We start from the raw sequence: 144,179 nt of genomic DNA, 5'->3' as shown, positions 1-144,179 counted from the left end.
TGTTACTGCCTCACCAGATAACTTATTCACTGACCTTAGAAGTCACTTGGAAAACACAGATATTTCAGTTTCATAAGCAAGGTCAAGGAGTTACTGAAACATTGCAAAATCATTGCAAAATTGTGACAGTCATCATTTTCTTTCCTTTTTAAAAAAAAATTTTATTGAAGTGCAGTTGATTTATAATGTGTTCAGTTCTGCTATATAGCAAAGTGACTCAGATATATATATATATTCTTTTCCATTATGATTTATCACAGGATATTGAATATAGTTCCCTGTGCTATACAGAAGGACACTGTTGTTTATCCATCCTATATATACTAATTTGCATCTGCTCACCCCAAACTCCCAGTCCATCCCTCTCCCACCCTCCTCCCCCTTGGCAACCACCATCTGTTCTCTATGTCTGTGAGTCTGTTTCTGTTTCGTAGATGTGTTCATTTGTGTCATATTTTAGATTCTACATATAAGTGATATATGGTATTTGTCTTTCTCTTGCTGACTTACTTCACTAAGTATGATAATCTCTAGGTCCATCCATGGTGCTGCAAATGGCACTATTTCATTCTTTTTATGGTTGAGTAGTATTTCATTGTAGATATCTACCACATCTTCTTTAGCCATTCATCTGTTGATGGACATTTAGGTTGTTACCATGTCTTGGCTATCGTGAATAGTGCTGCGATCAACATGGGGCGCATGTAACTTTTCGAATTACAGATTTGTCTGGTTATAGGCCCCGAAGTGGGAAGCAGGAGGCAGTCATCATTTTTTATGTTCATGTTTGATGCCACTCTACTGAATGCTAAGGCTTTTTTTCTTGGAGGGATTCTTCCTTAAGTAAGAGCCCAGTATTTGTGGCTACAGACTCAGAGGTTGCCCCCCGCCCCATGATCTTTGCCTATTGGTGTTCCCACTTTTGTGTAATCCCTTCCCCTTGAGTGTGGGCAGGATCTATGACTCTCTTCTCACCAACAGAATATGGCAAAGCGTTGGATATCACTCTCATGATTATGTTACATTACATAAGTTTCCATCTTTGTATCAGACTCATTCTAAAGACCCTCCCTTCCTAGCTGCATGTGAAGAAGTTAAGGAGCCATGTTTGAGATTCCACTTGACAAAGAGTTGTGGGTGGCCCCTGGATGCTGAGGGCAGCTTCCAGCTGACAGCCAATAGAAGCAGGGTCCTCAGTCCTACAACTGAAAGGAAATGAATTCTGCCAGTAATCTGAGTGAACTTGGAAGAGAGCTCTTCCTTAGTCAAGCCTCTGGGTGAGGATGCATCTCCTCCAACATCTTAATTACAACTATATGAGACCTTAGGCAGTGGACCTAGTTAAGCCATGCCCAGACATATGCCCCACAGAAACTCTGAGATGACAAGTGTGAGTTGTTTTAAGCCACTACCTTTGTGGTAATATGCTATAAAGCAATAAAAATCTAATACAGTGTTTTCTCTTGAATGTGCTAATTAAAGCTCTTCCAATACCTTCTGTGTTCCCTTGACTTTCCAATTTATTGCTGGAGCTTCATCTCAGGTCACAGTCCAGGGGCTCTCCGCATCTCTGGCAAGTGTGCTGATGTTGGCACAGAATATTCTGCTACAGCTCGAGCATCTAACAAGACCAGACATATCTCTTCAGTTCCTCTGAAGAGGTGAAATTATGGCTCCATCTCAGGCCAGGAAAATAATTTCCCTCCTGTACATAATAAAGGCCAGACTTGTACATTCAATTAAATGATGTTAGGAGGTAACCCCAGGCCAAATAAACTTAATAAAATAAATATGTAATATGGGAGAGAAATCAGAGAATAATTTTGGCAGTTTAAAATTTTGAGTTGTGCATAGTTGCCTTCTTCCTCATTTAAATGACTTTGAAAGCAATTTCTTTAAAAGATCTGTCAAAATTATCACCAAAAGAATTAGCATTATCACATGGTTAACGTTTCAGAACTGCTCGTTTTGAGAGGTCAAAGGAGAAAAGCTACAGAGGAATTTTTATTTTCAATTTTATTTGTTTTACTTAATTTTTTAAAGTTCAATACCATAAAAGAACTTTATTACCTGAATGTCCTTTTCTCCTCTTTAATTTAATGCAAAATAATTTTATCTTAGTTTTATTGAACTGTTCTACATTCTTGTTGAAGTTCTTCAAATCCTGAATATCTTTCAGTTTATTTTTTTAAAGCATTTAATTAGAGACATAACACTTTATTTGTACAGATGTTTGATTTGCCTCTCTACAACACTTCCAAAATCAGTGTTGAGTCTAGACTTGTTAGTTAATGTATATAATTAAACAATATAAATGCCAGTTTGTTTTACTATATATGCCACTCTAGAGATCACATTAGAATAACCAGAGCCAAAGGTTGAAGTCTGCCATCTTTAGGTGTTGGTTTAATAAATCAGTCAGTAGGTATCAAGTTCTTATAAAGTACAACACTATGACACAAATGTATATGTGTGTTTCTAATTATGTGGAACAAAGTTTTTAGTCTTAAACCTCATTTAAAGTTGATAAAGCAAATACAGAGGACTACCTGGGATAATGTAAGTGAATAAAAGAAATTCATTGAGTCCACGCTCTGTTTATATATTACATGGAGACCTTGGAACTGAATCAAACTGTGTCATTGACTCAAATAATAATTTTTAAACTAAAGGTGTAGTCAATATGTTTAACGTAAGGTCAAGAGCTAAATGTCTTTCTGCATAAGTGCAGAAAATTATAACCAGGAAGCCTGAATAAATTAAGTGTCTCCAAATGTCTTCCTTGTAACCAGAGAGTAGTAAGGACTCTGGGGCATTTAAGGACAGAGTACACAGTGAGTATACTCTTTCTTAAAGTAGTGATCTGCAGAACATTGTTCAGGAATAATAGACTCATGGTCAAACAAGTTAGGGGCATGATGCTTGGTGATGCCTCTTGGTGGTTCACAATACATATACCCTGGCATTTTAAAGCTTTGGGGAAGTCCTGTAATAGATGAACCTCTGTAATTTCAACACAGTATTTTCAAAGCATATTGAATATAGAACACTTTTGAAGGCACATTTACTAACATGCTTAAGAACAATTTTCTGCAGAACACTGTCTCATGAGACATGTATGGTCAAAACTAGAGTGTGGACGGAACACTGAACACAGTTTAGGTCCACAATGCTGTAAAGCTAAAACTAGCTTGTCCCTAAATTATTATAATGTGAGAAAACAGAGAAAGAAGAATACAAAAAATGGTGATAAGAATTCAAACAATGTGTTAGCATACGGTATTTGTTTTTCTCCTTCTGACTTACTTCACTCTGTATGACAGACTCCAGGTCTATCCATCTCATTACAAATAACTCAGTTTCATTTCTTTTTATGGCTGAGTAATATTCCATTGTATATATGTGCCACATCTTCTTTATCCGTTCATCTGTTGATGGACACTTAGGTTGCTTCCATGTCCTGGCTATCATAAATAGAGCTGCAATGAACATTTTGGTACATGACTCTTTTTGAATTATGGTTTTCTCAGGGTATATGCCCAGTAGTGGGATTGCGGGGTCGTATGGTAGTTCTATTTGTAGTTTTTTAAGGAACCTCCATACTGTTCTCCATAGTGGCTGTATCAATTTACATTCCCACCAGCAGTGCAAGAGTGTTCCCTTTTCTCCACACCCTCTCCAGCATTTATTGTTTCTAGAGTTTTTGATGATGGCCATTCTGACCAGTGTGAGATGATATCTCATTGTAGTTTTGATTTGCATTTCTCTAATGATTAATGATGTTGATCATTCTTTCATGTGTTTGTTGGCAATCTGTATATCTTCTTTGGAGAAATGTCTATTTAGTTCTTCTGCCCATTTTTGGATTGGGTTATTTGGTTTTTTTGTTATTGAGCTGCATGAGTTGCTTATAAATCTAAGGGAAAAAAATGTCATGAAGAGATTAGTGGTAGGACGTGAATAAAACACAGACCTACTAGAGCATGGACTTGAGGATATGGGGCGGGGGAAGGGTAAGCTGTGATGAAGTGAGAGAGTGGCATGGACATATATACGCTACCAAATGTAAATTAGATAGCTAGAGAGAAGCTGCCGCATAACACAGGTCGATCACCTCTGTGCTTTATGACCACCTAGAGGGGTGGGATAGGGAGGGTGGGAGGGAGGGTGATGCAACAGGGAAGAGATATGGGAACATATGTATATGTATAACTGATTCACTTTGTTGTAAAGCAGAAACTAACACACCATTGTAAAACAATTGTAAACATTGTAAAAAATCCAATAAAGATGTTAAAAAATATAAAAAATAAAAATAAAGAATTCAAACAATGAAAACTAAAACTGAAAATCTAATACCAGGGTCTGCTGGGAATTGGTAATTGTACAGTCAATGGTAACACTATGCTTCATATTTTTTCCACCATTTTCCCAACATTCAGATACTTAGAGACTCTTACACAATGAGGTCTAGCAATTTTGCCTTTCTACCTGCAGGTGCTGTATTGCATAGTAGCTTCTGGATTATTACTCCATACTTACCCTCACTCTCATAGCCTCCCCATCCACCAACTTTTCCCATCCTTGCAGAAAAATTTCATGATTTAGCAGGAAGTGAAGCTGAATCTGGCCTCTGTACCACAACACCAAATTAAATCTTGGAGACAGAGTTTGGGGTAAAGTGGAAAAGAATAGCTTTAGTGCTTTGCCAGGCAAAGGGGGCCACAGCAGGTTAATGCCATCAAAACTGTGTCCAAACCTGGAGTGGATACCAAGGAGTTTTATAGTAATGGTTCAAAGAGGGCGTGGCCAGCTCATGGACGTTCTTCCGATTGGTTGGTGGGGAGGTAAGTGGGAGTCGGCATCATCAGCCTTCTGGTTCCAACCAGTCTGGGGTCTACGTGCTTGTGGGCAGCACACAGTTAACTTCTCCCACCTGGAGGGGGTTTCAGTATCTGCCAAACAGCCCAGAGACACTGTTCTGTGTATCCCTTGAGGGGGAACCAGGACCCTGCCCCAAGGCTGCACTGTAGTTACTTTTGACTGTTCCTCCCTTGTCTCCGCATCCCCTCCCTTCCCTAATTAGCAACTGTTTGAACCTGCTCCTTGGAGCTCATGGAAATTCAGAGGCTGAATGAAGCTTATTTCCTATAATCAAGCAGTGGGGGACACAGAAGGGCTTTTGTGCCCAGGAGCCCCACAGGATCTTGTTCCATTTCAGAAGAAAATGTCTTGGTGGTTAAATTCATATTCATATTGCATAGCCAAAGCAACCTTCTGAAGGCAGCTGAAGGAAGAATTTAGTACAACTGAATACTAGAAGTTAATGTTTCATGTATCCTATCAGAGTCCCTAAGAACCAGGCAGCTGGACAATGCTGGTTCTGTTGAACAGAAGTAAAATCAGGCTGGAAACTAGAGAACTGACCAAAACCTGTACGTCTCGACCTGTTCTACAATCATAGATCTAAGGAGGAATTAAAGTACCAATCATTTGAACAAAGATCAAGATGAAAGGCAATTCAACCACCAGATTTGTCTAAAAATATTGAGTCGGGAAAGATCCCTTCATTTCAGCATGAGTAGGACGTGAAGCAACTTTGGGGAATCAGGAAACTGTGAATTACATACTGCAGAACAGGAGCGTGGGAAGAATATCCATGTGCCTTTGAGACTAACCCACTGTGGGATCCACAAGAATGTTCTGTATCGAAGTGTAAAACTGTTAGTGAACCCCATAGAATGTAGAAAGCTATCTCCATTAAGAAACAGGAATGGGGTGTCAGAATAGTCTGGGAGTAAAACATAATAAGATGGGGGGAAAGGGGGCTAAAATAAAACAAAAAGAAATGAATACAGGAATTCTTGAAATAAATTAGAAGACAAAACGCAGGGTGAAGGAAATGAACTGTAATGAAGAGAACAGTTATTGTAAGTGCAACGGGGAAAAACAGTGAGTATAAAGGGGAAAATGCAGTAGATATGAAACACAGAGTCAGGCAAGCCAATAAACAAGGGCAGGAGGGGGTGGAGGAGCAAAAGCTGCTTCCCCTTCCTGCTCTTGTCCCCCATGCAAGAGCACAACTCACAGCCTGCTGCTGCCTTTTGCTTGTCAATCATCCCATTTTCTCAAATGGGAGGGACCCAGCTGCCCACAGAAGGCCAATGTTCTGCTGTCTCATCCAAACCATAAGATTTAAAGAGTGAGGCGCTCCCCTTGATGGGAAGTTTGGGGTAGGGGATAGTAAATTCATCTCATGGTGGTATTATAATCCAGCGCCTTGGGTAGGGAAATACATAACACTGAGAAATACAAAACTCTTTGAATATAGGGACTAAACTACATTTAGTTTAGTGAGAAATACGTAACGATTTGAATGTAGGGACTAAAATAACAATATGCAGAGGCCAAACTGGGCTAGAGAATACAGCTTCATTTTTGGACTTTAGTTAAGTACATGACCTTGGAAGTTTAGGATGATAAATAATAAAGAGTGCTCCCCACCTAGCATAACAAACTGGCATTATTTTCAGGAAAATGACAAGTTACATGTAAAAATTGAAATTGTATTTTATTAGAACAAAATACACACGGATATCTGTATAATGTGGGAAGATCTTTTTTAAGCATAACACCAAAATAGCAATAAAATATTAATTTATAACTATTAATAAATTTGACCATATAAAGCTTAAACTGATGTATATGTGAAATTAAAATAAACATATTTTATATATTTGCAATATAGATGACCAAGAGTTAGTGTCTTTAGTATACAATGTGCTCTCATGAATCAGTCAGAAAAAAAGACATAAATAGAAAAATGGGGAAATATCAATGCATGAATACACGATTTACTGAAATAGAAATGCAAGTGACCACTAAGTATACACTGCTTATCATCATAAATAATCAGAGAAATTTTAATTAGGAGAAGAGTGGAATTTTTTCCATTTATACTAGCAGGGATAAAAAGAATGATAATACCCACTGTTGGCAAGTGTGTGAAGAAAGAGCCATTCTCATACATTATATGAACACAGCATTCAAGGCTTTCACAGTCCTTATCGTACTTAATTTGTGTGGAAGAGAATTTTTATCTCTAGCTTTAATGAGTGCAATTACATGACTATAACCAAGTTACAGAGCTAATTCTGTACCAAATTCTTAACATATCTAAATATTTATAAAAATTTGTTAGAGAAAAGTGCTATTGAAGTTTTAACCAGTTTTCTTTACATAGCAGTGCTAAGTATCTGGTTAAGGAAGATATTTGCTCTCAAATACGTATGCTTCCCATCAAACATGAAATAAGTTAACTAACGTCCTGCATACTTTATTTCTTCCAAAATTACTGTGGAATTCAGGGTTTCCTTCTGTTTCTATTAGTAAAGTCACAGGAAAAAAAAAACAGTGCCTGTCATAGCAGGGGCTCAAAAACATTGGAGGCTAGGTGGAAGGATGGATTGGTAGATAGATGGATGGACAGATGGAAGGTTGAATGGATGGATGATTGATAGATAGATAGGAGGCAGGATGAGTTGTTAGATGATGAATAGGTGATAGAATGAATAGATGAATAGACAGATGGACGGATGGATAAACGAATGACTGAACCAAACATGTTTCTTAAAGACCGCTATGTTTATAGCCTCTCTCAAAGTCATCATCTTCTAATCGTGGCATCATAATCACTAAGCCATAGATAATTGGAAAATTCTTATCAAAAAAAAAAGCAGTAGAAAAAGGCAGAAGCAAACCATTAGTGTCAATTTTATTATGAAAACAATTTTAACAGTTGTTTTCTGAAACTAAATGAAAAATATATTCTAGAAAGAAAAATTAGTAACAGCTATGCTTTGCATTCAACACTAAAAGGTCTTTTGTGATCAAAGTAGAACAAATATTTTTTAAACGTAAAGGCTTTAAAATTATTTAAGTAGGGTTCCAAATAGATTTACGTAAATCTCTAAATTGATTTACATCTCAGTTCATAAGGTATGTAAACATACTATGACAGCGTTCAAATATTTTGAGGAATGTTTCATATAATAAAGGAATTTAAAGTTTACTTTACAAGAAGTCTTCAATACTTTCTAAAATAGACCATAAAAGTAACACAGGCATATTTTTGATACTCATGAGCATACTTTGTCCTTGAAAAAAAATATATCCAATGTAGCTTTCAGAATGATTTATTAGGTGTTATTGTTACCGTGTTCAATATTGTTCAATACCGAACTACTCTACTGATTACCACTCTCCATTCTGCTTTAGTTCTATCATGTGCTTTTATTTACTTCCTGAGGCAAAAACATTTTAATTAGTTTAGAGGAGTTTGAAAACTCGCTTTTATCCACAACAGATTTCATCAAAATGGGACTAACCCAAGAGCAGTAGTCCCAGGACAAAAACAAAAACAAAAACAAAAACATGATCCAGTTTGGGTTTCTAAGTTTTAAGATGTATAAACCAAAGTTTTAAAAACAGAAAAATAAAGCCTCTTTGTAATCTAAGAACTTTTCTCGTGATATAGATATATATATATACACACACACACATAAACACACATACATATTTATATACATACACACATACACATTCACATATATATGTGTATGCATGTATACAGACATATATATACACATTTACACACATATATGTATGTATATGTATATCTATAAACACACACATATATATACATACACACATACTTATGTACATATATATACACAGATATGTATAGCACTCCGATATAATTTTACAGAAAAGTTAAGAAGTATCAAATATATTAGTCTGTCTATAGAAGTCTTTAACATGACAAACAGTGGTTTATACTTCTAACTTAGGGAAAGTAGATGAAACGAGTTGGTGCTTCTCCTGTTTTGTTAATAAGCCGCTTGCCAAACTATCTACCTATTAAATTTATGGAACACTGCAGTCAGTTTTGAAATAATTTACAGTTATAGTAAATCCTGTAACTGCATGAACTTAGGCAAATGGTGCATTATTTTAATAGGTCTGTATTTCTTTAAGTATTCATTTTATAGTTCTCCATTATTTATGAACAATAGTACAAGAAATAATTTGCTTCTTGCACAGAAATTGTATTTATTTAATAGACTTTAGTTCCATATAGATGTCAGTACTTCAAAAAGAGAAGCTAAATTGTGATTTGCACTGAGCAAATCATTAATTCTAATACACATACATAACAAATACTCCAAATGCCAACCACAGTAATAGACCCCCGTTGTTGGTTGTTACTTCTTTGAAATTTTATTTTATTGTGATAAGAACACTTAACATGGGATCTACCTTTTTAACAAATTTAAGTGTACAATTTAGTATTATCCAAAAAAAATACTAAATATAACAAGTACTGGTGAAGATGTGGAGAAATTGGGACCCTTGTACACTGCTGGTGGGAATATAAAATGATGGAAAACAGTATGGAGGTTCCTCAAAAAATTAAAAATAGAACTACGAGATGATCAAGCAATCCCACTGCTGGGTATTTATCCAAAAGAAATGAATTCAGGATCTCAAAGAAATATCAGTATTCCTGTGGTCACGTGGTCATTACAGCTCTGTTCACATTAGTCAAGATGTGCAAAACATCTGAATGTACACCAGTGGATGCTTGGCTATCACTTTTGCCAAACAAGATGACAAGAATCAGAAACCACTCAACACAGGACAAACAAATAAATTTAAGCTCTTCCAACATTCCCATTGCAAAGAGGTACAGCCTATTCTTGCACTGAATTTTAACAAAGTTGTTCATATATACATCCACGGGCACTCTGCACGTAGGAAAGGTAAAACAGGTTGTTTAAAGTCAAAGGTAGCTTCTGTCCTTTCAGTGAATTTTCTGTCTATGCCCAGTGAGAGTCTTCCTTAGAGCTAAACTGTGCACTAATTTTTATTGCTCTGTCCAGTATGGATTTCTTTCTTTTTAATTTTCTTTCTATGTCACGCTGAGCAAAAGCCCTTGAGAGCCACAGACACTGACCTTAATGTTTCCCCCTGCAAAGTTAAAGGCTTTTCCAGTACAGAAATGTCATTCTAAAGACTGAAGTCATCTCTTATTACCTAGTCGTGAAATAACAATGACTTCAGTGAGTTGGTGAAGGATATTATTCTCTTCTAAAAGGCAAATTTGTGGAATAGGTAGAAATGTAGGGTCATCTCTGTAATGTAATATAAAGGGTACAGAAAATTGATTTCTTTCACTCACAATAATTCCAGGACATTCACATATTTTTCAAATACACTGAATATGCACATGTGTCTAGACGCTTCATTACTTTGAATCAATAGATATTCTTTGTTAAAAGCAAATGAAAAAACATCTGTGAAAGTACATTTTCAGTAGATAAACCAATCAGGTATTTACGGAGTGCCTGGGGATTATGAAAGATACAGACAAAATTTAAGACACCATTCCTGCTCTTAAGTAGCAGCTAAAAATTTGGTTAGAAAAAAACAAGATGAACCCATGAAACAACATCAAACAAAAAATGTCATATTGCTTGAAATTTTCATGGTCCCAACCGGGGGTCAGCAAACTATCTGCAAAAGGGCAGATAGTAAATATGTTAGGCTTAGGGGAGAACATAAGGTCTCTGACAAGATTACTCAACTCTGCTGTTGTAGCAGGAAAGCAGCCAGAGACAATCCTAAATGATGAATGTGTCTGTGTTTCAATAAAACTTTATTCATAAAAACAGGTGGTGGGCTGAAATTGGCACATCAGCGTAGTTTACGGACCCTAGGTCTATTCAGTAAATGTGTTTACATTATGCTAATGATGTCTTGGGAAGAACAAGATGTTTTTCTATCTTAAAATTTTATTTTTTATTGAAATATATTTGACATTTAATATTGTGTAGCTTTAAGGTATACAGTATGTTAATTTGATACGTTATATAATATGATTACCATTGTAGCAATAATTAGCACCTCTAGCACATTACATAATTATCCTTTCTTTCAAGTGGTTGGAATCATTATGTTCTAGTCTCTTAACAAGTTTGATGATTATAATATTATATAGTTGTCTATATTCTAGTGCTTATTTACTGCTTATTGCAAGGTTGTACACTTAAACTACATCTGTCCTATCCTCCATTCCCCATCCCCTGGTAACCACCATTTTACTTTCTGTTTTTATGAGTTTGGCTTTTTTATGTTAAGGGGTATCATACAGTATTTGTCTTTCTCTGTCTGACTTATATCACTTAGCATAAAACGCTCAAGGTCCATACTTGATGCAAATGGCAAGATGCCCTTATGTCTCATAGCTGAATAATATTCCATTGTATGTATATTTTTTATCCATTCATCCATTGAAGTGCTTGTTTCCATATCTTGGCTCTTGTGAATAATGGCGCAATAAACATGGGAGTGCATATATCTCTTTGATATCCTATTTTCATTTCCTTTGGATGGAGATATATATCTAAAAGAGGAATTGATACATCATATGGTAGTTCTATTTTAATTTTTTGAGGGACCACCATACTGTTTTCCATAATGGTTAAAGCAATTTTCATTCCCACCAACAGTCTACCAGGGTTCCCTTTTCTCCACATCCTCACCAGCACTCATTATCTTCTGTTTTCTTGATGATACCCATTCTAACATGTGAGGTGATATGTCACTGTGGTATTGATTTACACTCCCAAATAATGATGTGGAGCATCTTTTCATGTACCTCTTGGTCATTGGATGTCTCCTTTGGAAAAATACCTGTCTAGTTCCTCAGCCCATTTTTAAATTAGATTGTTTGGTTTTTTTGTTTTTGTTATTGAGTTGCATGCATTCTTTATGTATTTTGGATATTAACCCTTTATCTGATATACGGTTTGCAAACTTTTCTCCCATTCTGTAGTTTACCTTTTCATTTTAATTGTTTCTTTTGCTATGTAGAACCTTTTAAGTTTGATGTAATCCCATTTGTTGATTTTTATTCCTGTTGTTTGTGCTTTTGGTGTCATATCCGGAAAATCATTGCCAAGACCAGTGTTGAGGAGCTTCTTCCCTATGTTTTCTTCTAGGAATTTTGTTAATTTTTATGAGTGGTATATATAAGATAAGGGTGAAATATCATTGTTCTGCATGTGTTTATCCTATTTTTCCAGCACCATTTGATTTTCCCCATTGTGTGCTCTTGGCTTTCTTGTTGAATATTAGCTGACTGGATATGCAGAGGTTTAATTCTGGGCTCTCTATTCTGTTCCATTGGTCTATGTGTTTATTTTTATGCTAGTCCCATACTGTTTTTATTACTAAAGCTTTGTAGTATAACTTGAAATCAGAAAGTGTGATACCTCAGGCTTTGTTCTTTTTCCTCAGGTTTGCTTTGGCTCTCTGGGGTCTTTTGTGGTTCAATACAGATTTTAGAATTTTATACTTCCGTGAAGAACATCATGGGTATTTTGGTGGGGATTATGTTGAATCTATAGATGGCTTTGAGTAGTATAAACAGTTTATCAATATTCTTTCAATCCATGAACCAGGGTATCTTTCTATTTTTTTGTGTATTCAGTTTCTTTCCACAAAGTCTCATAGTTTTATTCTGCAGATATTTCACTTCCTTGGTTAAATGTATTCCTAGGTATTTTATTGATTTTGATGCTATTGTGAATGAGATTATTTTATTTATTTTTTCAGATGTTTCTCTATTAGTGTATAGAAATGCAACTGATTTCTGCATGTTGATTTTATATGCTGCAGCTTTACAGAAATCACTGATTAGTTCCAAAACCTTTTTGGTTGATTCTTTGGGATTTTCTATATACAAAATTATATCGTCTGCAAATAACAAAATTATATCATCTGCAAATACTTCTTTCCTATTTGGATGTCTTGTATTTCTTTGTGTGCATAATTTCTCTAGTGAGGACTTCCAGTACTATACTGAATAAGAGTGGTGAGAGGGACATCTTTGTCTTTTTCCTGATCTTAGAGGAAAAGCTTTCAATTTCTCTCTGTTGAGTATAATGTTAGCTGAGCATCTGTCATATATGGCCTTTATTATGTTAAGGTATGTTCCTTCTATACCCAATGTGTTGAAGGCTTTTATCATGAAAGGATGTTGTAATTTGTTGACTTTTTCTACATAAGCAAAGGTTTGTTTTTATTTCTTTAATGAAGCCCATTTTATCAATTTTTTTTAATTTTAGGGATGTGATTTCTTTGTCCTCTTTATGAAAATTTTTCCTAACCAATACCACAATGAAGCCATGTTAAAAGGATACAAATCCAGCCTTAAGAGTATTCCACTGGCCAAAACTGTTACAATTTTGAGCATTGAAAAGAATAAGATGATATGATTGTTGAATGTTTGATAAAACATTAAATCAGTAAAAATCCATTAATCTGTAATAGTACCCCCCAGAAAAGGAAAAAATGGGGGAAAAAACTCATTGCTTCCTTTTACATTGGCTATTAAATCAATTTTTTCTTTGAAAATTAGAAATCAAAAAGAAAAATTAAATGCATGTATCTTTGCCTTTTCAATAGGAACTGTATTTTGAAGTAACCATATAACCCTAGTTCATGAGGAAAGCCTCTACTTTATCTAAGCTGACCAGCAAATAATCACAGAAGGAAGCATAAAATTAGAAAAGAGTCACCATTTTTCAAAGTCCAATAAAATTACATATCCAGACAAGGATTACAAATTGACTTTAAAACCATTACACAAATCGTTGATTAAGAAATGGATGTGTGGGCTTCCCTGGTGGCGCAGTGGTTGAGAATCCGCCTGCCGATGCAGGGGACACGGGTTCGTGCCCCGGTCCGGGAAGATCCCACATGCCGCGGAGTGGCTGGGCCTGTGAGCCGTGGCCACTGAGCCTGCGCTCCGCAACGGGAGAGGCCACAACAGTGAGATGCCCGCGTACCGCAAAAAAACAAAAAAAAGAAATGGATGTGTAACTACCAAATGTAAATTAGATAGGTAGTGGGAAGCTGCCGCATAGCACAGGGAGTTCACCTCTGTGCTTTGTGACCACCTAGAGGGGTGGGATAGGGAGGGTGGGAGGGAGGGTGATGCAAGAGGGAAGAGATATGGGAACATATGTATATGTATAACTGATTCACTTTGTTGTAAAGGAGAAACTAACACACTATTGTAAAACAGTTATACTCAAATAAAGATGTTTTAAAAAATTTTAAAAATTTAAAAAATTTAAAAAAAAAGAAATGGATGTGTATATGGTGCCAAAGTATACTACACAGATTATTTCCTGGTTGTAAAGGGAATTTTTAGTGTGCAATAAAGGAACAAGACTGTATTCTTCCTAACCCGGTGGCCAATTTTTAGTTTAAAAAATAGTAGGACAACCAGATATTATGTGTTTCCAGATATAATGCATTATGAAATATACAACATCACTTATGATGCCTTCTACCTAAAAATGCTTAACTTAATCTAATAAAGACTGAAACTAAATTCTGGGTTTCAGGAGATACAAGCTATTAAATTATAAAGTTAAATTACAGCATGCAGAAGAAATGAGGTAACGTCCATAGGTAGAATATTCCACAAGACACAGTTAGGTTCCTGTGTCATGAAATAGTTTTTGATTAAAAGAGACATAAAATTCAGTATGTAACCCTGGATTCAATAATGTTCATAAAACCAACCATGAAGGACATTTGGGGAACAATAAGGTAAATGTAAATATGGATTGACTATTAGGTAACACTAAGGAATAATTGTTAATTTTATTAAGTATGATAATATTATGTTATTTTGTCTATGTGGTATAATGTCTTTACTTTTCAGAAATGCATATTCATTTTTTATGTGGGAAATATTATAACATCAGGAAATTGCTTCTAAATGCTTTTGAATAACAAGCATTAAAAAAAGAGTGTCCTTATTCTAACTGCCCCACACCCTCCCAGGCACCCAGTCCTACCTAGATCACTCTCTAGCAAGTGTTGTGTTATTTTCTCCATGATAGTTGTCATTAGCTGTAAAGTCTTGGTTGTTTGGTTGTTTCGTTATTTGGTTGATTGGTTGCTTACTCATCTCCTTCCTTCAAAATGCAAGTCCTATGAGATGTGGGATCTTGCCTGTCATATTTACAATTGTACCCTTCACCTTCAAAGAATACATGGCACTTAGTGGATGCTCAGTAAACATCGTTGCATGTCAAAAAGTGGAGGACACACTTGTACTAAATCACAATTGTTTGTGAAAATTTTCCTTTGAAGATTTCCTTTGCTTAGTTTGACACGTGGTCTCCTTTGGAAGTATGTTGACAAAATCAGGAAGGGGATGCTTTTTTATTTAACATATAAATGACGTTTACATTGTGTATTGCCAGCTAACAAACAAAGGGCGGAAAACGATAGAAAGATGTGAGATTTAAATGCAGTGCTCTTTGAAATCACATGTGAACAGTCTGCTGTGCGCTGCTGGAAGACATCCCTATGAAGTTCAAAGAGCTGGGTGTTCTAGCACCTGTTTCTGAGCTATAACCTGTTTACACGTTTCATAATAAGATGAAACTCAGTGTTTTCAGAAAACCAGTACATGAGAGGTTCTAAACATATCCTGTTGGAATTAAATCTTTGGTCCTAAAAATAAAGCTTGCAGTGCTCAGATGAAAGAAAATTAAAATGCTTTATTTAAAAAAACATGACACTGAAAATCATAATCCAAAGGAACTGTACCAGTGTTAATAGGAATATCTTTTCTACCTACAGGAGGCATATATTGCAGTCAAGATCAGATTTCCATTTATAGGTTATAGAGATTCTTTGGCTCAAAAAGTATTAGTAACAGATTTTTGTCATATTTAAAGAGACTGGATTCCAGAGAAAACTAATAATAAGACCGTATGCTCATCATTTTATGACTTGACATTGAATCTGCCTTAAATAACAAAGGCAACCCAAAGAAGTCCACTAAGTGACATGTCTAATGGCTTTTTCTGTATCTCTTACTCTAATCAAAACATGGAGAATAAGCATCACATTTACTGCCACTGCAACAGAAAAGCACTGTTGCATGACATGTTTTCACCAGGTTACAAGTTCTTACAAATCAGAATTCTGCTTAGTTGTCATTAAAAAGGAAGATCATAACAGGAGGAATGGAAACACTTAGAATAGGATCTAGTCAATAATGAGATGTGAAACCTATCTTTTTCCCAGCCATAGTGACCTCACCTAGTCAACAAATAAATAGTAAGCTTTAACTACTTGCCACGCACTGTGTTAGAAGCTGAGAATACAAAGAATAAAATGAGGGCTTCCCTGGTGGCGCAGTGGTTGAGAATCCGCCTGCCAATGCAGGGGACGTGGGTTCGAGCCCTGATCTGGGAAGATCCCACATGCCACGGAGCAACTGGGCCCGTGAGCCACGATTACTGAGCCTGCGCATCTGGAGCCCGTGCTCTGCAACAAGAGAGGCCGCGACAGTGAGAGGCCCGCGCACCGCGATGAAGAGTGGCCCCCGCTCGCCACAACTGGAGAAAGCCCTCGCACAGAAATGAAGACCCAACGCAGCCATAAATAAATAAAATTAAATTTAAAAAAAAAAGAATAAAATGAACATGGTACTTATTCTCAAAGGCCATATATTGTAGTGGAAATTGACCAGCAAATGCTACGTAGGTGGGGCAGAATATAACCCAAAGCTACACAGAGATAGATCAAGAAGTCAAGGTTTTAATATTAGTACTTTTCTTTAGAGGTACAGGGTCAGCAGTTACATAATCCGTTAATTCTATGGTCTAAATGTTTATGTGCCCCCCCTCCAAAATTCATATGTTGAAATCCTAACCCCCAAAGGTGATGGTATTAGGTAGGACTTTGGGGGATGTGATTAGGTCCTTCACTGGACAATATCAGTGACTCGATTTCAACCTCTGACTTAAAGGACTATCCTTCATTCTTTATAGAGCATCTACTGTATACCAGGCACGCCGCTAAGCTGTGGAGATGCAAAAATTGATAAGAAACAGTCCCCACCTCTAAGGAGCTCATATGCGTAAGCCGTGTGGCAAATATGATGACAAGTAAGAAAGAAAGAATTATAAAAACGTAGCCTGGGATACAAGTGAAAGCTTCCTGAAGGAAGAGGGATTTTTTTTTTTTTTTTTGAACATGGAAGAAATTGAACTCTTTTATGGCCTAGAAGAAAGGGGCAATAATCCTGGAGGAAACATCAGAGTGCTGAATTAAAAGTAAGAAAGAAATTAAGAGTAAGAAAAAAATTAAGGTGTCATGAGCTAATTACATATCTTTTAAAAAAAAGAAATACTTAAGAGATACCTTTTGTTTACTTGGATGATGAAAAGTACTCTGGATTATTACAATCAGTGCAAGTGCTGCATTCCAGAGGGACTGTATCTCAGCCTGAGGGTTTATTACCACTCAACCATCTGCGACCTGTAGCCCCTATAGAACCGTTCCAAATCTATTCTCCAAAGTTAAATGTATGATAGAAAACAAAAAACTGGCACCCTTTCAGTAGGTGAACATCTGGATTCATTTTGAACAGGTAAGAACCAGACACCTGATATTTTAAATTTTTAATGACCGTAAGGAACAATGTGGAAGTAAATAATTCTGTTGTAACACAGCAGAAAAAATTAATTCAATATAATTGGAAGAATGCTGAAAGTGGTTGGAATACCAAGAGGCCTCCAAAATTGCTGAATACAATTTGGAAGATTTATTTGTAAAACAGCAGGCTATGGGGGGAAAAATTGTTCAGTTTAGGATTCCTAGTCCCCAATTTTAAATTGAAAGATTAGTAATTTTAAAGTTTCTCATGAAAATGCATTTCAAATTTTAAAAATTTAGTTAGTTAGTTAATTAGTTTTGGCTGTGTTGGGTCTCCATTGCTGCGCGCGGGCTTTCTCTAGTTGCGGCGAGCCGGGGCTACTCCTCCTTGCAGTGCGTAGGCTTCTCACTGCAGTGGCTTCTCTTCTTGCGGAGCTTGGGCTCTAGGCACATGGGTTTCAGTAGTTGTGGCACGTGGGCTCAGTAGCTGTAGCTCGCAGGCTCTAGAGCACAGGCTCGGTAGCTGTGGCTCACAGGCATAGTTGCTCCGCGGCATGTGGGATCTTCCCGGACCAGGGCTCGAACCTGTGTCTCCTTCATTGGCAGGTGGATTCTTAACCACCGCGCCACCAGGGAAGCCCACATTTCAAATTTGAATGTCTACAAATTAGACAGTATGCATATGATATGGTTGACAAAGGGGTGGAGTGGACCTTATTCTCAGAGAAAAATATAATGATGGAAAAGCCTTCAATTACAGCCTCCCTTAGATCAAGGAACTAGGAGTGTAAGGAACTAGGAGTGTACGAGTTGTCAGAGGCACCAAGTTGAATCTACTGCCGTCCGTCCTGAACACTGGGAAAATCCACCCGGATGTCCACTTTTCCACCAGCCCTTTGTGCTTCCTCCAATCTACCGTAAGGGTCAGTATAGATGGACATGTAGTTCCTAATCTTGACACCTCCTGTCTGTCTCAGTTGTCACCCTGAAAAGGGATGGAGGAAAGCGTTCCTCTGCCCAGGCCACAAGAATAGGAGCAAAGTCGGCCTCTATACCACTCCCTCCCCAGTGCACTAGAGACTGAATATTGGTGTCCACCCAGAAGTCACATGTTGAAACCTAATCGCCAATGTGATGGCATTTGGAGGTGGGGCATTTGCGAGGTGATTAGGTCATGAAGGTGGAACCCACATGAATAGGATCATGCCCTTTTAAGAAGAGACTCCATAGAGACTTCCCTAGAGGTCCACTGGTTAAGACTCTGCACTTCCACTGCAGGGGGCGCGAGTTCAGTCCCTGGTCAGGGAACTAAGATCCCGCATGTCACGAGACACGCCCCCCGCCCCCCCCAAAAAGAAGAGACTCCAGACTTCATGGATCTCCCTCACCCATTCTACCATGTGAGGACACAGTGAGAAGACGCCGTCTACAAAGAAGAGGGCCCTCACCAGACACAGAATCTGCAGGTGCCTTGATCTCAGCCTTACAGCCTCCAGAACTGTGAAAAATAAGTATATCTTGTTTATAAGCCACCCAGGAGTGCTAGGACCCCAATAATGTCATCCACACAGGAGGGCTGAGGATTAAGATCCAAGGGAAGGGGGCCAGGGGGAGTAGATCTCAATGGGAGGCAACAGCAGGGCCAGAAATGAAGAATCCCATGTGAAAAGGCATACCTGGGGCCCATATTGCCTGTTGACCGAGAGCAGAAGAGGCCAGTAAGGGGGCTCCGGGAGTGACTTCTGGCCCCGTCATCAAGAACTGTGAACACCCCTTCCTTCCTCAAGATGTAATGGGATTATCTGCACATTGACCTTTGTATGATTTTCTGTGTACCTTCTTAGCAAGAACTTATTAAAGGGCTCTTACGAGGTAAAGTGTAGCATTTTTTAAGGTCTGTAATAAACATACCCGTAACCAAGGTCCTTCCTAGAGAGAGCGTACCAGCTCTCACACACACCAACAGTCTGTAAGTATTGCGAATAGTGAGCAGATCTTTTCTTTTCATTGTAACTAATAGGTGAAGAATTTTATCACGTTGTTATTATAAAGTGTATTTGTTACTAATGAGATTTAAATTGTTTTCACCTTTCTGTCACTTGTGTGTGTGTGTGTGTGTGTGTGTGTGTGAATCAATTGTTTTAGACTACTATGCTTTTTGTTTGTTTGTTTTGCGGTACGCGGGCCTCTCACTGTTGTAGCCTCTCCCGTTGCGGAGCACAGGCTCCGGACGCTCAGGCGCAGCGGACATGGCTCACGGGCCCAGCTGCTCCGCGGCACGTGGGATCTTCCCGGACCGGGGCTCGAACCCGCGTCCCCCGCATCGGCAGGCGGATTCTCAACCACTGCGCCACCAGGGAAGCCCTAGACTACTATGCTTTTAAATTGGCTGTATCAGTATAATTTCAACTCTCTACATAATGTCGTTTCACACTGAGTATAATGGAACTTGGTCATAAGATTTTCCAACATATGACTTTCAACTGTTTAAAGGAGGTTTTAAAAACTATACAGTATTTACATTTTGATAGAGAAAAATTATGAATGTTTGCTCTATCTTTTCTAGGTTAGTAAGTCAAAAAGCTTAAGAAATTGGTAGAGAAATACCCTAGGTTTGGTGTAAGGCAACCAGTCTGTCTTATAGATATTTAAGATTAAGTACACAGAATTTATTTCTTTAAACAGAGGAGTTCTTATACAACACTTTTTCTGTCCTTTTGAAAGGCAAAGTACAGTGAGTAGCATAGGTACCATCTTTGTATAACTTATTTCTTGATTCAACACAATACACCTCTTTTCCTTGAAAGAAATCCATAATCATCCTGCAAGAGAAGTTTCTTAACCACATAATGTTTCTTAACCACTGAAAGAGATATTTTAAGACACTTGAATATCTTTCAAATGTTCCCTGCAATTTTCATTTTTAAATCCTTAAGTTTCTAATTGGCAGAGTTCTTTCTTACAACTATTTTCTTTTTTAGAATGACTAAAAATTCACTGTCAACACATTAGTGCAATACTGATGTAGATAATTTATTACTGTGTTTAAAAGTAGTAATCCTTTGTATTATAATAATTTAACCACATATTACAATTTGACCATTTCATTGATTTAACAACCACTGTGAGTTGACACTGTGTTCTATGGTTATGAATATGAACAAGACAAAAACTCTGCAATCAAAGTGCTTATGATTCAGGTGTCGAGATACCGTGTAATACAAGTTGAGAGGTGGGAGATCAGAGAAGGATTCATTAAAGAGTTGTTTCTGAATTAGGTCTCAAGCAAACAAGTCAAATTTAGACAAATGATAACCATGTTTGTTCCAGAAAAGGGGGAAAGCCTACGTAAATGTGGATGGGAAAGAAAGGGCCAAAAATATCCTGGTAATGTAGTCCATTTTGACTAGCAAAGGAGTTCATACTGGGAGATATGTAAAAAGGAGCATCATAAACAAAGTATGTACAAGACCCAAGTTATAAATTATGAAGGATATACCACATTTCACTTCTAGGATATTTATTATAAATTCTAAAGTATAATAGTTCAGTTATATACTATAGGTTGGTGGTGGTATTGCTGCCTGGAGAAAAAGACTGCTATTTATAGCAAGAGTTATAGCTCCCTCTACTGGTCAAAACTAGAAAATCCTCAGTTGATTTCAGAAATAAATATAATGGGTTAGAACAAAGACTGGACATTTCATTATAAACTGCCTGGTAATAATAGCAATAACTTGGAGTATATTCTTTTAAGCTAAACATACGTTTTCTTTTTTTTTCATATACCACAATTCAGAAACTTGTTAGTAAGAGAAAAGACTCAAAAAGTCAGGGGAAGCATTTAAAGCCGTTAACTGGAAACTGTCAAAGTGGTTAAACGAAGCTCACCAAAGTCCTTTCTTCCTCACCACCCTTGCCTTTTCTGCCGAATCCCACTGAAAGTCACAGCAAACACTAAATCTGTTATTAAATTCATTTTCTAACTACCTAGAAGAGAGTTATGTATAAACGACTCACTCTGAGAGCTTATAAAAACCCTGTTTTTATCCCAAATCCACTAAAACACCAGCCCTAGAAGAAGGACTTGCCAATGTGCGCTTTTCACAATTGTCCCCGAGGGATTCTTCTCGGACCAGTTTGGGAAACACTTCTCCAGTGCAAATCTTCTTTCATAAACTAAAACTCCTCAGCTACTAACTTGCTGCTGAACAGCTGACTCCTGATTATTCTCCATTAATTAGCACCACCTGTTTAACAAAAGCAAGGGGCTCCCTATTGTCTATTAGATCAACTCTAAAACCTCCCTCTGGCAGGAATTCAGGCTCCGCACCAGCTGCTCTCATCGCATTTGCTCACATCCCCATCCAAAGCCCCGATGCCAGCTGGGCTTCTCTTTCATTGGTCCGCAATGGACCATGCATCTCCCCACAGAACAATTACCCCTGCAGGAAAATGTTACCTCTCCACTTCTTCTGATGTCTACCTCAAGTCTCAACACCTCCTGCACTGACTTTTATGGCTTACCACGGTCTTAACTCTGAATCCTATGTGTTCTTCATGTTTTAGTCTTGCACCCAAATGCCGTAGAGTATTTACTGTTGTTTTTTTTTTTTATCAATTTATGGGCCAACGTGTATGCACGCATCCCTGGCAGGCTAACAATTTGGCAGCCTTCTTAAATCATACTAGTTAAATATTAGTTCAACCGTTTTGTAAAGGAGAGACTGACATGTTACAGGGGAAGAACACAGGAGGACCACAGAGCTCATCCACTGTTCTACTATTCCCAAAACTGTCCTACCTCGCCCCGCCCAAACACAAGCCCTGCAGTATGGCATGCCCTCTGGGGCATCTCACCATCAAGGAGTTACTCAAAAATATTTATTCCAACCACGCACAGTGCATATTCTTAGAAAAATCTTTGTAATAAGATCTTCTCAGTCTTAGTAATTTTCTTCTGATGTTCAGCACACCCAACAGATGTAAGAATGCAGTTGTAGGGCCAGCCTACCTCATGGCCAGTGCTATGTGTATTACAGGTAGGTCTTGGCTACCCAACTGGAATTTCCAGGTATTTTAACTTCGGCGTACGCCGTGGGACCTATCATGATTCAGTGTACTCTGCAGCTCTGTGATAAATACTGGAGGAGTTTACCACAGTCACGAGCGATCATCATCTGTTGCCTACTATTTCTAGTCCAAAGATATTAAAGGGACTATAAATTCAGCATTTTGATAATATCATATGAATGTTTTCGGGCTGCTAGGGTACAGTGCATATATATATATATATGGCTTCAATAGAAGCGTACTTTACTTATCATGAAGTCACTTCTTCACCAATTCTAAACCTAAAGAATTCATTAATACTTTCATTCCCAGCTATACAACTAACCAATTAACCTGAAAATACCAACACTAAAGCACTGTAAGTGCTATGTAAAAATTAGCAAATGTCCTTTTGGATGCATCAAAGACAACATTTTTTTAAAATAACCTCCCATGTACCCACCCATCACTTAGCCCAACAATCATCAACCTATAGCCAACCCATGGCCTTATCCGAACTGCCATCCACTTCCCTCCAGCCAGTATTATTTGAAAGCAAACCCCTTATACCATCTATATGTATTTACCTATGAATTTCTAAAAGGAATGACTTTCTTCTTTTAACAAAACCAAATACAATATTACATCTAAAACATTCCTTAATATTATTAAATATCCAGTATTCAAATTTCCAATTATCTCATAATCATCATAAATGGAGTTTTTTTTGTTTTTTAGTATTAGAAACATTTAGGTCTATTTCTTAAAAATAAGAGAAGATATTTTCCAAAATTTTTTTTAAATTGTAAATGCCGGGCATATTCGATACAGAACCAAACAGAACTTCAGTAATTACGAAACAAATGTACTTGCTAGACCAGAAGCCCCCTGAATATTCAAACTTAAAGGCTATCGTGTGGACTTCTTTGCCATAAAATGTTTGTCTGCAGTGATGTCCCTGCTATTGTGAGCTAGAACATCAAGGTGTTCTGACTCTGAATATTATATTCAGAACTGAATTTCAGCCAGAACTCCACCTAGTGCACGAAATGTGGAGTATATTTGATAACGGTTTGTTACTTAATTTTAAATGACCAAACTGCCTTGGACTAAGCATTGTTACCTAGTTAACCAGCATAAACTGGATGTGAGTACACCTGTTTCCCATTAATTAAATCAATAAACCGAAACAGAGGAGAATATGTGTATCTTAGTTTGTCTGGTGAGGTTGCACACTAGCTCTACTCGTTTTCTGCTGCTGCAAAAAAAGCAAATTACTACAAACTTACTGGCTTTCAACAGTACCCCATGGTTGTATCTCCTGGTTGCGTAGGTCAGAAGTCTGGGACGACATGACTGGATTGTGTACTTAGGTTCTCACAAGGCTGAAATCCAGGTATCAGCAGGCTGGTCCATTATCTGAAGGATCTAGGAGAACCCACTTCCCCGTTCATTCAGGTTGTTGGCAGAATCCAGTTTCTTTGTAGGTGTAGGACTGGGGTCCCCGTTTCCTGGCGGGCTGTCGGCTGGGAGGCACCATTAGCTCCGCAAGGTCACCAGCATTCCTTGGCATGGGGTCCACTCCATTTTCAAAACCGATAATGATGCATCCAATGTCCCTCAACCTTGGGATCTCTGGCTTCCTTTTCTCCCGCCAGTCAGTTGACACTCTGCTTTTAAAGAGCTTGTGAAATTAGATTGGGCCCGACCAGATCATCTCCCTTTTGCCATGTAACATAATCATGATAATATAATCATGGGAGTGGTGTCTCATGACCTGCAGAGGTGTGACCACATTTAAAGGGGAGGGGGGAGTACACAAAGTGAACATTATTAGGATCCTTCTTAGATTCTGCCTACCTCATATGTCAAATTATGCTTTATTTTTTTTTAAAGACTCAGAATAAATTTATTAAGTCAACCAACATTTATGACACTCCAACTATGTACTGGGTGCTGTTGATACAAAGATTAGTAAACCATAGCTCCTTCCCTCAGGGAGATTAACTTCTTAATAAGTGTTTACTGGGATGAATGCAGTAACAGCGACTCTAAAAGGTACAGCAGTGGAATAAGGAAGGGAGACACGGATCTGAATCTTGATGTAGGAGCTAGGTGAGTAGTAGAACGAGGTGATAAGATCTAAGCAACATACCAGACCCCAGGGGGCTTGGCACGTCATGCTTCAGAATTTTTATTCTGCAGCTGAAACAGAGTCATTGGTAGTTACTAAACAAAAGAATGACATGAGATTCTTCCAAACACTTGACACCCAGTTTAAGAAATTATCACTAGCAATAAATAGTATAACACCAGCTACACCATATGCGAACTGACTCTTATCGTCGCTGCATTTGGGAGAAGTGAATTCTACTAACCTTGGGACCAAAAACGTTAGCGCAGTTTTCAAAGGAGCCTAATTTATAACCAGATCATTGCCCAAGCACTGGGAAAATCTGGCTCAGCCTGGCATCTCCTCCATCACTATTCTTTGACAAATTTCTAATTTGCCATAATCTACCATGTCATACTTGCAAAATTCCATGACTTTCCGCCCCACCCTCTTCCAGGCTTTCAACTACCCACCAGAAAATGTTTTCTTTTATAGACTGGAATTAAAGCTTTGCACACATTTTAAAAAAAGATCTGCACATTTTATACCTGCTGTTGCTTCCTGAGAAAAGGTTACAGGAACCTCAGGTAAATTTTAATGAGTGAGATTCTTAGGTCTCAGAACTGATTTATGTGAGGAAGCGTTTGAGAGTTCGTAGTAAGTGCATGGTTGACATAAATTATCGTGTAGGTGTACACCATTCCACGTACATCGTCCTTTTATTTTAAAGAGTAGCCAAGTTACAGAAACAGAATCATTTTTAAATGTCACCATTGGATCTCTGATAACTATAAAGAACTAAGTATTTAAAAAATCAAATTCCTGCTTCCTGAAATTGACTCATCATTAAGTTTCTTCTTGTCGGTGAAAAATATTGTTCGAAAAGATAAAAGTGGGGAAGGAACAACTACTTCCTGATTAAGAGGAGAAGAAAATAAAGTAAGCAACTCCCTTCCCTTTATCTTCTGTACTTGTACATCTCTCCTTGTCTCCCTCCTGTTAGCAGACATGTGTATGACTCATGAGATTCTATTTGAAGTTTAAGCTCAACTATTCTTTCCCCAGAATGGAGTTTATCGTCAAAATCCATGAGGTAGAGAAATAAAGGAGCCTGAGCATGCAAGCTTCCTGACTTACAAAAAGATAGGTGAACATTTTTAAATAGGAAAGATCGAAAATCAAAGTATTAGTAAAAATTTAAAGAAGCATAATGTCATCTTCCCTGTAGATATAATTTCAGAAATTCATATTGCTATAAGGTAATGGGAAATTTTAGAGCTTCTAAAAATTACCTTCTGAAATATCTAAATTTCTCAAAAAAATTTTTATTTTATTCAACCAAAAATATTTTCTGAGGACCTACTGTGTGACAGTATTATACTAGGCATGGGAATTACAATAGAAAACAAGCCACCTTGTCAGATTCTATTTTAGAATAGAGTGGTAGGAGTTCTAGTCACCCTTCAAATGCCAACCCACCATGGGAAGCTTTTTAAAAAAAATTTTGTTTGCTTTTTCATTTTGTTTCAGCTTTATTGAGATATAGCTGGCATACAGTATTGTGTAAATGTAAAGTGTACAACGTGTTGATGTGATAACATTACATCTTGCAAAATGATCACCACCGTGGTGTTAGGTAACACCTCCATCACATCACATAATTGTTTTGTTTTATGGTGAGAACATTTAAGATTTATTCTCTTACCAACTTTCACACATATAAAAAATTATTATTAACTATAACCACCATGCTGTACTTTAGACCCCCAGAACTTACTCATCTTATAACTGGAAGTTTGTATTCTTTGACCAACATGTCCCATTTCCCACACCCCCAGCCCCTGGTAACCACCATTCTACTCTCTCTTCCTATGATTTCAGCTTTTTTATTGAAATCATACAATATTTGCCCTGCTCCGTCTGACTTACTTCACTTAGTATAATACCTCCAAGGTCCACCCACGTAGTTGAAAGTGTTTCCTTCTTTCTTACGGCTAAATAATTTTCCATTGTGTACATGTGTATACCACATCTTCTTTTTTTTCTTTTTGCTGTACGCGGGCCTCTCACTGTTGTGGCCTCTCCCGTTGCGGAGCACAGGCTCCGGACGCGCAGGCGCAGCGGCCACGGCTCACGGGCCCAGCCGCTCCGCGGCACGTGGGATCTTCCCGGACCGGGGCACGAACCTGTGTCCCCTGCATCGGCAGATGGACTCCCAACCACTGCGCCACCAGGGAAGCCCTACCACATCTTCTTTATCTTCATCGGTTGAGGTTGTTTCCGTATCTTGGCTCTTGTGAATTAAATGATCTTCCAAACCACATACTATATCTTCCTCCTCTGAGGAATCTGATTGATTTTTGCCTTTCTTAGAGCCCTTAGCCCCTTCTTTTTTGTACTCAAATTATTTATGTAATTGTCCTTTTAATCACCAACACAGTTCACGACACCCTCCCCCCACTTCAAGAGTAAAATTCAATTCATTTAAGCTACCAACAAGGTCCAAACTCACAAAAGTTTAGCGCAAACTAGAACACCTATATTTTGGTTGGAGGTCTGCTGTCTGGCAAATAGTTTCTACTCTTGCTACCAAGTGCAATGGGAGATGGTTTATGAGTGATTTTCTTGGTGTTGAGTACCTAATCTTACATTCTGCATGCAATATAGACATATTGAAAATAATGATATCATGCCTATACTGAGCCGGTTCTACTGTTCTAAGACCCACTCCTTGAAATCAGATAGAAGCCTTGTTCTATCAGCAAATGTTTTAAGAATGTGCTCTTTTAACTGAATTTCCCTAATATTAATCATTATTCATATTCTGGAAGAAACTATACCAGAACACTCTTAGCCTAAGCCTTTGTTGATCAATGCCTGGCAAGAGAAGGCTTCCAAGAGGTGTCTTCTCTTGGAAAGAGGGCAGGATGTTTTACAAGGATCTAGGGGGAGAACATCGCCAAAGTCAGCTAGTGCTGGGGGTGGAAGAATTGTTCCTGCACGTTAGCAGCCATTGTTCACACAGCTTGATTCTATCAGGAGGAATGGAGAGGAATAATTACCAGGTAAAGTCAAATAAAATAGAAGGGGGAGGGACAGCTGCCAAGAACAAAGACAGGTGGATGCCCCAGTGGAAAATTCCCAAGTCTCAAATCCATTTGGGGTTGGTTTTTGCATATGGTGTAAGATGAGGGTCCAGTTTTATTCCAAGATTTCTCACAGTGTTAAAAATTATATTGAAAGTAAAGTCCTAAAACCAAATACAAAACTCCATTTTTAACAACGTATAACAACAGAACTCCACAGTAAGTGGATAGCTTCAAGCTTGGCACATTATATCATTACTAATAGTGGATTTTGTTAAACTCTTATCCAACTCCAGCTGAGTATAACATATTAATTTTTGACAACATTTTGCAAAATGATGGAGTTACTTCTTGGTAGAAATCAATTTTATATAATGGTTACATTAGGTCTTTTTGTGACTTAAAGCAATGTTAGCCCTGGTTACATGATTTCTATAGATTTCTATTTTGGCTGCCATGTAAACTATAGGATTAAGTTTTATTTTATGTATTTGTGTATTTACTTGTTCATTTTTAAAATAATTATTTATTAAACCACTATTATAAGTAAGGAGTTTTGCTAGGTATTTGACTTGAATGCTTTGATCTGCTTAGGATAAAATAGAGATGAAATTAACGTAGGTTAGCAATATTAATGAAAATCATTGGCACAAGATAAATATCTATATGTTTATTTTCCATACATGGATTTTAATTTATTTTACAACTAATGCATATTTATCATTTTAAGGAAGTAGAAAAACAGATAAGAAAAATAAAATGCATTTTTTAATTATCCATAATTTCACATTCTGGTGAGAAACAGTAGTAAGGCTTTATTTTATATCTTTCCATTTTTTTCCCCTACATATGTGGCAGGGAAAAAATAAAACATCAGTAGTTCTGTGCTGGCTCAGAATGGTACTGTGTTAGAAGAACTCCTTGGTGCAGGGTACGGTCATAGGAAACACGAAGGAAGCAAGATGGTAATATCACTTACCTTTTGTCTCCTTTTGTTTCTTGTGCTTTTGGTATCATATTCAAAAAATCATTGCCTTAGACCAATATCACAAAGCTTTTCCCCTATGTTTTTTTCTAGGAGTTTTATAGACTCAGGTCATACATTTAATCTTCAAACCATTTTGAATTGTTTTTGTATATGGTGTAAGGGCCCAGTTTCATTCTTTTGCAAGTGGATGTTCAGTTTCCCCAACATTATTTGTTCAGGAGATTATCCTTTTCCAATTGTATTCTTGGTACCTTGTGGAAAATCAGTTGTCTGTATATGCATTCTATTCTATTGGCTGATAAGTCTATTTTTATTCCAGTACCATACTGTTTTAATTACTGTATCTTTCTAAAGTATTTTGAAATCAGGAAATGTGATCCCTCCAGGTTTGTTCTTCTTTTTCAAGACTGTTTTGGGTATTCAGTGTCTTCTGTGGTTCCATATAAATTTTAGAGCTTTGTTGGGCTTTTTTTTCTGTTTCTGTAAAAAATGCCATTGAGATTTTGATAGTGATTGTATTGAATCTGTAGATCTCTCTGGGTAGTATGGACATTTTAACAATATTAAGTATTCTAATCCACAACCATGGGATGTCTTTCCATTTATTAGCCAGTCACAGAAGGAGAAATATTGCATGATTCCACTTACATGAGGTATCTGAAATAGTCAAACTCAGTAACAAAGAGTAGAATGGTGGTAGCCAGGGGCTGCAGGGAAAGGATAATGAGGGGTTGCCATTTAATGGGTATAAAATTTCAGTTGCACAAGATGAATAAGTTCTAGAGATCTGCTGTAAAACACCATACCTGTAGTGAACAATACTACATTGTGCACCTAAACATTTGAGGTGTTGAGAGTAGATCTAGTGTCATGTTCTTACCACAATTTTTTTTTAGAAAGAAGCAAGACTGATTTGAATGATTTACATCAGAAAGGGCATTGAAAGAGAATGAAATAGATCTGAGATATAGAAAGAAGAGAAAAAGAAGATTGTAAAGAGAGAGAAATTAGGTGATCTGGAAAGAGGAAGGATAAAGTTTTTAGTATCAGGTGTGGGGTGTATGTATGGTGGGGAGAACTTTAAGAAACGTGTGCTGAGTATGTCACTATAAACTTTAAAATGTATTTTCAAATTGTTGGAGAATTTTATACTGCCATTTATTTGAATGAAGACCAATAGGTGATTCAGATTTTTATGACTAATACATCTACATATTTTATGATACCTCCTGTGGGTTTTCTGCCCACCCATAATCATTCCCCTTTTTCAAGTGATGACATCAACTTTCTAAACCTAGTGCGTTCCTGGCAGCCATATTTGCCTGACACAAGTTTATTCCTCTGGCCATACTTAATACACTGAGGAATGATATCATATATTCATGTATTCTTAGACCAAAATCTCTCTAGGAATTTGGAGCTGGAATTTACAGAACACCAGGCAGTTTCTAGGTATAGCTGGACTTCAATATATAAAATTGGGAGTTCTAGGATAATCATGGAGTAAGCGCATAGGAATAGAGAAACAGAGATGAGAGATGAAGAATGCTTATAAGTTTTTAATATGTGGTTTCATCTTTTCCTAAGAAGTTTCTCCTAAAAAGTAGCTTTGGAATCTTGGAGACATCTCTTTATTTATGATAAATTCCCTTTCTTTTGCTTTAGCTAGCTCAACTTGGTTTCTCTCCAGTGCAGATATATGCATACATGCGTATGCACACACACATTTAATAACTTACCCTTTCTCTTTCAGTAATACCAAGAATATCTTTATATTAATAAATATACTTTTACTTCATCTACATCAGTTACTGCATAGTTTTATGTTAATAAATGCTCCATAATTTATTCAACCAATTCCTATTTTTGTACAGTTTTTGACCTCAAAAAAATCCTTACATATATATTTTTGCACACTAGATAATTATCAATTACTTGATAATTTCCTTAGGATAATTTATAGTAGCACACATGCTGGATCAAAGCGTAGGTACTTCTTGTAAGACTTTTGAGGCATGTTGACAAATTGTCCAAAGAAATGTGTAACAATTCATCAAAATAGCTTTAAAGATTTAAAATTATTGTCAGTAGGAAGGAAGACAGTATCTTATTTTATGGTGTAGTCCTTTGATCTCTAGAGCAGTAGAGTATTTGTTCACAGGAGGGTCATTTTATTCCTTCCTTAGTTACTAAGATTTTTAGCACCTTCCCAACATCTGTCCCACCTCCTCTCAGGTGTCCAAGCCTATAACAAGGATAAGTCATCTACTAGAATGAACCAGGCCTATTTGGAGATGTGGCCTCTAAGGAGGTAGCTGTCCCTGGGATTTCCCTGGTGGTGCAGTGGTTAAGAATCCACCTACCAATGTAGGAGACATGGGTTTAAGCCCTGAAGATCCCACATGCCATGGAGCAAATAAGCCCATGAGCCACAACTACTGAGCCTGCGCTCTAGAGCCCGTGAGCCACAACTACTGAACCCACGTGCCACAACTACTGAAGCCTGTGCACCTAGAGCCCGTGCTCTGCAACAAGAGAAGCCACCTCAATGAGAAGCCTGCGCACTGCAACAAAGAGTAGCCCCCACTCACCGCAACTAGAGAAAGCTCACACGCAGCAACGAAGACCCAACACAGCCAAAAATAAATAAATAAATAAATAAATTTATTTTTTACAAGAAGAGCTAGCTATTCCTGAAATCACTGAGGAGAATCACAAGAAGCCTCAAAGTAATCTCTCTGTCAGTGAGTCCCAATGCCTTATTACCACCTTCTGTGATCATGCTGTGACTTTGACAAGCACCCTTGAAGAAATAACTTTGCCAGTTTACATAGTGAAACAAAGGCAGAACTCGGAAGGGGATAAAGCCTTTCCTTCTCTTTATGCCAGTGCATATGGGGTTGTCCATTCCATTCCAAGCTGACCCTGCATGACTTGCTGCAACTCTAAGGAATCTTCCCGGTGGTGTTATTTCTGGGAACACTTAACTAGAAACAGATCTTTTGACAGAGCTGTGACCAATGTAATATTTAAAAGCGTCTTTAAAAAAACATACACATACAAATAGGTATTGGGTATTGACTTGCTTTTCTCAGTATGAAAAAAATGAAGAGTTTTTGTTACAAATACAAAGGAGTATTTAAATATTATAAAATTATCTGTGGCCTTGTCATATATGGCCTTTTATGTTGAAATATGTTCCTTCTGTGCCTAATTTAAGAGTTTTTATCATGAATCGATGTTGAATTTTGTCACATGCTTTTTCTGTGCCTATTGATAGGATCATATGATTCTTTTTTTTTTTTATTCTATTAATGTGATGGATCACATTGATTGATTTCTGTATGTTGAACCATCCTTGCATCCCAGGGATAAATCTCACTTGCTCATGGTGAATGATTCTTTTAATGTGCTTCTGAATTCTGTTGGCTAGTATTTTATTGAGTGTTTTTGCATCTATATTCATCAGGGATATTGGCCTGTAGTTTTCTTTATAAAATGAGAACTTGTGATAATCTAAAATTAGAAAGCATTCATTGGTCCTGTAGATATCAGAATACATAGCTATTATTTGGGGTTATTAATTGCTTTGTAAACAAAATAGCACACATATGTCCTGCAATTTCTAGAAGTATAATATATATTAGAAGAATCCAGCCAAGTTTATTCCACAAGATAATTTTAACAATATAAATTTTTTTAAAGAAACCATAAAATCAAAGTTCTTAAGGTACAAAAGCAATGACAGAAGCCTCTAGAAAAGGGGAGATACTTATAGGTGCAACTAGTCCAAAAGGGTTTCCCCTGCCCCCCCCCAAAATTCAAACTATAATACAATGGCACCACCTGTTGATGGAATGGCAGAATTGAAATCCTAAAATTACAAACAACACAATATCAAATATTTATTGGACGTATAAATCAAGTTACAGAACATACATCACTGATCAGTGATTAGATGACATCTATCAGTGAGATAGTTAGGTGGTAACTGATTTGCTTACATCAATTGTTCTTTGACTTTCTGGCATTCTGTGATACGGCACAGCATTTCTTCAAGGGCTAATCATTTCTTGAACATAAGAAGATATATAACTACCAAATGTAAAATAGATAGCTAGTGGGAAGAGGCCGCATAGCACAGGGAGATCAGCTCAGTGCTTTGTGACCACTTAGAGGGGTGGGATAGGGAGGGTGGGAGGGAGATGCAAGAGGGAGGAGATATGGGGATATATGTATATGTATAGCTGATTCACCTTGTTATAAAGCAGAAACTAACACACCATTGTAAAGCAATTATACTCCAATAAAGATGTTAAAAATAAATTAATTTAATTTAAAAAAGAAAATATATAAGATCAGTTTTCAATATTTTTAAACTGAAATATAGTTGATTCACAATGTTCTGTTAAGTTCATTTTATAGCAAAGTAATTCAGTTATACATACACATATATATATTATTTTTTAACATATTATTTTCCATTATGGTTTATCACGGGATATTGAATATAGTTCTCTGTGCTATACAGTAGGACCTTGTTGTTTATCCATCCTATATATACAAGCTTACATCTGCTCACCCCAACCTCCCACTCCACCCCTCCCCCAACCCCCTCCCCCTTGGCAACCACCAGTCTATTATTCTGTTTTTGTTTCATAGGTAGGTTCATTTGTGTCATATCTAAGTGATATCATATGATATTTGTCTTTATCCTTCTGACTTACTTCACTTAGTATGATAATCTCTAGTTGCATCCATGTTGCTGCAAATGGCTGTATTTCATACTTTATGGCTGAGTAGTATTCCATTGTATATATGTACCATATCTTCTTTATCCATTCATCTGTCAATGGACATTTAGGTTGTTTCCCTGTCTTGGCCATTGTGAATAGTGCTGCTATGAACATAGGGGTGCATGTATCTTTTTGAGTTATAGTTTTGTCTGGATATATGTCCAGGAGTAGGGTTGCTGGATCATATGGTAATTCTATTTTAGTTTTCTGAGGAACCTCCATACTGTTTTTCAGAATGTAAGTTGTTACACCAACTTACATTCCCACCAACAGTGTAGGAGGGTTCCCTTTTTGCCACACCCTCTCTAGAGTTTGTTATTTGTAGACATTTTAATGATAGCCATTCTGACCAGTATGAGGTGGTACCACACTGTAATTTTAATTTGCATTTCTCTAATAATTAGCGATGTTGAGCATCATTTCATGTGTCTGTTGGCCATGTGTATTTCTTCTTTGGAGAAATGTATATTTAGGTCTTCTGCCCATTTTTTGATTGGGTTGTTTATTTTTTGTTGTTGAGTTGTATGAGCTGTTCATCTATTTTGGAAATTAAGCCCTTGTCAGTTGCATCATTTGCAAATATTTTTTCCCATTGTGTAGGTTGTCTTTTTGTTTTGTTTATGGTTTCCTTTGCTGTGCAAAAGCTTATAAGTTTGATTGGGTCTCATTTGTTTATTTTTGTTTTTATTTGTATTGCCTTGGGAAACTGACCTAAGAAAACATTGGTACAATTTATTGACGTCAGAGAATGTTTTGCCTATGATCTCTTCTAGGAGTTTTATGGTTTCATGTCTTATGTTTAGGTCTTTAAACCATGTTGAGTTTATTTTTGAGTATGGTGAGAGGGTGTGTTCTAACTTCATTGATTTATATACAGCTGTCCAACTTTCCCAACACCACTTGCTGAAGGGACTGCCTATTTCCCATGGTATATTCTTGACTCCTGTGTTGAAGATTAATTGGCTGTAGGTGTGCGGGTGTATTTATGGGCTCCCTATTCTGTTCCATTGATTTGTATTTCTGTTTTTATGCCAGCACCACGCTGTTTTGATTACTGTAGCTTTGCAGTATTGTCTGAAGTCTGAGAGGGTTATGCCTCCTGCTTTGTTCTTTTTCTTCAGGATTACTTTGGCAATTCTCAGTCTTTTATGGTTCCACGTGAATTTTTGGTAGTTCTGTGAAAAATGTCTTAGGTAATTTGATAAGGATTGTGTTAAATCTGTAGATTACTTTGGATAGTATGGCCATTTTGACAGTACTAATTCTTACAATGCAAGAACATGGAATATCTTTCCATTTCTTTGAATCATCTTCCATTTCCTTTATTAATGTTTTATAGTTCTCAGTGTATAAGTTTTTCACCTCCTTGGTCAGGTTTATTCCTAAGTATTTTATTTTGGGGGGTGCAATTTTAAAAGGTATTGTTTTTTTTACATTCCATTTCTGATATTTCATTTTCAGTGTAAAAAATGCAACCAATTTCTATATGCTAATCTTGTATCCTGCTAACTTGCTGAAATCATTTATCAGTTTTAGTAGTTTTTGTGTGGAGTCTTGAGGGCTTTCTATATATAGTATCATATCATCTGCATATAATGAAAATTTTACTTCTTCCTTTCCAATTTGGATACCATTTATTTCTTTTTCTTGTCTGACTGCTGTGGCTAGGACTTCCAATACTATGTTGAATAGAAGAGGTGAGAGTGGGCATCCTTATCTTGCTCCAGATTTTAGTGGGAAGGCCTTCAGCTTTTCACCATTGAGTATTATATTGGATGTGGGTTTGTCATAAATAGCTTTTATTATATTCAGATATGTTCCTTCTACACCCACTTTGGTAAGAATTTTTAATCATGAATGGGTGTTCAATTTTGTCAGATGCTTTTTCTGTATTTATTGAAATGATCATGTGGTTTTTATCTTTTCTTTTGTTTAATGTGGTGCATCACATTGATTCATGTGCATATGATGAAGCATCCTTGTGAACCTGGGATGAATCCTACTTTGTTGTGATGTAAGATCAGTTTTCTATTTTTTTTAATAGATCTTTATTGGAGTATAATTGCTTCACAATACTGTGTTAGTTTCTGTTGTACAACAAAGTAAATCAGCCATATGCATACATCTATTCCCATATCCCCTCCCTCTTGTATCTCCCTCCCACCCTCCCTACCCCACCCCTCTAGGTTGTCACAAAATATCAAATTGATTTCCCTGTGCTATGCTGCTGCTTCACACTAGCTAACTGTTTTACATTTGGTAGTGTCTATATGTCGCTGCTACTCTCACTTCGCCCTAGCTTCCACCTCCCCCACCCCATGTCCTCAATCCATTCCCTATGTCTACGTCTTTATTCCTGCCCTGCCAGTAGGTTCATCAGTACCTTTTTTTTTTTTTTTTTTTTTTTTAGATTCCATATATATGCGTTAGCATATGGTATTTGTTTTTCTCTTTCTGACTTCACTTTGTATGACAGACTCTAGGTCCATCAACGTCACTACAAATAACTCAAGATTGGTTTCCTTACATAAATTTTAAAGCAAATTTTAGAAGAAAAATACTGTAAGATTGATTTTTTTATATAACACATAGTGACATTGAATTGAACATTTGGAATCTGCAGAATGTTTAAAAATAACTATAAAACATACTCTCAGCAGCATAATAGTACTTGCAAGAAAATAAGAGATAACCCCATGGACCAAACCTAAAGAAGAGCTTCAAAAAATAGGCCAATAATCCAATGAGTAGGATATTCCTCAGCTGTCCTGGAGGAAGGCATGTGTGTGTTGGGGGTTGGGGTTTGCTTTCAAAATTCTTGGGTTTTCATAATTCAGAAAGAGTCATGTACCACAATGTTCATTGCAGCACTATTTACAATAGCCAGGTCATGGAAGCAACATAAGTGTCTATCGACAGATGTGGCACATATATATAATGGAATATTACTTGGCCATAAAAGGAATGAAACTGAGTTATTTGTAATGAGGTGGATGGACCTAGAGTCTGTCATATAGAGGGAAGTAAGTCAGAAAGAGAAAAACACATACCGTATGCTAACGCACATATATGGAATCTTAAAAAACGGTACTGATGAATCTGGTGGCAGGGCAGGAATAAAGACACAGACATAGAGAACGGACTTGAAAACACAGTGGGAAGGGGAAGCAGGGACGAAATAAAAGAGTAGCATAGACATATACACACTACCAGATGTAAAATGGATGGCTAGTGGAAAGCTGCTGCATAGCACAGGGAAATCAGTTCGATGCTTTGTGACGACCTAGCGGGGTAGGATAGGGAGGGTGGGAGGGAGGCTCAAGAGCGAGGGGATATGGGGATATATGTATACATATAGCTGATTTGCTTTGTTGTACAGCAGAAACTAACACAGCATTGTAAAGTAATTATACTCCAATAAAGGTATAAAAACAAAATTCTTGGATTTTTAAGGCATCAAATCAAAAGATGAAAACTTGAACTTGTGTGATGTCACTAATTGAAACTGAGACTCTCAAATGGCTGTACCTTTAGTGAAAGCATACAATAAAAAGAAAATATGCCCAACACTCAAACAACAAATAAGTAAGCTTGTCTGTCTTGACACAGAATCTAGATGGATCAATAAAAAGTCAGATTTGAGAATTTGTGATAAGAGGTTTTCCTCACATAGGATGAAATTCTTATTTCCACTATCTATGTTGTCCAGGAATATTTCAGCTCAGAAAGCAACTTAAAATTGGTCTATGGCTGCACAGTACTACAAATTCAAAATCTCTTTGGGGGACAAATACTCGATCTAGATAATACAGCCATACAAGATTCCCACAAATAAAACTTAATTGAAAATAAGCTTGGGAGTTCCCTGGTTGCCTAGTGGTTAGGATTCTGGGCTTTTCACTGTTGTGGCCTGGGGTCATTACCTGGTCAGGGACCTGAGATACCATAATCTACACAGTGTGGCCAAAAAAAAAAAAAAAAAAAGTCCTCATAATCCAAATCATAAAACTAACATGAAAACATTTCCTCATAAGTGAGTCAGAAAATACTATTATAAAAGTTCTGGAAAATCTGGAAAACAATCAAAGGTTTTGATTTGTATAAATAAAAATAAAATAATTGATTTAAAATTCAATTAAGTTGGCTAAAAGCAGGAAAGACAGAGGTAAGCAGAGATTAATAAATAGAAGACTTTATTTCACAAAATTATACATAATTTTGTAGAGAAAAATAAACAGAAAATACAGAAGATAAGTTGAGGCATAGAAGACGGAATGATGAAACCCAACGTATGTCTCTTCAGATTTCCAGAGATGGACAATAATGACTGAGAGAGGGACTTCCCTGGTGGCACAGTGGTTAAGAATCCACCTGCCAATGCAGGGGACACGGGTTCGATCCCTGGTCCGGGAAGATCCCACATGCCGCGGAGCAACTAAGCCCGTGTGCCACAACTACTGAGCCTGAGCTCTAGAGCCCATGAGCCACAACTACTGAGCCCACGTGCCCCCAACTACTGAAGCTCACATGCCTACAACCCTTGCTCTGCAACAAGAGAAGCCACCGCAATAGGAAGCCCACGCCCTGCAACAAAGAGTAGTCCCTGCTCGCCACTACTAGAGAAAGCCCGCGCGCAGCAACGAAGACCCAACACAGCCAAAAATAAACAAATTTTTTAAATAAATAAATAATGACTGAGAGAAAATATTAAAAATTAAATGGCTGAAACCTTTCCCAAATTGATGAAAGACCTGAATTTCCAATTTGAAAATGTACAACAAACACCAAGCAGGATAAATAGAAGTGGACCATATTGAGATAACACAATAGAAAACCAAAGATAAAGACATGTTGTCAAATGCAAACAGAGAGACAGACAGATTTCCTAAAACTAAATGACCATTAGATAAACTAAAGACTTCTCAAAAGTAGCAGTAAACTACAGACAACTGTAGAATGTTATCTCTAAGGAGTAAGAGAAAACAACTCCCACCTTATTCATACATTTTATTTTTATTTAACAAACATTTACATGGCACTTACCATGAGCCAGCACTCTCTAGGACCTTACAAATGTTAACCCATTTAACTGACATTATTTAAGCCTCATAAGCCCATAATGTAGGTACAATTTTAAACTTTCATTTCACTGATAAGAAAATTGAGGAACATCGAGGTAAAGTAATATTCTCAAAGTCATATAGCAAGGAAGAACCTGAACTTGTATTTTGTACCTAACGAAATTATCGCTGAAGAATAAGACATTTTTACAAACAAATATATAGTGACCACAAAAAGATTCTCATTAGCAGAATTCAGAAAAGATATGCTTTAGGAAGTAAGAAGTTAAATCCTAAAAGAAGGGATGGTAAACAAAAATAAACCTTAAGTATAAAAAAGAGAAACATAATTTATAGATGAGTTAAACAAGGGAAAACTAAGTATTGGACACCACCACTACTTATTCAGTTCATTACTTACAGATAAAAGGATAATTTTCCAGTTAGATATGACAATTCCAAATGTGTAAACACCTAATATATAATATAGGAATATATATAAAGCAGTGCTTGGTACAAGAAAAAATACTGACAAATCTATATTAACCATGGGAGAGCTAACATTCTCCTCCCCAGATGACTAATGAACTAGATTTTTTTAAAGTTTTAAGGCTGTGGATGGATAAAACAATGAACTGACATTTTAATTGACTAGTAATACACAGAAGCTTGTACCAAAAAATCAGAGGGCAGATATTCTTCTCAGTCATGCACAAAACTTTTATAAAAACTCACCATGAACTAAGCCTGAAAGCAAGTCTCACCAAATACCAGAGTATCAGGATCACAAAAATGTGTGTCTGCTGAACAGAATATAATTAAACTGGAAATTAATAATAAAGATTCCTCTAAGAAATATTTGAAGATTTAAAATTTACTTGGAAATAACAAGTTAAGAAAGAAAAATCATGGGAATCATTAAATATTTGAACTGAATGATAATTATGAACATGCTATATATCAAAACTTGTATAATTCTTAGATAGTAATTTTGTAGCACTAAATGCTACATTAAAAAGATTGAAAAATAATGAACTAACCATTCAACTCAAGAAGTTAGGAAAAAGAACAACAAAAAAACCGAACATGATCGTTTTGCAACTCCTAATGAATTAATTGATTCATGCAAGGATTTTCAATGGATGCTTAACCATTAGGTAAAAGGTTGACAGAAAATTGAATGGACACAGAGCTAAAGTAGAGCCTACAGATTACCCACTGGTGACACCTTCCTCAAGTGATCAATTTTAACAACAATAATTAGACACCCAGCCCTTTGATGTGATACAATGAGAAATACATAGCTTTATTCTTAAAGTATTCTTACAAAGAAGTGTTTTACCATCGAATTAATTTATTCAAATTAATCAAATAAAATTTTTACCCCTAAACTTTCAATCTACAGGAAGTACCAAAACGTATAGTAAGGTACAAGTCAAATAATCCCAAGGAAACAATCATACACATTTTAAAAAATCAGATATTCTAAAGTAAAATTGATCCAGTCTCTTCAAAAAATTAATGTAATGGAAAAAGGAGAGAGAAGAGGAATGTTCTATATTAACATATTCTTTAGAGAAATGTCATATATTGTCATTGATTGAACCATGGTCTGAAGCAACTAGCTTTAAAGAGCATTGTATGAACTAATGGAGACATCTGAGTAACGTGAAATAATATTATTTTAGGGAACTATTATTAATTTTGTTAGAAGTGATGATGCTGTTATGATTATGTAGAAAAGTATCTTAAATTTAGAGATGCCTACTGAAATAATTACAGGTATCTTGTTACGATGTCTGTAATTTATATTCAAAAATTTACCAAAAATAGATGAAATAAATGACTTCATTGTTAAATCTAGGAGAGAGATATTTATAATCCTCTTCTCTCTTTTTTTTGTATGTTTAAAATTTTTTTAATAATAACAAGTTTCACAAGTGAAAACCAAAGAAAATAGAAGCAGCCTTGGGGCTCTACTATTGTTTGCTTTAGAAGAGGTTAATGTGAACCAGACCTCTGTCTGTCTAGACTCCAGTCTCACCAATGGCTGCTTCCCAATGTTGCAGAACGTGTAGCTCCAAAAGATTCAGGAGCAGACGTCGTTCATCCTTCAGCGAGTGTTGCATTCTGCCTGAGCAGAAGCCCTGCTAGTCATCCTGACACTAAATGAACCAGAGAGTTGATGTGATCATACACCTTTTCCTCCTCTGGTTTTGTACACAGCGTCCCAATGTCAACTCTGAGTCAAGCAGACTTGGACAGCTCCCACTGAAGATATCAAAAAAAACTGCAGAGACAGTCCAGGATAAAATTAAAAGCAGCTTCAACTAAGGGAACCGATTTTCCTATCCAGTTTTACCACTGCTGACTTCATTTAAAACCAGTAGCATGTTCTTTTCTGGCTGTCCCGTTCCATCCAGTTGCTGAGCTTTACCCAACAGAAATTGCCATTCTTCTTCCAGAATATAGATGAAGAAGTAGATATTAGACTGGCAAAACTTAAGCAGCTCAATTCCATCTTCATTTATTACAGTCTCGACCTGCCCAAACGGGATTCAGTGAATGCTGTGAGGAACTCAGACAAGCCCTAGAAGAAATCTCTAGTAACAGCGGGGAAAGAAAGGTCTTGAGCATTAAAGGCAAACTGTGCTATAGAACTCCAGAAAGAAGCACTATCTATAGAATAAAACATGAGGCAGGCTGTGAATAACAATCGTTTTGTTTCCACTTTATCAATCCTTTCATTTCTTTTTCTTGCCTTGCTGACTAGGATCTCCTTTGTGCGTTGAATGAAGGTAGGCATCCATAATTTGTTGCCAGTCTAAAAAGGAGAATGTTCTAGTTCCTCCACTAAGTATGCTGTTGCCAAAGGCTTTGTTGGTTTGGGTACCTGTAATGCATATGCTATTGGTCCCTCTACCCAGATTCCTTTCATTGAACCGGTCGGCGTAGACGTTCCCCAGCTACTGGAAATTATTGTCAGTTAAAGTTTACAGTTGCCCTTTCTGCAAAGAATTACCCTTGACCAAACTGGAGCCCCCTGGGGCAACCAGTGTCGAATGACTGACACACGGGATTGCAAAGACTCTACACTTTGTAAATACCAATGAGACACTGAGGAACATGTAGGCTCATGTTCATTAATCAGCAATCTAAGACAAAGCATGCGACTCAAAAATTCTCCTAGGCAGCATTTAAAAAAAAAAAACCCAAAACTCATTTTCTGCAATGAGGCAACAAACAAACCTGAAGGCCAGATATACCATTTATTTGTGAGAGTAGCAGAACCTCAGAGAATGCCAAATTCTCCTTGCCCAAGTCACAGCCCTGATCATAAAGAAGTGGGATTCAGAGATTTGGGAAGGACGTATCTATCCTCAGTTTCTCAATACGTGTGCCTGTTCACAGACAGCTTGAGTACCCTCACATCATGGCAGTTGGCTTCCCACAAAGTGGAATCTCTAAGAGATCAGGCAGAGCTGCAATACCTTTCATGACTGAGTTTTAGAAATCACGTATCATGACTTCCACGATATTGTGTGGGTCACACAGTTCAGCGCCATTCAGTGTAGGAGGGGACTAGTCAAGGGCAGGGATCATTGGCTGCCATCTTGGAGGTCCCACAGACCACCCTTTGTCCTCTAATAATAAGTCTCTCCTACATGTAACATCTATTTATTTATTCCCTGCCTAAAGGCCCTAAGAGTCTCATACCATTATAGCATCAGCTTGAACTCCACGAACCTTATCTAAATTAGGTGGGTACGAGCTTCCTTGCCTGTAGTTTCTGAAGACTTGGGAGTTGAGACAAGTTGCCTGGTCCATACACCCATCACAATGGTGGGGCAGGATAGGATAATCACAGTAGTCCCTTCCACCCAAAACTGGTAAAAGAGGAGGTGTTCAGGAGTTATGGGTCCCTCACATTTCTGAAATATAGAAGGACACAATGGGACATGTGTTGATAGTTCCTTGATTTAGGACTTAAGTCCTGGGGATGATTCATTGTAGTTTTGGGTCTGCTCTCTGAGCTCTTGGTTTTTTTAATCACCCTTCCTTTTACCATGAAAGGTATCTCATGTTTACAGCTAGGTAGTTTTCTCAGCCTTCTTCCTATATAAATTGAAGGGTTCAAAGTCCAATTTTTATTTTTATTGTCTCTAATCCTTTCTGTCCAAACTGGTGCTGTTTCCATAAGTATGATTATTTTTTAAACTTTGCAGGTCTCCTGTGAATCTTATCAGAGTTTAATCTATTGGAAAATAGCCACACTATGGCTCTCTTTGAGATAAGCCTTTTTCTAATTGGACTTCCCAGTGAGGCTGCTGAAGCATAATGTACTTTAGATTCTTAGAAGCCCTTCTGTTTAAAGTAGAAGATCCATGAGACAGACATCCTTAAAATCTTTAGAGGGTCTTTTGCTTGCTTGATTTTTCTAAGGTTTTTACAGTCACATTCTTCTTTTCATCTTTAGATCATGTTTTTTTTTTTTACATTTCCCTGTATTTAATCTTCACCTGGAAGCCATTCCTTAACTTTTATATCATTTGTCATATGGAAAGTCTAGGGATTCTCCAAACCAGCAAGGTCTAGCTCTTTTATGCTTAACCATTATTTCTGGAGCATATTGCTTTCCTCTTGCATTTTACTACAGGTGACAAGAAGAAGCCAGCTGGCACATTCAACACTGTGCCTGGAAATCTTCTAATCTAAATCACCTGGTTCACTGAGGAAATTTTCTACTTTCTGCATTACTGCAGGAGACAGCATGTTACACAGGGTTCCCTTTCTCTGTAGTTTCCAATATTTTTCTCACTTTCCTTTTCTTAGTTTCCTCACTGTTGGTCTCCTTGGAACCACCAGGCTTCCACTAACAGTCTCTCTGCTACCATTTAGGCTTTCACTAACAGTCCTTTTAAAGGCCTTCTATGTGGCACATATATACAATGGAATATTACTCAGCCATAAAAAGGAACGAAATTGAGTTATTTGTCGTGAGGTGGATGGACCTAGAATCTGTCATACAGAGTGAAGTAAGTCAGAAAGAGAAAAACAAATACTGTATGCTAACGCACATATATGGAATTTTAAAAAGCGGTACTGATGAACCTAGTGACAAGGCAGGAAAAAAGACGCAGACATAGAGAATGGAATTGAGGGCATGGCGGGCGTGGGGGGAGGGGAAGCTGGGACGAAGTGAGAGAGTGGCATGGACATATATACACTACCAAACGTAAAATAGACAGCTAGCGGGAAGCGGCTACATAGCACAGGGAGATCAGCTCGGTGCTCTGTGACCACCTAGAGGGGTGGGAGGGAGACGCAAGCGGGAGGGGACATGGGGATATATGGTGATATGTATATGTATACATAGAGCTGATACACACTGTTGTACAGCAGAAACTAACACGACCTTGTAAAGCATTTGTACTCGAATAAAGATGTGAAAAAAATAAATCAGAAAGACCTTCTGCTTTTCCCCACTGCCTAGACTCAAAGCAATTCCTATATTTTTTAGATTTTTAGAGTAGCACCACACTCCCAGTATCGAAACCTGTACTAATTATCTATTGCCACATGACCGATTACCTTCAAATTTCATGATTTAGAATTAAAAAAAAAAACCATGTATCACGTCCTAGCTTCTTTAGGCAGCAATTTGGGTGCAGCTTGGCTGGGCAGTTCTGGCTGAGCGGTTCTCATGAGGTTCAGTCAGATGTCAGCTGGGGCCACAGTGATCTCAGGACAGGAGCGGGACTGGGGCATCCACGTCAAGGTGACTCACTCCCATGGCTGTCGAGGTGTCTGGCTGCTGGGGGAACGTTTTAGTTCTTCTCTACGTGAGCCTTTCCACTGGACTATGAACATGCTCATGACACGGCAGCTGGCTTCTCCCTGAGCGGGGGATCCTAAGGAACAAACGCGGAAACGGCAGTCCCCTTATGACTTAGCCGCAGAGATCACACAGTGTCACTTGTGCAGCATCTTATTGGTCAGTTCTCGGAAGGGACTACACAGGACACGAACAGCAAGAGATAAGGGTCACTGGGAGCCCTCTTGGAGGCTGGCCACCCCAGACATACTTGACATTCATCAGACTTTTCATATTTGGGTTTCTATTCACAGAATAAGAGTAGGAAGTAGGGAAGGTCAAGTGGAAGCCCCTGAGAGCTCTCCTCCAGCTGAGATAAAACATCAAGTACAATATGGCATCCTGAAGGGAATGTCAAAGATTAGTGCCACACTAGAAGACTTAAAGGATGCTGGGGTAATGGTGGCCAGCATGTTCTCCACTTAATTCACCAGTCTGGCCCCTCCCGGAACTGGATGGATAAAGGTGGATGTCAGCAGATTACTACAGGCTTAGCTAAAGAATGGTCCTGATTACAGCTGCTGCACAGGCTGTGGTATCTTTACCACAGTTGATTGAAATGACTTTGGGTACATGGAATATGGCTATCGACGTGATGAATGTGTCTTGTCATTACCTAATCTGGAAGGAGGGTCGGAGGGAGTTCACATTCACACAGGATGGACAGCAGTGCGTATGCACTGTCTGGCCCCACATTTGCATTTATTTTGCTGCTCTCTGTTACCGTATACCCCAGGAGATTGGGACTATCTAGAAATTGCACAGAACAGCACATGGATACAGTATGTCGGAGGTGCATTATCTTTTGCTGCATAACAAAGGGCCCCAAAGCTTAGTGACTTAAAATGACAATAAATATTTATTATCTCACGTAGTTTCTGTTGGTCAGGAATTTGGGAGCACCTTAGCTCAGAGGTTGTGGCTCAGGGTCTCTGATGAGTTTACATTCAAGGTGTTGGTCAGGATGGCAGTCATCGGATGTCTTGCCTGGTGGTAGAGGTCCCACTTTCACCATGACTGGTGAGTGGGTGCTAGCTGTAGACAGAAAACCCCAGCTCCTCATCACATGGATCTCTCCTAAGGGCTACTTGAGTGTCTTTGTAACATAGCAGCTCGCATCCCCTAAGAAAGTAAGGAAGAAACTTTCATGACCTTGACTTGGGAATGACAGCTCTATTCATTGTGAAGAGCGAATACACAAATGCAGGAGTTGCAGGAGGAGAGAACCACTGGGGACATCCTTGGAGGCCGGCTACTGCACAGGACATCCTGTTAACTGGACCTGTTAACTAAGAAGTGGCAAGTACTCTGGATGCCTGAAGAGGTTAAGAGAGAAACTCTACCAAGATTCAAGGGCCTACCAAATCGGTGAAATCTTAATGGGTTCCACTGTCTGGGCATTTCAAGACATCCCTCCAGAAAGAGGACAAGTTATTGTACCTTGCACCTCCTGCCACTGAGAAAGAACAATGCTGAGTAGCTTGCTTTATGCTTCAGAAGCAATACATTCCATACTTGAGTATAATGTTCAGTCTCATTCATCATGTGAAACAGAAGTTTTGAGTGGAGCCTAGAGCAAGAAGATACCTTGCTGCAAGGTCGGGCTACCGTTAAAGCAACTCTGCCCCTTCCTCCATATAATCTTACAGCCCTTGTGGTTCCCAAGATAACATATCTGTGGGGAAGAAGAAAGCTGGGTGGACCCGCAATGCACCCCAGTAGGAAATTTGCAGCACAGAACAAAGGTCGGTTCCTCACTTGTCCTCAACGTCAGGATTCTCCTTGCAGCTTTGCCAACTGTCCTGGCAAACTCTCGATTTTTCTTTGCACTTGCTATTTCCTCTGCCTGAAATACTCCTTCATCGCACATCTTGGCTCACGCGTACACGTCTCTGCTTACACACCACTTTATTGTGAGTCGGGAATGGGCTCTATTTAATGTTGCAGTCCCCTACTCCTCAGCCAACACTCTACTCTTCTTTCTCTGCTTTATTTTTTCCCCGAGAATTTAATGTAACACACTATATACTTCATTTATCTGTTTTTCTCCATGTCATTCTCATTAGAGTGTAAATTCAATGAGGGCAAGGATATTTGTCCATTTTTTTAAACTGCATGGTCCCATATATATATATATATATATATATATATATATATATATAGTTATTGGGTGAATGACCCCAGATTTTAATTGCCTAATGAATATCTTCATCTCATTGCTTCCAAGACACTGGTCAGTCATTATCTCCCATGCCCTGCAAAAGGCAGAGGGGTGCACCCCTCCAAAGACGCTCATGTCCTAATCCCTGCAGTTTGGGAATACAACCTATGTAATGTGGGAATCAGGCTTCGGGTAAAAATTAAGATTGCTGATTAGCTGACCTGAAAATAAGGAGATTATCCCAGAGTAGCTGGATGGGCTCCATGTAAACATGAGTCCTTAAAAGAGGAAGAGGAACAAGAGGAGGAGCTCGCAGTGGCGTGATGGGATATCAGAAAGACTCAACAGCTGGGTTTCGGCAGCTTTCAAGGTGGAGGAAGGGGTGACAGGCACGGAATGCAGGCAGCCCCTACGAGCTGGAAGAGGCGAGGAGATGAACCCTTCCCCAAACCTACAGAAAGGAGAGCAGCCCTGCTAGTGCTTTGACTTTAGGCTGGTGAGACCCATTTCAGACTTCTGACCTGCAGAACTGAGGTAATCCGTGTGTGTTGTTTAAGCTACTAAATTTTGTGGTAGACTGTTAGCCTGCACAGAAAACTGACACGCTTCCTCCCCCTTCTCCTCAGATCTGCCTGTTCTCCTCTACCCTCTTTATTGCCAGGGACACACTTTTAGTCAGAGGTCGTAGCCTCCTTTAACGGGCAAGGTGTCCCCTCCCTCAACTCCAGTTTTCACGTACTGGCTTCAGTGAACTTCAGCCTTCAGAAGTCAAACTCCTGCTCATCTAGTCCTATTCCCACACCTGGAACCCACAGCTTTAATCCCCATTCATGTTTCTACTATGTTTCTGGGCAACAGAAATGCTAATTTTGTATTGACACATACTTGTGTTTTATTAACTTCTTAACAGCACCGTCTTTTCTTAGTAAATCACCGGGTTTTATCTGTTGTGCTTCTAAAATGTCCACGGAATTTGCCCCTCATTGAAATCTCCACGGACTGCTCTAGTTCAAATGCTAAGCATCTCTTCATGATTGCATTTATTCCAATAACTTCCTTCCTAACTGGTTTAGATGTTTCCAGGCTTTCTCATCTCACTGCATTCTTCCAGGTATCATTATAAAATTGAAAGATGATGTTATCACTCCCCTATTAAAAATCTTAACTAGCTCCTGTTATATTTAGAATAAAGTTTGTTTATTAAGAACCGAGGCCACAGACTCTGGAATCAAATTGCCTGTGTTCTGAACCTTGTTTCAGCACAGATTCTAGGTCAGAAAAACCTAGGTTTACATCCTGGTTTTTCCATTTACTGCATGATTCAGGGCAAAGTCATTATCCTTCTAGGAGATCATGGTAGTACTTCACTGAGTTTTGAGGGGTTTGTACTGTAATACATATAAGGAGCTTACTACAGTAACTGGCAGTTTGTGCTCAATCAATATTTGCTTCTATAATTGTGTAAGATAGTATTCAATATTCTTAAGATTCTGGCTCTTGATATTATTCTATTCAGACTGCCCTAGCAAAATGCCAGAAATTGAGTGGTCTAAACGATAGAAATTAAGGTTCTCGCACTTCTGGAAGCTGCAAGTACAAGACCAAGGTGCTGTCAGCGTTGATTAATGGTAAAGCCTCTCTTCCTGGCTTAGAGAATGCTGCCTTTTTTCTGTGCCCTCACATGGCCTTTTATCTGTGTACATATGGAGACGGAGAGAGAGAGAGAGAGAAGTAAAGAGAGGGAGAGACCTGATGTCTCTTCCTCCTCTTATTAGGACAGTTCTATTGGATTAGGCCCCCGATTTTACAGCCTCATTTAACCTTAATTACCTCTTTAAAGGCACTATCTCCAAATTCAGTCACATTGAGGTGAGGTCTCAACATATGAATTCAGAAGAGACACAGTTCAGTCTATGGCACCCTCCTTAACCTGACATTCTTCACTCATCTCTCTCTAGTGACACAAATACCAGGCTCCTACCACAGTGGGTTATTTAATGCCTAAATGTACATCCTCCCTTTCTTCTCTAGTCAAAATTCTATCCAGTTCAAACTTTTCTGATGTCTTCTCCAGCTCAAATGCAGGAATAATTCATCTTCCACCTTTCCTCCCCGCATTTAAAGATAGAACCCCTTTTCCACCAGGTATTAATGTTCGTAGGAAATGCTTTGGGAAATGATACACTGTGTTATACTTGAGTATGACAATGGTGGGTTTAAAAGGAACTTCGTATGCTTGATAGGAAAATTATCCTGCTGAGATGAGGTTAGGGTCATGCAAAGGAAAGAGTTTCATTTGCTTGATAGATTTACACTGTTATTGGAAGACACAGGGCATATAAATTAGTTTTATTAATAAATGAGTAGGGGATTGTCTTAGCAACCTGATTAGAACTTATTAATCTTATTGTAGGGCAGGGTTTTTGAAAGATAGATTTCTCCTAAATAAGTGGTAGTACAAATACACTAAATTAGGAGTTGAGGGCTTCTAGTTAGAGAATTGTTCTTTTCATGATACTTGCTAAGAACCTGGTAATGAAGCTGTTTTGCTTTTAGTTGACAGGGAAATTGGGGGAAAGGCAAGAAGATAATTAAGCACAGAGTTAGTGTTTGATAATGAGTAATTAATACTGCTTCTGTGAAGTAGTAAAGATGGCTAAAGAGAATTAATTATTATGGAAATCTAAGCTCAGTTTTATGGAAGTGCCCTGACTTGAATTTGAAAGAAAGAGAAATACCACAAATAAAACTTAATGTGTGAACAGGTCTGATATTTTAAAACTCTCTTTTAGGATTAAAGATCTTCTATGCAATGCATGTGCATCTTAATGAGACACATCAATTTAATCAAAACCATAGATGGGCCTAAGGAAAAAAAATAATAGTATGCTAAAGTATGGAGTAAGATAAATACTTCAAAGGAAATTTACATAAGTTTCAAGTCATTATAAAAAAGAAAAAGCCTTTATTTTCCTGTACCAGAAATATATGCAACAAACTTGACTGTTTGCAATTTTTATTCTTCTAGGTAATTACTGAATAAGAACATTTAAAATGACGATTAATTTGCATTTTTACTCTAGTTTAAGCAAGTTCACGATTTAAATGTAGTTGGTAATGAATAATTAAGGAACATAAATAATTTAACATTAATCAAATATTCCTATTTAAAAATATGTCCTGCTAATTAAAAAATGCAGAACACTGCAAATAAAGACGATAATCTAAAGGTGGAAAGAACATACATATCAATGTCTACCCAAGATTTTTGCCAGCTTCCCCATAGCCCGAAACTAAGAAAAATCACAGATCAAGAAATAATTCATTTTCAAAAATACATTTTGAAAGTATAGCTTTTTCTTTCTATCTATGGACAGTTAATCAAATTTATAACTACTATCTGTATATTAATGGAAGGAAACCAAATGTGGCAAACACCTCTGAACTTAAGAGTTCTGCCACTTACAGGGTCTATGAACATTGACCCTTCTCTGTCTTTCAGGAAGTGAAATAATTATGCAAATTGTAAATCACCCATGCAAATATTAGATATTTAACTGGACCAGTCAATGGCACTTCCCCTGGTTCCCTCACTTACTGAAAGATAGTGAATTCTTAAGTTCCAATAAAGACAAGTTTCATTCTGTCATCTAACAGGTACTGAGACCCAGGTATAGTCAAGGCTCTGTATTAGGTACTATGAATTAGACAGGTCCTTGGCTTCCATAAACGTATACTGCATGAGAAGAGTAAATAATTCTTTGCAAATATAAGCAAGCTATAGATAAGGTAGTATGAAATTTCAGAAGCTACAATTTTTCCTTTATGTTGTAATAACTGGAGAAAGCTTTACTACAAAGTGCCACTAATACTACGTCCTGAAGAATGGGTAAGATTTGGTTTGGAAAAACTAGTAAGATAAAGGATATTCCGAAGGGAATAACAATTAGGAGGAAGGCTACGGATATGGTTCAGGCACTTTGAACAGTTCCTTTTAACTACAGCAAAGGTTGCCTAAGTCGGAAATAAAGTATAAATTAGCAAACCCTCTTACTTGCTACCTGAAAGAAACCCATCAGTTTGCCTTTTCGTTGTAAATTCAAAGCTCAGCCAGAATAAATTCCCTTCTTTTGAAGCAGCACAGATAGAAGTTTTCACCCAAACTAAATTTAACTGAATGCTTGTCAATGATTTATAACCTGGTCTTTAGCCCACACACCCTACAGTCTAGAAAAACTGTAGATGAAATTGCTCTACCATTTACAAACAGGCCGCTTTGAATCTGTTTTCCTCTAAGTAGCTTTGTAATTCTGCGTTAGACACCTGGGAGAGACATTTCCAGTGCCCATTACGCGACATTTTTCGGTTCTGTTAATAGTTGGTTTGACTTTATATGACTGATCAAGAGGCTGATAGCCTTCAATTTACCGGCGGCTCCTCGACACACACACGGATGTTTCCTCATGGAGATTCAACCATCGTCTCAAAGCTCTGGTTTGGCATAATTAATATTACACATTTTAAGGTATAGGCCATGTTTCTGGGCCCTAGGGCTTGGGCCTCACACACACCAGCTAAGGCCAAAGCAGTGCGGACAGAAAGGGGGTATTCCAGGGGTAGAAATGTGCCAACGCCCACGGGACGCGATGCTCCTCCCAACACAAAAGACGCCACCGCACCACCAGGCCCTGGGAGTGAGCTCAGAAACCGCCAGGTGCTCGCGAAGCCGCCTCGGCTCTCCGCCCCCCCCACTTCCGCTTCCGGGGAGGCGGCGCCTGGCCCTCCGGCCTTGGGGGCGGTAGTGAAAGAGAAGCCGGAAGTGTCCGCAGTACTTCCGGTGCAGGAAACTCCTCGCTGCGGCTCCGAGCTGGCTTGACAGGCGCGGTCCCTGCAAGTAGGTCTCTCTCCTGTTGCCTTCCTCCCGTCTAACCTTCTAGCTCGTTTGCCGCTGCCGTCTCGCCACGCCGGTCTCCGAAGCCGCCCCTTCCCCATGTGCCGGGGCAGGAGTTCGGAAAGCCAAGACCCGCTCGCCGGTACTCCATCATGTCCGAACTGACTAAAGAGCTGATGGAGCTGGTGTGGGGCGCCAAGAGCAGCCCCGGTCTCTCTGACACCATCTTCTGCCGCTGGACGCAAGGTACCCTGGCTGGACTCTGGCTTCCGGCCGCCGCTCCCTTTGGCCCCGCGAGAGTAGAGCCGTGACGCCTCTCGCGCCAGCCAGCTCGCGTGCCCCGCACTGCGTCCCGGTTCCCCTGCTCAGCTCTGAAACGGGACTTCCTAGAACAGCCCTGCCTGCCTTGAGGGTTAGAGGCTGAGTAGGGAAACGGTGCCAGCGGGCCGCCAAGGACCCGAGGCGCCCCTGCCACTCCCTGGGCTGCCTTTGGGTTGGAGAGGAGGAGGGGGCGGCTGCTGGGCTGCAGCGGGTGACACTTAAAGGTGTGCCCTGTGCCCCGGCGTCCGTTCCTCCAGCAGGGCTCCGGCCGCCTGGATCTTTACCCCCTAACGAGTCTGGTCGTTTGGTCTCATTTTGGAGCGAGGGAAGTCCACGTGAAAGTCGTAGTGTTTAATTCCAGAAAGCGATTGTGTTTCTTGTATTTTAGTTAGGGGGGGGGGGTTAGGCGTGGTACTCGGTACAGAAATGCAATGTTGCGGCTGCAGAGTGTTTGTTCCCTTGACCCGAAGTGTCCCGGGTTTTGAGGTGGTGTAGGATCCGTTCCATTTCAAAGGAATATGGCCCATAGGACTTCCTGTGCCGATTTAATTACCCAGACAGGCTTTTGAGTTCTATAAGAAGTTTTGTTAATACTGCGAGTAATTGTGAAATGAAAAAATACCATCTATTTATATTTATTAGTGATCGTCCCTAACTCCTAAGTTTCAATATTAAAACACAGCGGTCACATCACTTCAGATGACTTAAAAGGGACAATGGTGAGGTTGAGGTTAAGAGCATAGTGTTTGGAGTCAAGAGGATGAGTAATGGACGTATGTAAAACATCACAAGCACACAAATAATAGCTATTTAGTACTATTACTAAAGCATTTTGTTATTAAAATATTTTGTTATTAAAATATTTATTTAGACAATTCCGATTCTCAGAGGGTTTGGGGGAAGTTTAGCTTAGTAAATCGAAGTCCTTACTTCGTAATGTGTATTTAGTAACAAAAATTCAGGGTTTAAGTAATCCCTTCCTTCCAGATACTGGTAAGAGCTGGTAAAATTAGAATCGTAATATGTTACAGCCAGGTAGGTTACTTAGTCCATTACTCTTGTTCTGAAGATGAGAAAAATGAGTTGTGAAGGGTTAAATGACCAGGCCAAAGTTGCACAAATTGATAGAACTGGGAACGAATTCCAACTCTCCCATCTCCTAATTCAGCTCTTTGTTGTTTTCCTTTTTGTTGCTCAACCAGGCATGTAATTAGTTTGGCTTTTTTTTTTTTTTTTTAACAGATTTAATTATGTTGCTTAACTAATATTTTCTGAAATGTTGGACATCCACATTTGCAGATTTTAAAATTTATTTTCCAGTTTGTTTTATTTATCCTAATAGTGAACAGCCCTAAAGAACGCAAGACTGTGAAGGATTGAGAAAAGTTTTACTCCTGTTAATTAGTTAGTAATACAACACAGAATAAGGTGATATTCAGCCTCATTTATTTTAGTACTGTGATGCAGAGGCAAGGAGAATTCAGAGAGGCAGCTCTAAATAATGGTTAAGAACAGGCTTTGGAATAGGCAGACTTGGGTTCTAGGTTCAAGGTTTTTAGCTTCTTTAAGCCTCAGTTTCCTTCTCTGTAGAGTGCAGGTAATAGTAGTACCAATCTTACGGGGTTGTTGTGAGGATTAAAGGCAGGTGAATTCGTTTAGGCACTTAGCACAATATCTGACATGGAGTGAACGCTCAGAAAAGGGTAGCTTGATTTAAAAAGTGTTTAATTGTAAACCAAGCCGAAGATTGCTCTCTGGCCATGCCCTGACAATTGCAAGAAGTAATTGTTAATTTGATGGATAATCACTGAGAACTTCGTAATGACATACGAGAATGCTCTGCTACCTTGTAGTCATACAGAAGTTCCTTTACAAGATTTGTTCAATCAGTACCATTTCAAAATAAAGGATTATTTATTTATTTATTGCTCTATAGAGAGTGCGGTTATATTGTGGCTATGTAATTCTTCAGTGTCTTAAATTGATCATGACTTTTAGGACAAATAGGTACTTTTAAGTTGTCACCTCTGACTCAGAGGGATGTTGTCATCGGTCTTGCTGTGTTAACTTCGTATTCATTTATCCATTCTTAGAGGAGGCAGAGCCCATTGCTGACGATTGCTGTGGCAGTGACTTGGGATTGTGGGAACGGGCACAGGACACTGCTTTGCTGAGCTTGCCTTACTGCGATTCGTACTGTGACATCAGCTTTGGCTTTATTTCATCATCTGTATCTGTGCTTTGAATTGACAGCTGTAATCCCATTAGTCTTTTGGAAGCAAGTGATAGGTGTGAGGAACTATGTCCAGGCATGTTCCGTTTATGAAACTATTGATTGGTCATGTTAAATTCCTTTGATATGTTAAACAGCTGCAGCAGTTGGGGTTTTTTTGTTTGTTTTTCGCTCTCTCTTTTGATTGATATGGCAGTTTTAGATAATTGTTAAAGCAGTAAGTGCAGGAGTGGCACATAGTATTTTTTTGTTCGTTTAAAATTCATTTGGTAGTTTTAGATAATTCTCTTCTGCAAATACTTTTTCTTAAGAGAAGAAAAAAATAGGGTTTTGGTTTTGTTTTTTTTAAAGTTTTTATTTTAAAGGCACTAAGTCACATTATTTAAAGCTTTGAAGTTATTTCGTTTTTTAACTTGGAAATTTACTCCCTACTCCTGCCTGCTTCCCTCCTGCTCAATTGCCTACAATACTTTTTAAAGAAAAGCGTATATTTTCTACCTCCTTATTTGTAAGAACGTTTATCCTTCTTTCCCTTCTCCCACAAACTGACCAGTGTTCCAGACCTAGACTTGATAGGGTGGGAGGGAAGACAAATGATGAACATAATATAGCGTAAGTTAAGCATATATACTAGAAGGTAGAGAAATAAGGAACTACAGGGCGAAGTAGCCTGGACAGGCCTCATTTTAAGGTGAGATTTGAGCAGACTGTTGAAGTAACTGAGTTAGTCATGCAGGTATCTGAAGCGTGTTCCAGGCAGTGAGGATGGCCATCGTAAAAGACTTAATGACTTATGCAGGATACGTCTGGCTTTTTGTTCAAGGAACAGAAAGGAGGTTTGTTTGGCTGGAGAGGGAATGAGGGACCGGGACAGTGATAAAGATGATGTAAGAAATAGTATGGCCCAAATCACTAAGATTTTATAGGCCATTGTAAGGACTTTGGTTTTTATTCTCAATGAGATGAGAGGTCATTGGAAGGTTTGGAGCAGAGGAGAGACACAACAGGACAAGTTTTTAAAGGGCTGATCTGACTGCTAAGTTTGAGGATACACAGTAGTGTATTGAGTGAGAGAACAAGACCAAATGAGAGACAGTTGCAGTAATCTGAGGGTAAAAGACCATGGCTTAGACCAGGATAGTCGGAAGTGGTCACATTGACCTCATCCCAGCAGAAGCAAAATAAGAGTCATCCAGATCTAACAGAAGTAAGTGTTAATCTTATTATAAAGGCAAACATTTTGACTTATTGAGAATTTGTTTTCTTGTTTCTTTCTACTGATGGTCTAGCCAGTGTTTGGCAAATGTTTTCTTTAAAGGGTCAGCGCCTCTACTGTCTCTGGCTCATCTCTGCCGTTGCAGCAAAAGCAGCCCTGGATAATAAGGGCGTGGCTGTGTTCCAAAACTGCATTAAAAAAACAGGCCAACCCTGATCTAAATTACAAACTCTTGAGAACCCATTTTTTCCTTTTCTTGGCCCCCTTCCTTCAAGTTTTAAGTTACTTCGATGTTTCACCTAAAGATTAGCTAGAAGAGGAAAGCGATTTGGCAGTTTATAGCAGTTCAGTGGTGTTTTGGGGTAGAGATGGGGAGGGAGCTGTAGTGGATTGAAATTAGAGTTTTGGACTTTCCGGTATAGGACAATTTTTGTTCTGTAATATGAAAAAAAGATTCTAAGTAACTTGGGAAAAGTGAGGGATCAGTTAAAATGTAAGCGTAAATTGTATGCAGGAGTTAAAGCATTTGGATTAAAGTCCAAAAGTATGATGTCTTTTATAATGTGATTTAACATTTTACCAAAGTACTAAAATGATACACCAGTGTCATTAATTTGTCTTCCAAAGTGAAGGTAAATTAATATTGTGGATCATATCATTTCAGAGATTTTTGTTGTTGATGGAAGCCTTTTATTTCAAATATAGGTTTTACTTTTTCCCACCTACCTACATCATATGTCCCCTAAAAACCAATTTTTTTAAACTCACAATTTGGAAGCTTATGTGACAAAGTTAATTTCTTGGTAGTTTTGAGTACATAATGTGTTTTTCAGCTCAACGCATCTATCATAATACCTTACGTCTGTATTAGGCTTTACAGGTTTTGAAAATCTTACTTAATCCTTACAGCAACCCCAAGAGATAGCAAAGGATAAATGTATCAATGGTTATCCTCCTTTTTGTAGATGAGGAGAAACTAAGGCTCAGTTCAGATTCCACTCAACCAGTATTCTCTGACTTATAATGACAAATGGAGTCTTTCTGTGGTCTTTTGTTAACATGGAAGGCATAGAGGCAGTAGTTGTCAGACTGGTTTGAATAATGTAAGTCAGTCATATTAAAATAAAAGACTGGGAAATTGCAAAGAGGTTCATGGCTCAGGTTTAAATTAGTTATGAGCTGTAGAACTGAGAAAGACTTCTATGTCTTTAGTGCTGTGGAATGTGATACAAAATCGTATATTTAGGATCAGATGTTTTAGATGGCCTATTTCAGATCTAATTAGGAAAACAGCCATTTTGTGATAAGTTAATTCCTTTTAAAACTAGGAAATAAGATGAATATGAGAACACTTGACAAGAAAAATTACATCCTAAAAAATTCAAACTCAAGTGAAACCTTATTATAAAAGGGGGTGCCTACTTAGCATAATTCTGTTTTAGGATAGAATAGTTAATTTCCATTTGTCTAACTTTATTTCATTTTTAAGCTCTAAGAGCCTTTGTTCATTATCAAATAACACACTCAAGCATATATACTGTAATTAAACGGAATTTGGCATAAAGCAGATCTGACTGGAATTCTCTCTCTGGGGTTTTTATCTCTAAAGTACAAAAGCAACTTATTAGAATGCATTTCTATCTAAAAGCTCCACCTGTGGATCTTGAAAATTGAGTTACATTATTAGTCATTTTAAGGAAGGCAAGAATCCATTACTGAGACCTGTTTATCACATATGCTGGAAGTTTGAAAGAGCCTAGTTTCACCTCTGCACTTAGGCCCAACACCAATGACCCTTTCTTCCCAGTAGGAGAAGAGGTAGAGGAAGAGCAGAGGCACCTTGGCTTCACCTCTTGTTTCTAGATTGGCTCTCAGATTTGGTTGTCTGGATGTGATAACCAGCACCCTCAGTTCTCATTTGTCCTTATTAAATTTGCCCCATCCACCACTCCTATTTCTTATCCTGCATTATTCTTATCCTCTCTTCTGTTTCTCTCAAGGTGGTGGTGTGTGTTGCTGGGGAAAATTGTGGTCAGTATCAATACACATGTAGTAATTCAACCTTAGCTGAGCCCTCAGTATTTCTCTTAGTTCTTTATCCTGTCTGCTTTTCTTAAGTGTTTTGGAATTAACATTCTCCTCAATTTTCTATGCCCTCATGCCCCCCACTCGCAATCAACAGCATCTCTTCCCTTCCTCTTTGCCTGCATGTGTAACTTGGAAACCTGCTAAGATTTCCTTTTTCTCAAGTTTATTAAACTCAGGGCCCTGTTACACTCTTAAAAACTATTACAGGCTTCAATATGAAAAATTAAAAAAAGTTAATGAGGCCTGTGGCATTATTTTACATTAAAAAAAACCTCTTCAGTGTCTAGCTCATAGGAAGACAGGTGGATTCTCCCACTTGCTTCTCCGTTCTGTCTGTTATAATATGTTGTTTCGGTTGAAGTATCTGCGGAAAATCCAGCGTCACACAGATAGGCAGTTGGTGATATAGGAGTCTTCTTCTTTGATACTACACCAAAACTCAACAAGTGGTAGTTTCTTAGCGGTTACTTGAAATACAGAATCTGAAGCCACATCAATGAACTTTTCGTCCTCTGTTCAATTGAAATCCACTGGTTTGTCTTGTTCTTTGACTGGCTGACTGGATCTTTTACCCATGCATTAATTTGTAGCAGCACGCGCATTGGTCATTAATTTGTAACAGCGCACGTGCATTGGTCATTTGGAAGTTATCCGTCTGCTGGTTTATGCAGATCTTCTAAATGTTACCACATATTTTTATACAGTATCAAAAGTCACATTTATTATTTCTGATCTTGTCAGAAAAATCTCTGAGTATTGAGAAGCTGTCAAGCTACAGTGCTGGACTTGAGTTTTCCAGAAGTTTCGTTGTTACTTGAAAGCTTGAGATTTTTATCACTGGCAGAAATACTGTCAAGTTATTTTCATTGAAGTATCAGGCTCACTTCGTTCACTTCTGAGAAAAAGTCTAAATAATCATAATTTGTTAGTAGCTCTTCAGAGTAAAAACAGCATTCCGCAGAAAAGCTGTTTAGCTCACAGTTCAAAAACTTACACATGTGCTTTTGAGAATCTGTCAATCATCGCTCAAGGTATGTAGCAGAGGTGCTTTATGGGTAGTTCCCATTTTGTCACACAGACTATTTTGTTTAAAGTACATTGTATTCAAAGTCACGATTTAATAAGATTAGCATGAGTAAGGGCTTTTTAAAGTTAAATAGGCTTTTTTGTGTGTTTGAGAGCATATTGTGGTGTTTCCTAGTACAGTGACTGCTGGTACAGCTTAATGTCACTTAATGTGTGCTAAGGCACCAGTAACGTAACCTGCTATTCATTTTGTACCATCTCTGTGAATATCAACACGGTGAAAAGGGCAAACATGTTAGTATTATAATAAAAATGATTTTCACCTCTAGCAGGTCCCCTAAAGGGTCTCTGGAACTTCCCGGGGTCTGTAGGCCACACCTTGAGAACCTGTCTTTATTCAGTCCACCACCACCACCTCGCACTGTCTCAGTTCTTTCAGGACTTGGAGTCCTTAAACTCTCTCTTTCCCATTTAATCACTCTTTTCCTTCTTTTAAACTCATGCCCTTCTCTCTGTAAAATAATAATTCTTTATCCAACTACCCTTCAAGCCATCATCCTTTTCCCCTTCACTTATTTAACAAATAGTTTGCATTTTCTCTTTCTCCTTGTATTCTGAATCACGCCTCAACCCTTTAAAATTTGGCTGCTCTTCCCAGCATTCTAAATTTCTTTTTTTAGTATTTCCAGTGACATGCTTAATCCAGTATTTTCGCTTATGTTTTTAATCCACTCAGCATTTGTAACAGGTGACTGCTGATTTTTCTTTTCTAGGACCTCAGTGTGTTTTTTCTCTTACCTTTCAAGTCTTTGTCAATCTCCTTTGCTGACTCAGCATCTGGTCACTTTTTTTTTTTTTTTAATGTTAACTGGCTTCATTATCTTTGTTCTACATGTTCTCATTCACTTTAACTGCCATATTTAGGGTGATTCCACTTGCTATCTCTAATCCTAAACCCTGCCCTGGGCTCCAGACCCATGTTTCCCCAACCAAATTGTTGTTTCACATTTTAGAGACTGAATTTAGAAACAAACATCCCCATTATCTTCACTCGCAAAACTTCAGCAAGCATTTATTGAGTATTAACTTTATAACATACTAGGAAAACAGTAGTTAATAGAGCAGGAAAGATACCTGTAAGGCAAGACAAACAATAAACAAGTGAACAATCATATAATTACAGATGATGATAAGAACTGGTTGTGCTGAGGGATGGTAGGAAAGATCTACTTAGGTGGGCCTATCAGGGACTCTCTCTCGGAGGAGTTAATACCTAAACTGGGTCTTTAAGGGTGAGAAGGATTCAGCTATATGACAAAAGAAGGAAAAAGAGCATTTCATGCAGAGGGGACAGCAAGCATCAAGGCCCCGGGTAAAGACCTTGGGATGTTCTGGGGGCCACAGGTCACTGTAGATGATGAAGGTAAGAGTGCACTGAGGGAAGGTGGGGTTGATAGATCCTACAGTGTCTCTTAGGCCATGAAAAGGAATTTTATTGTAATTGCAGTGAGAAGCCATTGCAGACTGTGACAAAACCTGATGTCCATTTCTAAAATATTTCTCTGGTAGCTATGGTGAATAGATAAGGGGTGGGGTGGGAGTGGGCATGTGGGCAGGATGGGGGGGGGACCCGGTTGGAAACCCCTAACAGTGTTCTAAGTGAAAGATGATGGTGGTTTGGGCCTGAAGGTGGACTAGAAATGGGGTAGAGATATGTTTGGGGTCCTTGAACCAAGAGGACCTTACCTGAAGGTGAAGCCTTAAAGATAAGTCCGATTTTTTTCAGAGAAAGTGTTAGCAAGTGTTTCATGCAGAGGGAACAACATGTTCAAAGTGTAAGAAACCAGAGAGAAAATGGATATTTGAGGGCCTGACAGAAGTTCAGCACGCCTAGAGCCTGAAGAAGGAGAGTGGCAAAGGAAGAGGGAGGAGATTCAGGCAGAAGCCGGACCATGCGCGACCGTGTTGGGGAATTTGGATTCTGTGTGTGTCTGGAGTTCTCATCTGAGCTGTGTTTGGGATTTACCTGATTATCACCCATAATGGAAACCTTGGGAGTAGATGAGTTACACAGGGAGAACATGTAGAATGCAAAGAAAAAAGATTCTCAAGCCAAGACCTGAGGAACATTAGCATTTCGAAGTTGATCACCGCCGATACTGAGAAGAAACAAAAAAGGAAAATTTGGAACAAGATGGACCACTAGAGCCAAGGGCCAAAAGATGTTCAAAAGTCATTGGTCAGCATCTCAGATGATTCTCGGGGAGATTCATCTGAAGTAAGAAAGACTTGAGAAATAGCCTGTCTGGTCATTGATGAATTTGGTGAGAATGAGTTTGGTGCAGTCATGGGTTGAAAGCCAAATTATTGTGGGTTGGGTAAATTATGAGGTAAGGAAATTGAGACAGTGCATGTAGACAATTAGGTGGGCTTTGAGAGAGTGAGTGGTGTTTGGAGTTTGGGGTGGAAGGTTGTTGTTGTTTTTATGGTCAAATGATTTTCTAAATTAAGATTTTACTTTTTAGAACAATCTTAGGTTCACAGCAAAGCTGTCGGCAACACAGATTTCCCACATACCTCCTGCTCCCTCAGCATGCACAGCCCCCCACCCCACTGTCAGCGTCCCCCACCAGAGTAGTACGTTGGTTACAGTTTTGAACCTGCGTGGCCTCATCATTATCACCCAAAGTCCACAGTTTTCGTTCTTGGTGTGGCACATCCTATGGGTCGAGACAAATGTGTAATGGAATGTATCCATCGTTACAAGATCATAGAGTATTTTCAGTGCCCTAAAAATCCTCTGTGCCTTGTCTGTTCAATCCTTCACCCACTCCCCTCCTCTTGGCAGCCACCGATCTTTTTACTATCTGCATAGTTTTGCCTTTTTCAGACTGTCATATGGTTGGAATCATATGGTATGTAGCCTTTTCAGATTGGTTTCTTTCACTTAGTAATACGTAATTAAGGTTCCTCCATGTCTTTTCACAACTTGCAAGCTAATATTTTTTAAATGCCGAATAATATGTACTATTTATCCATTCACCTACTGAAGGACATCTTGGCTGCTTGCAAGTTTTGGCGATTAGGAATAAAGGTGCAGTAAACTGTGTGCAGGTTTTTGTGGGTGGACATAGTTTTCAAGTCCTTTGGGTAAATATCAAGGACCTTTTGGTAGAATCTTGAGAATTTTTGTTTCTTTTTAAATATGTGAGATACGGGGCTTCCCTGGTGGCGCAGTGTTTGAGGGTCCGCCTGCCGATGCAGGGGACGCGGGTTCGTGCCCCGGTCCGGGAAGATCCCACGTGCCGCGGAGCGGCTGGGCCCGTGAGCCGTGGCCGCTGAGCCTGCGCGTCCGGAGCCTGTGCTCCGCAGCGGGAGAGGCCACAACGGTGAGAGGCCTGAGTACCGCAAAAAAAAAAAAAAAAAAAAAATATGTGAGATACGTTTTAATACTGTTTGAAAGAGAGATTGAAGGGTAAAGAGAGGAGGTGGGATGGAATGGGAAGCTCCATACAGTTTCTTATCTGTCCTGCTATCTAGTGTCTCAAGCTAGAAACTGCAGTCAGTTCTAATTTCTTATGTCCCAAGCCTTTCCCCACTTCCACATATTCATCAAATATTAATTTTTACCTTAGAAATACCGTTTGGATATAGTGTCTTCCCTCCACACTTAAGTTCCTTTTATTACTTTGTATAGGTCTTGAAATGGCCTCCTCCCCATTCTGGTCCTTTAGAAAAGAAAAAAATACCAGTACGATTGTATTACTGCTTTAAGTAGTACTTGTCATGGTGTGGCCCTTCCCAGTCTTAACACCCTGTCAGCTCTCCCTCCTGCCCTTTCCCGTCCCTCCCGTCTGCCTCCATTCTGCCCTTTGGCTGCATTAACGGTCCCTTGCTCCCTAAACTTGTCCTGCTCTTACGGAACCTCTTTCCTTTAATAAAGGCCTTTTCTTCACTTGAAAGTCATTCTGCCACCCTTGCCCCTCTGATAAATTTCTGTTCAAGGTCAGCCTTAAAGTTAGCAGGTATGACTTGACTCAGACCAAGTCACTACTTTCTGTATCCTCAACACTTCATACTTCCGTTATAACATTCGTTTATCCCTTCATTTTAGTAATTATTTGTTCATATGTCTGTCTTCACGTGGACTGTTGGCTTCTCCAGACTAGGGACTGTGTCATTCACGTCATCCATATATCGTAGATGCTTGGTATAGGATCTCAGGGTCATTAAATGTTTGTTAACTAAATGACAGAATTATGACCATTAGTGAAATTTCACACATTCCTAGCATGTTGGAATTGGAAGTGATCATTTTAAAGCTAAGTACACTGAGGCCTAGGGAGGTGAAATGATTTCCTGAAGCTTATACGGATAGTAACTCACTTCTCCTGACTTCCGGCCCCAAGCTCTCTGCAGTGTGCCAGTGCTCTCTGTGGGAAGTTGTACTGGATACTCTCAGTCAGTGCTAGTTGGGTAGTGTTTAAATTAAGATAGAACCAATATGGCCACATTCACTGTGTATGATGTTCTTTAATTTTTAGCTTAGAGAATGTGACTCAAAGATTGAAACTAAAAAAGATACTCTCTGAAAAGGGTCCTAAAATATCTGTTTAAATTCAGTACATAGACTGTCTAGTCTTCCTTTCAGTAAATTATTTAAAAATCAGATTTAGTGTCCTTTTACTGAAGGCCACACTTTATCTCTCTGGTCCACTTAGTGGGGTCCCTGGATGCAAAATTGTGTGTGTGTGTGTGTGTGTGTGTGTGCGCGCGCGCACGCATTTGGCAGGGAGCCTAGGTTCCATATCTTTTCTCAAAGAGTTCCTTTATCCTCCAGAAAGTTAAGAACCACAGCACTTGACTGACTTGAGGATATTTTGCTGTTGTGATAAGTGATCTTTCTCAAAGCAAAGTACATTAAAAATTCTTTTAGCTACTACTTGAATTACATTTTTAATCTTTGCTACTTGCTTTCATTTTTAGGGTTTGTGTTTAGTGAATCAGAGGGATCTGCATTAGAACAGTTTGAAGGCGGCCCCTGTGCTGTTATTGCACCCGTTCAGGTAACACAGACTGCTACTTTACCAACTCCTTAGAGGGACGTGTTCAAACGTTTCATGCTTTACTTTCTGTTTTCTAATACCCGTACTCTGTAATCATGAGGCATGATCAGTTACCTCTTAACTTCTGTTCTTGTAAATTGCTTTAAATATCCAAAATAAAAATGATTTCAGAACATGAGTAGGTTACACAGCAATAGCCATTTGGCTATCTTTATTTTTAAGAAGACATAGTAGGTGTTCTCTGACTTTCAGAATATTTGGAGTTAATGATCATGGCATCTTTCTCATACAGTGACCTGTTGAGTAATAACATTTTATGCCAAAGATAGTGACACCATGGCAGTGGCACTATTTACATTTGTTCTGTCTTTAAAAACGTTTTTTCTAAAAAGTTGAAGATGTGTTGATATTTTCATGGCCTAAAACTTCATCAAATTTTAAAATAAGTTGACAGTATATACTGTTTTAGGCTCTAGCTTTGGTCTTTAAAATAAAATTAGTAGCAACCGATTTCAAACAGAATCCCCAAAATTAAAAAAAAAAAAAAAAGATTTTTTCCTTTGGGCAAAAGGTAGAGTGAATCTCAATGTATGTATTTGATTTTGAATCTTTATGTGTTGCATTGTTTGAAATTCAGAGGCTGATTTGCTATAAACAATTCCATTATTAAAATGGAGAATTGAATTTTCAGTTTGCTGTAATATTTACAATGTCTAAACAGGAGTTTAACTTCAGAACCATTATAAAAGAAGCTTGAATTTATTGTTTGTTTTCATCAGCACATTTTGAAAATACATATTTAATGTGGTATTTATTATTCATTGGGCATAAAGAATGCATTCCTGAACTGTTAGCTGCAAAGTAAATTTGTCTCTCAAACCTTATACTCCATACACTTACATTATTAAATTTAAAATGTATTTTCTGAAGGAGAAAAAAATATTTCCTTTATGGTTCATTTTAAAATATATCCTTTGTAGGTCATTATTTTATTTCTTTGAAGAGTAAAGTTGATACATTTTTTTTCATTAGTAGATTTACAAAAAAAAATTTAGAAAAACTTGAATGTTTAAGCTTTGCCTGGGGATTACAGAGTATAAAGAATAAAATTTAACTATAAATTAGTTATGAGGCTGTTATGTTGAGTAATTGAAACAGATTTTGGTTGCTCGTAGGAATCTTACCTGAATTTGAAGATTACTTGTCCTGTTCATATGCATGTTAAATTATATTAACATAGACCCTCTTGGACCATAATAATACCCTTAGGGTCTTTACTGAAAGTCTTTTTATATAGTTAAATCAAAGTAAACCACAGCAGTTTCATGTTTATAAAATTTAGTATATTTCCAAAGTGGTAGTTATTTTTATAAGTGGGGTTGCTATGTAACAAGGGTTAATTGTAATGTTCAAAACCGTGATGTGTCTTTGAGGTAGTAATTTAGCTTCATAGTCATATACATGTTTTCAATCATAGAAGAATTTTGTTTACATTAATATTTCAATGTAAAAGTCAAACCTGAATTACTAAGAGTAATGAAGGGAAATGTGCACGTCCAAATATTAAAACTATTTTAAACTATATAAACTAGAACATGACACTTTCGCTAGAAGAATAGACATATTATGGAACCCGATAGATAATACAGTAGTAGACCACATTACATATAATAATACCAAGAATTAATCACATACCATGATAAGAAGGAATATAAATCAGTGCTGGAATAAAATGTTTACTAAGTGTCACTGATATGACTGGTTGATAATTTGAGGGGAAAAACTGAATTTAGGTCATCTCATAGCATATACCAAGTTTATTCTTGACATACTTAAGCACAGAAAGCTGAAAATAATGCATTACCAACTAAGATAAAAGATGAGTTCCAGGCTCAGAAAAAATGTGAGGTAGTATTAGCAATAAATCAGTGTCTTTCTTACACAGAGAACTCCTACAAATTGGTTAGAAAAACACTAAAACCTCAGAGGTGAAACGGGCAAGTGTATGCAATCATGACAGGTGGTATATGATGCTGGACGACCAAAGAACCGGGATGTCCGACCTCGCTAGGAATCCAAGAAAGTACAAATAAAACTTTAACTAGATTCTATTGCTTACTCTTTCTAATCTTTGGATATAAAGTAATTGCCAGTGCGTATAAGGGTAGGGTGATGTTGGCATACGCAGATATCTCTTTATAGTACAAATCGGTACTTTGACCTAGAGAAGGAATTTTACATTATAATTGGAACCACAATAATGCAGATTCTTTGTTGAGAATAATTGTACTTCTGTGGATCTTTCCTAAAGAAATGATCCTTAATATGGAAAAGGTTGTATTCAAGAAGCAGCTTTTTTTTAAGAGCAAGTCCAGATATATTTTATATATATTTATATATATAAAACATATTTATATATATATTATATATTTTATAGTATAAAAAAATTGCAAACAGCCTAATGCACAGTAATGTAGTTTAAACATGGACTAATGTTTAAATAAATTTTAATAGCTTGAATAGACATTTAGAGATTAAGAGTGAAAGTTATGAATTGTGTGGGAAAACAGAAAAGTGGAAAACAGCCACCTACCCATTATGCTTCTCGCTTAAAATAAAATGTAAAACAGGCATGAAAGGAAGACCGGAAGGAAGTATATCAAAATGCTAAATAATGGTGGTTCTATTGGTGTTGAAATAATGGTTGTCCCACCTCACCATTCCAGAGTTTTGAGGTGTAATTATATTAGTTTTATGGTTTTTGTTATGGGGGGGGGGATCAGAAGCACTTGCTTGTAGTATTTGTAGATTTTATTTCAACGTGAATATTACCGAACGTTACTTATTTTTTTGTTAAGATACTTTGAATTGATTGCTTATTAGGTACCAGGTACTGTGCTAAGTGTATTAATAGTTTATCTCAAATAATCCTCACTACAACCTTTTAAAGTTTGTGCTATTATTATTTTTAATTAGTAAAGTAATGAAACCAGGATTCAAATCTAGGTCTGTCTGACTATAAGCAGTCCTCTTATCTGAATACTACCGTTTTCAAACACCTGTGAGTAAGAATCACCATAGTAACCTGGTTTTTCTTAAATCTGCCCCCTAGGGAGAAAATAGGTGGAGTGTCAGAATCTGCCTTTTAAATAAACAAGTCAGGCGACTAGGATGCAAATAGCCCTTGAGCTACTCTTTGAGAAGGAAACACTGTTATACACTGAACTGTTATCTATCAAATCACCAATGTAACACAGTTGGCTTACTTAAGGAAATGTTAGAAATGAGCTTGTTTTTTCTTTGGAATCTTAAAAGCTTTATGAGTTAAACCAGGAAGTTAGGAGCTCCTTATAATAAAGTGATGACTCACACCTTGGTCATCTTGTGTCATAAATCAGAGCTAGTAGAGCAGAACCACTTTTGTATTTAAATCTCTTTTCCCCTAAGGAATCAAAGAGAAATATAGATTTTTCCTGGTCTAAAGGGCCTTTACTCTGTGAATGGAGCAGTAAATTTCTTTAATTTTCCAGTTATGTGGTTATTATTTGAGTCAGTTTTTCTCTTTGACAGAAAATATGTATTACAAAGGAGGAAGAATTGTATGGATATAGACTCAAGCTTATAGTAGTATATTCTGAGTAAGTAATTATGCTCAGTTACGAATGTGAAGGGAAGCCATGTGAAATGTTTATAGCACTGTTCAAAAGATCAGAAAGGAGGTGCAAATTAGTTTTTTTTTCCATTTTAAAATAAAAGAATGTTATAAGATATATTTATAATGCATTCTAATAATTATTGCTTTAATTGTATAAAGGCATTTCTTTTGAAGAAGCTCCTGTTTTCTTCTGAGAAGTCTTCTTGGAGGGATTGCCAAGGTATGATAGCTGTCTTTTATCAACTTTTACTCCATCTTCTGTTTTATAGATGATCCATGCAGTATTCATTGGCAGTAATTTAGTTGAAATTATATGTCTTAAAAAGTAAACTATCAATGGGTTACTTTTTCTTGAGATGTGGTTTTTAAATGTTTCAGAAAGTTTCATGGATGACTCCAAATTTTAAAATGTATATTTCCAAATTTGTCTTTCCTAAGAGGTATAAGACAGGATATTACACTAAAGGAAAAATCCTTTGGGGCATTTCTCTGAACTGTTAAATGATAGCATACTATAAGGATAGTCATTTATGTCTGTTTTGTCTTATTTAGCTTTGAGCAAAAAGTCAGAATTATCTTTGTATTCCTGCATCTTTTAGTATAACGCCTTACACAATTCAGGTAATACCTCAAGTAGTTCTGAATTAAATCACAAATGAAGCTTTCATGGCTTCTGCAATATGATTAAGTCAGAGAGAGAACTGTATGTGCTACGTGATAATAACAAACATTTGCATCCTGCTTGACAGTTTACAAAGATATTTCCTTCACTTGCACAGTTTTATGTGAACTCACAGTAACTGCTGAAAGAAGGTAGGAAGTATTATAATTGCAGTTTGGTACATAAGGGCAAAACCGCCTCCATTCCAAACCGTGCATGTAGACTCTCCTAGTGGTTGTGAACTTGAGTTAAAAGTGTCACTGTTACCGCAAAAAATAAATAAATAAAAGTGTCACTGTCATGTATTTTTAATTAATTAATAGCCGAAATGCAAAATAAATTTGAGGAGAGAAGAAACTATTCAAAAAATACTATTATTAACATGAACATTTTATCAATAAAATTTATAATATTCCTTGCACAGAAATATATTCATATGGATAAAAAAATTTATGTAGCATTGTCATAAATGTGGTAAACGCTGTGGTGGCTAGAGGGTGAATGGCGCAGTTCCTGTCTTTAAAGAACTTTTAATTAGGAGAGAGAAAGCTTGTTCCGTGTAAAATTTTACATAGGATGTGTCTACATCTTATCCCCTTTGTTTGAAAGTTTCAGAAAATAGTACTACTTCTGGAGATTAGTACTGCTTGAAAGGGGGAGGGTGGCTAAGGTTCAGGGAGCAATTGCGCATTTGTGCTATTTTCTCTAAATGTCTAATGCTCGAATTGCTGCAATACAGTATCGGTGGTTTCTGTATTATGCCGCATAACCTCTGTGGCCTCTGCTAATGTAATGGGTGGTGGTATTGTATGTGCTGGCGGAGTGTTATCTTATTATCCTTACCCTTGTGGAACTGGGAGATTAAAGATGTTAGACTAATTCGGAAATGGGGAAAAACAGAGGTCTCAGCAGGCCCGTACGCTGGCCTGGTTCTACAATAAAGGAATCCTCATGGCGGAGAGGCTCCGTTTGCAGTCTAAGAAAGGGGCGCTCAGTATCGGGTTATCCCACGTAGCATATTCTTTCTTCTGATGTTTAATTCTGCATTTTCCAGGATTCTTTTTCTCATTAATGGAAATATTTAGCAGAGGTGGCGTTTTCACCCTCAAGCACATTGTTTTTCTGAACTGTAGTTTAAGATCAGTGGTTTATGGATTTTTCCCCCACTAAAAATGCTTGATTTTCATCATTAAATTAATTCATTCTTAATGTTGTTATTTATGACAGGATTTTTTTCCCCTACAGACAACCGTTATAACTTATGCTTTGGTTATTTTTAGAGGGAGAGCGGAAGGAACTCCTTTGTCACACCTTATGTGCTATTTTAGAAAGTGCTTGTTGTAGCGACTCCGGGCCGTACTGCTTGGCTTCATGGTTAAGAGGAAAGACAGCTGAGGAGACTGCGGGTCTTCCTGGGGGTCCTGCACAGTCTAGCTGCCAAGTGGACCATTCTTGTAAGATACACTTTGATTTCCTGAAATAATTTCTTGTATGTTTGTTTAAATAAAACTATTGAAAATTTTAAAGGAAAAAAGCTTTCAACATTTTATAAGGTCTCTTTTTTAGCCTAAGCTTAATTCATGAGCTTTGTTAGTATTTTTCATTTCCCTTTGGATTATTTTAATTAACTAGAGGATGTTACATTGTTTATTTTTTCTTTCATTTTTGAAAAAACAGGAAATGCATCTCTAAAAATAAACTTAGGTAAAAGTTCTAGTTAACTTCTGCTTGATGACAATCTCTTTTGAGTTTTGGAACTCTCATTTAGAAAGCTTAAATAACATGTTTCTATATGTTTTCATTTCAAATACCTTAATGTTTTCTCTGGTATTGGGGAAAAAAGGAGCTTTTTGTTTTTAACATTAGAAAATGTCCTAAATATCTTTAGTTGTTTCCTAAAGTAAAGAAGGGGATGTTTTTCTTCACTACATGTTTTTTCTTTTCCTCCTGAACTTTTTGGACATGGTTACTATGGATGAATTATTTCAAGATAGTTGTTTTAATTTTGCATTCATTTAAGTTTTTCATACTTTGAAGATTTCTCTTTAAGATAAATTAAATAACAGCTGTTCTCATTCACAAGAATTCTATGGTCTTTAGTATTTGAAAATTCTTACATAGTTGACCTAAAAACTTCCAGAATGAGCTAGTAAAACTGATACTTCTGATGGTACAGAAACTAGATAAAAAGAGTTGCTTTTCTGGTTTTCTTTGTGGGAATTAACTTGCCAGTGGTTGCTTTTGATAATTGGTAGTTCCAGGTGCTTATATTGAATAAGTGACTTACTCTACCTGTGGTGCAATCCATTAACTATCATCTCTGCGGAACTTGTTTTTAGAGAAACTAGACACCCGGTTTCTAGAAAGTAGATTTCAGTTGCTTGAGACGCACACCTGGCTTTCCTGGTGGGATTGTCTGTGAGGCACATTGCCTCCTTGAGCTGCACCATCTCTGTGATGTCAGCGCCTTCTCTCTCTCACCTTTGCAGTTACAGTGGCAGAGTCTACTAATAATGCATTTGCAAGGAATAATTTTTAAAATTTAAACAGTTGAATGGCATTTCCTTTTCAGGCCTTTCAAACATAGCCTTTCAAAGAGAATTTAATATATTTTTCGAGTTTATAATGACCGTTGAAGAAAACAAGTGGAAAGTATTCACAAGGTTGAAAGTCAAAAAATATGTCATTGACACTGGTTTTAAAACACTTTCCAGGTTTTACTGGCTTGCATGTAAGCATGGTTAAAAGTGTTGTTTAAGATACTAACATTTTAATAGGAATAATTGAACTAGTTAGAAGTTGTTTTAAAGACTATGTGCTTAAAACTGGTCTATGTATTAATATGTGAGAAAATAGTGAGATCTTTTCTTGTAACATTTTTCATTAGTATCTTAGTATACTGTGTGCCCCCTGGGATGTGCTGTACATTTCTGTGTTGATAGGTTAAATCGCTTTAGGTTAAACGGCCTCATGATTCATTAACTTTGGCACTTCAGTAATTAATTTCGGTGGGCATATTATAGTGAATTCCCCTCCAAAAAACATAGTTTAGTAATTTTCCAATTTACTTTGTCTCATTTTTTAAATGGACATGAAATGAAACTATATTTTATATTCATCTTTATTGTGGTATAAATTTGAAAAGTTTTGGTAACTGAAAATTTGAAAATTCACCTTAGGTGTTGACAATGAAATGAACTTATATTAAAATTTTTATTCCATATAACGATCTGTTTTACCTGTTCCTTCCTTTGTTCCCAGCTATGTTCTTTTTCTTATGTTATATTTTTCCACCATCCTGCCTGCTAAGCTTTTTATTTTGCTTGCCTCTTTTCTCTAAATTACTATCTTGATGTCAGCTTTCATAGTATATACCCAGTGAAATGATTTAGTTAATCAGGCACTGCAGAACAATTACAGTTTGGAAAAGATCAGGTAGAATTTTTATTTTATCCTGAAATTTTAAACATGAACTGTTTTCCTCCTTGTCAGTATTACATTCTGTACAAACTTTAATTTTATTGGCTTGTGTGGTGTGTAGTTTTGGCTTTTGGTAATGCACACTTGTTTGCAGTAGTGAATATTCAGGTTCAATTTCAGTTTGTTTCCCACACACAAATCAAAAGATTATTTAAATTAATCCTTTTGGACTTTTAAGATTTAAAAAAGTAATTTGAAACATTTGAAAATTAAAACTGAACTTTGGAAGGCTAGAATAATGTGACATTTTACATTGTAAATCAAAATTTGAATTTTGATTTCATAACGAATCAATTCAGTTCTCTAGTGAGAATTAATATTTGAAAGTACTAAGATTTACTGTATAAAAAAATATATGAAATTTTTCACTGTGATAAATGAGAGTAGGCATTTTGATCCGTGTAGGATATCTTTAAAGACTTCAGCTTTGGGAAGCTGAGACTATCTGGGTTCGGATCTCAGCTCCGCTGTTTATTGCTTTGTGCTCTTGGGAGGATTCTTCTCTGGGCTTCAGGTTCCTCCTCTGTAAAATGGGGTAATAGGATTGTTTGAGGATTAAATCAGGTTAAGGCCCGTAGAGCATTTAGAAAGGGGCCTGGCACTTAGAAAAGTGTCAAGTAAGCTTTACCTTTGATTTCTTAAAAATTTATAATTGTACTGTATTAATTAACATAATCTAAATAAGTTACTGAAAACTTCCCAACAGTTATATAAATAAACGCGGAAACAAACTTAAAGCTGTCCTTGAACCTGTGTACTTTCAAAGTGCTCTGCCTTTTTATATACATCTGTTTAATAAGTAAGCATCAAGCCTAAAGATTTTATATTATGTAGGAGGAAGGTTAGCTATGAGGATTTTACTTGGCGCTATGAATTGAAAGATTATTTAAAGTGCAGGACACATTGCAACTGTGTGTGAAGCACTATGTCAATAATTTCTCATATTTTAACGATTTCAGCACAACTGAATTAAAAAAGAAATGTTTATTATCCTTCTCCATTCTCAGTATTAAATCCATTTTAGTTATAATCATGGTAACTAAGATGTTGAAATATAAATTTATGTTACAGGAAAGTTGAAAATAAACTGAGAATTTTAAGGGAGTAAGGAAAGAGGGAAACTTTTAATTGCTCGAAAGTATTTACAGCCTGCTGTGTGTATCTTGTGTCATTTATTTGCCATGTGTAGTGCTGAAAAGTGTCTTTTATGTATAGCTGCCTTGGCTGTCGAAGAGCTTGGCTTTGAGCGATTTCATGCATTAATTCAGTAAGTAACGTTGGAACATTTAAAATACTTACCTTGTGGACACATTGCCATTTTAAGTCTGTTCCTACTGTGGAAAGGTAGTTAGATTTGTATGCTTGAGGATTAATTTGTTTTCAGATTACAAAAAAAAAAAAAATTTGTAAATGTGTACTTAAAATACTCTGATTCCCAAATTAACTATGGAAATATACCCTTTCATAATATTAAAAGCTTTTTCATCATTTAGCTTAATGTTTCTGTCTGAGTGAATATAAAGATTTCTAGTGTGATAAATATTTGCATTATTGTTTATTGTTTGCCAAAATATGCTTTTTATAATTTTCATTAAAAGTGCCATATTTTCATCAGAGTATTTAAATTTTTTGTTATAAAATAAAAGGTAAGGATAGCTATGTTGATAGAATTACGGGTGGCATTTGATTTGAAGTATAACATTATGTTAAAAGAAGCCACGAGTGTACACCTTATCTTTGGTGTTCAGATATTTGTTAAATAATTTTCAGGCTTTAAAAGGTCAATTTCTTTGTTCTTAACCGTATCCTAGAAGAGGGCCACGTCATTCCCTAAATAACTGTATGGTCATTGAAGAAGTTGTTGCCAGACAGTTCACCTAAGAGATCAAGAGGTCCCTACTACGTAGGCATTCTATTTTAATGGTATCTATTATAGGTAGTGACAGATGTCAGCAGTAGCTTTTGCCTTTAATGGCTAAGTTTATATTTGAAAATTTGATACACTTACAAAAATCTCCTGTTTGTATGTATGCATTTTAATGTAGAAGACAATTAAAAATTTTTCCTATTTATGCATGTAGTCAGTCTCATCATGGTGTTAATGCTTAATTCTTTTCCCCCTCCCCAGAAAAAGATCATTCAGAAGTTTATCAGAATTAAAAGATGCTGTCTTGGACCAGTATTCAGTGTGGGGAAACAAATTTGGAGTATTGCTTTTTCTGTATTCTGTGTTACTGACAAAGGTTTGTTGAAGAAGATACATCTTCTGTTTTTTATTAGTTTGAGTTTAGTTTTTTTCCTGAGGTGAAGAGAAATTTTATTCTTCATGTTGTTTCTAAATCTCAGAATTATAATCTCTATGCTGATAATGAAGAATTGACTTCTCTTTCTTCACTCATCTGTTACTTAACCACTTTCCAGCTTTCACCCGTGATCTTCTGGACTGCAGAGATGATCAGTAATGTTCTAATTAGGAAGAACAGTCAGTTCTTTGGAATTTTATTTTCTTTGATATTAGCAGTTTCTGGCACTTGACCCCTTAACCCCTTTTGGAAGCTCTTTCCAAACCCCACTCCCTTCTTAACTTACCTGATACATCACTAGTTCTCTTTCTTTAATGCCTCATAATTACATTTTTGCATATAGCTTCATTTCCATCTTTTCCTGTTGTTTACCTCTTTTATTCTCTCAGCTTACCTTTGTGTGGTTAATTCCGACATGTACACTTACAGTCCTGCCCTTTTCCCCAAGTGCCAACCTCACATCTCTAGCAACCTGTTAAGTCTCAGTTATCCTGCTAGATTTGCTGTATCTGAAATCAGACTTCATTCATTTGACAAATGTTTATTGGGCATTGACTCCGTGCTAGGAACTAAACTTATAATATGGGATACAGTTTTTTCAGATCATTCCTCTTCAGTGTTGTAAACAAAAAAAAGTAGACAACATTAATAGTTACTTCCATCATGGCAGTGTGTTTTGGTGTTTGTTTGTTGCATGCACAAAGCATGGTGGGAAATAGGTGAAGGGATGCCGGAGTTCATTTGGTGAAGTCAAGGGCAGACCTTATATTGTAGGGATCATTTGATGGTTGAGGAGAAGTTTTCTGGACGGAATAGCTGTGGGAAGCTATTCCAAGCTGCGGGAACTGCAAGTATAAAGGCATACGATTATGCCTTTATAATTGGGGATATAACACACATTTGGGAAGCTCTAAGTAGTTCAGTATTGGTGAAGCAAAATAGACCAGAAAGGCAATTGTGGAAGGTGAGACTGGGCATTTACGTAGAAAAGACTCAGAATGTGAAGGTCCCTGTATACTGTGCAGAAATACTTAAGGTTTCCTGTCACGTGGCCAAATTTAGAACAAAACAAAAATTGTGAACAATGGGGTAACGAGATCTTTTTGTTGATAAAAGTTTCTTTAAATTGGTATCAGAGTTGTACTGGAGGGGGTTGGCGTGTGGAATACAAGACTAGAGTCGGGAAAAAATGGAAAAGTGGTCACTGAAATAGGTGAACCTAAGCCAGAACAGTGACCATGGAAAAGAAAAGGAGCATGTTTAGAAGCATGTTTTAAACTTAGAAATTTTAACACATTTAGGAGAATATTTAAGAGAAAGAACTTAAAGTACTTGGTAGTTCGTTAGCAGTGGGGCATGGCAGTGGCGGAGTATCTCAGGTGACTGGTTTCTTATGAGTTTGTCGTGACCGTTCAGTATATTCTCCCAGTTTCTTTTGCTCAAAAATGTTGACGCCTCCTCTGTCTCTTGTCCTTTACAGCCAATAAAGCCAGCACGTCTAGTTGTTCTTCCTTGAGCTGGTCTTTAAAACGATGAGCCCTCTCTCCCCAGTGATTATGTCATTTGTTCATATCATTCATCATGGCTGTATCATAGTCTGTTTTGTATAGTTGTTTACAAAGAAGTGCAAGATCCCACACTCGTTTGTATCCTTCTATAATATTTACACAGCCATGACTATTTTGATTTTGGATTATCATCTCTTTAATTCTTAGAAATGGCGTGTTATCAGAACCAATGGTTAAAGTTAGGTGAATAGCACAGGGAATGGCAGTTTATCGCTGTCATTTTGGAATTGGTGGCGTTAAAATGCGAAGCTCTTCTTGTACTTACCCAGCATCCAGACCTCAAGGATTTGGATGCTCTTTTGGGGAATTAAAAATATCTGAAAATTGGCTTTCAGGAAAATAGGAAGCTTCCTGCCCCTCTAGTCTACATTTTATTTTGTCAGTGCACGTTTGAATTACCAATATGTAAGAACACACAATCAGAAACAAACCTTCCATTTTCTTATGTACCAGATATACCTTTTGTGTATTTAAATTCACATCTTTATCAGCATTCATGTGTGTATGTATTTAGTGCCAGTAAGTTTTTTTAATCTAAGAAAATACATCAGACGCCTTAGCAGGTATATTATTAGGTTTGAATACAGTTTCACCTGAAGTTAAGTGAGTATTAACTTTCAGGTACCATAATTTTCTCCTCCCTCCTCTTGAAGCTTAAACATTCTTTTTCTCTCTCTACCCCCTTTAACCCACATACCAACATTGGATCTCTTACCTGTGTTCTTAGGTAGAGCCCATGGAAGAAAATAAAAGAGTCTTAGACTGACTACTACTCACCATTATCATCTCAAATGCACCCCCCATTTCAAATCTGGGTAATTCTTTGGGAGAAAATTTAATTAAGTAATCGTGTTTTTATTAATTTATAGTATAAATCAGTTTTTAAACTACCATAATTTTCATTTTTAGTTTTTAAAATAAGCCAATGAATTCTTGGATTCTTTTAGGGCATTGAAAACATAAAAAATGAAATTGAAGATTCAAGTGAACCTTTGATAGATCCTGTGTATGGACATGGCAGGTAATTAACTAAAATCCATTATTTCCTCATAGGGACTTTTGTTTTTAGGGGCTTGACCTAAGATAAAACACCACTGGGTCAGATCATTTTGTCTGTCAGTGCTAGCAGCATAACGTCTATGAACTTGAGCAGTCTCATGCTTTATGCGGTGTTTGCTTTAGATATGAACTGTTAATTTCCACTTGAGGTTTATGAGTGCATTGGTTTATTATAGGAAATATTTTGTTTTAAGATGACACTGGGGATATTTTAACAAATTCTGCTTGATATTCTGTTCATGAAATTTTCTAATAGATGAAATTTACTCACTTCGACTTAGAAATAAGTATACCCTTATTTGTAAATGCTTTCCTGCTTGGGTGAAAAAAACTTTTTATTTATTTTTCTCTGAGAATACCCTCCCTCTCAAGCTCTTTATAGCTATTTCTAGTAAAATTAATAACACAGTGATCGATTGTTAACTCAGTCTAAAACATAAGTCCTTTTCCTTAGATCTTTCTGCCTCAGAGGTTAAAATTCACGTATCTTCCATCAAACACAAATTTTATAATTACATATGTATTTTTTAAGACGATTATAAATGTTAAATAAAGTGTTAGTCTAAGTATCATTTTATTTTCATTTAAACATGATGTCTTGGATATAAAGTTGTTAAGTTTATATGCACATGTAGAACAATAGGTACCATTGCGGTGATACAGCACGTGACACGTTTAGCAAGGTGGTGGTTCAGCAAAGTACATAAAATGAGAACTATAAGGTTTCTCTCTAACTTGGTTTTCTAAACAATATAATTTAATGTAAAAAGTCATTATTTTATGCCTTACCTTAGGAATCCTTTGTTTTGAAAATTAGTGTATTTGTATTTTAATTACATTTTAATTTTTATTAATAGCCAAAGTTTAATTAACCTTCTTCTAACGGGACACGCAGTTTCTAACGTATGGGACGGTGATAGAGAATGCTCAGGAATGAGTAAGTATGTTCTTCATTGTGTCTATCTCGTTTATGATTAATATTTCACTAGAATACAGTTGATGGTTAATTAATCTGTGTAGTGGCTCTGCGTTACTTAGAGGTTAAGATAAATGCTTTATTATGGGAGAATCCCTTACAGTTTTCAAGGTGCTGTAACGTGAAGAGCGTAGACTTTGGAGGCAGACAAACTTGGGTTCAAATCCCAAGTGCATGACTTGAGTCAAGTTACTTCTCAAGCCTTTAGTTTTCTCTAGTATAAAACTAGGATTGTAGGACTAACTTCTTTAGAAAAAGTAATAAGTAGTCCTCTTAATATATGTAAAGTTAGTACGTATTTATCCAGTGGTATCTGTGGGTCTGGAACACTATTGCATTTTGCTTGAAATTGAGAATTACAAGTATTGTGATTTGAAATACTTGCTTGAAGAGGCTAGTGATTTTTTTTACCTGTATTACCTTTAATGTTCATAATTTCCTTTAAAATGTGGGGCACGTTTAAGGTTATCCGAGCATTTTAAACCACCATTGCCTCCGTTTCCGGCCGTCATCATTTCTTGCCTGTAGCTTCATGTTGCTGCCAGGGACGTTGGCATGAAACCCCTTTGGCCAGGCCATCAGTAGGCAGGGCTGACACACAGCCCCGAAGAGATTCCCTCTGGGTTGTTCTTACTCAGTCAGCCTGCTTTCATTTCTACTGAATAACTGCTTTGTACCTCCTCTTGAAGTATGTGGTACAGAACAGAAAGCCTCATGGCTCCTATGGGTCAGAGGGAAATTTATTTTTTCTTCTATAATTAGATAAAACTGTCACCAAATGACAGAAGCAAAGATTATGATTGAGAAAATAATAGTTACTGCTTTCTGCTCCCATTTAAATGAGTGAATCTTGATTTTAAATTCGAAGTTCTCAAATTTTAGAAAGACACAGAGTTAATTAACAGAAACATGAAAGAATACAATATTAAGGGAAAAAAATCAGTAAAAATTAATGAATTTCAAAATTAAAAAGCACCTTATTAACACAATCCAGCCCTTCATTTTACTGTTTAAGAAATTTAAGGGCTTCCCTGGTGGCGCAGTGGTTGAGAGTCTGCCTGCCGATGCGGGGCACACGGGTTCGTGCCCCGGTCCGGGAAGATCCCACGTGCCGCAGAGCGGCTGGGCCCATGAGCCGTGGCCGCTGAGCCTGCACTTCCAGAGCCTGTGCTCCGCAACGGGAGAGGCCCACATACTGCAAAAAAAAAAAAAAAAAAAAAAAAAAAAAGTAAGAGCTACCCTTCCTTCCTACATTAGATAATATATGCAAAATTATCTGAGTGATGAGGTTAGAATGAGAACCTAATTTAGGTGATTTCTGGTAAAGGTCAAAATTTAAACAGTAAAATTAACTGACAAAAACATAGCCAGGTTATCTTGCTCTATTGTGGGTTTTTTTGGTAATTGAGCCCATCACCCATCCTATTCTTGAGCCCTCATTCTGATTGATAGCTGAAGGTATTTAATCCTGCTGGTTAAAGGCATGTCAGTCTCTCAAGTCTCCCATAGGCTCTTCTTCATGCTGTGTACTTCCTTTACAGAATATTGGTCAGTTATTCCAGTTTAGGTTCTTGATGTGTCCTAATTCATCCTTTTCTGTTTCTTGATATTAGCTTTCAAAGCTGTTGTCTTGCTGTATATATTTTTTTAAGTATAGTTTAAATATCAAAACTAAGCAATGACTTTGAAATAATTATCTTGGAAAAGAAAATAGGCAGGGTATATTTCTTGCATTATTCCCTTAATTGTTAGGAATGTTGACTTAAGGTTGAATCTGTTTTCAGTCACCAAACTTAAAATAAAAATCCATATATTCATTCAGCATTTATTGGATATTTTTCTGTTTAACAACATGGGAGGAGGTTGTGATATGTGTAATATACAAAGAAAAATTATAATTAAAGAGTTACTAGTTTTATAAATCTTTAGGCAAGCTGCTTTACTTCTCTTGGCTAATAGGGAGGTAATATCTTCCTCAAAGGGTTGTTAGATTGTAAAGACTAAGATTAACTTTCTAAAATGCCTCAACTGGCCCATGGGAAGAACTTGGCTTTCCCGCAAAAGAGGAAAACAAGAACCTGCAAACAAATAACTATAATGCGAGGTAAAGTGAAGCATGTTGAAATAAAGTGTTACAGAATTCAGGGGAAGTAGAAAACCTTTGGGATAGATGGAGAGCCGTAAAGTAAGAGTTTCCCTTTTAATGGGGCCACGTGGAATGAGAGGGAAAAATAGAGGTTGTGCCTTTAGGGACAGGGAGACAGATGAGTCTGATTCGAGCAGTGTATCTTAATGCCGACTCTGTGTTACCACTTAGGGTGCCTAAGAGTAAGCCGGTGCTCAGACCCCAGCTGAGAATAAATAAACAAATTAGAATTTCTAGCTAGTGGGGTCTGGACGTGGATCCTTTTAAAATCACCCCTCGATGAGTTTAACGTGCAGCCAGGTTTGAGGAGACGAGAGCACTGGCTTCTGTGAAGGAGACAGTGGGGGGAAGATCATAAACGTAAGGCTCGGCAAGAACCCAGACGATCTTGATTTGAAGACGTTTAAACAGTAGCTGGCAAACGCTAGGAAGAGAGTCATTGAAGGCATGTAAACAGCAGTAACGTAAGACACAAGGTAAGAACCCTAGCCCGTCAGCTTGTGGAGTGCAATGGAATGGAATGGGATGGGGTGACAAGTCAAAAGCTATAGCACGTGGTCAGGACAGCTGGGAGGTGATGAGATGAAATAGGCGTGGCCAAGGGAGAGAAGCAGCCGCTAGGATTTAGGTACTTTGTGCTAAGCAGTATGTTCTGGATAGGTATCTTCTCCACCTCAGTATGTACAGGTAAGAACACGGAGGCTCAGATAATTTAGTGATTTGCCCAGTGTCCGGCGGCAGGCATCCACAGCTTTTGACCAGAGCCAAGGCCTGCGCTCGGTCCCCCGTAGCACATTCCCCACCTGGACCACTCGTCCTCTGCAAAGGAGCCCCCAGGAAAGTAGAATTTGCAGAATTCAGCTCTGAATTAGACAGATGAGGGTAAGCGACAAATAACCAGTAGGTTTTCAAATAAAGTTTATGAATAAATGAACATGTGAAAGAAACATCATGGAAAGTCAGCTTTAAGTCACTGTGTATGTTTTGATGACAGAAAACAGTCCTTTTCCTCAAGTATTTCATTTTCTTTAAAGAGCAGTTCCAACTGTTGACGATTGTTAAGAATGCCCATTATGCGGCAGTGAGAGACACTATTTAAACAGTGCCAAGCTCTGTTCTTAGTACTCAATGACTGTCTTTTTTTTCTCTCCGTTTCTCACTTGAGTCTTATAACTACTCTGTGAAGGTCACAGAATAAAGGCAAGTAAGGCAGCGAGTTAAGTATCTTGCTTCACCCGTACGGTTGAGGAAACAGCAGGGCTGGGATTTCCGCCACAGTAGTGTGGTTCCCGCCACCGGCATATATACTTGATCATCGTGTACAGCCTCTTAGACTGTATTTAGCAGGGTCTTCAGTATGAAAACAAGTATATGCAGGATGATGTGGAAGAAGTTTATTAAGGTTCGCAGTAGCCCGAGAGGTAGTTATTTGCCTCGTTTATAGAGAGAAGCTGAGATTGAGAATTTAATCCGAAGATTTTTGTCCATGATGCAGAGGTAGTGAATGAGCTGTGCTGTATCTCTCAATCAAGGCGAATGAGGACTAGGAGTAGGCTATGAATTTAGCATTCAAAGAGCAATTTAGCTCTTTCCTTTATTATTATTATTATTTTTTTTGCGGTACGCGGGCCTCTCACTGCTGTGGCCTCTCCCGTTGCGGAGCACAGGCTCCGGACGCGCAGGCTCAGCGGCCGTGCCTCACGGGCCCAGCCGCTCCGTGGCACGTGGGATCCTCCCGGACCGGGGCACGAACCCGTGTCCCCCTCATCGGCAGGTGGACTCGCAACCACTGCGCCACCAGGGAAGCCCAGCTCTTTCCTTTAAAAGAACAATTGAGATAGAAGCCATATCATAGGGAGTAAATATTTTAGCAGTGTAAGCAAGGAAATTTTGCTGGTGAAAGGATGTAAACAGGAGTTCATTGCCTGGTCAAAATAAGGCCAAGAGATGGTATACACAGGTATTGTTTTAAGGGATAGAAGTCACCTCAATTGTTTGTTAGAAAGGGAACTGCTTTTATAGAAGAGATAGTAAATGGAGTCAAGAGTAACAGTGACCTTGGAAAGATGCACAGTTCTTCTAAAACAGGAAGAAAGAATGTTTTGCGAAAAGAAAAAGGCATTTTGAAATATGCAGGATTTGAATTGGGAGAACTCGAGAGTTTGAAGCTGCTGAGAATGAGTGGACAGAGGAAGAGGCATATAAAGGAGAGAAAGACTTTGAATCAACTGCTTTAAGAAGGAATATAAAGATGGATTATGAAAGAAGTTTTTAAATGTGCAGTCAGAATTAAGAGCTGAGATGAGGTTACATAGAATTACTTAGAGTGGATCTAACCAGTAAAGCTTATAATTAGGCTTTTTCCTAGCAATAATCATCAGTCTGGCAGTGGGAAAGAAAATGGACATTACATGTTTATCCAAGGAAAGGCCAAGAAGTTTCAATGAAAGATAAATGGGCAGTTTTCTCACCTTTATTTATAAAGGATATCAATGCTTGATCTGTCATATATGTAGTAAACATTTTTTCCCCAGTTTGTCTTTTGCCCCTAGTTTATTTTTTATGAACTTTTAGATGGTACTACCATGTTTGGCTGCTACAAACAATTCTGCAGTGAACATTTTTGTATATATCTCTCTGTTCAAATTCAAGTATTCCTGTAGGATAGCTTCCTAAAAGCAGAACGTATGTTGAAAAAATAGGCTTCTTGTTTTTTGGTTTTTTTTAACTAAGTGGATTTATTGAGATGTAATTCACATACCTTACACATCTCCCATTTAAAATGTACAAGTCACTGGTTTTAGTGTGTTCTTAAGAGTTGCGCAGCCATCACCACATCGGTTGTAGAACGTGTGTATCATCTCCGCAGTAACCCCTGAACCCGTTAGCAGTCACTTCCCCAAAACCCTTAGCAGCCATTAATCTACTCTCTGTGTCTGTAGGTTTGCCTGTTCTGGACATTTCTGGTAACAGAATCATGTCTTTAATATCTGGTCTTCTGTACCAGTTTATTTCACTCAGCATAATGTTTTCAAGGTTCATCCATGTTTTAGCGTGTACCAGCACTTCACTCTATTTTATTGAACAATATTTCATTGTATGGTTTATACCACATTTTCTTTTTTCGTTCGTCAGTTGATGGACATGTGGCTTGTTTCCACTTGGCTGTGAAAAGTACTGTGTTAGGAGCATTTATGTACAGATGTTTGTGAGAATATGTTTTTCTTTAGCATGTTTCCAGGAGTGAAAATCCTGGGTCATATGATAATTCTGTGTTTATTTAACCTTTTAAGGAACACCTGTTAAACTTTGATAGATAACGCCAAATTACCTTCTAAAATTTGCTTTACCAACTAGAGAAGTATAAACTTAGGCTTCCAGCATGTGGGAGAGTTCCTATTTTTCTGCATACTGGCCAACGCTCAGAGCTCTCCGTCTTTAGTGTTTTGTCCATCAGTTTATCGACACCTGGTAGCCTATTTTGATTCATGTTTCTCTGATTCCTAGTGAGGCTGCACTTGATCAGCTTTTCATATGTTTCTCAACTTTCAGTGTTTCTTCTTCTGGGAGTTGTCTCTTTCTATTTTTTGGCATTTTCGGGGGAAAGGTTATTTATTTTCTTTTATTTACAATTTCTAGGGATGCTTTATAAATGCTTTGTTCTTTGTGTGTTAAGTCTGTGTTGCAAATATTTTCTCTCAGCCTTTTCTGTCTCCTTTAACTTTGCCACTGGTATCTTTTATATACCACAGCTTTTCATTTTTATGAGATTAAATCATTTGATATCTTCTGTTATGGCTTTTGTTTTTACATTTTTTCCTTGTATCTGTTTTATGTTTCTCCTACCTAAGATTAAAACTAATACTCTCTAGTATTTTCTTCCAATGCTTTTGTAGACATTATTGTTTTTTTAATGTTTAGCTCATTGATCCATCTGATTATTTATTTATGAGTGGTATGAAGTAGGGATCTACCTTTTTACTTTTTCCCAAAGAATTTCCTAATATCCTAATTCCAGTCAGTTCTCCACAGGTATGAAACACCTGCTTTATCAAATAACAGATTTTCCCATAGGTATGAGTCATTTTTTGGAGTCTTCTATTCCACTAATCTATTTGTGAGTTCTTATGCCAAAACTACACTGCTACATAGTTATATAATACACTTTGATATTTATTAGCACATTCCCTAATATTGTACTTTTTCAAATTTATCATGGTCCTTCCCATACTATCTATTCCAATTAAATGCTTTTCCAGCTTTTTAATTTCTAGTTTTAAGAAATCTCTAAACATTTTGCTTGAGGTTACAGTAAATTTGTGTATTATTTTAGAGAAGTGACATCTTTACAATATTAGGTCTTCCCATCTAGATGGTTTTTTATATCTTTAAATGAAAGTATATATTGTTGATCATATATAGTTCTTGAATTCATGTACATGATTCTACCTCAGTTGTTAAAACTAGCTTTTGCTTCTGCCATAGAGTACAAATAAAACTGCAGTAGAACTAATCACTGAATTCATTCTTGCCCACGCCTCAGTCCTTCACAGTAACTAGCCTGGTATTTTAAACACTAAATCAGATCATGATATTCTCTCACTTAAAACTCTTCAATAGCTGGCTTCCCCATGCGCTTAAAATAAAATCCAAACTTCTTAGCAAGGTCTTAAAATCCTTTTGTGGTCTGGCCCCTATTAACCTGCCAGTTTTCTTCATTTTTACTGTTGCCTGTATTTTGAGCTGAGGTTTTCTTTGATTTTATTTTCCCATAGATCAGTCTTCCCGTGGCCTCCTTTCGTAAATGAATCCCTCAGCATTTGCGTGCCCTCTCTTTTGTATGTATTGTACATTTATTGCTTTCATATGTTTATTTGATGATTATTTTTATTTCAATGTTTTCTTCATTTTATTGGATTGAAATAGAGTCAGGTCTTATAAATCAGAAACCCACATTTGTTTCTTTTTTCTTTTGCTAGAAGTCACTATAGCAGTCCTTCCAGGCATAGTTAATTGAAAGCTGATAGACTCATGAGATACATAGACAGTACGAGAATCTAAGCTCTGAAGATTAAGATCATTTTGAAATTTTCATATTTTTAAGTAATTAATGTGAATTGCAGTTAGTGGCCAGGTGCTGTACAAATTTGAAACGTATTTGGTTTATCAGAATTTATGTGAGGAAAGATCAGAAGTGCTCCTTTTCTCCAAATTCTGTTAGTTGTAAAAATATATTAAGTTAGGTGGAACTAAGTTGCCAGACAAAATGCAGGACTCCCATTTAAATTTGAATTTCAAATAAACAATCATTTTTAGTGTAAGTATGTCCCATTCAGTATTTGGAATATACTTATACTGAACACTTATATTTTGTATCTGAAATTTATATTTAACTGGGCATCTTGTGTTTTTATTTGCTAGATCTGGCAACCCTGGCTAGATGCCAACCCTCTAGCAACCTGACTTCTCAGGAGTGCGACAGGCGGCTAATAAGAGGGTTTTCAAAAGCTCCTCGTTTCAGAAATAGATTTCACAAAGTTTATGGCTCAGATTGCATGTGCGCATACCTATAAGTGAGACAACCAGCCTTTTTCTGTATTGGATTGTTTTTTATTTTAGGTAGTCTAACTTCCTTAAAGTCCTTTTTCTTTTTTTCTCGCCATACTTTTAACTATAGATTCTTTACCTTACTTACTCAAGGACCCTACGTAACCTCACCCCAGCTTACTTTTTCAGCCATCAGGAACCTGTGCTTGAACAGAAGCGTGCTACTTGCTTTCATGCCTCTCTTCTTGCCTCTCCCTGTGCCTGAAGACCTGTACCCCTCGCTTCTGCGCCTGTGCGGCCCTCCAGCTCGCACTTCTTGCGCCCTCCCTTCCCCAGGGCGCCTCCTGGTCCCCACAGCTGCGGGCCATCCATCCTGCCTCCGAGCGCTTGGCCTTCGTGGCACTTACCACATTCTGCTTCGGGTTTTTTGGATTGCGGGGGGGGGGGGGGGGGGGGGGTGAATTTTTTTTAACTGTAGTAAGAACATTTAACATGAGATCCGTCCTGTAACGAATTTTTAAGTATGGTATTAACTATAGGTACAAGATTGTGTAGCAGATCTTTACGACTTATTCATCTTACATAACTGAAAGTTTCTATCTGTGGAATAGCAGCTCCCCAGCTCCTCCTCCTCCCAGCTCCCGGCACCCACCGTCGTACTCTCAGCTGCTATGAGTTTGACTATTCTAGAAACCTCATCTAAGTGGAATCATGCAGTATTTCTCCTTCTGTGACTGGCATATGTCACTTAGCATAAGGTCCTCAGGGTTCATGCCTGTGCACATATAATAAGATTTCCTTCTTTTGTCAGCCTGAATAACATTCCATTGTATGGATATTGCACAGTTTCTTTATCCACTCATTTGTTGCTAGGCATTTAGGTAGTTTCAGTGTCTCAGCTATTGTGAACAGCGCTGCGGCGAGCATGGGAATGCAGATATCTCTGAGATCCTGATTTCATTCTTTTGGGCTAAATACACCGAAGTGGAACTGTTGGATCATATGGTGGTTCTATTTTTAATTTCTTGAGGAACCTCCATCCGGTTTTCCATTTTAGATCCCCAACAACAGTGTACGAGGATTCCGATTCTACACGCCCTCCCCGGCGTTTATCTTTTGTGTTCTTGAGAATGGTTAGCCGAAGAACATTGTGGTTTCCGTTTGCACCTCTCTGATGATCAGTGACGTTCAGCATCTTTCCATATAACGTTGGCCAGTTTATGTATTCTTTAGAGAAACGTCTAAGTCCTTTGCCCACATTTTTTTGTTTTGACGTCTTGTTTTGTTTGTTATTTGGTCTTTTGCAGCTGAGTTGTAGGAGTTCCTTGTATATTGTGGATATTAACCCCCCATCAGATAGATACATGGTTTGCAGAGAGGCCGTTTGCTTCTTCGTCTTCATATTCCCAGTGGTACCTTTGTATTCCTGCACTGTGCTTAGCATTGTTCTTTTCCATGCTTGGCACCCAGAGCATGTTGGTTAAATAAATGTAGTGCAGTTTTCTGCTTTCCAAGTCAGCGTCAAGTTTGAAAGGCCCAAGAAGGACTTTCTGTAGACACCCTGACACTAGTGAGAAGTGATAGCTGGGAGTGGAGGAGAAGGGTATAAAAAAGCAAACTCAGGAAAATATAAAACTCTGCATTTAGGTACAGTGTCACTGACTGAACAGAAGGGTTGATAGACAGTCACCGTGATTAGTCTTAAATGCTAGGCTAAGAAAACGAAGTTAGACAGAAAATTCTGAAATGTAATGACTTAATTATTAGAATTTTCTGCAAATGTAAGCAGACTTCTTTGAGACTCATTAAGCCCTAAATATCCTTAATGATGCACTTTAGCTATTAAAAGAAGATAAAAATTATAAGTACATGTCCTGTTTAAGGAAATAGGTGTTAACACATTTTTAAAATGCTACCAGGGGGCTTCCCTGGCGGCGCAGTGGTTGAGAGCCCGCCTGCCGATGAAGGGGACGTGGGTTCGTGCCCCGGTCCGGGAAGATCCCACGTGCCGCGGAGCGGCTGGGCCCGTGAGCCATGGCCGCTGAGCCTGCGCGTCCGGAGCCTGTGCTCTGCAACAGGAGAGGCCACAACAGTGAGAGGCCCGTGTACCGCAAAAAAAAAAAAAATTAAATTAAATTAAAATTAAAATGCTACCATTCAAACAACATACCTAAACATGTGATTACTGACCTAATCTGAACAATTCATTATTCAAGAATTATGAACAGCTAATTTGCTATATTTAGTAGCATGATATTATTGTAAGTATACTATTCTAGACATTTGTTTAAAATTCTAAGGAAATAGATGATGTAGTATCAAGTTGTAACACTAGGTGGTGGTAACTGATTTTAGAAATTAAAGTGTGAAAATGTTTCTTAACATGTACTCTTTGAACTTGAAAACATTTAGTGCTGCTTACATTTCGGAAGGAAGAGGAGGAAAAAATTTGAAAGGCTGTGGAGTACCATCTCTGCCTGTTTGGGCTGCTCACCCTCAATTCCTCTTTTTCCTTTGAATGCTGTAATTCAACAATTCTCAGATTTCTTGGGCTCATGACCTTTACACTATTAAATATAGTGAGGATCCCAAAAAGCTTTTCTCTTAACTTGGTTTATAAGAAAATAATAATCACTGGGTTTTTTGTTAAAAATTAAGACTGAGAAATTTTAAAAGATGTATTCATTTTAAAATTACTTTAAATATAAATATTTTTAATTAAACTATCTTCCCAAGTAAGAAAAAAATTTCATAAGAAGAGTGACATGGTTTTAAAATCTTGCAAATCTCTTTAATGTCTAGTTTATTAGCAGACAGCTGGTTTCTCATATCTGTTTATAGATTCAATCTGTTGGGAAATAACGTATCAGCCTCTGGAAAACCCCACTATACACTCATGAGAGAGTAAGAGTGAAAAAGACAATTAACGTCTTTTCATGTAAATCATTTCGGTTTCATGTAGTCTCTAAAAGGGACTTAGGCATTCCTAAGGATTGTAACCAAAATTTGGGAACTATTGCTATGTCTTCTCTGCCTGTAAGAAGTTTGTGAAAAAGTACAAACTGTATGTGTACGTGCCTTCTATTAATTTTGAATTTACAAATCTTAAAGCTTAAACAACAAGTTCTTGGTTTACACCATCTGGATGTTGTACTTCAGGATACACAGTAAGATATTTACAACAAAAGCAAATACGTTGATATTATTACATTAATTGATAAGAAAAACATAATATCCTAATAGGAAAATGGATGATATATAATCAGATGGTAAAAAGGATGTAGAGTTATATATACGTTGTGTTCACAGTGGACATAATTTTTAACCGGAAAAAAACATGCTTTTTAGAAATATGTGTGGACCGAAATTATTATTATAGTGGTACTTGATGTACTTCAGCTGAAAGCTGTAGTCTGAAAAGACTTTATTACCATCACGGTTATATCTCTGATGTGGAATAATCTGTCTTTTCATTTTCTATGCTTTTTCTGTTCTTTCTTGCCCATTTCCATGATGTCAACTTTCACCTCTATGCTGGTGATTCCCAAAACTTTACATCCAACCCTGATTTCTCTTCTGCGTTCCTGAGCCTTACTTCTAGTTGTGTATCCATCTCTAGCTAGAAGTCCTAATGGCACCTCAATCCTAGCTTGTCTAAAACCAAACTCATGTCCTCTCTTCACGCCACTTTAGAACCTACTTCTTCTTAATTCTTTCTCTTAGTTAATCACCATTTATCAGGTTCCCCAGGCTAGAAACCTTTAAGGAAGCTTTGACAAATTCTTCACCCCTTAGATACATTGATTTATCATACTTTGCCATTTCCTCTGCTTTGAATTCTTTTCTTATCCTCTTCTTGGCCTGGAAAATTCCTACATATGCTACAAGATTCAACTCAGATGTTACCACTAGTGTACACCTTCCCTAACACAGTAAGCAGATGCTTTAATACTGCTATAAGATGTGTGTATTCATGTAAACAGAGAGCACAAGTTTTTTCATCTGCCTCCTTTGATAAGCTCTTAGCCTTTGTAAAGCAGTTACTGTGTTCTATTCATCCTTATTTCCCCAGTCGTAAGCGTGCTGCTTGTGTTTGTTTATAGGAGAGAGGAATGGTATCAAATGTCCATCAAAAGTTAACATTGAATATAAAGTTTTATAAATACATTTAATATACATCTGAAGGATCACATTACCCACGACCTAATTTAATGGCATTTTATAATGAGTAGTACTGTCATGATGACTTGATGTGAACTCCTCTAACAATAAATATATGCTGGGCTTTAAAGTATAGTTTTGGGTAAAAGTAAAAGTTTTGGTGTAGAGTATATCTATATGTATACGTATATATTTACATCGAAGTGCTTTTCCGATTTATATGCTAATGCAATGCTCACTTTTTTGTTGCAGAACTTCTCGGTATACATGAACAAGCAACTGTAGGATTCTTAACACTAATGGAAGCGTTAAGATACTGTAAGGTAAGTTGATTTTTAAGGTACTTTGAATGGTTGTTATTCACACGTCCACTGTTGCAGAGAGCATTTTTCTCCCGTGACAACATTTTTTAGCTTACTGCCGACAGTGTATACTCTCAGTTCTTTTCTGACCGCCCTTCCTGAACTGACAGGCTTATCGAGGATGGAGTTAAGCTGGCTGATCATGTTGCGTCTCCTTTTTTTTTGAGGCTTGTTCCTTTTTGAGGGTGGGGGGCAGAACCCAGCATGAAATAATTTATAAAAACAGATACCCATTATCGAATATAAATATAGTTTTCAGCGAGCTGAGGGGGAAGAATGCCCTGTCTGTTCCTCACTAACGGTACGCTTCGCTGAAACAACTGATAATACTTTATCGGGCAAAGAAAAAGAATTTGCTAAATGCCTGAAATTCTAACTTGTCTTTTTCATCTGAAAACTGATTTCACACTAAAAAACAAAATCCAAGCACTTCACAGCATTAAAACTCTTTATTTAACACATGTGCTAGAATTAGGAACTGCCACGAAACTCGTTTTTTGATGTATATTTCATAGCTTTCGTGCACAATCCGAAATAACTATTGGATATTCCAAATAGTTTTAAATGGAGTTGAAATCATTAATGATTTGCACTTCATAAGATGTTCTGATTTGGGGGAAAGAAAGAAGTAGATCTCATATTCTTTTCCATTTTAGAATGGTGGTTCCATAGCAGTGGGTCTGGTGGTGATTATTTTTAGTAACAGTAACAGTACCTTTCTTTCTTTTTTCCTTTCTTCCTTCCTTCCTTTCCTCCCCTCCCTCCCCTCCCTTTCTTTTTTACCGGACAGCATTCCTCTTTCATGACAACACTTGGACAGGGGTGACACGGATATAATAATCAAATAGGTGTCATCCTACCCTTATTCATTAGTAGTAATTGTACTGTCAAACAGTAGCAACTCTTATGTTTTCAGTGACTTTAATTACACAAGTTAAAGCTATTCTGAGGCAACCTAGCGACTGGAGAATCAAACTGCGTCTCCTCTTCCCCGGCACACCCACAGACATTCATATTCCTAAAAGTGTGTGTGCACGTAAAAAAATGGTAACCACGTAGAGACAATGGATATATTACTTAGCTTGATTGTGGTGATCTTTTTACGGTGTATACATATATCAAAGTATCAGGTTGTACACCTTAAATACATACAATTTTTGTATGTCAAAGATACGTCAGTGAAGCTGTTTTCTAAAAAGTGTGTGGTGTGTGTTTTGCAGGCAGATAGGGTGTGAAGATGATATATTTTGAAATCTTCACCCTGTGGCCTTAAGGCCCTGATGGTCTGGATTCTGTCTGTCCATCCAGAGTTGCGTCTCACTCTCTCCATTGCTGTGCTCCAGCCATGTCGGTCTCCTGTCAGTTTTTCATACACGCCAGGCCCTTTCCTGCCTGATGAGCCTTCGTACTTAATTCATGTCTGCCTAGAACACTCCAGCTGTTAAATGGATGGCTCACTGTCTGCTTCAGACTCTACTTCAGACTGGGCCTCCAAAGGCCCTTTCCTGGACCTTTCCCTCAGTGACTCTCTTTCACATTATTTCTTAGCAATAATCACTTTGCAGTGATCTTTTTTGTTGATTTAGTTATCTTTTTTAAATCTTGAATTTGTTTTTCTGTTGTCCCTAATGGAATATAAACTCTTTGAAGGCAGGCACATTGTCTTTCTGGGTACATGTTAGATGCTCAGTAAATATTTGTTGAGTGAATGAGCAGACAATTTCACCAGAATTGTAATTTTCTAAATATGTGCACTTGCTCTTCTTTAGCTGTTAGATAGAACAGAGGGGTGTCTGTTTGATCCCCAAGATCTTAGTGGGGAGTCATTAGCTGCTGTATGTTCTCCTGTTACTCCAGTATTATTGCTCTGGTGCCAGCCTAGTGTTACTGCTCTAGTGTTCTAGCAGTAACTATGGTGTTCTCTAGGTTTAAAGGTATTTTTAATGGTGGGGTACAGCACACTGATACTCGGATAGATGAAAGGCAGAACTCTGTGACCTATAGCTCCAAACAAAAGAATGCTACCGGGCAGGGCCAAGAAGAGAATTATACCTGGGGACAAGGCAACAGCAGGCTGCAGCCCTAGGGAGCAGCTTACGTGTGGAAATTGGGATGGAGTTAGTTGGGTTGCCTGGGCTCCCTGTGACCTGGCTGGTTTGAATAGTTGGGGTGAGCTCTGGGCTTGGGAGTTGTCCCTCGTTGTCGGGGGCCTGGCTCCAGAGTGATTAGGGCCATGCAGAGTGGCCTGGGGTGGGGAGACATGTCAGGTGGCTAGGATTTGGACTTATGAGCTGTCTTTTTTAAGGGAATTGACCAGCCCCCAGTGAGGGCCTCAAAGCTGAGTTAAGACAGCATTAAAGAAACAAAACAAAAACAAAAATACACTCTCTCTCACACTCTGGTGCTCATCTGTATATAACTGTAGATATCCTTCTGAAAATATATATACATTCACTTAGCATCAAACGTTTAGAGAAATGGCGTTAAGGGAATAATTGTGTTTGTATTAGTTTTGTGAATCTGAACATCTCCCTGTTCTTTGATAGTGCAGCAAATTGCCCTTTAGAATTGAAATTAACATTTTCATATCATTTTGATCATATGTGTTCATTAAGACAAATGAAACAGTCTCTCTCACGGGCTCTCTAGGTCTCTCTCTCTCTCTCTCTCTCTTTCCCTCTCCTGCCCCTGCGTGTGTGCGCATGCGGATAAAAGGTGACTCTGAGTGCTTTTGGCTGCGCACCTTTTAAAAAACTCATATATATAACTCATGCATAAAAGTCACCATTTTAAAGTGGTGGGTTTTCGCATATTCATAGGGCTGTGCCATCATGACCACTATCTAATTTCAGTATGTTTTCCTTGCTCCAAAAAGATCCTCTAAACCAGGGGTCCCCAAAGCCCAGGCCGCACAGCAGGAGGTAAGCGGCGGGAGAGCGAAGCTTCCTCTGCCTCTCCGCACCGCTCCCCGCCGCTCGCGTCGCCGCCTGAGCCATCCCCCGCCACCGTTCCCCCGGCTCCCCTGCATCCCCGGTCCATGGAAAAACTGTCTTCCACGGAACCAGCCAAAAAGGTTGGGGACTGCTGCTCTAAACCCTTCAGCTGTCACCTCCTCGTTCCTCCCCAGCCCCTGGCAACTTTCTGTCTCTGCAGTTTTGCCGGTTTTGGACATTTCATTTAAATGGAATCCTACAGTGTATGGCCTTTAATGTCTGGCTTCTTTCACTTAGCATAATGTTCTCAGTGTTCGTTCATGCTTTAACATGTATCAGTACTTGCTTCTTTTGTAGGACCAAATAATATTCTATTGTATGATATATCAGTTTATATCAGTTTCATTTTTCTACTTATCAGGTGATGGACATTTGGCTTGTTTCTGATTTTTGGCTATTGTGCATAATACTGCTATGAACATTAATATATAAGTCTTTTGTGAGCATGTTTTTATTTGTCTTGAGTGTATACCCAGGAATGAAGTTACTTGGTCACATGGTAATTACATATGTAGCTTTTGGAGGACCTGTCAAATGTTTCCCGAAGTGGTTGCTCCATTTATGCCTTCTTTTATTTATTTTTCTTATTACAAACACTTCGTGAGCTCAGCACTCATTTACCCTTTGATCCCACTGTTTGTAATTTTATCCTCATGTTTTACTTCTACCTTAAACGCACACACACACACACACATATATATACACACACGCTTTTTCTAAAAGAGAAGTTAAACAGCACCTAAACTTTTCACCACAAGAGGCAGCGTGATGTCGTAGAAAGCTGCCACTTGAGGAATTATAAAACCTGAGCTTTAACCCCAGCTCTGTACTAGCTAGCTGTCTGAATTCAGGCCAAGCACAGGTCCTGTGGAGTTTGCAGCTTTCTTAGGTAAAGTGGAAGGCCTTGCACTGAGCACCTCTAAGATCCCTTCACTCTGAACTATGACCAGAGCTTTTCCTGTTTCTTTGTCCTTTTGCCGTTAACACTTTCCTGTTGTCCTCAAACCATCCTTCCTCCTCTGCTGGCTCACCACTGCCGATAGCACATCCGGCTCATCCCTCCCGTCGGAGGGCAGAGATACTACTAGCTTTACGATCCCCGAACACAAAAGAGTACCTGCCTCTTTCCCACTGCCCTCCTAATGATAGCAGTCAGTTCCAAAGGGTGGTTGACAGCCGGGCACCAGAGCAGGGCTTTTGGCTGCTAAGGGGCGAATAGTTGGCCCTGACTGCTGCGAGCAGCCACTTGGAATTTTCCAGTTCTAGGGAGTCTGTGTGAGAAAAGAAAATTCAGCAAATGTGATGGGTAAGGTTAGTTGTTTTTCAGTCAGTCTTTGTCCATCTAAGAGTGTGGGTGATTAATGTGAACACGATCAGATTTCACAAGTCTGTTGAATTTTAAGCTTTTTTTTTCTCTGTCACACACAAAAAAATGATACTCTCAAATTTTGGGTACTGTCATTTTTATATTAAATATATAACCTCAAAGGCAGGCTATAAAGTATAACTTCTTACATATTTTAAAGAGACTTAATACTGAAAAGCTTTGAATTTACTTCCTACCATGAAGAATCAAATGGCAGCATTCTTTTATATTCTTAAATGTTTGGGAGTGTGTGTTTTGCTTTAGAGAGATTACCGTGTTGCCACAGGTTCTTTGAAGACAGAATGTTCTTAAGGTTTTTCCCCTTATTTATTCATATATCTACTCACTTATTAATTTATAATTATTTTCCTGATAAAGTAATTGTTGTCAAGTTTATAGTTTTAGGGTTTGAGGTACCAAGCTGAAATTCTAGAAGTGGTCATTTTATCTAGGATCTTTAGTGAAACCTGAGAATGATTCTTAGAGCTAAACTAATTCTTTTTAGCTGTGTTAGATCTGTATTATTCTTCTAGTGGAAAGGTGCAGTAAAAACTTAGCCCTGACAGTCGTTATAACATTCATTTTTACACTTAGCATTTGACCATTATGGGTAAGGCATTCTGGCACAATCCATTATCCCCTTTAAATATGAATTAGACACTTCAGTTATGCCTCAAATATTCGTTAGCAGATATTTAACAGGCAGTATAAAATTTTCATTTGTTTATTTATTTTGCTACATTTGTTCTAGGTTGGTTCTTACTTGAAATCTCCAAAATTCCCTATTTGGATTGTTGGCAGTGAAACTCACCTCACCGTATTTTTTGCCAAGGTATGCTTATAGCAGGATTTTTTTGTTTGTTTTTGGTAAGTATGACATCAGGCAAACAAGTAATATAAGTCCATATTTAGTTTGGATCTTTGTACAGACTTCAGTGTATTCCCACTGTGAAGTGGATTGTTTCAAAATCTAAAAAACTAATACTAAAGGGCATACTGTTGTACTGCTTTGGTTTTGGAATCATTTCAGTAAAATCAGTCATGATTTACTTGTAATTTCTTTATCTTTTCCAACTTTAGAACTTTGGCTCTTGATTTTTTTCAGAAATCCCTTGTGTTATGGTGAAAATAATTGAAATTAAATGGTTTGGGTTACTCTTTTGTAGAGAGGATAAAAATCTAACTTATGTGATATAAAATAGTTTTAGTTATAACATCTAGGAAAAAGCATTTTAAAATCGGTTAGTAGTTCAGTGGTATAGAAGTCAGTTGCTCTTTCAGGGTGGAATATTTCCTACAGTTTTAGTAGATACAATATTACGATATTGAAATAGATTAAATACATTTGAATATGTTTGTTATAAAATTCTTGCAACCAAACTGTTGCTAAATCCCAGCCTTTATAATATTTGTTTTTCCACAATCGAGTCGTTAAGAGCCTTGAAGTCAGACAGCCTTCGTTAGAATCCCAACCCTGCCACTTCCTAACATGGCTCAGCCTCTTCTCCCATGTCTTTAAAATAGGGTTTAATAATAGTGCCTTGCTCTTAGGATTGTTGTCAGGCTTATATATTAAACAATTAGCAGTACCTATTACAAGTTAAATACCCAGTAAACCTTAGCTGTTGTCATCATCATCATTGCCGTTTTCATTGTTCTACATTTATTGAACATTTCTGGTATGCCTACATAGAGTTGCTAGATGTTGGACTAAAGGAAGAAAATATATAATTATATTTTTGACGTTTCTTAATTCTGTTGCACTTTCCTGATTACTCAACTGTGCTTTTTCAGCTTGTACTTGTTAAAGTACTTTGTGTCTGTAAGAAGTATGAATTGTATAAATTGTACCAAAGACTGAACTGACAGTGCTAAGTTTTGTGGATCTATTTCATTATTTATTACTGTATTCACTTTTATTGTGCTGGCAAACGTCCAGCTAGTGGATTTAGTGAAAGATACATACTTACTTTTCCTTAAACAGGGAAAGCTATAAAACACAACCGTAAGAGTACAGACCATACTGATTTGTTACATTTCGTCTGACAGCTTTTGCTATATATTTTCCTCCTGAAGTAGAGAGGAAGAAGTTAAAAGCAAATGTAAACTACAGAACCTAAACAACTAATTCCTGCCTGAGGATTTCATCATTTGACTCATTTTAGTGTCAAGTGTTATAAATTTCCAGAAAAGGAAATCAATTCCAATTTACATACAGAAATGTATTTTCAAGCCAGTTATTACTTTTATCACCAACCCTATTCTTTAACATTAGGAAAACAAATAAATTTATCAAACTATGTGTCAAATATAAAAGATAGTAAGATAAAAATATTTTAAACCTTAAATTTTATGATTGATATTTAAAAAATGATTTTGTTGTCAAAACAGCAGAAGAGGTTTCATGGGAGGTTAATAGAAGGAACAGTGTCACTTGCGCTGTGTAAACATGCAGACATTTTGTTTTCAAACATCAGAATGTTAGGTATGTTGAGAGAGTCATGGGAGTGATTGATACCCACCTTTCTATGGAGTAGACACTCCTTACCTACCTGTCCTGGTATTCTTTGTTGTTCCCATAGCAGTCGGTCCATTGTGCTGTTGCATTTATCACATGATGCACCGTTGCTAATTCCCGCGCCTTTCTTTGCATGGCCCGTGGTCAGCAGTGAGCCTTGTGTGGGGCAGGGACTCTCTCATTCATCTTCTTATCCGTAGGCCTCAGCCACTGCATTGAAAAGTGGAATTGAGCCATGAAGTACATAGAAAAACTTTAAAAACCCTTTTACACCAGTTGTGGACCTGACAAAACACACTCAGCGTACACGGTGGATGTCAGTCGAGGTTTTAAAATCTGTCTTCATGTATTTGCATCCTTGAAGCTACTAATAATCCTGATAGGAAAGTGTACAAACACGTAAAGTGATATAGAAAAGCTTACGTTAAGATTTCAGGTTCTTCTACTGTTATAAAAACCAGGTATTTCAAATACCTTATCTCTCTTTTAGAACGCTTAAATTTTGTACTGATTGTTTTGATACTTACCTTTGTGTTTTCCCCATCTGGTGTATAGACTGGCACATAGTGTAGAGAATTCCTTAGTTTAATGAATAAAGCCTTTGCACGAATTTTCTACAGTTGGGTTCCAGCAACATTTATGTCTTCTAAAAATATTTCCTCATGACTCACTCTGAAGCTTCTTAAAAGCACGGGTACTTCCTTTTCCGTGAATTTTAGCACAATTGAATTTGGATTGCTTGAACATGTTATCTTTATAGAGTTACAGGTAAAGAATTTTTCTCTTTGAAATAAAGTATTCTAAAGCTGGAAGAACACATAAATGGTAAATAACATTGATGATACTTGATAGCATTTACTAGGTCCAATTTTAAATTCTTTTAAATTGAAGCAGTATTTATATAGTCTTTATCATATAGAAAATACTGTAAATTTTGCTTTTCTTTATGTTACAACAAGTTCCATTATTTGGTCATTCTTTCTTGGATATTTATGTATTTGCACAAGTAATTTTGGCTATGGCTTTGTTTTTGTTATTCTTTTTGGTTTCTTTGTTTCTGGTAGGTAGGTTCACTTTATGTTCTTGGCCTGAAATGAACAACAGAGTTTTGTTCCCAGCTCCCCCACCTGCCCCAGACCTTAATGTGAATGTTTATATCTTTTTCTATAAAAACTGGTGTGTTTGTCTGGAAATGTATTTTGTGTGCTGATTTCTTTGTACTGATTATGATGAAGTGAAAAAGCATGTTTTAAGGTCACAGTTTTCAAGGCAGTCTGTAATTTGGCATTGTAAAATGCCTTTGAAAAGCAATCGCCTTCTTCATGTGACTTACACACTGGAGGTGGTAATAGTTGCCGTTCTCTTCCTTCATGTATATACCCACTTGTCAGATATTTGAAGGGCATATAATATGCACCTGGCATTATGCAGGGTGCTGTGAATACATGGTAAGGGAAAGGATGAGGCACCTGTTTTTATGGAAGTGTGCATTTTAATGGGGGAGGCATTAATCAAAGAGTCACACTTATAAAATTACAGCTGTTATGGATGCTAACAAAACACAGGTCTGTTAAGCTTTAAGGAAGATTAGGAACGTCTCCTTGAGGAATTGATGTTGAAAATGAGCCCTGAGGCATCAGTAAGATGAAACTACAGGGAGAGGGAAAAAAGAGCATTCCCTACTAAAGAAACAGTTGGAGCAAGCAAACAGCCCTAGAAGAAAGGACTGTGCTGTGAACAACTGAGAGAAGAGCGGGAGCGCTGAGAACTGGGGGCGGGGCAGGGGGCAGGAGGAGGCTGCAAAGGTAGGCAGCCCGTGCGACCCTCTTCTAAGAGTAAGGACCGCCACTAGACTTTAAAAATCGGTGGGAGTAGTTTGGGGGGGAGATGTGAAGGAAGGGAACAGAACTAAAAATGCATTTTGTAAAGATCACTGGCCAATTGTGGAAGACAGACACTGAAGGATATCCTAGGAGTAGGTGAACAAGACTTTGGTAGTCTTCCTGGTGAGCAAAGAGTGTAGTTTGGTCCAGGGGAATGATGATAGAGATGGATAGAAGTACCACCGACCCTTGAACAACACCAGGTTTGAACTGAGCGGGTCCACTTACACACGGATTATTTTTCCATAGTAAATCCTACACAATTCCCAGTTGGTTGGATCCCCAGGTGGTTGAATCCGTGGATGCAGAACCACAGATACAGAGGAACCATGGATACATAGGACCGATTATAAGTTAAATGTGAGTTTTTCGATGGTGCTGAGGGTCAGCACCCCCAACCCCTGCACTGTTCAAGGATCAGCTGTATATAAATTTGAGAGCTTTATACCTGAGTTAAGCTGACAGGACTTAGTGATAGGTTGGCTCGGATAGATGAGGGGTGAGAAGCCTCATGAGATGTGTGTTTTTAATGATTAGCTCTCAGCAGCTTTGCACTTGTTGAATGTACCCACTCATGATTAAAGCAATTTATTTTTCTTTGGCCAAATTGACCAGGTCAAGATATTGCAATGAAACGGCCCAACCAAATAATCCCACAGTGAGGTTTCCAAGTCCTGCCCACACAGACAGTGCTTTTTAGTTTTTCCACATATTAGCAGACCACCAAGGATCATCAGACATTTGAGGAATGCTAACGTGAAAAACAGAAATCAGGGACTTGCCTGGTGATCCACTGGTTAGAACCCTGCCCTCTCACTGCAGGGGGCACGGGTTCAGTCCCTGGTTGGGGAACTAAGATCCCTCAAGCCAGGTGGCTTGGCCAAAAAAAAGAAAAATACAGAAATAAGAGCAAATAAGGAAAAAGGGATAAAAAAGATTAGAGACAGTGAAGGCATCAAAACAAAACTTAAAAAAACCAAAAACCATAAGAGAGGTTATTATATCCATGAAACTATGGAGGCCATGAGGAAAGAACATTTGAAGGACCTGAAAGAGAAACTGAAAACTTACTGAAAGAATTGAAAGACAAATTGGAGAATTCTCTTTCCTCCATCATTGCTGTAGCTTCCTAACTTATGACTAGACCATGCTGTTGCCCTTCATGGGCCTGTAGTAGCTTCTCAATTCAGGACTAAAATGAGCCCATTAAAATGTAAGACACTTCACATCATTGGCTCCCTTTTCACTAAATGTAAAAGCCAAAGTCCTTAGAATGACCCCCTAGGCCCTTCCTCTGCTAATCAGATTCCCTGTTGCCCTCCAATCTCACTTTCTACTACTCTCCCCTCCTGTCTTGCTTGGCCACGGTGGCCTTTCCTCTGTCTCAAAAGTGAGGCAAGCCCTCTGATCCTGCTCTTCCCTTTAGGATCTTGCATCAGATGTCTGTATAAAGGATTCCTTCCTACCTTCAGGTCAGCATTCAAGTGTCACCTCCTTAGTGAGGCCTTCTCTGGCCACCTTTTCTAAAAGCTCAACCCCATCCTTTCCCCCTTTTCATTAAGATTCTCTCTTCACTCATTCTTGAAAATAGATTTTTTTTTGGGGGTGGTGGTGCCGTGCCACACCACGCAGCTTGTGGGATTTTAGTTCCCTGTCCAGGGATTGAGACCACACCATTGACAGTGAAAGTGTGGAGTCCCAACCACTGCACCACCAGGGAATTCCCTCAGAAATAGATTTCCAAAAATATATATTTATTTATTTATTTTGGCCTCAGTGGGTGTTGGTTGTGGCTTGCGGGCTCTTAGTTACAGCAAGTAGACTTCTTAGTTACGGCTGTGGACTCTTAGTTGCAGCTAAATGGTCATTGTGGTTTGATTTACATTTTCCTCATGACTGATGATGTTGATCATCTTTTTATGTGCTTTTTGGCCATTTGTATATCTTCTTTGGAGAATTGTCTATTCAGGTCCCTTGTCTGTTTTTGAATTGGGTTGTTTGTCTTTTTACTGAAATGCCAGGTTTTTATAAATCCTGGTTACTATGCACATACAATATATTTTACTTATTTGTTTTATGTATTACCTGTCTCACTAGTAAGCTTTATGACAGCAGGATTTTGGTCTGTTTTGTTTCTGTTTCCTCACACCAAGAACAGTGTCAGGCAAATTGTTCATGCTCTATAGATTGCTGTTAAAGAAAGAAATTACCAGAAAACACTGAAGATTTATTTCACATTGTGATATAAGCATGTTGGTACTTGATAAAGGGGGAAAAGGGGACTTGAGTGTGCCAGGTTGTCTTTGATCACAAGAATTCAATAGATCCCAGTGGTCTGACACGGGCCCTACCCTGGAGGCTGCTGTGGGAGGATGGTCACCTCCTGGCGCCTGGGTGCCCCTGAAGGCCCCTGCGGTCCGTGGAGCTGATCCCTGCCGTGTGGCTGACAGGGTCTTCATGCTCCAGCCGGGTGTCAGGCCTGTGGCTCTGAGGTGGGAGAGCCGAGTTTAGGACATTGGTCCACCAGTGACCTCCCAGCTCCACGTAATATCAAACGGCAAAAGCTGTCCCAGAGATCTCCATCTCAACGCTAAGACCCAGGTCCATTCAACGACCAGCAAGGTACAGTGCTGGGCACCCTATGCGAAACAACTAGCAAGACAGGAACACAGCCCCACCCATTAGCAGAGAGGCTGCCTAAAATCATAATAAGGACACAGACACCTCAAAACACACCACTGGTCGTGGTCCTGCCCACCAGAAAGACAAGATCCAGCTTCATCCACCAGAACATGGGCACCAGTCCCCTCCTAGGAAGCCTACACAACCCATTGAACCAACCTTACCCACTGGGGGCAGACAGCAAAAACAATGAGAACTACGAACCTGCAGCCTGCGAAAAGGAGACCCCAAACACAGTAAGTTAAGCAAAATGAGAAGGCAGAGAAACACTCAGCGGATGAAGGAGCAAGGTAAAAACCCACCAGACCAAACAAATGAAGAGGAAATAAGCAGTCTACCTGAAAAAGAATTCAGAGTAATGATAGTAAAGATGATCCAAAACCTTGGAAACAGAATGGAGAAAATATGAGAAATGTTTAGCAAGGACTAGAAGAACTAAAGAGCAAACAAACAGTGATGCACAACACAATAAATGAAATTAAACATTCTCTAGAAGGAATAAATAGCAGAATAACTGAGGCAGAAGAACAGGTAAGTGACCTGGAAGATAAAATAGTGGAAATAATACCACAGAGGAAAATAAAGAAAATACAATGAAAAGAATTGAGGACAGTCTCAGAGACCTCTAGGACAACATTAAACACACCAACGTTCAAATTGTAGGGATCCCAGAAGAAGAAGAGAAAAATAAAGGGACTGAGAAAATATTTGAAGAGAATATAATTGAAAACTTCCCTAATATGGGGAAGGAAATAGTCAAGTCCAGGAAGTGCAGAGAGTCCCATACAGGATAAATCCAAGGAGAAACACGCCAAGACACATATTAATCAAACTACCAAAAATTAAATACAAAGAAAAATATTAAAAGCAGCAAGGGAAAAACAATAAATAACGTACGAGGGAATCCATATAAGGTTAACAACTAATCTTTCAGCAGAAACTCTGCAAGTCAGAAGGGAGTGGCAGGACATATTTAAAGTGATGAAAGGGAAAAACCTACAACCAAGATTACTGTATGCAGCAAGGATCTCATTCAGATTTGAACGAGAAATTAAAACCTTTACAGACAAGCAAAAGCTAAGAGAATTCAGCACCAGCAAAGCAGCTTTACAACAAATGCTAAAGGAACTTCTCTAGGCAGGAAACCACAAGAGAAGGAAAAGACCTACAATAACAAACACAAAACAATTAAGAAAATGGTAATAGGAACATATATATCAGTAACTACCTTAAATGTAAATGGATTAAATGCTCCAACCAAAAGACATAAGAGTGGCTGAATGGATACAAAAACAAGACTCGTATATCTGCTGTCTACAAGAGACCCCCTTCAAACGTAGGGACACATACAGACTGAAAGTGAGGGGATGCAAAAAGATATTCCATGCAAATGGAAATCAAAAGAAAGCTGGAGTAGCAATTCTCTTATCACACAAAATAGACTTTAAAATAAAGACTATTATAAATAGAGACAGAGAAGGGTATTACATAATGATCAAGGGATCAATCCAAGAAAAAGATACAACAATTATAAATATTTATGCACCCAACATAGGAGCACCTCAATACATAAGGCAAATGCTAACAGCCATAAAAGGGGAAATCGACAGTAACACAGTCATAGTAGGGGACTTTAACACCGCACTTTCACCAATGGACAGATCACCCAAAATGAAAATAAATAAGGAAACACAAGCTTTAAATGATACATTAAAAAAGATGGACTTAATTGATATTTATAGGACATCCCATCCAAAAACAGCAGAATACACTTTCTTCTCAAGTGCTCAAGGAACATTCGCCAGGATAGATCATATTTGGGTCACAAATCAAGTCTTGGTAAATTTAAGAATATTGAAATCGTATCAAGTATCTTTTCCGACCACAACGCTGTGAGACTAGATATCAATTACAAGAAAAAAAATATAAAAAATACAAGCACATGGCGAAACAATACGCTACTAAATAACCAAGAGATCACTGAAGAAATCAAAGAGGAAATCAAAAAATACCTAGAGAGAAATGACAGTGAAAACACAACCACCCAAAACCTATGGGATGCAACAAAAGCAGTTCTAAGAGGGAGGTTTATAGCAATACAATCCTACGTCAAGAAACAAGGAAATCTCAAATAAACAACCTAACATTTCACCTAAAGCATTTAGTGAAAGAAAAAAAGAAAACAAAATTAGCAGAAGGAAAGAAATCATAAAGATCAAATCAGAAATAAATGAAAAGTAAATGAAGGAAACAATAGCAAAGATCAAGAAAACTAACAGCTTTTTCATTGAGAAGATTAAAAAAATTGATAAACCATTAGCCAGACTCATCAGGGAAAAAACGAAGACTCAAATCAACAGAATTAGAAATGAAAAAAGAGAAGTAACAACCGACAATGCATAAATACAAAGGATCATGAAAGATTACTACAGGCAACTATATGCCAATAAAATGGACAACCTGGAAGAAATGGACAATTTCTTAGAAAAGCACAACCTTCTGAGACTGAACCAGGAAGAAATAGAAAATATAAACAGACCAGTCACAAGCACTGAAATTGAGACTGTGATTAACAATCTGCCAACAAACAAAAGCCAAGGACCAGAGGGCTTCACAGGCGAATTCTATCATACATTTAGAGAAGAACTAACACCTATCCTTCTCCAGCTCTTCCAAAATATAGCACAGGGAGGAACACTCCCAAACTCACTCTACGAGGCCACCATCACCCTGATACCGAAACCAGACAGAGATGTCACAAAGAAAGACAACTACAGGCCAATATCAGTGATGAACATACATGCAAAAATCCTCCACAAAATACTAGCAAACAGAATCCAGCAGCACATTAATCCAAACAATCGTACACCATGATCAAGTGGGGTTTATCCCAGGAATGCAAGGATTGTTCAATATACGCAAATCAATCAATGTGATACACCATATTAACAAATTGAAGGAGGAAAACCATATGGTCATCTCAATAAATGCAAAAAAAGCTTTTGACAAGATTCAGCAGCCATTTACGATTAAAAAAAAACTCTCCAGAAAGTAGGCGTAGAGGGTACTTACCTCAACATAATAAAGGCCATATGTGACAAGCCATATGTGAAAAACTGAAACCATTTCCTCTAAGATCAGGAACAAGACAAGGTTGCCCACCCTCACCACTATTATTCAACATAGTTTTGGAAGTTTTAGCCATGGCAATAAGAGAAGAAAAATAAATAAAAGGAATCCAAATCGGAAAAGAAGAAGTAAAACTGTCACTGTTTGCAGATGACATGATACTATACATAGAGAATCCTAGAGATGCTACCAGAAAACTACTAGAGCTAATCAATGAATTGGGTAAAGTAGAAGAATACAAAATTAACGCACAGAAGTCTCTTGTATTCCTATACACTAATGATGAAAAATCTGAAACAGAAATTAAGGAAACACTCCCATTTACCACTGCAACAAAAAGAATAAAATACCTAGGAATAAACCTACCTAAGGAGACAAAAGATCTGTATGCAGAAAACTATAAGACACTGATAAAAGAAATTAAAGATGATACAAAGAGATGGAGAGATATATCATGTTCTTCGATTGGAAGAATCAACATTGTGAAAATGACTGTACTTCCCAAAGCAATGTACAGATTCAATGCAACCCCTATCGAACTACCAATGGCATTTTTCACAGAACTAGAACAAAAAATTTCACAATTTGTATGGAAACACAAAAGATCCCAAATAGCCAAAGCAATCTTGAGAAAGATAAATGGAACTGTTGGAATCAGGCTCCCTGACTTCAGACTGTACTACAGAGTTACAGTAATCAAGACAGTATGGTACAAAAACAGAAATATATGTCAATGGATAGAAAGCTCAGAGATAAACCACACACCTATGGTCACCTTATTTTTGATAAAAGAGGCAAGAATATACAGTGGAGAAAAGACATCCTCTTCAATCAGTGGTGCTGGGAAAACTGGAAAGCTACATGTAAAAGAATGAAATTAGGACACTCTCTAACACCAGACACAAAAATAAACTCAAAAGAGATTAAAGAGCTAAATGTAAGGCCAGACACTATAAAACTCTTAGAGCAAAACATAGGCAGAACACTCTATGACAGAAATCACAGCAAGATCCTTTTTCACCCACCTCCTAGAGAAATGGAAATCAAAATAAACAAATGGGACCTAATGAAACTTAAAATCTTTTGCACAGCAAAGGAGACCATAAACAAGACAAAATGAGAATCCTCAGAATGAGAGAAAATACTTGCAAATGAAGCAACTGACAAAGGATTAATCTCCAAAATTTACAAGCAGTTCATGCAGCTGAATATCAAAGACACAAACAACCCAATCCAAAAATGGGCAGAAGACCTAAACAGACATTTCTCCAAAGAAGATATACAAATTACCAACAAACACATGAAAGGATGCTCAACATCACTAATCATTAGAGAAATGCAAATCAAAACTACAATGAGGTATCAACTCATACCAGTCAGAATGGCTATCATCAAAAAATCTACAAACAATAAATGTTGGAGAGGGTGTGGCGAAAAGGGAACCCTCTTGCACTGTTGGTGGGAATGTAAATGGATACAGCCACTATGGAGAACAGTATGGAGGTTCCTTAAAAAACTAAAAATAGAACTACCATATGACCCAGCAATCCCACTACTGGGCATATACCCTTAGAAAACAATAATTCAAAAAGAGTTATGTACCACAGTGTTCATTGCAGCTCTATTTACAATATCCAGGACATGGAAGCAACTTAAGTGTCCATCATTGGATGAATGGATAAAAAAGATGTGGCACATATATACAATGCAATATTACTCAGCCATAAAAAGAAACGCAATTGAGTTATTTGTAGAGACGTGGATGGACCTAGACTCTGTCATACAGAGTGAAGTAAGTCAGAAAGAAAAAAACAAATACCGTGTGCTAACGCATATGTATGGAATCAAAAAAAAAAAAAAAAAAAAAAGGTTCTGATGAACTTAGGGCCGGGACAGGAATAAAGACACAATCGTAGAGAATGGACTTGAGGACCTGGGAAGGGAGAAGGGTAAGCTGGGACGAAGTGAGAGAGTGGCATGGACATATATACACTACCAAATGTAAAATAGATAGCTAGTGGGAAGCAGCTTGGTGCTTTGTGACCACCTAAGAGGGGTGGGATAGGGAGGGTGGGAGGGAGATGCAAGAGGGAGGAGATATGGGGGATATATGTATATGTATAGCTGATTCACTTTGTTACAAGGCAGAAATTAACATACCATTGTAAAGCAATTATACGCCTATAAAGTTGTTTAAAAAAATTATTCAGTAGATCCCTAAGCTTATAAATCAAGAAATAACAGTTAATGCATGCAGCATCCTATATGGAGACAAAAACAGAGTAACTTGCTTTTATTCTTCTGCCTGCTCAACTTAAATGCACATAACATACACAGATTCTTTCTCCAGATTATTGAATAAAAACAATTTTGATGAGTATTTGTAAGTAAACTGTCACATTATATATGCTATCATTTAAAATTTGCCTTCATGGTTTGAGGATGGGTAAGAAAATAGTTTCTATTCAGTGAAATAACCGTCCGTTTTGGTTTTTCTTTTTGAGATGAACAGTTCATTTTTAGGAGTCTAAGTAATTACAGTTTTTTAAAAAGAGTTATCAATTTGTCATTTTAAATTTCAGTGCCAATCTGTTTATTTAATAAAATCACTTGATATTTGAGATGTCCAATGGCCCAGAACTTATTTTTATATCATTGGAACCATCTTCTTGACCCATAGAGAATCACTGAACACATTTTGTAGGACTGGGAGAGATTTTTCACAATTGAGTTTTATTTGAATGTCAATGTTGAAAATAAATTTAATAACCTTTATGAACAGGTTGTAAAACTTCAGATAATTTATGACCATCTCCTCTATGTAATCTTTAAATTTTTAAATTGAACTCTGCCATGTTTTATAAATCATCTTTTCTGTCCAGTGTAGACATGGTCATCTTTTTAATCTTAACACCTGGGTGAAGTAACAAACATGATATTGTACTCTGATGTATTTTAGAGAATGTGGTTGAAAAAAATGTAGCTTGCTATCTTATGTAAATAGGGTTTTCTACTTAATATTGAGGGGAAAAAGCACAGAATCTAACTTCAGGGACGTTTAGGAACTCAGAGTCATCAAGCAGCAGGGGTTTCACAGAACCCGCCAATAGAAGGTTTCCTGGCGAAGAGAGGACAGTCGGATGACACAGTTGAGACGGTCTGCATCTCCAGATTTCTGGGAAGGACTTTTTTTGACACCAGCTCTGTAGGCTGGCAAGCGTCTTCTCCTTCAGTTTGCTCCTTTCTCTCCTGCACTTTCGAGAAACACCAGAGAAAAACTCTGCAAGGCGTGTTTTCCACTGTGAAACAGACCCTCTGCCTTTAGAGGTCCCCTAGGCTTGCACCTGGACTGGACTAGACTCCTTGGAAAGTGGGCACCTGAAGAGCTGTCAGGGATGCAGCATGCACTCTTGGGGGCACAGGTTCACAAGAAAGGTTTGGAATGAACCTGGGATGCAGATGGAGAAGAGGTGGGGGGGGAGTCCTGTGAGCCATGGCCCAGAAGGGGACCGTACTTGGGTGTTGCCATGACAGTGGATGTGCTTGCAGAGACGGGAAGAGGAGGCACCCAGAGCACGGCCAGCAGTTTCCTCCTGCCCACTGAGCCGGGCAAGTTCATAGCTCTGCCCTTACCTCGGGCACAGGCGGCAGTGCCTCTGTCCCTGGGACGTACCTGAGGGAGGGCCTCTAGAAAGGCTGCTGGTTTAGATGAAACCAGGAGGCTAAGTAAGGCTCAGGCTGTCCGCTGGAGACAGTGGCTGGGGGCTCCTGTCTCGGCCCCACCAGCCCCGCCTCAGCCCCCTGTATCCAGCCGGGCCAGTGGGAGAACTGGGAAGGGGCCTGCCCCCCTTCACTGTGGCTAACGTTTGCTAGGCCAGTTATGGTGCACCAGTGATGCAATGTTTTCCCTCTTCTGTTTCCCTCCCAGTTTCCCCTTTTCAGGGTTTTCTGGAGGATGTTGTTGTTTTTCTTTCTCTCTGCTTTGCGTTTGAGGATCGTGGTCAGTGGAGGTCAGTGGAGCCCCGCCGTCCCCTGGAGGGACCCTGTGGTTGCTGTGCGAAGAGCGCTGCTCCCGCTTTGCTGAGGGTGAAGGGCATGGCTGCCGTTCGTTACACTCACGCCCCTCTGCCCCCACGGGCGATGCTTCAAAGCTTCCGCTCCTGTGCAGAGAAGGACTTGCTAAGTTTGCAGTTGGGTGTCAGCATCAGGACCCTGGGTGTCTTCCCCACCCACGTGGCGCACCGGGCACCTTGGCTCTTGGAGCCAAGGTTCCTCAAAGGGGCACAGCCTGGCCTGGTCCCCAACCTCAGGGGTCTGGGGTCCCTGTGGCGCTTCCTGAAGTCCAGGTTGGCAAGAGACCATGGGGCCAGAGGCCAGCCGGAAGGGGGGCGCTCCTCCAGCAACCCACGTGGCAGCCGGTCCCTAGCTGGGACCCTTCCCTCCCACCCAGCCGGGGGGCCGGGTTCCAATGCGGTGAGTGAGCTTGTGGACTGGCACGGGGCTGGAGGCTCGCAGCCCCGCTGGGCAGTGCGTCCAGGGCCATTCAGATGCCAAGCATCAGGAAGTCGTTTTGTGCAACCACCTGAAGCAGAGAGATTTTTTTAAAAGCGTAAATTATTCTCAGTTGTTCCGTGATGATCTTGTCTTTTTCTTTTCCCCGTGACTTCGCCTCAGTGATTCTTTCACATCAGATAAATCTTGAGAAAGACTTGGTGCCCCTCCCTCCCGGGCCCCACTCAGTACCCATGCGTGTGCACCCCCAGCCTTTCTCAGTAGTAGTTTAGACGTTCTAGGCAATGCACAGGTGACTGTGTCTCTCTCTCTGATGCAAGAAACTCAAGTCATCTTAAAAAAATACAAAGAAAACAAACACACACAAAAAAATCTTTTTAGGCCAGAGTTTTCTACAGGTACTAATGAATAGTTTTCTTAATCCTTGTAAGTTTTATGTGTTTAATATTTCTTAATACCAGTAGCATTAATTTATACTTTTGTAGCAACAAAATATTTTTATAAACAGCCAGTGCTTTGGCTCAAGTCTCCACAAGGGGCTCATGCAGGGTTTTCTTGGGACCTGTGTACAGTGTACTGTATTTAAAAAAAAAAGTTACCTAGTGTCACCCTTGCTATGTTAATTAATGAAAGACGTTGTTTCCGGTCTCCTGTGTCATTGGTGTGGACCCAGCAGTTCTCCAAGGAGTCACGTTGCACGGGGGTTGAGTTGATGGTTCTTGTGATATGTAAACCCCCAAGACCAAACTTGAGGGTTTATTTAGGCTTTTTTTCTGTTCGTCCTTTGGATTTTTGGTTTCATTTCGTTTTGGTACCGTTTGCCATTTACAGCCAAATCAGTTTTGTGGTGTTTAAAACTTTTACTGATGTCAAATGGAGGAAAGGAACAGGAAAAAAAAAAAAAAAGATTTTTACAAAGTAATAAAATGTAAAACTGAGCTGTTTAAATGTTGCCGTTTTTACCTGTTCTTGTCCAACAGTGGGACATTCCCAGGGAGAAGAGGAAGGTTCCACTTGGTTTCTTAAATCGCCAAAAGCCCCTGCCTGAAATGCAGCACCCCCTACCCCCCCGCCAAATTCTTGGAACATTATTTCCCCGTTGGTTGATGCCCAGGCAAAAAGACACCCTTTTAATGGTTAGGGGGAGGATCGCTTGCTTAAATGATTTCATCTCAGTGTTGTATTTATGGTTTGACAATAAAACGACCTTGCGGGGGAAAGGATGTGGGTGAGGTGAATTGTGGTACAGTGTACACACGCGGACCTTTTCAAAGGAGGAGACAGTTTCTGTTAAGTGAGGTAGAATGCTCCAGGCAGGCCTTCTGAACGATGGTTGAGTAAAACCTTTGGATCTGTACCTCGTGAGGGCGCGAGCCCTGTGTGCGGGGGCGGGGTATTCAGATACACCACGGTACTCTCCATGAGTTAGGTGAAAACTTGCAGATCTCCTGCAAAGGTAAAAGAAAGGATTTCGAGTAGTAGATGCTTAAGGAATTTAGAACTTGATTGTTCAAACAAGATGGTGTGACATTTGTTTTATATTTAAATCTTTTCTTCTTTTGGAAGCCAGGCCTTTTCATACTGAGACATGTTAATATACTTTAAATGCCCAAGTATTACCTGATAGAACATTTGGACATTTGTCCTGTTATGTTTTTCTTCTCTCTAATCATTTTTCCCTTTGCCTCATTGACTTCCTTTTTCATATTTGGGGCCTAAGATTAAATAACTTGGGTCACTTTCATATTTTCCTCTTGAATTGGAACTAATTATGGAATTAATTTTCAATGCAAATTCAAGACAAGGGCCTTAAATTTGAAAATATGATACTTTAATATTATTAGAATTATATATATATATATATATATATACATATATATGTTAGACAAATAAATTTGTTGGTTTTGTGCATTTGAATCTCTGGGATGACAGCTGCTGATCCAACATGAAAATAGTTGCGGGGGGGGCTTCCGTGGTGGCGCAGTGGTTGAGAGTCCGCCTGCCGATGCAGGGGACACGGGTTCGTGCCCCGGTCCGGGAGGATCCCATGTGCCGCGGAGCGGCTGGGCCCGTGAGCCGTGGCCGCGGAGCCTGTGCTCCGCAATGGGAGAGGCCACAACAGTGAGAGGCCCGTGTACCGCAAAAAAAAAAAAAAAGTTTTAACCTATCTGTAACATCTAATTTTCATCTTCAGAAGATCAATGACTAATTTCCTTGGTAATCCATTTCAGACTTTTCTTCTGAAGTTGGGAAGATGAGTTTTACATTCCTTTTTGTTCTCTTTTATGGTTATAAAAGGACTCTTTGTATGTGTGTACAGAGTGTCACCTTTGACCTTTCCTATGATAAAGCAGTTTTCCTTTTAGATAAGAACACATGAAAACACACTTCTGTTTAAAGACACAGTATATGGGGAAACTGAATTTAATGCAAAGAAGAAACAAAACATTTAACTGTTCCTGCATGAGCAGACTGTTCTTACAGTGGTATCTGTTCCTGGGAATCTAGATAGAATTCTTTCTACAGAGCAAGCTCCTTTGTGTATCACTCTTCGGTGTAACATTAGCAAGACTACTGCAGTTACATGATAGAGCCCTTTTTTACGGTGTTCAAAAGTTGGACAGTTCTACTTTACCATGAATGCATTCCTCTACATGTATCCACACTGTTTGAAGGAAACGAAGTAAAGTGATGCTTTATAGATCTTATTTATTATAAAGAAAATTCACTTCTATGTAGCTTTAATTACTGGGTAAAAGTGTTGGGAGTTGGAATATAATTAGATTCACAGTTGGGCATTTTGTAAAATAATAGAGTTTTCCTATGTATTAATGCGGTTTAGTCATCCCATCCATTTATCCTAAGTAAATTTTAGAGTTTGTGCATTTATTTAAATTTCATTCCTTATCTGCTACAGAAAGGAAGTGGATTTAAGAGCTAAAGCATTAATTTTTATACTTTAAATCGTAACTTGTCATGTTTCTGTATTGGTTTTTATGAATTTTTTTTCTCTTAGTTAATCCCGTCAGTGATGTCACCCAGCTTACTGAAATTAGTTCCTCTTTCCATTTGCATTTGTTTCTTATAACTTTTTGTTACAGTAGAACCCAAATAATTGTCCAAACAAGATAAATTATCGCTGATATAAAGGCCTAAAGGCGTTCTGTTATGAGTGAAGTCCATGAGTTTTCATTAGAATCAGCATTGATGAGTCCACATCTCTACCTGTCTGTCTAGAATTGATGAAAATAATTGTAGCAAATGACGTGATAGCAGAAAAGGCCTTATAGCATATATTTAATGTGTGATAGTAAGTTTTAACAAGTTTATGATTTTGTTTATTTTCCTGTGCTTTTGTGTTTGTTATCATCCGCCCAGATTGTGGTCAAAATCCTGCTCAACATTCATGGTCCAGCCTTGCTTGACATCTTTCGTGATGCGATTGCTGACTCTCTTACACTCCCGTATGCTCCTGTAATTTCTTTAAACTTTCTAGCTTCTTGTGACCAGGGGTACTACCTGATTTATCTGCTTTCCCCCAGTACCTAGTAGAGCAAACACTGGGCATGGTGCTAAGTACCGTTGAAATGCAAGCATTAATAATACATTATAGGGACTTCCCTGGCGGTCCAGTGGTTAAGACTCCACGCAGGGGGTACGGGTACGGGTTCAATCCCTGGTCGGGGAACTAAGATCCCGAATGCCACACCGTGCGGCCAAAAATAATAATAGTAATACATTATAATAGTTTACTAGGTAATTCTACTGAGTGTGTGCCACGTATCAGGCACTGTGATAAGCATCTTACATGCATTCGTCATTCAATCCTCAGTGCAGCCCTGTAAAATACGTTCCGTTTTCATCTACATTCTATACTCTGGGGCCAGAGAAAAATAACACCTACTGGCTAGAGCAAGGATTCTGTCTCCCGAGCCTTTAGCTACTTCTGTCCCTTAGGAAAACAAACACATTATTAGTCTAGTGTGAAACAGAGACTGAAAGAGGGGAGGGGGGTGCGGAGGGATGATACTTGAATTAAAGGACATGATGTGTATTAGCCTTAGATGAAATGAAGAATGTCTTCTAGTCTTGGGAAAAGAGTAAGCAAAAAGGCGAGAGGTGTGGGAGGGGAAACTTGGGGCTATGTTTGGAGGATAGTAATTGGTTCAGTATGTGGCTGAGCCATACTTGAGCTGGGCGAGTAAGATGGAAGCAACAATTGGGCTCAGGCGCAGAGCACCAGCTGAAATAGTCGTTTCTCCCCAGACCACGCGCTCTCTACTACGCTTGCATGCGTATCTTGATACGAAAGGCTCAACCTGGACGTTCAAGTCATGAACGTAAAGCCTACTCATGGAGATAGAACAGTTACTTAATAAACAGTAAGAACTTCTCTGTGAAGCTTGCTAAAACTTGAGTATTAAAAATTGAGTATTTTCACAGTCAAACCCTGTTTAAAATGATAGAAAAGGAGGTAGAATTTGGGGGAATGTAGGGTCAGGGAGGTCCCTCACTTTTCATTTATACTAATCCAAGCCTACGAAGCGTAAATGACCAGTGTTGTTTTGGGCTACAATGTCCGTCATCTTTCTAGGCGTCCATTGTCATAGGAAACACAGGAAGTGTGTGTATGTGGAGATTCTTACTATATGCAGCTTGTATTGTTAAAATCCGTGTCAGTGGGTAGCATGGAGGAATAGAAGAGGAAAAAATAGGTCAAGTATGAATGAGACGAGCAGATATTATACACGTGACACAAGCAAGCTAAAACCCCAGCCAGAATATTAGGGTTTAATTCTTTTTGCCAGCTTCCTGAAGTCACAAACAATCCTAAAATTGGAGTGATCTACGCAGTAGTAGTCAAGAAGGGGGGGAGGGGAAGCAATGAGAGCAGTCCACCCCGCGTGGGAGGAATGTCTGACCACTGAGATTGTCTAGAACTGCCTGCGTGTGATGATGACAAAGAGGGGTTCCACAAAGTCAGTTTTATTACGTTTAAACTGCAAACAGTGCACCCTCTTTTTGCCTGTGCTGAGGCACACTGTTCCCAGCGTAGCCCTCGACCCCCCGCACACACCCCCACCGAAGCTTCTTTCTCTTAATTTGTATGCTGGCTGCACGTGTCCTCCAGGAGGAGCAGCCTCTGTCAGGAAGGGGCAGTTCTCCTGGCGGCGGGAGAAGAGGAAGGCGCCTGGCCCAGCCTCTGACGGCGCTTCAAGCTTCTTCCAGGAGCTGGCAGAACGTCACTTCTGCTTGTATTTCTCTGGCCGAAAAAGGCACCTGGCTAATCCCTGACGTCAGTGCGGCTAGGAAGTAGACACCCACAAAGAGGTACTGCGGGTCCCATAGCAACAAGCAGTGATTGTACTCTTAGAGGGAGGCGCAAGGAATTGAGAACAACAGTTACCAAATCTACCGCCATGGGTAGCTGCGGGTCCAGGTGATTTAACAGAGTTTCGTTTAAAGGATATAAAGAGTCCTTGCCTAGAAATAAGGAGGAGTTTTTGACTGGCAGATTGATTTTTGCCCAGGTGATCATATAGTATTAACTTCTACCGTTTAAAAAAGTCAGATAACCATTTTTCTTGAATTTTGTAGGTGTCCACGTGTCTAGAGAGTAATGGCTATGTTAGCTGTTTCTTTATTGACATACAGTAGATAAATGGCAAAGAGCTTCTCTCGGTCCGGTTCTTCATAGTAAACGAGAGAACATAGAAAGTGATTCTAGATGCATAAGAGAGTGGACGCCTTGGGCCTGAGGGATGAATTCTCTGGCAGAAACCAGTGGAGAAAGGCTAGAGGGGTCCCTGCTGTGAGTTGTACAGTCGTGGCAATAGGGAGAAAAAGAAGTCCGGTGGTTAATATTAATAATTGTAATGATCGTGGCAGATCATATCTGTCGGAGACTTTGCTCCTACTATCTTATTTCACTTACACGTTTAGAGTGTATGTTTATGTGTAGAAAGAATCCCAAAGGGCTTTGCTTTATGTTTCCTACCCTGACTTCTCTGCTGACACAACACAAGTCAGCACACAGCAGTGGGCTTTTCTGGAGTAGCTGGGCCTTTTGCACATCGTTTGGGCAATCATGGAAGAGTAAGAAAAAAGACCACTGTCCTGCCTACTTTCACTTGCTGGCATTAACTGAATTCTGTTTCTAACACTGGCACTGAAGAACATTATATACTTGAGAGCATTTGACAACTGATTTACAATATGTTTCACAGTGGTTCCCAAATTATTTTCCTAGGTAGTTAGTGCAGAGTCAATATGGACCATATAATAAAGTGATTTTTGAAGCAAAATTTTACTTAAAGCCTAAAGGGAAATTATATACCAGTTAACTTTATTTATTTTTTTTGGAAGGACTCTTAATAGCACTATAAAACGCTGTCTGCAGCCTAGAATGTCATGTTTGCGTGATCATTCCCGAAGATAAAGTTCTCAGAGGTTCCTTGATTCCTCGTGACAGCAGATTGCTCTTGATAATGATGAAAGGTATCATCAATAAGCTTTAAAGACCTTTCCAGTAATGAGCTACCTGCTTACACCTAGCTAACGAACTGAACACAGGCCTTCCTTATATTTCTGTAGGTGTTCAGAAGGGTAGCTAACGTTACAACATTTTAAAAGGTTTATGGTGAACAGACAGAGCTACGTGAAAAAGAGATATTTGTTTCATGACTCTAGGATATTAGATAGTCAGTCCCGTTAACACCTTGGTAGTTTGTTTGTTTGTTTTCGGAGTTTTTTTCTTTTCCCCTCTTCTCTTCTGTAGCACTTTGCCAGTTAAGCGAAGTTGGGTGAGGCTAGATAATTTTAAACGCTATATTGTTTAGCAATCCCTGTTGACCAGTAAATTGGTTGAGAAGGGGTTGTTTGCCCTAACATTCCTGTGATTAAAGCATCTGATTATACTTGACTAATGTAGAGAACTACTTTTAAGGTAAAAATAATGATAATGATAAATCAGAGTTTAAAAGCATATGGTGAATTAAAATATTCTTTACATCTTAGACTCATGTTTAGAACCTCTTGCTAGTGGGGGAACACCTTAAAGAGTTTCAGGTGCGGTACACAGTGAACTCTTCTAAGTGCTACCGCTGGGGGTGACAAAAAAAAAATGCTTACGGGTATCCTTGCTGACTTAGATAGTTTGGAATTACATCATTGGAGTCTCTACTTATTGATAACTCAGCAGTTTTTTGAGGGTGGGGGATTAATGTATGTTTGAATGTTATTTGAGAAGGTAATTTTAAGATAATAATATTCATGGAAACATAGGAACATATTTTTCTCTCTTCCATTAGATTGTGACCTTAAATGTATAGACTAGGTCTTTATCTCATCTAATAGGCTTGACAGTATCAAAACATTATGGCTGTGTGGATAGTCATATGGGAAAAATATATTAAATATGTAATCTAAAAGCTATTGCCATATTAAGTCTCGGAAATGGAAAACCTGAGGGTAGAATCCTCTTCTTTGTATTATTCTTCACACCTACACAGTCTTTACGTAAGAGTTCTATTTTACTTTATCCTTTCTAATGAAATCATTTCCTTTATGTGCAATGAGAAAACTTTGGCAGTTATATCTCACACAAGTTGTATATCTTAAGGTTGTAAAGGACTCTTTCTCAGTTAATGGAATTCTATACTTGCTGTTCGAACTTGCTATGCAAATATGAAATATATATAATATTAATAAGTTACCAAAATTACTACATGGATCATTCTGCTCCAGGTCTTAAATGGAAAACCTTGTTCAGAAGTGTTTAAGTTAAATAAATTGGTAAAAGTGAGTGTTGGAATTTGTAATTTTAAATCGAATTAAAAAGGTAAAAGGAGTTCAGGATGAAGCACTTTAATGGGAATAGAAGTTGGTTTTGTAACTTGTCCTGATTTCATCTATAAACGTTTAAAGTTTATATAAATTTAAACAAGCTTTAACTAAGAGATATTTTTCTACAATAATCTAAAAAGCATTGTTAACATTCAAAATAAGCAAGCAATAATCAATTTGGAAGACTGTACTGGTTTCGATTTGTGGATGAAAACTTTTGGAATGTTTTCATTAGACTTTACTGTAATCTTCTTTGTTTGTTTTTGTTTTGGCCTTTCTTTTTTTCCACCCCTCTTGTATAAACACATCTTAAAATAAGTGATATGATTAAGAATGGTTAATTCCTTAGGAGCTTAGCACATTAGCTATTAGTATATCACCGAGACCAAAGGAGCAAGCAAGATTTTTATTCTTAATCGTTCAAGACACAATTTGCTTTATTAGTCATGACAGTTAGAGTTGATGGTTTTATTATGTGGAACCTGACCGCTACCGCTGGGTTGTATTTTGAGAGGAAGAAAGGAATTTCTGTTTTGGTAGTTTACATCTGGAGGGTTTTTGTTGTTTGCTCACAGCGTTTTGAGATACTTGTTTCACACTTTGAAGCTTCAAGCAAGAAATTCTCTAAATTCCTTTTGGAAATACTCTGTTCTGACGTCTTTGTAGTAATCTGCGTTCACCTGTTTCCGTATCTTACCTGGCAGGCTCTCCAGCCTTGACCTCCTCTAGGGCCCGTGGCCCCTTTGTCCTGGCGCGTGCGAAGCCTGCGGCGGGCAGCACCGGCTGGTCGGAGTGTGCCGAGCGTTAAGACAGCCGAGAGCGCCACCTCCAAGCTCCGCGTGTTCGGAGTCGGCTCCTTCTCCCAGCAGAGCTGATTTCCCTGCCTAACTACTCCTCGCCTCTCACGGTTCTCAGTCCTCTTCAGCTCTTTCAGTTCCCCTGTGCTACGCGAATTCACATCTTCCTGCCTCTCGTGATTCTTTTTCCTGCCAGCTAGAACTTCCCACCCTCTTTCCTCTCTCAGATGAGACCCACAATATCATCGCTGTAAAACCTAGTGAGGCGATTAAGATATCATTATAGCTGCAGATGTGTCAGAAGAAGGCATGTTTACTGAGTGTTAGAGCATTTGGGGAAAAAATATAACATATCCTCTAAATCGTGGGTCAGCAAACTATGGCCCACAGGCCAAATCAAGCCCTACCACCTGTTTTGTAATTTATTGGAACACAGCCATGTGCATCTGTTTATATATTGTACCATCTTGCTGCCTATGCATTGTATTATCATGCTACCTTATGGCCCGCAAAGCCAAAAATATTTACTTTTTGGCCCATTACAGAAAACATGTGGCAACCCTTACTCTAAATGAACACTTGTTAAACCAGAGTACGCCAGGAGTTTTCCCTGGGCTTCAGCTGGTCTTTCTATATCAGGCCAGGCCCATTCAAACAAGAGCGAAGAACACATTTTCTGAAGCCTAATTTTTTTATATGTTCATACCCAGAGGCAGATGATAAGCAGTGAACATTTTATTAAGTTTAATTTTTTTCTACATAAGCATAGTATATTTTTTATTTGTAGCATTTGGAACTTAAGAGATGAGGCATCAGGTAATTCACGTTAATTTTTTTTTTTTTTTTTTGAACTCCTGCATTTTCTGAAATCTTTAATGCTGGAGAATTTGATGCAGACCTTTTTTTCTCTGGCTAAAAATGGAATCTTCCTTGTTTCCCCAACTTTATAAATGGTAGTAATTTCCCAAAACTTCACTTTGTAGGAAGATTAAAATAATGCTTCATTTATATTCTCTGCCACCTCTTCCCCCAAAAGAGTGTTTGTTTTATTTTGACCAAGGAAAACAATATTCCCTTTCCTTCTATTTAGATCATACTTTTAATTAATATTTAGAAAATTTGAAGTAGTGTTTTAAAACTCATTTCAAACTTTGCCTCATCACTTACTAGTAATAAAGGTTGAAATGCAACAGATTGTGAATAGAAAGAATGACTATATCTTCATCTTGTGTCTCCAGAATGTTCCCCCTTGCGTAAAATCTCATCTACAGCTGTATACCTTCTCCCCCATGAGAATTTCAGTGACAGTACTCATCCACAAATTCCAACAGCCATTCTAAAGGGAAGAATTGAAAACAGAAAGGAGAGTTGGAAGTAGTTCAGGGGGCTAAAGCTTATTCTGGAATACATGTAGAAATGTTTGCAATTAAGGTTTGGGAGTGGTAAAAGAAGCTAAGGAGTAATAATAATGATAGCCCTGTGCTAGTAATGGCTCCCTAAATCTGAGAGCTGACGCTGTAATCCTAGCTTTGATATAAGGGTAATTATAGAGCTAAGACTGTCCTGGTGATGTACTGGACAAAGAAAAGCACTTTAAGAAATATTGTTAAAAATAGGTTAAATGAACAAACTTAACCCAAGAATCTGGCAGTATTCTACCAGAGTTTTAAATGCCTTCTTTCTTTGGCCCAGCAATCCTACTCTGGAACTCTGTCGTGCAGATACAACTGTTCATGTATGAAATTACATGTTCAAGTTTGTGTGGTACAGCATTGGTTATGGCAAAAGATTAGACACAATCCAAGTGTCCAGCAATAAAGGACTGGATCATAAAATCAGAAAGGCATTGAAGGTTGAACCAGATGAAAGCATGTCCCTTGACATGTGTATTGTCTACAAAATAGCATAGAAAATGCACGAAAAGGAGACCCTAAGAGTTGCTAACACGGGATGGTAAAAGGGAAATACTTGTACATTACCAAATTTTACAATGTTATAAAATAACAGATTTTAAAAAGTATTTTATCATTTATTTTAACACATTAAAACTGTGTAGGAGCTTGTATATATTCCATTGTTTTGATTCCCATACCCATTTGATTTCTACTCCTATATGTACCGAACATTCTATTGAGGTGTTCAGGGCATGGCCCAGTAAGAACTACTCTAGGGGCTTCCCTGGTGGCACAGTGGTTAAGAATCCACCTGCCAATGCAGGTGACACGCGTTCAAGCCCTGGTCTGGGAAGATCCCACATGCCGCAGAGCAACTAAGCCAATGCGCCATAACTACTGAGACTGCACTCTACAGCCCGCAAGCCACAACTTCCGAGCCCGAGTACCACAACTACTGAGCCAGCATGCCACAACTACTGAGGCCCACACACCTAGAGCCCGTGCTCTGCAACAAGAGAAGCCACCACAATGAGAAGCCCGCACACCACAGTGAACAGTAGCCCCTGCTCACCACAACTAGAGAAAGCCCGCATGCAGCAATGAAGACCCAACACAGCCAAAAATAAATTAATTAATTAATTAATTAAGTTTTTAAAAAGAACTACTCTAATTGACTCTTAGAGGTTTATTCCTTCATCTTTGAGGTAAGGGTGGGATGATTAGGACAAAAGTTAATTAGTACATTTCTTACAAAAATGTATTTCCACAGAGAAACAGCAATTTAAATTCTTTTTGACTTTTATGCCCCACAATTTTTCTTTTTTTATTGAAGTAGATTTACAATGTTAGTTTGTAAGTTACAGAGTTAGTTTCTGGTGTACAGCAAAGTGATTCAGTTATACAAATATATATACTCTTTTTCATACTCTTTTCCATTATGGTTTATTACAGGATATTGAATATAGTTCTCCATGCTGTACAGAAGACCATGTTGTTTATCTGTTTTATATATAGTTGTTTGTATCAGCTAATCCGAAACTCCGAATTTATCCCTCCCGCACCCCCTTTCCCCTTCGCTAACCATAAGTTTGTTTTCTGTGTCTGTGAGTCTATTTCTGTTTTGTAAATAAGTTCATTTTTATCATATTTTAGATTGCACATATAAGTGATATCATACAGTATTTGACTTTCTCTTTCTGGCTTAATTTAGTATGATAATCTCTAGGTGCATCCATGTTATGCAAATGGCATTATTTCATTCTTTTTTATGGCTAAATAGTATTCCGGTGTGTGTGTTTTGTGTGTATGTGTGTGTGTGTGTGTGTATACATACCACATCTTTTTATCTTTTCATCTGTGAATGGGCATTTAGGTTTCTTCCATTGTCTTGGCTATTGTAAACAGTGCTGCTGTGAACATTGGGGTGCATGTATCCATTCGAACCATGGGTTTCCCCGGATATATGCCCAGGAGTGGGATTGCTGGGTCATATGGTGACTGTATTTTTAGGTTTTTAAGGAATCTCCACACTGTTCTCCATAGTGGCTGCACCAATTTACATTCCCACCAACAGTGCAGGTAGGGTTCCCTTTTCTCCACACCCTTTCCAGCATTTATTATTTGTAGACATTTTAATGATGTGGCCATTCTGACTCGTGTGAGTCAGAATGTAGTTCTGTAGTTCTGAATCCATTTCTCTGATAATTAGTGATGAGCATGTTCCCACGTGCCTATTGGCCATCTGTATATCTTCTTTGGAGAAATGTCTGTTTAGGTCTTCTGCCCATTTTTTGAGTGGGTTGTTTGTTTTTTTGTTATTGAGTTGTATGAGCTGTTTGTATATTTTGGAAATTGAGCTCTTGTCAGTTGCATCATTTGCAAATATTTTCTCCCATTCTATAGGTTGTCTTTTTGTTTTCTTTATGGTTTCCTTTACTGTGCAAAAGCTTATAACTTTGATTAGGTCCTATTTGTTTATTTTTGCTTTTATTTCTATTGCCTTGGGAGAGACTGTGACCTAAGAAAACATTGCTGTGGTTTATGTCAGAATGTTTTGCCTGTGTTCTCTTCTAGGAGTTTTATAGTGTCATATCTTATATTAAAGTCTTTAAGCCATTTTGAGTTTATTTTTGTGTATGGTGTTGACGGAGTGTTCTAAGTTCATTAATTTATATGTGGGAAGGCTTTCAGCTTTTCACCATTGAGTATTATGTTGGCTGTGGATTTGTCATAAATAGCTTTTATCATGTTGAGATATGTTCCCTTTATACCCACTTCTTAAAAAGGATTCAGGGTGGGAAAAAGGGATGCTTGGAAACTTGTTTTCCGATGAGGTGTGTCTGAGTGAACACAATTACAGGCAGATGCTTGGACCAGATTTATGAATAGAGGAAAACAATTAGAACCTAGATTCTAGTTTCATGTCAGTCAATTGTAGAGTTTCATAATGGTTAATATATGTGGAGTAAAGGTTTGTGAAGAGTCCAAGATAACAGTGAATTCTGTGCTTATTTTTGGTAAATTGTAATACTGCTTACTTTGTAAAGAAACTAGTCATGATAGAGAGTCAGTTTTATGGGGAAAAGAAATCCGCCTTTTGGATATTTCCTTTAATAAAAGTTAAAATTCTGAACATGCAGAACTTGATTATTGATCTGTGCCTAGGTATTGATGTAACATACTTCCTAAAGTAGTAAATTTCAAATGCATTCCTATGTAATTCCTTGCTGTCATATCTCTGGATTTAATTTTTTAAATATTTGAAAGCTAGAGTATGCTTCCAGTTAAGACTTTTTACTTAGACAATAATATAAAGCAAAACTATCAGTCATTATTTTCAATGCCATTATATTGTAGCTCGCCGACAGCATGCTTTTTTATGTTTTCAGGATATGGCTTTAGTTGCCCCTGAGGCTCCTTCAGAGCAAGCCAGAAGAGTTTTTCAAACTTACGATCCAGAAGGTAAAAGATTTTATTTTTTATTAACGCTGATTCTGTGTTTTATATCTTCATATGTTTGAAATATATTGATACTTTCCTGAGTTTTATTTTTTAAGAGTTATGGGATTATTGAGAGAAATGTAGCTTGCATTTCTTGAAAATTTTACATAGAATGGTGAAAATGGGAACCAAAAAAAATAGGAAACTTCAGTGATCATCATATTCTCACATGGTATAAGGGTTTTGTGTTTCTTGTGGTACTAAAGTTATGATTACTTGAATCTTGACCTCTGATGGTGTTAAACAGGGAAAAATACCACCTCTTGAATAACTTTTCAAAGAGCTTAAGTGATTTATTTATTTATTTATTCAAATGAATAAATGTTTCAGAATATTTCTTTTTTTTAAATAATTGAGATATAATTGACATATTACATTCTGTAAGTTTAAGGTATACAGCATGTTGCTTTGATATATTTATATATTGCAAAATGATTACTATTTTAGCATTAGGTATAACACCTCTATCACATCACGTAATTACTTCTTTTTTGTGGTGAAAACAGTTAAGATCTGGTCTGTTCACAATTTTGAAGTTTATAATACAGTATTGTTGACTGTAATCACCATTGCTGTTCATTAGTTCTCCAGAACTTATTTATCTACTAGTTGCAAGTTTCTACCTTTAAACAACATCTCTCCAATAACCTACCTCAAGCCCCTGGTAACCACCACTCTACTCTGTTATTACAAATTCAGCTTTTCTAGATTCTACATATAAGTGATACCATACAGTATTTGTCTTTCTACGTCTGATTTACTTCACTTAGCATAATGTCCTCAAGGTTTATCCATGTTGTCACAAAAGGTAGGATTTCCCTCTTTGTCATGGCTAAATAATATCCCATTGTGTGTGTGTACACACGCATACACACTGTAATCTTTATCCATTGACAAACACATAGGCTGTTTCCATAGCTTGGCTGTTGTGAATAATATTGCAGTGATTGTGGTTGTGCAGATATCTCTTTGAACTACTGATTTCACTACCTTCAGATATATACCCGGGAGTGGAATTGCTGAATCATATGGTAGTTCTGTTTTTAATTGTTTGAAGAATCTTGTGCTGTTTTCTTTAATAGAGATACCATTTTGTATTTTCACCAACAGTGCATAAGGTTTCCCCTTTCTCCACAAACTCACCAACATTTAATCTCGTCTTTTTTTTTGGGGGGGGCATGCCATGTGGCATGTGGGATCTCCCCTGACTGGGGATCAAACCCGTGCCCCCTGCATTGGGAGCACATAGTCCTAACCACTGGATCGCCAGGGAAGTCCAGTCTCTTGTCTTTTTGATAAAGGTCATTCTAACACATGTGAGGTGATACCTCATTGTGATTTTGATTTGCATTTTCCTGATGATTAGTGATACTGAACATTTTTTCATATACCTATTGGCCATTTGTATGTCTTCTTTAGAAAAATGTCTATTCAGGTCCATTGCTAACTTTTTAAATGAATTATTTGTGTTTTTGCTCTTGAGGTCTTTATATATTTTGTGTATTAACCTTTTATCAGATATATGGCTTGCAAATATTTTCTTCTGTAGGTTGCAATTTTATTATTTCCTTTGCTGTGCAAAAGCTCTTTAGTTTAATGCAGTCCCACTTGTTTATTTTAGTTTTGCTGTCTTATCCAAGAAATCACTACCAAGACCAATGGCAAGGACCTTTTTCCCTACATTTTCTTTTAGTAGCTTTACAGTTTCAAGTCTTACATTTAAGTCTTTGATCCATTTCAGATTGTTTTTTGTGAATACTGTATGATAGGGGTCCAGTTTCATTCTTTTGCACGTGGATATCCATTTTTCCCAATACCATTTATTGAAAGAGACTATCCTTTCCCAATTGTATGTTCGTGGCACTCTGATCAAAAATTAGCTGACCATATATTCATGAATTTATGTCAGGGCTTACTATATTGTTACACTGGGCTATGTGCTAGTTTTTATGCCAGTAGCATATTCTTTTGATTATTAGAGCTCTGCCATATAGCTTGAAATCAGGTAACATGATGCCTCTGGCTTTGTTCTTCTTTCTCAAGATGGCTTTGGTGGTGCAGTATCTTTTGCGGTTCCAAATAAATTTAGAATAGTTTTTTCTATTTCTGTGAAAAATGTCACTGGAATATTTATTGGTAAGGATTGCATTGACTGTGTAGATCACTTTGGGTAGTATGGACATTTTAACACTATTAATTCTTGATATAACCCGTGAGCACAGTATATCCTTCCATTTATTTGTGTTTTCTTCAATCTCTTTCATCGGTGTCTTATAGTTTTCAGTGTCTTATACCTCTTTGGTTAAACGTGTGCCTGAGCGTTTCATTGTTTTTGATGCTATTGTAAATGCAATTGCTTTTTAAATTTCACTTTCAGATAGTTCTTGTTGGTATATAGAAATGCAAGTGATAACAGTATGTTGATTTGGTATCTTCCAAATTTACTGAAATCATTTTTTCTAACAGTTTTTTAGTGGAGTCTTTAGGGTTTATATATAAGACCAAGTTATCCACAGAGATCATTTTACTTTTACCTTTCCAATATGAACGCCTTTTATTTCTTTCTTGTGTCAAATTGCTATGGCTAGGACTTGCAATAATATGCTGAACAGAAATGGCAAAAGTGGGCAATCCTGTCTTTTTTCCTGTTCTCATAGGAAAGGATTTTAACTTTTCACCATTGAGTATGATACTAGCTGTAGGTTTGTTGTATATGGCCTTTATTACACTGAGGAACATTCCTTCTGTACCGTATTTTATAGTGTTTCTATTATGAAAGGATTTTGTATTATATCAAGTACCTTTTTTGCATACTGACATGATCATACAATTTTTTTCTTTTATAAATGTGGTATATATCAGATCTGTTGATTTGTGTATGTTGAACCATCCTTGCATCCCTGGAATAAATCCCACTTGATCATAGTGTATGGTCCTTTTAATCTGCTGTTGAATTCAGTTTGCTAATATTTTGTATATGTATTCATCAGGTATTATGATCTGCAGTTTTCTTTTCTTGTAGTGTCCATATTTGGCTTTGGTATCAGAGTAATGCTGGTCTCAAAGCAAATTTGGAAGTATCCCCTCATCTTTAATTTTTTGGATGATTTTTAGAAGGATTGGCATTAGTTCCTCTTTAGTTGTTTCATAGATTCAACAGTGAAACCATCTGGACTTTTCTTTGTTGGAAGGTTTTGGTTTACATTGTCAGTCTCCTTTTTGTTACTGCTCTATTAAGATGTTCTTTGTCCTCATGAGTCAGTTTTAGTAGGTTTATGTTTCTAGGAATTAATCAGTTTCTTCTCAGTTGTCCAATTTGTTGGTGTGTTATTGTTCATAGCAGTCTCTTCTGACTCTTTGTGTTTCTGTGGTAACAGTTACAGTGTCTCCTCTTTAATTCTGTTTTGTTTATCTTGTCAGAAAATCAGCTTTTTGTTTTATTGCTTTTTTCTATATTTCTCTTCTCTATTTCATATATCTCTGTTGTAGTTTTTCTTCTTTTTTTAGTTCCTTAAGGTGTAACGTGAGGTTGTTTGAGGTCCTTTTTGTTTCTTAATGTAGGCATTTATCAGTGTAAACTTCCTTCTTAAAACTGCTTTTGTAGCATCCCTAAGTTTTGATACATTGTGCTTCCGTTTTCATTTGTTTCAAGATATTTCTTGATTCCCCTTTTGATTTCTTCTTTAGCCCAGTGGTTGTTCAGGAGCATGTTGTTTAATCTGCATATATTTTGCATCTTCTTCCTGTGGTTTATTACTAGTTTCCTGTAATTGTGGTACGAAAAAATACTTGGTGTGATTTCAGTCCTTTTGAATTTGCTAAGACATGTTTTATGCCCTATCATGTGATCTATTCCTGGAGAATCTTTTATGTACACTTGAGAAGAAATGCATATTCTGCTTCTGGTATATGGAGTGTTCTGTATATGTCTGTTAGGTACATGCAGTCTAAAGTGTAATTCACAGCCCAGGCTGTCATGAAGACCTGAGGAGGTGCGATCACGTTGGCAAATGGAAGCACAAAGGAGAGAAAGTGATACCTATGAACACGAGGTAGGAGATGGAAATTTATATACAAGGAATAGCCAGCAAAGTGTTTGACTTGAAAGACAGGACACAAGAAAAATAATGATGTAGCGTTTACTAAAGAGAAGTGATGCTTGGAGGCAAGTGGTTATTGGAATAATCAAGGAAATTGATGGTCAAGGCTTGGATTTATATTTTAACGAAATATATTTCAGAGAATGAGTCAAGCGATTTCCTGTGGCATACCCTCTTCTTAAGGATTTATTTAAAGTATTTGGTTTTTTTCCCCTGCCATCTCTCACCCTGCTTCTGGCTGTTTGCCTTTTCTATACCTCACACCCCAGGGGAGAGTGGTTGTGAAGGGGTATACACATACGTATGTACGTGCCTGCTCCGTTTCAAGATACGTTAGGTGATATGTTTCTGCCCATATTGATACTAATTATTGTATGAGAGGAGGATTCCTTCTAGAGTGGAATACATTACAGGATGAAGTATGTAAGATGGCATTGGATAAACTGGGTATTTTTCCGGAGTTTCCAATCAGGTCTTTATAGTGCTGCTTAATTTTGATTTGAAATGATTGTCCAAGATATCAAGCATACTCTTACCCCAGTGTAACCACTACAGACCCTTCTCAAATGAAACGTATGGCTTTTCTGTAATCTGCCTTTTGGGATCCCTCTGCATTCGTTTCTGTAGTGAGAATTTTAGAACTGAAATTGAAATTGGAAGTGAATGAGTTTCTTGAGAAAGGAAATGTACGAGGAGAGTAATCATTCTGATACTCTGTGAAGGAACAAAGGCATAGAGAAAGACCTTCAGAGCAAGAGGGAGTGTTCACGGCCATAGGAGACGTGGACTTGAAGAGCCTGATGTTATCTATTATCTAGAAGGCCAGTTTGAAACAACTCCGTCAGGAATACAAAGATACTAAAACTAAGCCTTTAGAATCTTACAGTCACAAGTAGTAGATTTGTTTGCTTTTTGCAATTTCAGTTTTTTTAAATCATTAATGAGGTAGCAGGCTCCATTTTGTCTACTAAATCACAAGGAAAATTAGACTGTCTTATTGGCAATATTAAAACGTAATTTATGATCAGTGGCTGTTTTTCAGAATTGAGTCCTGAGAAATACATATGAAAATAAATTTGCTGTGTTTTTACTAGAGAGAGAAAATTATTGATTAACTAAATTAGTTTTCATCTATATAGTTTTATGTGTGACACCTTACTTAGCAGGACTAGAATCTGAATTGTTAAGAAGCAAGCAAAACTTGTTCGGTCATCTTAGAAAAGCTGTCTCTTTCTGTCTGTGACTTACGGAGAAAATAAACTCCACTTTCTCATTTGAATATCACTGTTTATGGTTTAGCTATAGACAGTCCACTCCAGGAGGCTGAAAGATTAAAAATAGAAAAGTCTTCATTTTTAGTCACAAACTAATCAGCTAATTTACTGATTTGATCCCCCCTTCCCCTAACATAGCACACTTTTATTTCAAGATCTGAACAGATCTGGCTTTCTCAGAACACTTACTATATTAACAATACTTACAAGTTTCTGGGTAGTTCCAGTTTCCGTTTAGCAGAGGCTGGTGTGGTGACAGCTGCCCTTTGTCACCCTCTTTAGAATATTTGTAGAAAAACTGACCTAGAGGGAAGCTAAAGAAAAGAGAGTTCAAGTTCTGGTACCCGTGGGTACTTTTGTATCTGTCTCACTCTCCCCACCTCACCCTCGCTCCCACTCCTGGTGTCTGCACGTGCCTATCGGGTAGGTAGACCTGTAATCAGCACTGTTAGCGCCTGCTTTAGGCATAGTAGGAATTAAATGCACTTGCAGGCTAATCACCATTTACAGCATTGCCTCCGTGAGACTGTATTTTCAGTGTTCTAAACAGGTGACTTATAAATCAGGTTTATGTTTCAAAAGACCATTAGTAACTGAGGACCTGTCTAAAAATAGTAATAATCATGATGGCTGGCCTTTGCATGAAACATCACAGTTTATACAGCGGTTTACCTGTATGGTCTCATTAAAACCTTACCGTAAACCTAGGAGATAAGCAGGGATGACCAGCACCATTTTGTTCTTAAGAAAAACCAAACTTGTGAGGGTTTAGGTCACTTCTTCAGAGCTGCATGCCTCGTTTTGAGAACTGAGACCGGATTCGAGGTGTTCTTCCGGAAGGTCAAGCAATCTTTCCCCCTCTCTCCACTACCAGTACGTTTTTAAAGGGCTGAGGTCATGAAGAGCTGTGTTTTAATTTGTCTACTTTTAACTATTTTTCATTTATTGGAATAAGGATATGATATTGACTGTCATTCCCACTGAGTCTCTACTTCAGAGTCTTTAGGATCTTAGGAGCTCAGTAATTATTTTGATGCCAAGCATACATATAAAGTAAGTTCGAAAATATATTTTTAGCTGTTAGTTTCTCCTTTGTAATACTTCCAGAATTTTAATTTCAAGCAGGACCTTGACATACCATCTCTAATTACGTGGTCCCTTTAATGAAGAATCCCAGATTCAGAAATGGAAATGAACACTAGTGTGTGTGCTCAGATCCTAGAGAGAATCAGGTACTGGTCCTATATAAAGTGTTACATATGGGCGTTAGAGAAAGTCCATAGTTTTGTTTCGTGGGGATTTGGGTTGGGGGGTGGCGTTGTTTTTGTTTCGTTTCATTTTGTTTTTTACATCTCTTTTGTGGGGGAAAGTATGGATATTTGGTTTGTATTCAGATACATGTTTTATAGTAATTTTTAAAAACAACAATAAAAGAGTAGGGACAGAGGTAAATTGATCAATGTGATCAAAGATACTAGACAAGAGAGGAATTTTGGAGTGCCTCCAGGTATCAGAAAATGGCTTTTTCTAAAATGCTAAAAGCATTCCAGTGGGTATCAGAGAACCTGGATTTAAATCCCACCTCTGTAAGCTCTGCTGTGTGATGCTGGGCAAGTTCCTTAACCTCAGTTTCCTGAGCTGTACGATGGCCTTTGTATCTACTTTACATCATTATTCAGGTACTCAGTAAGCTGACCATACTGTTGTTTAAAAAAGAAAAAAATCCAGAATCCAAAACTGTGTAGCGTAGAGCTTATTCAGTAATCTCCAAAGAACTGAATTCTACACAGATGGTATTTGAAATTTTTAGCATCGCCCATAATGGGGTTTGTTTTGTTTTCTTCTCTCTCTCTCTCTCTCCCTCTTATTCTCTTTCTTCACCCCGCGCCGTTGCAGACTTCCATCAGCCGTGTTTGGACAAGGGATATATATTTTGATTTTAAAGAGCCCTTGCATTCTTTTTCGGTTGCTAAAATACACTGATAGCATCTTTTGTCTGAATGATTTCAGTGTGGTACTTATTTTAATCTTTAAGACTAACTTTACTTGTAGATAGTTTAGTATACACCCATCCTTAGACATTATCTAGAAGTTGCCTTCTGTTTAATTCTGCCTTTTCTCTTCCTTTTAAATCACGTTGTCTTCTCTCTGCCTCTGCGTCCCTTTCCGTCACTGCCGTTCACCTGGCTGTACCATCCTCATCACTGTTTCCTGCTGCCCCAGCCACAGGTTTTTTGTATCCCGTGCACCGTGTTTGGTTGGTTTTGCAACTTTCCCATCACATAATTGAGGTGGTTCTGCAGGACAGGCCATAAAGCAGCTACTTCTTTCTCTGTGAACTTCATACGCTCAATTCACAGAGCTGTTTGTGGTTGAACCATGGTGCCTGAACCAGAGCAGTTTGTTTAAATCTGAAGTTAGGATTAGCTTGAATAATTGAATGTAACACATGTTATTGAGCAGCTGCTTGTGTCAAGCCCCGTGCTTGGCCCCCGGGTCATGGCATCCCTGCTGTCCATGGCCTCCGTTTATGGGGCCAGAGGCGCGAAGCAGCAGGGAGACACAAGCCGGGAGGCCGGGGCGAGCGCAGCCGTGAAAACGCCCTAACCTTGTCTCCGGGCAAAAGCACATACGTTTTTTTCACTAAGAGTTCTATTAAATTGTAGGGATAATGTTATTAAAGCGTCATTAAGATAGCTAGGTAAAGTATGATACAACATGGAGTAAAAATAAAATAATTTGTTAATTTTTTACTAAAACCAGCGGCATTCAAATTTTCCTCAACTTGATCTTGATTGTCTCCTCTGTTCCTACGAAAGTGTACTCTTTCTCACCTACAGGGGTTTGAAAACGTGACGGTCCCCGGTGCCGGGTCCCCATCTCCTCTCACGCGGTTTCTTGTCCCGCGTGGCCTCCTGACACCTGCCCTCTCCTGCTAGCTCTCCCTTCAGCTGGTGCCTCTGCTAGGAGGCCTGCCAGGCTCCCCCCGTCTTTCCAGACGGGAATCGTGATGGGCCTTCCTTGTCCTTCGAGGCCAGCTCGACTTCGTCACCATTCGGAGCCAGCCCCCGACCCAGCAAATCGCTGGCTCGCTTCACCGCCGCGCCCCTCCCCGGTGCTGCTCTGCGCAGAGTTCCTCTTCCCGGGCTCTAGGAGCTGGGCGCTTCTTGCCATCTGTTTACTGGGTTTGTTTTTGTTTTTGTTTTTGTTTTTTTGCGGTACGCGGGCCTCTCACTGTTGTGGCCTCTCCCGTTGCGGAGCACAGGCTCCGGACGCGCAGGCGCAGCGGCCACGGCTCACGGGCCCAGCCACTCTGCGGCACGTGGGATCTTCCCGGACCGGGGCACAAACCCGTGTCCCCTGCATCGGCAGGCGGACTCTCATCCACTGCGCCACCAGGGAAGCCCTGTTTACTGGGTTTTAAAGAAACAAAAAAAACCCTCTTTTTTAAATTTATAAACGAACAGCTTTTTTCCTCCTTTTCAAGTGTCTTAAACACAACTTAACTGTATGTGAATGTTGACCCTGCAGCTGCGCACCATCACAACCGCGGGCGATGCCCCCTTGTCCCCAGGCCCCCCCCCGCCATCCTCCCCGTTCTTCTGAGCTTGAAAGCCTGTACAAGTCCATTGTATATTCATGTGGTTAAATTACCGGTGCATTCAAGTTCTACTTTTTCCTTCGGTGCTTCTTAGGTCGGCTTGAGCAATCGACAAATTGTATGCTCAGATTTCCTCTGCTCTTGGTATTGAGGTCTTCTTATCATTGTGTCTCTGTTTCCATATTCTCTGAGGAACCAGCTGACTAAATACTAGATGGCGTGAGTTTCGATCTGCTTAGACGTAAGGCTGCTTTTTCTAAAGAATTTGTCTTGACAGGTACGATTATTAAAGAATAAAGTAATTTCAAAATCAGTGTTTTAAAAAGGCAAGTAATTCCAAATCTCCTCTTCTAATCTTGGGTGTATTAAAAGTCTTTGAGGTATTGAAAAAAAATGATTCTGCCGTCTCCAGTTATAAAATACTGTATGTACAGAAACTCGAGTCACTGGCTTGGTGTAGTCATTGCTGTACTTCAGAATGTCCGTGTTTACAAGTTGTAAATCTCGTAGGCCCCTTAAAAATGTGTTGGAATGTTTAAGCTTGAGGTTAATCACGTTTGAGTTAAGGAGGTCATTGTGTTGTTTTCCTAGTTGTTGTTTGTGTCTATATACAGCCCATTAGCCCTTTCTGGGGATGGGAGCTGCGCCTTGGGTTACAGTAAGAAGAGATAAGGCCGCCTGCCATTCAGTGCTTCAGAAGAATATTGTAATACACACTGCTTCTGTCAAGTGGATACACATGATAGCCCATAAACATAGAAACCTATCCAGTTAACTGTTCCTTGTTGCCAGTAGCCAGATAAAGCCTGCTTTACATTTGGAAATGCTAAGCTTTTAGCTGTGACCTAACTAAGCAAAATGAGTAATTTTCTACCTTTCAAACTCATCAAACGTAGGCTTACAAAGCTTGAATATTTTTCACAGGTGCCTTCAAACAAGTTTTTTTATTCTCTATAACTTCAATTATTGGTAACTTGACAAACTGGAATTATTCTAAATGTTCACTTTTTAAAAGTATATTTAGGATAATTTTTAATTATCCTAAATGATTCTTAGCCTTTTAGTCAAGACCAATCTATCTTCACATGGGTAAGCATGTGCTAATGAGGTTTAAGAAAAGACTTTTTAAAAAAATCATAACTTCTTTATTTCCTTGGTGATAGAGTACACACCATGTGCAGAAAGAGCAACTCTGCTTTATTTTATCGTTTGATTACAGAAGCACGGCTTTCGGACATCTTGTCCTCCAGGACAAGATTTTCTTTGTTTTTTTTTTTCCTTAATTATCCTAATCCCTGAAAAGGTTATTGTGTTGGAAGTTGATTTAAAGCTGAGACAGTCTTCAGGAAAGAATAAATGGGTAGAGGAAGTCAGGCATTGTACATTTAAGGGAATCAACAAGTCGCTTGTTTATAAGTACTGTGATTTCAAACTGCCCTACAAGCTTTTTTTGTGTGTCACATCCTATTGCATCATCTGAGTTTGGGCCATTTACCAATGCTATTTCCTCATCGAGCCCAAGAAAAGGAATATTTTCCATAAACTACTCTGCATCAGCATTTGATTCTAATCTGCATTCCAACTTTGAATTTTTTTCCCTATTAAATCTATGGCTTTTATTTAAATCAGATCTGTTGATTTAAGTCAAGAGATATCTTTTCTTGATCGTATATTGTCAGAGGTCTAAATAACAGTGGATCATGAACAGTCTTGCAAGAAGCTAAAATAACATTGTGACAAAAAGAATTTACTGGTAAAGATTTATTTTAATTGGATAACTGTTAAAAACTTAAGTAGAAAAAAACTTGTATCATTTAAACTTGTAAGCCTGTTTAAGAAGTAATTTGGCTTTCAGGTTTCCTTGGAGCTCTCAGGGAGAAGTCATATGGTTCATTTTTGTATTAGAAAACTAACCTTGAAAATAAATCTTTGCCTACATGCCCAAGAAAACTAAGAGAGTACCTAATAATAATATTGTGCCCAAAATAAACTTAATATGCTGTTTCTTAATTCTTTGTATCCCTCTTATGTGATCCTTTGCTGGAGTCTGTCTGAGCAGCAATAATAGCATTTCTTGAAGTAAACTTAATCCAAATTGTTTCTGTAATTCTTTTCCAGATAATGGATTCATACCTGATTCACTTCTAGAAGATGTGATGAAAGCATTGGACCTTGTTTCAGATCCTGAATAGTAAGCTACATACGAAGTATTATTTAACCAACTCTGATTCTGTTAAATGTAAAACATTATACACACATTATTGCCTCTTTTTAAAAAATCTAAGCGTTTATGCATATATGAAGCATAGCACTTTATATTAAGCCACGATTTAGGAAGCAGTCAGACCAACCAGTATTATAGCAGAGACTTGACTTACTTAAAATGAGCTTCCTTTCCCACTCTGCACTTATGGTCTAGTTTTTTAAAAATGGTCCTAAAAATATAAAATGCCTTTTTCCATGTTAAATATATTTTTTCTCACTGTGAAACTTTTTCCATATTTTGAAATTTTGTGCATGTCTTTAGTACCTTCAGCAAAAGTAGTGACAGTTATGTAGAATGTCTATATTGCTAGTCACCCTGCTTAAATAACCAGCAGGCCTCTGACATTCAGTCTTAAAGACCCTGAACATTCTAAATGATCTGAAACCTTTGTAAGTGGCCCCAGTATGTTACAGAATATAATTTTCAGTATTTCCTAACATTAATATCAGTTGTTGTCTTCATTAATAATGTACATTATTACATCTATAACTTCTTCCATAAATTTGGGATCTTTGTTATCCATGGGAAAATCTCTCTCTGGTTAAGTGAGAGATAAGATCTATCCACTTAACCAGAGAGACAAGTGGATAGATCTTTTGATCAAATGTGGTAATCAAATATATAATATATTGATCAAATATAGGTGATTTAAAAATCACATTTGATGTACACTAACTTTTCCTTTTTCTGCACAGTTGTTTTGTTTTGTTTTTCCCCCCTTCTGAAAATGTATCTGACAATGAACAAACTTTAGCTTACAAACATTTAAGGAAAGGATTCAGCAAAAGCAGCATAAAACATATTGGTACACAGGTTTTAGAACTTGATCCTGTTCTGTTTTTAAATAGTTAGGGTGTATTTTCTTCGAAAGTATGAAATACATATAACCATTTGCAAACGTAATCACATCTGATTTAATGTCTCAGTGTCAGTACCTAGTGCTGTGATGTTACCCGTACTTAGTAGACGTAATTGTTGATTCCAACTTAAAAGAGGAGAAATTCAGAGACAGTTAAACTAGTCCAATAAACGGTATAATAGTAACTACCATATTTCTTCTCAACTGATTTCCAAGTGGAGACCTTGTTTACATTGCTCTAATATGCCAAAGGGAATTGAACTGAGGTAATTTTGGTTAATAACAATTCTTAAAATGGGAAGGAGGAAAGAGGCAAAGTTGGTTTTTTGTTTCAGATTCTTACGTAGATGCCTGTACGTCATCTACTTAATTTTCCTTGTTTCATCAGAATACATGACATACCCTGAATTTTTAAAGTTAGCACAGTAAAGTCAAATTGTTTTTCTAGAAGTAGCTGAAAGATTGCACTGAGTTATTTATTCGGTCCTTTGGTCTAGTCACATTTATAATATGTGATGGCCCATAAACTAACAGGGCCTTATCAAGGACTAATAAATTATGTTAAATATAATATGACCTTGTCTTTCTCTGTTCCATGTCATAACCTCCTGGCATTACTCAGACCCATTAAAGTGTCATACCCTTTGCATGTTGTACGGTTGACCCTTGAACAACACAGGGGTTAGGGGCACTGACCCCCGCGCAGATGAGAATCCGTGTGTAACTTTTGACTCCGCCAAAACTTAACCACTAATAGCCTACTGTTGACTGGAAACCTTACCAGTAACATATGTTATATATATTATATTACTGTATTCTTACAGTAAGCTAAAGAAAAGAAAATGTTATTAGGAAAATCATAAGGAAGAGAATTTATTTACGGTGTATATATTTATTGAAAAAAAAAAATCCACGTATACGTGGACCTGTGCAGTTCAAACCCATGCTATTCAAGGGTCAACTGTATCATAAGTTGTATTTAACCTGACATTTATAGTTTGAAAGATAACACGGAGAATGAAAATTTTCTGAAAAGACCATTTTCATTTTTAAAACTCTCTTCAAACTGCAGTCCACTTTTCTCCACCTTCTTTCTAGTCACACATAATACCTTTTAGCAGCCCCGGCTACACCTGATTGTTACACCTACACTTCAGCTCTTTAAGAATTATCTTACCGTTTTTAACCTTCAGTTTACACTGTCTAAGAATTTTAAGCCTCCACCTCATTTGGTTCTTGAAAGTAAGCTTTTTAGGAGATGTTTTTGGTTATCTGATGTACCACTGCTTTTGATGCTGTTTCTTTTTCTCTTTGGGCTTAAGAAAAAAAAAAAGTTTATTTTAAGTTAAATGCCTCTTTTGATAGTTAAATTCAGGCATAGCTATGAAGCAAAGAGAATGTGCCTTTGGGAGGTTAAAAGCCTGTTTTTACAAGCCTGGGTTTTTAAGTTACTTGACCTAATAAGGAACAATATTCCAAAGTCATCATCATAATTTAAATTCTAAATAGTAACAGATTACTCTGGTTTAAAAATAACCGAGTTTTGGCAAATTAGATGTCATCCTGTGTATTTGTCATTAAGGGTCTAAAAAGAACAGCTGTCAGGATTTTTGGCAGTCATATGTGTTACAGTACTAGTAATTTAATCATGAAAGAAGAAAAATAAGCGCTTTTTTTCCATTGGTATCCACTGTTTTTCTTTTTTCTCTCCCCATAGTATAAATCTCATGAAGAATAAATTAGATCCAGAAGGATTAGGAATCATATTATTGGGTCCATTTCTTCAAGAATTTTTTCCTGATCAGGTAACATAGCTGAAGAAATATATTTATTGTTTTGTTCTATTGGGAGGATCATATTATGATTGTTTCAGCTTTTCTACTAGTTAAAAATGTTCTAACATGCAGGTATTAGACTAATAAAGCACTATTATCATGTAAATACTTGCCCAACAGAGAGGACAGAAGAGTTGTGTGTTCCAATACAGCAACGCAAAACTTTGATTGGGGGACAGGGGTGGTGGAAGAGAGTACGTAATATAGACACATTGATATTGTTTTTCTAAAGGAAGATCCAAGTTCAGAAGTTTGTGGAGTAAAAAGAGAAAGATTCTCTTAAACCACTCCCACCCCTGTTTTCCTTCTCTTGGGTAACTGCTGTTAATTGATTGGTATGTTCTTTACTAGTATTTACAAAGTTCTTTTTAGAACTTTGTAAATACTAGTAAATGAGCCTGTATGTAGTGAGAACTGCTACCAGCGCTCCTGAGTTTGAGGAGAATTTTAGTTGAGTAAAAGGAAAGCCTTTCACTGGAGTGGAGCTGTGCTGCTTCGTGCTGGGACATGCCTTCCACTGGCTGTGACGGGAGCTGAGTTAAAAGGATCTATACCCGTCTCAGTATATGCTCAAGTTGCGTCTGTGTCACTGGCTAATTCTAGAGCCTACACCTGGCTGGTCTTCCTATCTGAGCGCAGGGTTTTACCACTCACCCAGATTATTTAACCGGCTGTATTGTGATCATTGCATCAGATACCAGCATGTTTATGGTAAGACTAGCAGGCACAGCTACCATTTATTAATAAGCACGTACCAGGTGCCCAGGCACCCTGCGCCTTGTAAATTAGGGGTATTTTTCCCCCATTTTGTCAGTGAGGAAACAGAGGATTAGAGAACTTAAGAAAATGGTTTAACGTCATCCTGCTAGCACGAGGCCAATTCAGGATCCAGTGTAGGTTATCAAAGCAAAGAGACAAAGTACTTTAACCACTGTTTTACACTACCTTTCGATGCTATTTATTTTATATCAGTTGTTAGTTACTAGAACTGGAGATATAAACTGTATTCAATTGTAGTAAAATATTTATTTTGTAAGTATATTAACTAACTCTGAAAATCAACAGCCAAATTAACTAAGTGACTAAATTGCACTGACTCATGTATACAATTAAGATTGAATAAATTCTAGATTTTTGTTTTGTAAAGCATTTGAAGGGGATACAAAAAATTATGAGCTTAGATTTTAGACATGAAAAGTTGAAAACAGTTAAAAATGTAAACAGTCTTTCAAAATAACAGCTGAAGAGATGATGCAAAGTAGTATATGATTCACAAATTGAGACAATTGTTAGAAAGATCCCAAAGTAATAAGGAATCCAAATAGTGTATTTAAGGCAAACTTTTGCAAAGTAAGATTTGAACCAGATCTTGAAAAATGAGAAAAGAGTTTAAAAAATCACAAATGTGCGAAGAGCCAACAACCGAAGGTCTCTTCATGGGAAGAAAAGGTCTCTTCGTGGGGAGATGAGGAATATGCTTGTCTCAGACAGAATTCAGGAAGGTGAGTGGTTGGAGATCGGACTGGAAGGGCAGGGTAGGTCCTGTAGTTTAGGATTCTTGGTTGCTTTAAATCCCAGCCTGAACTGCCTGACGTGGGCCGGAAAGATAGGATTTGGGAGGAGTAGCTCAGAGCCACAGAAGGACAGAGGAAGCAGCTCCTGGAGGCCGGGGCCAGGAGCCTCTGGGGCTGGAAGGAGTCTCATCCCCCGCTTATCCCTTCTCGTTGGAAAGGAGCTGCTTCTCTTGGTTCCAACTGGAAACAATTCCAAGGAGGGACGCTGGCCCAACTTTTGTCACAATCAGATACGACCAGGAAGATCCTTAAGGGGGCTGGGCACAGGGAGACCCAGCGATGGCGCTAAAGGGAATCACTGGGAGTCCGGCACCTGCAGGGCCCGCCCGCCCGCCCATTGGCGGCCTTCGAGCCTACGTTCAGAGAGGTGAACTTGAGCTTTAGCGAACTGAGAACCGAAGTTAGAACAGTGGGAATGACTTGATCACTTTCTCTGGAAGTTAGTGTAATGATTTATTCAGTTTCCTTTCTCTCTTGAATGCTGTTTAAGTCTCTAAGCACTATGTTTCCTTTTCACAGTTAAAGTTCACAATATTCAGAAGATATTTGTGGGATGGAAACTCCCAATTTGATCCTATGGACCGAACTGGAAGTACTGGTGCATTTGTTTGTCATCTGAGTGAAAGCGGTATCACTGCTTTTCTGTATTCATTGAGAGGAACAAATTATAAGCAGAAGAAAAGCAGAGATACATTTTAGGAAATTTCTTTGCATTTTAGAACCGTGTCCTTTTTTTAAAAAAAAATTACAGTAATACATGCACGTATTTAAAAATATAAACTGTAGACGAGCTTATAATAAAAATCCGCACTCCCCCAATTTCCAGCCTCTTCCCCAGAAGTAACTTTCAGCTTTTAGGGTAGTTATAACCGCATAAGTCTAAGTATCTTGCTTTGTCAGATGATTCCGTAATCAAAGGATGTGGAATTAATTAAGAAACTTCCATTTTACTTTCAATTGCTAATTAGAAATTGCCTGATAGAAAGTTGTAAAGTTTTAATTGTCCTTTGTTTACAACAGGGTTCCAGTGGTCCAGAGTCTTTCACTGTCTACCACTACAATGGACTGAAGCAATCAAATTACAATGAAAAGGTACGATAACTCACGTTGTAATTTGTCTTCACCTGGCCTGATAAAATATCGGAGTATATAACAGTGTTTGATTCCCAGAACTTGCCACCTAAGGAAGGAGATTATTCTAGGAGTCTCTTTACTATCAGAGCACATTCTAGACCTGGACTCTGAGATCTTCATTGGAATTTTGGAGTCAAGAGAACTCCATCTACATGCATGTCGTTACCCTTGGGTGTTGTAGATATTATTAAATCAAGTTTAGTGTGCTGGAAGTTACTGATCCATTTACATGGAGAAAGAAGGGGTAAGAGTGAGATTTTTGATTTAGAAAAATACTTTAAAGGATTTAAGTTAATATCCATAACACCTAGCATTTATTGAGCATTTACCTGGAATTGTCTTAAGCACTTTGAAGTTTAACACCAGCCCATGAGGTCAGTATTACCTGTATATCCCCCTTTTACAGTGGAGGAAACTGATGCATGGGAGAGGTAAGCAGCTTGCAATGGTCAGGCAGCCAGGAGACGGCGGAGCTGGGACGGGAGCCAAGGGCGTCCCCCTCCGAGCCCGCGGCTCACCCACGGTGCTTTGCTCTACGGACAAAGGCACATCGGTGCTTTACATCAAAACTGATTAATGAGCTTTGTCTACACCTATGTCTGCATTTATGCAACAGTCACAGTAGATATAGCTAATATTAGAAGGAATAAAGCCTAACATGCCTTTTTTTGTGTGGGAATACGGAAGTTTAACTTTTAAATCTCAGAAACCAAACAAAACACCAAGTATTCATACAAATAAAATAATAAACTGTAAAACTGTACTAAGGGAGTAAAGGAAGACTTGAACAAACAGTGAAAGAAAGTGTGATAATTGAGTAGGCTATGTTCAGGAGGGGGGCTTCCTGGTAGCAGCAACAGACTCACTCCTCACAATTGGGGGGACCTCCCACGGGCTTTTGAGTTGGAAGGTACCATAGAGACAGTTGGTGCTGAGCCCCTATTTTACCTCCCTCATGAATGGCCTTCAGTCTCTTGAAAACTGTGGTAGGGGTGTCTTCTTCCAGTGCCAGCAACTGGCCCCATCGTCCTGAAGCAAGTGGTTCTGTTTTTAATACCTTAAACGATTAACGTCTTTAGTAGAGTATAATTGCTTTACAGTGTTGTGTTAGTTGCTGCTGTAGAACAAAGTGAATCAGCTATACGTATACATATTATCCCTATATCTCCTCCTTCTTGCATCTCCCTCCCTACCCCACCCCTCTAGGTGGTCACAAAGCACCGAGCTGATCTCCCTGTGCTATGCGGCCGCTTCCCACTAGCTATTTTACATTTGGTGGCTAACATGCCTTTTTAATTTGAAATACCCATGCTGGTTTCAGATGTATCTAAATCGAGGATGGCTAGAGAAAATAGATCATAATGTATATTAGATGCATAATTTCAGTAGCAAATCTAAACCTGCGACTAAAATTTACTTTTATTTTCATAACAATATAAATTAGAACTTTTATTACCTTAGGTTTGAAGATCTTTTTATAGTAAAATGATTTACTGATATCTATAGCAAAATATAAATTGTCAATAAGCAAACTTGTATGCTGTTCTAATATGTGTAAATGAGTGCTTCCCCTAGGTTTTGAAGTTTTATGTAGCCTTGTAATAGAAGGTACTGTATAGTCACTACTTAGTTACTTGCCTACACAATCCCTGCAAGGTAGGTCAGTCAAATATTATCCGTATTTTACAGATGAGGCCTCTGAGACAGGGAGATAAGTGACTCACCCAGGGTCCCACAGCAAGTCATTGGCAGAGCAGGGATTGGAACTGAGTTCCTGGTTTCCAATCGTGTCCTTGGTCTGCTTGACCACGCTACCTGTATATAGTAAGTTTTCAAGTCGTGCTCACAAGCGTCTGACATACTAACAAAGAGGTCAGAAATCACAGATGAACTATTAACACGACAGTAGTACGTAAGCACTCTTAACACGAAGCATGTATGCCATTAAGTTGCAGAGGCATAACGTAAAGTTACTCGGGAGCTAGAAATCTGGTAGACCACAGAGTAAGGTGCTATTAAAAATATCTGAGGAAACAAACAACAGGAGAAGGCTGGCCAAGCGGAAGGGAGTGTGAGCCCGCCACACGGGTAGGGCAGGGTACTCCACCCAAGCAGGTCTGCTCTAACACCACGAGCAAGGGGTATTCTTCGTGGACCATTTTTCAGAAAAAAGTTTTGCTTTGGAGAGCTGAAAAGCATGACTTAACAGTTTTAAGAGTAAATTTATTCCATCAAAACTGTGAAAGTAATACAGCAACCAAAGATGCAAAAAAGTGTGTGTTTCACATTAAAGTATGTCTTTAGAGCCTCCTAAAAAAGGAGATTATGAAACCAAATTATCTGGCCTAGTAATAGAAGATATTCCCATATTTAATATTTTTTAAGGAGACTCCAACTTAAGGCGAATCAAGTTGTTTCTCCTGGTCAAATAGTTTTTATCTTGGAAGAACGTAATTAGAATCTTGTATCAGCCACTGAGTGTAAAAATCATTACACATACTTTGGAAGAGGGCAGTCATCTGTATCTGTTCCTTTTAAATTATGCAGTTAGAATTTATCTTGGTACAAAGCAAAATTCATGACTGAATGCTTTAATGGATACAGTGGGTGCTTATAATGAGTTAGGGCTTTAGTTAGTATGTTACTTCACAGATGACTTCTAAAGGTTGTTTAAAGAAATCAGAATGAAACTTTTCTGATATCCACCTGCCAGTGTATCTTTTTAACAGTCAGTTATTGCCACTACATATAGAGATTATTCTTTCTGACCTGACATCCTTGTTTTGCTCCATCCATTTACATTCATGAAGAGCATTTCAGAAGTATTATCCAGTTTGCTTGCAGCTCTGGAAATTCAACATTTAAATTGAAAGTAGAAAATAAGAAAATAAAGTCCTTCTCAGAATATATAGCTGAGTGCCTCCATATTAAAGCAATAGGAACAATGTAAATGTTGTTATATAAAGAAAATTGTAAATTTATTCAAGGGGTATATATAATTGGAAGAATGATTTTTCTTTTATCAGAAATAGTATGTTCTTGGGATTTGCATACACTTCTTATAAATCATGATCTTACAATCTAAATTCAGCTAGTAGTTAAAACTGCCATCTCATTTCCAGATTTATTTTCACATTAATCAGGAAGCAGATATTCTAGCTTATAATTTCTGTCAAAATAAAATTAAATATAAAGTTCCATATGAAATAGTACACAGTGCCCTGTTTGCTAGCCTATGAAAAGTTCTGTATCCCTCACAAGACTTGGCTAAGAATATTGATTGACTGACCTTGGTGACTTTATTTTGTTCAACAGGTAATGTATGTGGAAGGAACCGCAGTTGTTATGGGTTTTGAAGATCCCATGCTACAGACAGATGACACTCCTATTAAACGCTGTCTCCAAACCAAATGGCCATACATTGAATTACTCTGGACCACAGATCGGTCTCCTTCACTAAACTGATTTGCCGAAGTGTTTATAAGGAAGATTGTAATAGCAGATGTTGGAAGAGGGATGAAAGACTGGCGATTGGCTCAATTAAGCTATACACTGGTATCATTGATTAACTGTAAATAACAATTGAAAACACCTTTTCAGTGTTTGAGACATGTTTAAATTATTTGTTTTAAAGCTTTAAGTTGAAGGTTACCCTATTTAAACTCTTTATGTGAAATTTACGAGCAAAACTAAGCTGTAATCAAAGTTTATCACTGTTGCAGTCAGATAATTTGGTCATTTATCAAACATCATATTATAACATTTTTATATTGAGTATCAAAGTTACTATTTATAAACTTCTACTTTGGGGTTTTATTTCATTCAGGCACAGTTTACTGTTTAAGTGATTCTGGCATGCAATATATCAGCCTCCACACTGAAATACAAAAGAGTTTATCTTTGTTATTTTTTAAAATCTGGTTTCCATTAGAAACACCGATTGATAAATAACAAATTGTCAACCTGGATCTTTGACAATTGGCTTAGCTCTGGCATGTTTATGAAAAGTAGAAGCTATAAGGGAACATTACCATTTATTCACAGACATATAGAGGAAAGAGAATCTGACAGTCTTAAGACTGTCAGCTTTCACTGTATTGCCAAATACACTTTTCCAAATTTGTCCCAACAGCCCTGTAAGCCAGCTTTCTTGTATATTTTAAATGTGATAAATGCATGAGAACATCTGTTATTACATTAGTATATTGCATTATTTATTATGATCCTAGTGGATGGCCTAAATAAACACTTTTTTTCCTTCAACCATATCCTTGATTTTTCACATTCATGGCTCCAAATAAATACTTTTAAATGATTCTGCCCAATAACCCTGAGAGCACAGCATAGAACAGACACCTACTGGACACACACAACCCCTCAAAAGGGAGACCACACCTTATGCTTACCTAGGACCTCTGTAACTCAGGCAGCCAGGAGCACCAGAACCTGAAGGGCAGCTGTCGGCATCCGTGGACAAAGTTGCAGAAGCCCCGTCCTGTTCGTTTCTGAGAGATCTATGGTATGTTGATAGGTTTGTCGCCCAGCAATCTGAAATGTGAAGAGCCAGAAACTACTTTCTTTCCTTCCCTTGAGAAGCCAACAAGATATCCTCTTAAGAATTTCAGAACTGAACTTTACCTTCAACAGTATAGTTGAATATGTATTTCCTCTACAAGTCTCTTGGGGGTTTTCTTTATATTTTTATAGACATTAACAATGACAATAATTAGATTTTAGCATAGGAAAAAAACACAAAATTTTATATATAACAACTTTTGGTAGCACTGTGTTCAGGAGTGCGATACTAGCTGCTATTACAGCTGTAAAATGTATTTTTGGTACATCTTGCCTATTACTAAATGGCTGTAAAACACATTATACTAGAATTAATCTCTAACTCTGGTCCTCAATTCCATAAGGATTATGAAAAAGCATAGATTCTTCTCCAACATTGAGCCTACAGTATAGTCATTTCTCCTTACAGTTGCTTCATAACAAACCATCCCAAAATTCCACAACATAATCATTTTACAAAGCCTGTGGCTCAGGAGTTGTTTGAACAGAATACAGTGGGCAGGGCTTATCTGCCTCTCAATCTGGAGGCCCAGCTGGGAAGCTGTAGGTTTCTTAACTCACATGACTGACATGACTGGGACCTTAGCTTGATCTAACTGACAACTGTCAAACACAACATCCAACAAACAACTGCAGATACATTTTCTTTTCACATCCAAGTGGGACACTTACCAAAACAGACTATATGCTGGACCATAAAACAAACTCAGAAAATCCCCAAAAGTCTGGAAATTAAGCAGCACACTTCTGAATAACCCAAGGGTCAAAGTGGAATTGCAGTGGGAATTAGAACATATTTTTTACTGAATGATAATGAAAACAGTACACACTAAAAATTGTGGAATGTAAATAAAGCAGTGCTTAAAGGGAAATGTATAACTTTAAATAAATACAGTAGAAAAATAGAAAGTTTGGA

At 38.1% G+C, this 144,179-nt stretch overlaps 1 protein-coding gene across 1 annotated transcript; it reads left to right on the top strand.

Moving 5' to 3' along the window:
* The first annotated feature begins 51,451 nt into the window (after positions 1–51,451).
* Positions 51,452–142,951, top strand: MINDY3 (MINDY lysine 48 deubiquitinase 3). Its single transcript, XM_059059200.2, has 15 exons — positions 51,452–51,803; positions 63,428–63,507; positions 67,322–67,382; positions 69,104–69,277; positions 72,519–72,570; positions 73,432–73,546; positions 76,122–76,195; positions 77,091–77,170; positions 89,316–89,386; positions 94,536–94,616; positions 121,934–122,006; positions 133,139–133,211; positions 135,863–135,950; positions 138,575–138,646; positions 142,004–142,951. Exons 1-15 carry the CDS (start codon positions 51,710–51,712, stop codon positions 142,151–142,153), a joined length of 1,338 nt encoding a protein of 445 aa, XP_058915183.1. The 5' UTR covers positions 51,452–51,709; the 3' UTR covers positions 142,154–142,951.
* Positions 142,952–144,179: the final 1,228 nt, after the last annotated feature.

Source organism: Kogia breviceps, chromosome 3 (assembly GCF_026419965.1).
Source record: "Kogia breviceps isolate mKogBre1 chromosome 3, mKogBre1 haplotype 1, whole genome shotgun sequence".
NCBI classification, from domain to species: Eukaryota; Metazoa; Chordata; class Mammalia; order Artiodactyla; family Physeteridae; genus Kogia; species Kogia breviceps.
Note: the sequence above shows the minus strand (reverse complement) of the source record. Positions and strands in the feature narration are given on the sequence as shown.

Coding starts and splice junctions, on each gene's coding strand:
- MINDY3 (XM_059059200.2), top strand. CDS start 51,710: ATGTCCGAACTGACTAAAGAGCTGATGGAGCTGGTGTGGGGCGCCAAG. Junction 94,617..121,933: donor TCACCGTATTTTTTGCCAAG/GTATGCTTATAG, acceptor TTATGTTTTCAG/GATATGGCTTTAGTTGCCCC. Junction 138,647..142,003: donor AATCAAATTACAATGAAAAG/GTACGATAACTC, acceptor TTTGTTCAACAG/GTAATGTATGTGGAAGGAAC.